This window comes from Macaca thibetana, chromosome 3 (assembly GCF_024542745.1).
Source record: "Macaca thibetana thibetana isolate TM-01 chromosome 3, ASM2454274v1, whole genome shotgun sequence".
NCBI classification, from domain to species: domain Eukaryota; kingdom Metazoa; phylum Chordata; class Mammalia; order Primates; family Cercopithecidae; genus Macaca; species Macaca thibetana.
Window position 1 is genome coordinate 90,399,240 of NC_065580.1, and position 144,179 is coordinate 90,543,418.

At 35.5% G+C, this 144,179-nt stretch overlaps 2 long non-coding RNA genes across 2 annotated transcripts; one reads left to right on the forward strand and one right to left on the reverse strand.

Annotated features, from left to right (window-relative positions):
* Nucleotides 1–15,609: 15,609 nt before the first annotated feature.
* LOC126951350 (uncharacterized) lies at nt 15,610–55,939 on the reverse strand. Its single transcript, XR_007724444.1, has 3 exons — nt 55,749–55,939; nt 40,423–40,460; nt 15,610–15,783 (listed from the first exon to the last, which is right to left on the reverse strand). It is a non-coding gene; the product is annotated as an uncharacterized LOC126951350 (long non-coding RNA).
* Nucleotides 55,940–56,021: 82 nt separating this feature from the next.
* Nucleotides 56,022–99,726, forward strand: LOC126951349 (uncharacterized). Its single transcript, XR_007724443.1, has 5 exons — nt 56,022–56,105; nt 86,601–86,710; nt 88,671–88,811; nt 90,900–91,008; nt 99,530–99,726. It is a non-coding gene; the product is annotated as an uncharacterized LOC126951349 (long non-coding RNA).
* Nucleotides 99,727–144,179: the final 44,453 nt, after the last annotated feature.

Genomic DNA, 144,179 nt, shown 5'->3' on the forward strand with positions numbered 1-144,179 from the left:
TGCCTCCAGGTTTGCTGCTTTTGCTTTGGGTTATTTTAGCTATTTGGGGTCTTTCCTGCTTCTATATGAATTTTAGGATTGTTTTTTTTACTTCTGTCAAGAATGGCACTGGTATTTTGATGGAGATTGCATTGAAGCTTGTTTACATAATATAGACATTTTAACAATATTAATTCTTTCAATTCATAAGCATGAGATATTTTTCCATTTGGGGGAGGTTCTCATCAATTTATTTTGTTAGTGTTTTATACTTCTCCTTGTAGAGATCTTTCACTTCTTTTGTTAAATTTATTCCTGGGTGTTTTTTGTAGCTATTATAAATAATATTGCTTTTTTGATTTCTTTAGATTGATCACTGTTAGCATATAAAAATCCTGCTGATGTTTGCTGTATGTTTATTTTGTATCCTGCACTTTACTGAATTCTTTTATTAGTTCTAAGAGTTTTTTGCATCAGTCTTTGGGTTTTCCTAAACATAAGGTCATGTTGTCTACAAACAAGTTCCATTTATTCCCATCCTTTCCAATTTTGATCTCCTTCATTTATTTCTCTTTTGTAATTGCTATGGAAAGAACTTCCAGTGGTATGTTGAATAGACGTGGTGAAAGTGTGCATACTGGTCTTTTTTTCTTCTTCTTCTTCTTCTTTGAGATGGAGTTTCACTCTTGTTGCTCAGGCTGGAGTACAATGTGCCACCTCGGCTCACTGCAACTTCCACCTCCCGGGTTCAAGCAATTCTCCTGCCTCAGCCTCCCAAGTAACTGGGATTACAGGCATGTGCCACCACACCCAGGTAATTTTGTATTTTTAGTAGAGACTGGGTTTCTCCATGTTGGTCAGGGTGGTTTCAAACTCCCAACCTCAAGTGATCCGCATGCCTTGGCCTCCCAAAGTGCTGGGATTACAGTCATGAGCCACTGCACCCGGCGGAATGTGTGCATACTTGTCTTGTTCTAGATCTTAGTGGAAAAGTTTTCATCATTTTACCATTCAGTATAACAGCTGTGAGTTTGTTATATATGGCCTTTATCATGTTGAGATATATTCCTTTTGTACCCAGTTTGTTAAGAGTTTTTATCACAAAGGGATTTTGAATTTTATTGCACACTGTTTCATCATTGATTAAAATGATCACATTTTTGTCCTTGATTCTGTTGATGTGATATGTCATATTTATTGATTTGCATATGTGGAAACATCCTTGCATCTCTGCGATTAATTCCACTTGATCATGGTGAATGATCTGTTTATTGCGTTGCTGAATTCGGTTTACTAGTATTTGTTGAAGATTTTTACATCTGTGTTTATCATGGATATTGGCCTATAGCTATTTTTCTTTTGTTGTTGTGTCCTTATTTGGTTTTGGTATTGGGGTAATGCTAGCTTCAAATACTTTGGTTGGAAATATTCCCTTCTCTTCAGTTTTTTCAAATAGTTTGAGTAAAATTGGTATTAGTTCTTTAAATTTTTAGTAGACTTCAGCAGTCAGTCAGGTCCTGGGTTTTTCTCTGATGGGATATTATTATTATTATTATTATTATTTTACTGCTTCAATTTCTTTACTTATTATTGGTCACTTCAGGCTTTTTAATTTCTTCATGGTTCAGTTTTTTTCAGATTTTATGTGTCCAATAATTATTCATTTCTTATGTGCTTTCCAATTTGTTGGCATATAGTTTTTCATAGCAGTCAGTAATGATTCTTTGTATTTCTGTGGTATCAGTTGTAATGATTCCTTTTTCACCTCTGATTTTGTTTTTTTTTTTTTTTTTTTTCTTAGTGTGGCTAAAGATTTGTCAATTCTATTTATGTTTTCGAAAAATTCAACTTTTTGTTTTGTTGATCTTTTGTGGTTTTTCCTCTCATTTCCAGTTATTTCTGTTTTGATATTTATCATTTCTTTCTAGTTATTTGGGTTTTTCTTGTTTTCCTAGTTCCTTGAGGTTCATCATTAGGTTATTTATTTTAAGATTTTCTGTTTTTGGATGTAGACAGTTATTGCTATAAAACTTCCCTTTTAGTACACCTTTTGCTGGATCCCACATATTCTGTATGTTGGGTTGCCATTTTCATTTGTTTCAAGAAATGTTAAAACTTTTTTCTTAATTTCTTAGTTGGCCTATTGGTCATTCAGAAGTATGTTGTTTAACTTCCTTGTATTTGAACGGCCAGCTTAGTTTTGAAAAGTTGTGTTGGTTCTCTTGGTTAATGAGAAACAAGAATTGTAGCTACATTTTTGATGTAAATAAATATCATTAAGCCCCTACGACCAAGGAAAACAGAATAAAAGGAAAATCTAAAAAATTGTTACTCATAAATATGATTCTTTAATCAATCTTAATGGAAATGAAAATAGGTAGCCTGCTCACCCACATTCTTGTCCAGAACTCTCCCAGTTATAGGCATGTAAAACAAAGCTGAGTTAAGTTGCTGGTATGTATGGAAATTCCCATTACTTTAAAAAATATTCTACTACTTCAAAGAGTCAAAAATCTCTTTTTTCTAAGTTACACATTGGTAATAAATAAAAATATATTATATATCATATATTTATATCTTATGAATGACTAGCCCTGCAATTATAGAGATGATTTTTCAATGGAGACAATAAGAGAGGAGGATATTAACAGGTTCAGTTGAGTGTGTTCCCCATAGAATATCAAACTTTTTTATTATTTAAAAAATTTACGGCTGGGCGCGGTGGCTCATGCCTGTAATCCCAGCACTTTAGGAGGCCGAGGTGGGTGGATCACGAGGTCAGGAGATTGAGACCATCCTGGGTAATGCGGTGAAACCCTGTCTCTACTAAAAATACAAAAAATTAGCCGGGCGTGGTGGCGGGTGGCTGTAGTCCCAGCTACTTGGGAGGCTAAGCCAGGAGAATGGAGTGACCCCTGAGGCAGAGGTTGCGGTGAGCCGAGATCGCCCCACTACACTCCAGCCTGGAAGACAGAGTGAGACTCTGTCTCAAAACAAAACAAAACAAAACAAAACAAAAATTTTTAACAAAAAATGCTTTCATGTGTTACCTGATAATTTCAAAAAAGCTACTCCAATAAGCAAAACACAATTTTGTGCTCCTTGTAATCTAATTTTTAAGTGCATTCATTGTACATTGTTTATTTTCTATTAATAGTCTGTTGTAAGGTCTTGGATATAAAGGTAAACATTTGTTTAGGCTGGTTCCTAGATTAAAATACTTACTTGTTGAGAAGTTTTGGGTTTATCTTCAATCTGGATTACTACCGCATCCAAATTCCAGTTTATTGGTTTATAAAATTTTTGAACTAGAAGGAACTTTAATTTACACATTTTTTCTCCTGGGAAATATTCCTCTCTGCATCAAGATAAAAATTCGCAAGTCCATGGGTTACTAATGCTAGAACTAGTGACAAGTTGTAGGCATCATTTATTAATAACTAGTCTCTGTGAATGAGTTACTAAAATAACATAAAATTTGAGCAGACCTAACTTGTAAACTGAAAATATGAAATGCTCCAAAATCTCAAACGTTTTGAGTGCCAAAGTGACATTACAAGTGGAAAATTCTACACTTGACCTCATGTGATGGGTGCACAATATTATTAACAACATTCTATAGAATTACCGTGAAGCTATGTATATAATGTGTATCTGTAACTCGAATTTTATGTTTAGACTTGGGCCCCACCCCAAAGATATCTCATTACCTATATGCAAATAGTCCAAAATACAAAAAAATCTGAAATCTGAAACATTTCTGGTCCCAAGCCTTTTGGATAGGGATACTCAACCAGTATATATTTATCATGTCTGCACACATGCACATGTGTCTAAATTCCATAACTTGGGTATTGAAAATACAATATTTTCCAGTTATGCTAGATAAGATTATTCCTTTTGCTTTTTTTTCTATTTCATTTACCATTGGCTTTAATAATATTGAACAATCTGGCCACCCTTGACAATATCAATGTAATCCTCTCATACTGTTAACTGGGTTTCACCGTTATTTTTAATAGTATAATCTCTTTGGTAACATCATACTTTAAGCTTTAACTGTGTAGTATTTAAGGAATTAAATAGAATCCTTCTGTAAAATCCCTGATATAATTTGTTAAAGCACTGTGCTTTAATCACTATGTAATTTCCTCTCTAAGTAAATTCTCTCTAATCCTCAGGACCACATTCCTAAATCCTAAAGACTGTGCCTTTTCAAAAGGGACATTCTACTTATTATTGAATAGCTTTTCAAGAGCTGCTCCTCAAATAGATGATCAGGCTAGATAAAATAGAAAAAGTTAAGAGAAAAAATATTTTATTGTGCTCATCAGCTATAAGCCTATATGGTTTTTTTTTTTTTTAAACAAAAGTTTGGTTGGAAATTTATTTGCATTCATGTGGTTATCTTCATATAATTTAACAAAATAAACCTAAATGATAATAAATTAGACTCAAAGTCCAATGCCATTTTAAACTTCAATTGAGTGAAGTACTTAGTTTAATTTTGTTGGTTAATTCCATGCTAATTCTTTGGTTTCAAACCTTGAGATTAAAATTATATATATCACATATTTTATTGCCTTGTCATAGTGAGGAAAATGAAATATTAAACATAATTAACTCTTCTTAACTAATTAATGGTTTTCTGGTGTCACCATGCTATAGTTTTATGTAGTAACTCTCATTGTATTAACACTGCATATCTGTGGATGAGGAAAGATGCAAGGAAGGCGTAAACTTTCTTTTCACTTTTATAAGCTTGTTTTTTTAAAAATAAATTCTTGTGTAATTTTTTTCTTTTACATTTGTGCATCTGATCTAAATTCAAAGGTAGAAAACATTTCAATAAAATGTCTTGATCACTGAATTTGAATACATTGACATATATACCTACAAATGAAATGATGGCATATGCTTTGTAAATCTATAGTGCCACAATAATCACATACTTAGCTTAAAGGCAGAATGTCTCCCTATCTTCTGCTGAGTTTTATCCTTATGATTATTCCTTTAGTTTGCTAGGATGAAGTATTCATGAGACTGGTTGACCTATTTCTGCATTATTTTTATATATAATAAAAATTCATCACCCTTTAGGTGGTTTTACCAATAGTAGTAATATTTCAGGCTTATTCTGAAGTTGATATTTGAAAAGTTAACAGTGACAAGTTTGATTTTAAATGTACTGCTTTGTCACATGAAAAAGATTCAAGCAGAAATTAGCTGATCACATATAACAATATGTTATACCACAGATGAGGAAAATCTCTTATGACATAAATGCAAGAATTTTACACTATATATATAATACCGTATATATGTACATATGCTATAAAGACTAATTTGCTAAATAAAAAAAGAAACAAAGCAGCAGATGAAAAACTGTCAGATGACGACAGAGCTTGGATTTTACTGCAGCATTTTTTAAAATACTGTATCTGTTGATATAATTGGAAGTGAGAACTATCAGGATTCAGAATTTTCCTCCTGATGGATGCCTTTTTGACATCCATATTCATTCTACCTGAACTACAGACTTTTGCTCCTGTTTCTACAATCTAAAAAAATGGCTTTCAAACAATTCTTCTTTCTGTCAAAGAAACTGCTTCAAATATTTTGAATTTAAAAAAGCACCATATCTTGTTTTTGTTTCATTTAGAATATGAAGTATCATTTTTTGAGTCCAGCGTTCTCCAGGATATTTAGGGTTCCAGGATATTTAACATGTTTTCAGAGACTCCCAGTTATTTTCAATCTATTACTCATACAATTATGTAGCCTCCTTATTATAAGATCATCACAAAGGAAAATGATTAAATTTTATGATAATGTACAGACTTAGAAATAGAACAGTCTGTATCAAATAAATAAAAACATGTCAGGTTAGTTTTCATGCATATGAAATACACATTTTAAGACTTTAAAAAATGAAATCATAGACATGAGGTGATAAATTCAGTTTTCTTTCTCTGACAAATCTTTTGGTGATTATGTAATTGAGAGGTTCTCATATTATTATAATGCATACCTAAAATATTCTTTGAAAAAATGCTGTACAGTGGGCATTCAGTGAGATCATGTGATAGTTTTCAGAGAGATTATTAGAAGAGCAAAAGGAAGTTCGAGACCAGCCTGACCAACATGGAGAAACCCCATCTCTACTAAAAATACAAAAAATCAGCCAGGCATGGTGGCGCATGCCTGTAATCCCAGCTACTCGGGAGGCTGAGGCAGGAGAATCGCTTGAACCCGGGTGGCGGAGGTTGCTGTGAGCCAAGATAGCGCCATTGCACTCCAGCCTGGATGACAAGAGTGAAACTCCATCTCAAACAAAAATAAATAAATAAAAAATAAGGAAGAAGAAGAAGAGCAAAAGGAGCCAAGAAAACACAATGGAAGGATAATTTCTTCAATAAATGTGGTTGGGAAAACTGGATATTCACATGCAGAAGAAAGAAATTGGAACTCTCACACACCACATGCAAAAATTAACTCAAAATGAATTAATGACCTAAGCATATGGCCTGAAACTATGAAGCTACTAGAAAAAAAATATAACAAGAAAGCTGCATGACATTGGTCTGGATTATGATTTCTTGAATAGATCATAGGATTATGATTTCTTGAATAGGTCATAGGATTATGATTTCTTTAAAAATGGGGAAAAGACCTGAACAGACATTTTTCAAAAGAAGACCTAGGAATGACCAGCAGATAAATGAAAAAATGCTCAAAATCTTTAATCATCATGGAAATGCAAACTAAAATCCAAGTGAGGTATCCCCTCATGTCTGTTAGAATGGCTATTATTAAAAAAATGAAAGATGACAAGTATTGACTAGGATGTCAAGAAGAAGGAACCCTGGTAAACTGCTTATGGGAAGTTAATACGGCCATTATGGAAAACAGTATAGAGGCTCCTCAAAAGACTAAAAAGATAGAATTACCACATAATCTTGATATTTTATTTCTAGGTATATATCCAGAGAAATTCAAATCAGTATGTTGAAGAGATATCTAAACTCTCATGTTTATTTCAGCATCATCCACAGTAGCCAAGATATGGAAGTAACCTAAGTTTCTGTCCATAAATGAACAAATAAAATGTGATATATATATATATTTCATCATATATATACACACACACACACACACACATATACTGGAATACTATACAATCTTTAAAAAGAGGAAAAATCTGCCATTTGAGACAACGTGGATGAACCTGATGGACATTATGCTAAGTAAAATAAGCCAGGCTCAGAAAGGCATATACTACATAATCTCACTTATATTTGGAATCTATAAAAGTCTATCTCATAGAAACATGGAGTAGAATGATGATTACCTGAGGCCTGGGGCATGAGGAAAGGTGTGAAGTTGGTCAAAGGGTACACATTTTTACTTAGGAGGAATAAGTGTTAGTAATATTTTGTACAGAATGGTGAACATAGTTAATAATGCATTTTATATTACAAAGTTGCTAACAGAATAGATTTTAAACATTGTCACTATAAAAAATTGATAAGGCAGTGAGGTAATGGATATGTTAATTTGCTTAATTTAATGTTTCTATAATATATACATATATCTAAACATCACATCATACTCTGTAAACATATACAATTATTTGTCAATTAAATTAATTATGAAAAGAAAATAGGAAAAAAGACTGAACCTCTCTATCATATTCAACTGATCTGAACTTGCTGTTCAACAATTGATAGTCTCTCTAGATTTGAGTTCAGTGTATCTTGCATGGCACTTGGTTGCCAGGATGCTAAAAGAAAAGCAGGTTTGGACCAAATCTGCCAAATGAACAAACATTTATTAATAGGAAGACAATAATAAAAACAATCATACAACATGTTTTGCACATTTGGGGATGAATGCATACTAACTAGGACCTTGACTGCTAAATCACTCAAAGGTAAACGCAAACATATCTGACAGTAGAATCAGCTTGCTTTGTAATTAGCTTTAATTACACAGTCCTCCTTGACACAGACCTTGGACCATGTAGATGTAGAGTTCTATATGTAGACCATGTAGAGTTCTATATGTAGACCATGTAGAGTTCTAGATGTCATGTGTTGCTCCAAGGATGTTCAGCTCCTGCGAATACTGGTTATTTGCATATTGTTCATGCCAGAGATGTGTTGACCATACAATCATTTTGGTAGACCATATATCTTAAGTGCTTCAAAAATTCACCAAATAAATTCCAACAATTCTTATGTTAATGATCCCTCTGGTGTATATTTAAATAACGTTATTTGAAAACCTTTGCTGATTAAGGAATTTCGTTGCTTCAGTGACTGACGACCTGTGCCTGGGGTGTGGACTAATGTTAACTAACCCATACATGCATTCCACATTTTTGCCACAGCATTTTGATATACATTACCAATATAATATTAATATAATATGTTGCATAATATAATACATAAATATATATTATATACCAATATAATAAATATAATATTTAACCATGTAATGGTTAAATAATACAAAGAAGGAAAACTTATTCTGAGGATAAAATGAAATAAATCCAAAGGGAGAAGATTAATAATATATAATCCATAATATCAGATTCAAGGGGAAATGGAATCTATCAAGGAGAATATTCTGGGATCAACAAATAGTGCCTCAATTGAAAAACCAAATTATCAAATTTAAATGTAAAATAGGAAACTTTAACATATGATAAGATACAATGGAAAATTAACCAATGAATTAGAAGAGCATTTAGAGGAATTCTCCCAGAATGGAGCAGAAAAGGGTGAAGAAATAAAAAAAAAGAAAAACATCGACATGGGAAATCCAATAGACATGTAATATGAAATTCAGAAAATAAGAACAGAGTAAGTTTCCAATATTTTAGGAATCTAAAATTATCAACTGAATATTTATTCAACAATTGTCCACGTTTATAATTAAACTCAAGAAATTTAATTTTAATGCAGAATTTGAGTAATGATTTTCACTCTAGATATTCCCTGTCCAATATGGTGGCCACAAGCCCCAATTGGCTCGTGAACTCTTGAAATGTGTCTAGTTCAAACTGAAATGTGCTGTAAGTATAAAATTCACACTAGATTTTGAAGACTAAGTAAGAAAATAAGAATATGAAATATAAGCTAAGAATTTTAAACACTTATTACATGTTGAAATTATTAAATGTTTGATGAGTTAAATAAAATAAATTATTAACACTTATTTACCTGTTTGTTTTTAGTTTTTCTATGTATCTATTAGAAAATGCTTTTATTAGGCAGTGCTATCTAGACAATACTAACTTGACATGGCAATATTTTATCACTGTTATTTACTTTCAAAGTTTGGGGCATATTCCTGGAAAAACTTTAGAAGCAAATTCTTTTTGAATATGGACTTGATCTTAGAAAATAGTCAAAAATCATTTTCCACTAAGCCTGTTAAGTGAGATGGTAATAACACTGGATACACCCAAGAGGTCAAAAAACAAGGTTAGACAATTAAATATTGAGTCTTCTAATTTGGGCTGACTCATAAACTGGATTATAGCACATCTCCTCAGACCTCAATTTCCTTTTATATAAAATGAGACGTTTCTACTAACCTGTTTTGAAAGCTCCTTTGGCAATCTTAATACTTTGTGAATAATTTCACATTAGTCTTAATGGTTCAAGTTTTCAAAATTGGCTTTATAATCCTCTCAAAGACCTAAAGAATTATTTTAGACATGTTCAGACATAATGATGATCCTGTTCTCTGTTAAGAATATAGAATTTAACCATCATAAGACAAAAAAAATCAATGAAAACATTTCCTATTTTCTCTTTTCTTCATCTTATACGTTTGATTTTACTAGTTTCTCTCTTTGTAAATGAAATAAATGAATCTGTTAAAATATTTATACTCAAATATATTTATTCATTTCCATTAGATTTCACAAAATAGTTCCTAAGCCTTTCCTTTTATTTCTTCAAATATTTTGATTGAGAAAAATGTTTTCTTAGCATTTGATTTATTGAGCTTTTATAGCTGTACTTCATATTTGCCTTACATTTTGACGACTGTCCCTTTGATGACTTTATAAGCATTTCAAGAAGAAATAAAAGTAATAAAAACAATTTTAATTGATGTTTAGAAAAATGTCTTTGAAAGTTAGGTGAATGGATTTATAAAAATAGTAAATCCTTTGGTGTTCTTCCATGCGGTGCTGGCAAAATTTGTAAGAGAAACTACATAGAATCATTTCACTGCAAATATATCTGTTATGTCTCTGAGCAACAATGTGCTTTCTAATGAAACAATGAATATGTATAAGTTGTTCTACTCAAATAACCTAAGGACAAAAAAATACATATTTTAATCGCAACCTCAAATGTTGTAAAGCTTTTTTCTCCTTTTGCAATGAAGTCTGCCCCAATCACATCTTTTCAGGGGCTGTAAAGAAAATGCTGATTTCATCAAACACTCTCTGTGTGGTTCATGTGTTTTTTGGCTGATGCAAGGTGTTTTCATATGGCTTCCAATCAATATAAAAATACATTTAAAAATAAGAATAAAAATTATCAAAGCCATTTGTTAATTAATTAATATATTTAATTAACATTAAGTTTTAATTATGGACACAGCAATAGGTATTGACCTGAACTGGGGTTCTCTAATCTTGAAGACCAATTTCAGTTATATTTTTATGTGATGATTAAGAAACTTGAGCAAACAATTCCTGGTACAGTAGGGAGTCACAAAACATTTGTGGAATTAACCATTAAGCTACGTTGTGATGATAAAATAACCTTTATTACGTACCTGTTCTGTGCTGGACACTGTGAAAGAATTTGATGTAATTTAATACTCACAACAACTCTGTAAGATAGATTTTTCTCCAATTTGATATATGAAAAAAGAAGGCTCAGAGAATTTGGGTAACTGACCTAATGGACACATAGCTAGTAAATGACAAAATGACAATGCTGGGATTTAAACCAAGATCCAAAGGACTACAGTGACCATGACATGAGACCCCTTAATAATGTTACCTTTATACCAGGGTGTTCTGAACCTATGGTTATATCTCAAACTACATCTAGATATGGTCTAGCTGGCTGTAGATCATACTCTAAGCAGGAAGTGGCAGAGAACAAAATGTGATCACCAAAATGTGGCAGGCAGTGAGTGAAGGGTTAATTCACAGTAAGTTCAGCATCCCATGCAGACTAAGTTACCTATGTTAATGATCATAAAGTGATGAAACTGATTTTAATATACAGCTTACACAGTTGAACATGCAGAAAGTCATGTAGGCAAATAGTTTATAGAAATCACTCTTCTGTTGGATGTCTAAATTCAGTGGAATTTTTTTGGCGTATATTTCACTTTGGGATAGGGTACAATATTTTTGTCATATTTAAAATTTAGAACTTAACTTAAGCATATAAAGTGTATTTTTAATTCAAATTTCTTTATCCAATGAAGGAAACATGTATATAAAATGGCCCATACACAGAAAAAAAAAAAAGACAAAGAAGACGACGAAAAATGAGCTTAGAAGGTTTAGCAAATACATAGATATCGTTACCTTGAGTCAGTGCTTCCACACCAGGATGATTACCATCCCTCCTCCCACCCATAATCAAACACACACACACACACACACACACACACACGAGGCATTTGGGAATGCCAGGAGAAATTTTTGGTTGTCACAAATGAGGAGTGTGTCACTGGCATTTAATCCCTGGCATAGAGGCCAGGGCTTCCTCTAAACATCCCATAATGCACAGGACAGCCTATTCCCCTTCCCCAGTGCAGAATTACTGAATTTAGAATGTTAATCATGCCAAGGTTGAGAAATTGTGCCCTAAATAAGTTCTTACCTATTTCAGGATACTTCTCTTTAGAGTTTTTTTCCTTATGGACCATTGCTCTAACTTTTAGAAAGACTGTTGAAAGTTAGTACCTTATTAATAAATCGTGATATAACAACTTGTTTCAAACATTTTGATTGGTCTAAGGACAAAACCATTATTCTATTGCTTGGTCACTAAGGTAATGAGGTGGTTTTTGCTTTCTAATAGTGGCATTATGGTGACAAACCTTTATACTATGCTCCTTACCATATTTACTTGAAATCAGATTTTGAGGACAAGTCAAATAAAATTCAAATGAGGGAAAATTACAAGTTATTGATTGTCAAGAAAAAATTACCAAAAAAATCTTAAATGCTATCTCACGTTGAAATATAGACCCATTTATAGATTACATATGTTAAATTAAATAAGGAGGAGGCCATTGGCCTGAGGCTGGCCCCGTACTTTGAGAATGAAGTATGAGATGGAAAAAACGAAGAGTGTGCAGGACATGAAATGAGACAGGCTGTTTCAATCTGCTGTCCATTAGTTATGTGAACTGTAGACAAGTTTTATGCATTTCCTGAACCCAATTTTCTCATCACAAGATGAGGTAATGGTAACTACCTCACAGCATTTACATAGATTAAGTTAAATAATACAAACGATTAATTTGAGAACTTCTGTGTCAGGCAGACATCCATCATTCACCATTGTATATTAGAGTCATTATTATCATCCTCATAAAGCCATATATCAGGATTAACCATGCTATCATGTCCTTGGAAAAATATACAGGAAATAATATGCTCTTAGTTTTCTACTGTGGCTGTAACAATATATCACAAATTTGGTGGCTTAAAACAACACAAATTTGTTATCTTACAGTTCCGAAGCTTAGAAATCCTAAAATCAAAGTGCAAGCGAGCTGCCTTTCTTTCTAGAGGCTCTCAGGGAGATTTTGTTTTTTTTGTTCAGTTTCTAGAGGCTGCCTGCATTCCTCAGTTTGTGGCCCTCTCTTGTCTTCAAAGCTAGCAAAAGTGGGCTGAGTTCTTCCCACATTTCATCACTCTGACTTCATTTCCACGATCACATTATTTTCTTGACTCTATTCTGCTTCTTTCTCTACTTTTAAGGTCCTTTGTGATTACGCTGGACTCACCTGGCTAATCCAGTGTCCATTTCAAAATTCTTCAACACATCTGCAAAGTCCCTTTTGACATGGAAGGTAATGTGTTCAAAGGTTCTGAGGATTTGAATGTGGACATCTTTGGAGGGTCCTGATTGTATGTAACATGTGTGTGTGTACACTAAAAAAAACCAGTAGCCTTCACTGTTAGTCTTATATATATAGAATTTATAAGCCTTACAAATTTGGTTATTTGAGAAACTGGTTGAGATTCTAAGATTTAAAGGAGGGGAGCATTCCTAGGATGAACACCAGTCAGGCAGTAAAGGACACAGGATACAGGAGATATTGAACTTTGATGCAGTCACAACAAAGGCCTTGCCAATATCATGGGGAGCTCTGGAGCTGGCATGGATTTTTGGACTTGTCCTACTCTAAGGCATAAAGCTTTGGCCCTGATACTCCTTTATCAACCAGTCATTAGACAAGGGGTGTGGCGCAAAGGGGTGTGGCTGTGGATGACACAATTCTAGCACAGGACCTCAGCTGAGAGCCCTTAGTGACCAACATTACCAACACCTGGAGAAATGAGTATGTTTCATCCTGAAAAGAGGCAATGCATTATCCACAACATAAACTAAGCCAATTCAGTAGCAATAGCTTGTGCCAAATTTTATGCCATTATTCTTTATTGTAGGAAAATTCAGGATAAAAATCTTTAGTAAAATATAGTCATCAAAAAGCAGAAGGACCTAGGAACCACGATTTGAATTCAGTTTCTTATTCTCCCCTGGCATACTTTGTTCCAGCCACATCATTTGTAGTTTTTCCTCTTTTCTTTTTCTAGTTGCAAAGTGGCACTTGAAATAAAATGATTTCTCTTACCACTGCTAATATGTTTAATTAGATAAAATTTTCAGTGATAGGTAGACACTTTGCCAATGCAATAATAACAGCAATAAATATCACTTTCAACACTGCAGTTACTCATCCGCATTGTGAAAATGTTATCTTCTTCCTTCTAGGATAGCAATTTAGATTAAAAAGGGAAATATTTTTAATGCTCCATTACCTTGGATTCCTTATTTAATTATACCAAATGTTCCCTTTCTCTAAAGAAGTATATGACAATTTTTGTCCTACATACAGTAGGCAGGGGGAATATTATCTGGACTTTCTTTGCCTAGCTATTATCTGTGTGAAAAATTTCAGGAAAGAGCAAGAAGAAAATAGAAATAAAAAGGGTTAGAAAATTGACATCCATCGTGACTCACAAAAAAAAAAAAAGAAAGAAAGAAAAGAAAAAAATGACGTTAATAGTTTTATCATCTGGAAATCTGAGAAAAATTGGTTTGGGGCCTAGTTCTTCAGAAGTATAACTGTACCAGCAGTTCTGGAGCCCCTGGGGCAGTTCGGCTCTCCTCCATCTAGAGAAAGTAACCAGGTAGAAAATGCATTACGTAAACTATGTCAGGAAAATAAATTAGAGTTCTCATGTTTAACTTTTACAAAGAAGTTAAACATTCTTGACTTCTTAGGTAAGCAATGACTAACTGATGAAAAATCTTTTTGTGTGAGTGCTGAAGAGTTAAGAATCCCTTTTTTTCCTTCACTATTTGCAAAGAAAAGGAAATACACATATATATTGATTAAGTTATTTTTATTCTCTCATAGACAAGTATTGTGCTAAAAATCCCAGCGAGTCAACATTACGACAGACAAAGGCATATATATTTTTTATGGTAGTAGTATCAAAGTATTATGGACCGAATGGCTTAGAACCGCAGGTATGTGTGCCTCACAGTTTTAGTGGCTAGAAGTCTGAAATCAAGGTATCAACTGGGTGGGTTCCTTCCGAGGACTTTGAGAGAGAATCTGTTCCATACCTTGCTACTAGCTTCTGGGGACAGCCAACAAACCTTGGTATATAGATGCATCTCTCGAATCTCTGTTTTCACATGGTGCAATCCCTGTGAATCTCTGTGCTTAAATTTCCCTCTTCTTATGAGGACACCGTCATATATATTAGGGTGCATCCCAATGATCTTAACTTGATTGCATCTGCAAAGACTCTCTTTTAAAATAAGTGAAATTCACAAGTACCAGGGGTTAGGGCTTCAATATATCTTTTTTTGGAAACACAACTCAGTCTACAACAAAAGGGAAGGCTTGACTAGAAGAGTTAAACATGCAGAGAAGACTAGAGATTTCAGGTCCAGTAAGGGAAAGAGAATGCTCTGGTTACAGCCTTGCTCCTAATATGTGGTTTGCAGAACAGAAGCATGGGTGTCACTGAGAAATTATTAAAAATTCAGCATCTCAGGCTTCATTTCAGTCCTATTGAAAATAAGAATATGATTTTAACAAAATGTCCTAATTATTCAAATGCACACATTTGAATTGAGAAGCGTTGCCCTAAGGCCCACAATCTGGAATTTTTTACTAGACAGATAGGCTATCAACTTTTGCCAAGAGCACATCATTTATGTTTCTTCCTGTTTTATTTCTAGCTGTAAAATTATATTTGAAATTAAAATGGTGTCTCTTACCAGTGATAATAAGCCCAAGTGGGTAAAATATTTAATTATAGAGAGACATTTTACCAAAACAATAAGAATCAATATCACTTTCAACACTGCATAAACATAAAACCACGTATAATGACTCACATTATAAGTTTACTCCTCATTCACATAAAGTTCAAAGCAACTGTTCTTGATCTCAGAGTAATTTTTCTGTAAGTGATGATTCAGAGACCCAGAATCCTTCAATCTTGGGCTCTACATCTTTATAGTGTGGTTTCCACATTCACTCTTTTCATCTGCTATGAGCCTGTAGACAGGGAAAAAGCAAAGATGGATGTGAGGTTGCTTTTATGGCTTGGAGTGGTGCACATCACCTCAACTTCCATTCCATTGACTAGAATCCTGTCACATGCCATGTCTTCCAGTGAGAGAAACCAGGAAATGTAAACTAGCTGTGTGCTTAGGAAAAAGAGGAAATCGGTCTGTTGTCCAGCAAACCAACTCTACCTGAAGTGTCTATGTATGAGGCAGTAGCTTATTTCTGGCACCAATTTCTGAGATCTTATGCCACAAATTTTTAATCACTAATATATTAATTGCCCATTCTGTAAAGGAAGTGCATAACTACATTCAAATTTAATCTACTACAGACTTCAAATTGTTACAGGGTGTGAGAAATCATTAAAAGGAAGAAATTAAAAGATGAAAATAAACTTTAAAGCCTGACTTTTCATACATTCATTCTTCAATTTAACTAACATTTATTGGTTTTCTCCCTTGTGCCTAGCACTAAGAATAAAGTATGAATAGGACACAGTTTCTGAACTCAAAAACTCTTATAGTCCAAAAAAAAGTGACTCTCAACTTTGGTCTCACATTGGGATTTTCCTGGTAGTTAAATTTTTTATTTATTTATTTATTTATTTTATTTTAATGATCAGCTTCCACTCTAGTACGATTAAATCAGAACCTCACGGGGAGACAACAGGCATTGGTCTTTTTAAAAAGCTTCTCAAGTAAGTCTAATGTATCAACAAGGCTGAGAAACCCTGAGTTATTTGGATTCGCAGTCAATGGCCTTGCAGTTTTTACCTACGACCTATGTGAGGAAAGTCACAAAATCAAATTTCCCAGTTTTAAACATTGTTTTTTGTTGTTGTTGTTGTTGTTTTGTTTTTGTTTTTGTTTTTGACAGAGCCTTGCTCTGTCACCCAGGCTGGAGTGTAGTAGTGCGATCTTGGCTGCAACCTCTGCCTCCCGGGTTCAAGCAATTCTCCTGCCTCAGCCTTCCTCAAGAGCATTCTTTATGGTGTCCAGAAATCACAGTCCATTCTTTTAACCATACTCCTAAAAAACCTTTCTCACATATTCTCCTCTTTCATTTCCTTCCTCACCTTATGTTGAGCTGGAAGACTTACTTTCTACTTCACTGAGAAAATATAAGCAATCAGAAGTAAACCTCTGCAGACACATACCACCACATTCAACCATCTACCAGCCTTTCTACCCATGTATTATGGTATAAAATATATAATTTTTCACAAAAAATCCTACTTTGAGTATTTCAAGAAGAAAATAATTCAATACAGGGATTTAAAAGGATGAGAAGAGTGAATTTTAGGGAAACTTCTGTTAGAATCACAGCAATCAGAGAGTAGAAGAAATACAGGAAACTTCCATGTAAGACCTCAGCATCCTGCAATGCTAAAGTGAGTAATTTGCAGGAAAATGCCCAAAGCTTATGACAAACCTTATATATGGGAAGCACTCATGCCTACCCACTATAGTCAGAGCTTTAATGGATGTTCTGTCTCTCTACTTCAAAATGTTACACAAATGTCACTCATTGGTAGAAGAATATTGTCAAGGAAGCTTGAGAAACATAATACTCAGCATTACATTTATGCAATATAGTACAAACCATAAGAAGGATTGGACATGCTGTTGGAATGCCAAAACACTCTCTACTACATCTATTTTTCTATTATTCAAGAATAGAGAGTCTATAGATGAACAATCTATTCTGCTATGTAATTCAATACCTCTCTTTCTCCAACTCAAGAAAAAAATCTTCACAAATTCTCTCACCTGTCTCCTATTTCAACAATCCTTTTACTCTCTACAGAATCACGCTGTGAGCATGTGAACATGATGGCTATTTCTTTTTTCTTTCTTTCTTTTTTTTTTTTTTTCCCAGACGGAGTCTTGCTCTGTCAGCCAGGCTGTAGTGCAGTGGCGCGATCTCAGTTCACCGCAACCTCCACCTCCTGGGTTCAAGCAATTCTCCTGCCTCAGCCTCCTGAGTAGCTGGGATTACAGGTGCATACCACCATGCCCGGCTACATTTTTTTTTTTTTTTTTTTTTTTTGTATTTTTAGTAGAGACGGGGTTTTACTGTGTTTGCTAGGCTGGTTTAGAACTCCTGACCTCGTTATCTGCCTGCCTCAGCCTCCCAAATTGCTGGGATTATAGGCGTGAGCCACTGTGCCTGACCCATGATAGTTATTTCTGTTGCTCAAAACTCCTATACTTTTTCCTGAATTTTTGGTTTACTCTTCTATCCAATTATAAATTAGAATTTTTTGATTTACTCTTTTGCATTTTATGTTTTAAAACTCCGTTAACCAATTCAGACATAATTTGAATGGTTATGTCTTCTTAATAAACTAATATTTTTATTATTATGAAATGTTTCTCTTTATCACTATTAATGTGCTTTATCTCGTATTCTACCTTGTCAGAAATCTATAGAGTCACATTTGCTTTCTCATGTTCATGTCTTGTATTAATATAATACAGCAGGTCTAACATCTCATTTTCAACCTGTCTTTCAAGTTAAAATATGTTTCATCAAAATGGCATAGAGACAAGTCTTTTTTTCCCAGTCACATTTTATGCCTTTTAATAGGAGTTAGAATGTCCATTAATTTACATTTAATGTAGTATTGCGATCCTAAGGTTTAAGCCTTAAATTTTTATGTTTGTTTTTATTCACCTCATTTGTCCCTGTTTCAGCTTTTTTCTCTTCATTTGAGTGTATCAAGTATTTTTTTGTTTTTACATATTATGTTTTCTCCTGTGTTGCCTTTTTTACATGTTTCAACTTGTATTTTAAGTTCAGGGGGTTCATGTACAGGTTTGTTACTTGGGTAAATGGTGTGTCACTGGGGTTTGGTGTACAAATGATTATGTCACTCAGATAGTGAGCATAGTACCTAATAGGTAGTTTTTCAACTCTCAAACCCTCCCTCCTTCCCTCCTCAAGTAGTTCCCTTTCTTTATTGTTCCCATCTTTGTGTCCATGTGTACTAGATGTTTAGCCCCACTTATAAGTGAGAACATGAGGTATTTGGTTTTCTGTTCCTGAATTAATTTGCTTAGAATAATGGCCTCTAGCTCCATCCATGTTGCTGCAAAGGACATATTTTTTCTTTTTGATGGCTGTGCAGTATTCCATGGTGTATATGTACCACATTTTCTTTATCCAGTCCATCGTTCATGGGCACCTGGATTGATCCCATGCTTTTGCTATTATTAATACCACTGTAATGAACATACAGGTGCATTTGTCTTTTTGGTAGAACCATTTGTATGCTTTTGGGCATATATCCAGTAATGGGATTGCTGGGTCAAATGCTAGTTCTGTTTTAAGTTCTTGGAGAAGTCTCCAAACGGTTTCCTACAGTGGCTGAACTGATTTACATTCCGACCAGCAGTGGGAATAAGCATTTCCTTTTCTCTGCAATCTTGCCAACGTGTTATTTTATTAGTAACAGACATTCTGACTGGTGTGAAGTGGTATATCATTGTGGCTTTGATTTGCATTTCTCTAATTATCAGTGATGTTGAGCATTTTTTCATATGCTTTTTGGCCATGTGTATGTCTTCTTTTGAGAAGTGTCTGTTCATGTCCTTTGCTTGTTTTTTAATAGGGTTGTTTGTTTTTTGCTTGATGGTTTAAGTTCCTTACAGATTCTGGATATTAGACATTTGTCATATGAATAGTTTGCAAATATTTTCTCCCATTCTGTAGTTTGTCTGTTTACTCTGTTGGTATTAGGTTGGTGCAAAAGTAATTGTGTTTTTTTCCATTACTTTCAATAGTTTTAAAAATAGTTTTAATAGTTTCTTTTGCTGTGCAGAAGCTCTTTAATTTAATTAGGTCTCATTTGTCAGTTTTTGCTTGCTTTTGTTGCATTTACTTTTGGAGCCTTGTCATGAAATCTTTGCCAGGGCCTAGGTCCAGAATGGTATTTCCTAGGCTTTCTTCTAGGGTTTTTATAGATTTATGTCTATAATTAAGGATTAAGTCTTTAATCCATTTTGAGTTGGTTTTTGTATTGGTAAAAGGAAGGGGTCCAGTTTCACTCTTCTGCATATGACTAGACAGTTATCTCAACACCATTTATTGAATACAAAGCCCATTCCCAATTACTTGTTAGTGTTGACTTTGTCAAAGATGACATGGTTAAAGGTGTGTGGATTCATTTTTAGATTTTTCTAATTTGTTCCATTGACCTATGTGTCCATGTTTTTTTTTTTTTTTTTTTTTTAACCAGTACCATGCTCTTTTGGTTACTGTAGCTTTTAGTATAGTTTGAAGTCAGTTATTGTGATGCCTCGGCTTTCTTCTTTTTGCCTAGGATTGCTTTGGCTATTCAGGCTCTGTTATTTTTAGTGGTTTCTCTAAAGATACAATAAGATTTAAGATAGTCTAACTTCAAATAATATTATTTGATATTATAATAATATATTATAATAATAATATTATTATACTTTAAGATAGTCTAACTTCAAATAATATTATTTTATATTACTTCACAAATACTGTAAAAAGCCTTGCAACAAATTCTTTTTGCCATCTGCTGTTCATTTTTTTCTTATTTTTTATATTTTATTTCAATATATGTTATAAACTAGATAGTACCTTATCATTTTATTTTTAGCAATATTTTTAAAATAAATTTTTAAATAAATTTAAAGCTATACACACACAAAATGATAATTTAAAAATATGTTTTATATTTTTCTAAGTAGGTTTACCTTTTCTGGGATTCTTGATGACTGACTGTACATTGAGGATTTTATTTGATATTACTTTGTTTCAGCTTTAAGACCATTTTGCACCTCTTGTTTTATAATTGTGCTGGAAACAGAGTTGCTGACTGCTGTTTCTCTAAAAACATATTTAACTTCATTTGTAAAAGACATTTTCATTAGATAGACAAATCTAGGTTTACTATTTTTCTCTCATCACATTAAAGATTAACAATGTCCCATTGTCTTCTTGTTTGCACTCTTTCTTGGAGAAGTCAGCTGTCATTCATATTGTTCTTTTTTGGGTAATGGGACCCACCCTTTCAGTTTATTTCTATTTCATATTGCAGGCTTTTATAGGCTCTATAGACTGCCAAGGAAATTATGCTTTTTGTAGTTATCCAGAGACTCATACTCCATTCAAGTTTTTGGTCTGCTATACTCTAGGACATAGATCTGCAAACTTTTTTCTGTAAAGGATCACAATATATATTTTAGGCTGAGCAGCCCACATATGGTCTCTGTTGTGCAGTTCTGCTTATTTATGTTCATATTATAAATCCTTTAAATATGTAAAAACCATGCTTAGCTTGCAACCACACAAAAAAGATCATGGGCTAGACTGGCCTACAAGCTTTACTTTCCCAGCCCCTGCAGCCCAGGCAGGATGGTCAGCATTGGTATGGTGGAAGCTGGACAGTGGCTATGTTCAGTTTCCAGCAAGGAGTAAGGAAGAAGAGAGTGTGGAGGATGTGCACCTAATGTCTTAAGTACTAGAAATCACTCAGGACTTCATCAGAGGCAAAGAAAGCCTAGTTGGTCAACCATGTGACCAGCCACAGATATATTGTATAGGAAAAAGGAAGAATAGGATTTTGTAAGTGATAAGCAATATCCCTTCAGTGGGTTTGAAGAGGGGCCAAATTATTACCCTGTCTAGGACAACCATGCTTCAGGTTTCATGACTATATGGATTAACTCATATTATGTAGCAAACATCTTCCTAAAACACTTCATAATTTGTTTTCTCCTTTCAAAAATGTGAAAGTATGTAATTATCAATTTATCTTTTCTTCCATGCTTTTCTTGCCACCATGTTAAAATGCAATCACTTTGACAGTTATTCAAATTACCTAAAATATGAATTTTAATTAATAAAATATGTATTTTCTTAAAATAGATATTCTTTAATGTCAAATTTGTAGAAAAAATAGGTCTATTCAAAATATACACATAAAATTTGGACTAGCAAGCAAGAATGGCTAAATATAATATCTGCTTTTGGGTTAAAATTAAAATAAGTTTGAGAAAGAATAATATCCAAATTAAGATGGGAAAAGTAAAGCTTAAATTCACTGTAATATCAAAAGTCAAACCAGACTGCATAACTGATTTTTTATACTCATTGGTAGAGGATTCACATTTCTTCTAACATTAGCATTAGAAATATATTAAATGCCTGCCATTGGAAATATGTAACTGCCTGCTATGTACCAGGTGCTGGGCAAAAGGCTTTGTATTATCTCTGATACTCACAAGATCTTGTAGGCGAGCATCATCCCACTTATTTTACAAATGAAGATAGTGATGATCAAAGAGGTTCATTAAAATTTCCTAACTTAAACACAGAGCAATAATTTATACCAGCTATTTCTGACCTCAAAGTTTGTGTTCCCTCCATTAACTTTGCTTCATGATACCTTGCAGTATCAGGAGAACCCAGTTTGATGGTTGATATTACTGAGAAAATATATAGGTACTTTGATATTTTCTGGCAAGATAAAGTGCTAGTATTAAAATTTGTGGAATGCATGATGTTTGGTTTAGAATAAATTCTATTATTTTAAAAAATGCTGCATAACTTTTGTTCTTCATTGCAGAGAAGATACTACTGGGAGAAAAATCTGGTTATTAATGACTCTGAGTTAAAAAATGACTCAGAAAAGTTAAATACTGAGAAAAAATTTAGAAATATTTCAAATGATTATTTTGTTTACATTTATCTTTCATATAGGCATTAGGGATTATAATATAAAATTATGTCTAAATATATCTAAAATAGTTCTTTAGGGATAATATAAAATGCTAAGGGACAAATAATTGTGTTATAATTGAAGCAGAAGTGTTTTTTTCTTTCCCAGTAGCATATAAAATAATAATTCATTTATTACCAATAAGCATCAGTTAATTTATTAATCTGACAGCCAATGTTAGATTTGATAAAAGCAAACCAGTGCTATAATTGGATCTTTACTAATACATCACTGGTAATAAAAATGTTATGTCATATTGGACCAATTGTCATAGTAAAGAAATAGAAGCTGTATAGAAGATGGACTAGTAGTTTTCACAAAAGTAAAATTATTAAGATAATTTAGAGACTAAGTTAGTGATATATTAACCTTTACATATCAGGTATTGTTAGATTAAGGTTTAAAAACAAAAAGAAATGTAGAAAATCTCATTAGTCCATAGTTTTTTTTTTCTTTCTAGCTGTCCGCTAGAGTCTTCGCTTTGATAATCATAAAGATTCTTCTAGGTCCCTAAAAATGCAGATTTAAATAATTCATTCATAATTGTTTCCCATTAAGAATAGTGGAAACCAAGAATTGATGCCAAAGAAAAATAAAATGTTAGTGTGTTCAAAGGACCACAATTAACTACAGTTTGCAAATGTGTATGACATCTCCAAATAATTTAATTTCACTTGTGGAACAAAGCTTTTGCATTAATATTTAATTTCCAAAAGTTAAAATTAGGGGCTTGGTTCATAAAAGATTTACATATATTACATACTTTAACACATTCTGGAGAAATTTGTTTATTAATCAGACTATTGCTTTTTCAGGTGTAAGTTGGAGTTAAAATGTCAATTAGGTAAAATGTTATATATTTCTAACATTTGCATTTTATTTTGAAATTTTCAAATCCAGACATAATCCTGCAACCATTTATCTCTTCCCTTTACCTTCATCAATGTGTCAACAAGACTGAAATGTTATTTTTATAAATAATTTTTACTAGGATTTCTTAAATACAGAAAATCCCTATATTCAGCTGAGAGGTTAGAACTGGACTAACATAAATTTAATCCCAGATCTAGCATTTAGTTTTTTTTTTTTTTTAATACTGGATAAGCTACTTAACCCCCTAAGTACCTTGATATCTTTTCCTGTAAAATAGAAATAATAACCCTGACAAAAACAAGCAATGGGGAAAGAATTCCCTGTTTAATAAATGGTGTTGGGAAAACTGGCTAGCCATATGCAGAAGATTGAAACTGGACCCCTTCCTAACACCTATACAAAGATTAATTCAAGATGGATTAAAGGTTTAAATGTAAAACCAAAAGCTATAGAAACCCTAGAAGAAAATCTAGGCAATACCATTTAACACATAGGCATGGGCAAAAATTTCATGACAAAAACACCAGAAGTGATTGCAATGAAAGCAAAATATGACAAATGGGAGAGCTTCTGCACAGCAAAAGAAACTATCATCAAAGTGAAGGGACAACCTATAGAATGGGAGAAATTTTTTGCAATCTATCCATCACACAAAGGTCTAATATCCAGGATCTATAAGAAACATAAATTTGCAAGAAAAATACAAACAACCCCATTAAAAAGTGGGCAAAGGACATGAACAGACACTTCTCAAAAGAAGACATTTATGCACCCAACAAACATATGAAGAAAAGCTCAACATCACTTATCGTTAGAAAAATGGAAATCAAAACCACAATGAGACAACATCTCACACCAGTCAGAATGGTAATTATTAAAAAGTGAAGAAACAACAGATGCTAGTGGGGCTGTAGAGAAATAGGAAACTTTTACACTGTTGGTGAGAATATAAATTAGTTCAACCACTGTAGAAGACAGTGTGGTGATTCCTCAAAGACCTAGAGGCAGAAATACCATTTGACCCAGCAATCCCATTACTGAGTGTATACCCAAAGGAATATAAATCATTCTGTTATACAGATACATGCACACTTATTCATTGCAGCACTATTCACAATAGCAAAGACATGGAATCAACCAAAATGCCCATCAATGATGGTCTGGGTAAAGAATATGTGGTACACATACACCATGGAATACTATACAGCCATAAAAAGGAATGAGATCATGTCCTTTGCAGGGACATGGATGGAGCTGGAAGCCATTATCCTCAGCAAACTAACACAAGAACAGAAAACCAAACACTGCATGTTCTCACTTACAAGTGAGAGCTGAACAATGAGAACACATGAACACAGGGAGGGGAACAACACACACTGGGGCCTGTCAGGGGGTAGAGAGGAGGGCGAGCATCAAGAAAATAGCTAATGCATATGTGGCTTAATACCTAGGTGATGGGTTGATAGGTGCAGCAAACCACCATGGCACATATTCGTCTATGTAACAATCCTGCACATGTATCCTTGAACTTAAAATAAAATAAAATTTAAAAAAAGAAATAACCATTTTGTAGAATTGTAAGAAAAAATATATATACATACATTCATATATATTGTTTGAAACAGCCATACCTCTCAATAAACAATGGCTATGTTTTATTATTGTTCAAATCACAGTGAAAAATGTTATGCCCTAAAGTGCTTATGTATATATATTTTTTATATATCAATAAAATATAGAATATATAAATACAGAGACAATGGCTATTTTCCCTCATATTTATGTCCTCAGTATCTAGCTCACTGCCTGGCACATGACATGTCCATAATCAACCTTTTATAATTATTTGAAGAATGAATATTTAGATCAAACTGAGTATCTAATAGAAATCAAACAAGTAAGAATAATTTATGATACTACAGCCAGCACATGTATTAAATTGAACTAAAGTTTTCCTTTAATTTTTCTAATTAAACAGAGATCTGTGCCCCCAAATTTTTCGACTTGGTTTATAGACTAGGTGAATAAGCTTTTTTTTTTTTTTTTTTTTTTTTTTTTTTTGGTGTTTGGTGGTGTAGTTTTAAAATTAAATAGCAGCATGACCCTGGGAAAGTCATATCCTCTGTGATTTCAAATATTCTGATTTGTAAAATGACAGATGTAAATTAAATCATTGGTGTTAGAACATTTTCTAAACAAAAGAAACCTTTTCTCTAAAGTAATCTCTTATGGAACTCCACTATATGAAACTGATAAAACCAGAACTGGTATAGGAACTATGTCTACATGTCTATGTATGGGTGTGGCAATTTGTATCTCTCAAGGAAGGAGAAAATACGGTCCATGGAGCAACCTCTAAGGCTGTTCCCACCCCAAGTACCTTGACTGTGCACACAAATTTATTAGCCTCAACACAACTCAGAAAAAATGCTAGAAGCCCAATGATGAAAGTTTTAAAGTGGATAAGGGGAACACTAGGTTCTCCTCCTCCTTACTATCTTATAAAATTTTGATTATATAGTTCAGAAGAGCCTATATTCCTATCCTCACCCATCACTCTTTAAAATCCAAGTCAAACAAGGAAGAATAGGATCAAAACCTCCTCAGTTTCAGGACATTATAGTAGAGATAAAACAGAAAGAACTGAAACAGGGCAACGAGCAAGCAGCTGAAACTGGAACCCCTTGGGTAACAAGTCAATGCTTCGAACTGGGTCGAAATCATATTGGGTCAGACCGAGTTCGTGTCTAGTCAAAGTTATAAAATCGATAGCTTCATCTTATGTAACCAATCAATAGCGTTAGAACAGACATCTTTTAAACTCATGGTGTGAATGAATTGACCAGCTGTTTGGCTGAATTGACTGAGCTGTTTCTACTATAATGTGGACACAGTCTGAGAGTGAGTGAAATGTTAGCAGGTCTTTGACTTTTTCTACTCCGAAGAAAGAGAAAGCAAAAGAAGTGAAGCACATATAATACAAGGGAATGATGAGGCACGGAGCAATCAGTAGCCTACTGACAGGTACCAAGTACAATACTCAACTTCACAGAAACTCGTCTCTATTTCAAAAGTAATTTTAAAATAAAGAAATGTTGAGCAGAGACAACATGAGGAAGATGAAGAAAAAGGCTAACTTTAAAGAAAACTACAGTAAGTAATACATTATTACTAAGATTAAGATACTCTTAGTTGTTGTTATGTACAATTAATTCTGGTTCTTTTAAATTTCATGTGTATATCAATAATAACTTTTAACATCAAACAAAAAGAAAGCTGAGTTGTTAGAAAATGTGTTAATATATTTCATGTGCACATATGTGCAAATATACCATCCATCCCAAAGCCAAATAAAATTTCTTTGTGTTACTCTTTACACTTTTAGCACAGATATGTGACCATTTATGTGCATGCATCAGCCCTGGTAACTATCTGTGGGTGTAGTTTTTTCCTACTTAGTCAGAAATTCCACTTGTTCCACTTTGCTTTATTATAAGCATGGAACCAATCGATCTTATTTGTTATCCTAAAAAGGCATATTTCTCTTTTTCACAGTAGACAGTGAGATTGAAGCGTGGGCATTTTATTCAAGAAATATTGATGAATATTCATGCATGGATTGAAGAGTATAAAATATCAAATTTCTCTGAAAGTTTCCATCAAATTTTTATGGAAGGCAACTACATTGCTCCAAAAAAAAAAAAAATACTCTTACAGAAAAATATTACAAAAATGAGTATAAGATATATTTAATGTTATTGGTAAATTAGAACATTTTAAAACAAACAAAAGAAACAATATAGTATTGTGAATTATTATCAATTACAATGTATTTATAAAGTATTACGATGTATTTATAGCAGCAGTAAAAATGTAACAGAAATATGCAGATAGTATAATTCCACAGTATCCTTATTTTTCTCCATAGCGCCTATCTCTTTATTTTTTATAAAGAAATTTATATTAAAAAATTTGTAACTCCCTTTACTACAAAATAGATCTTCTATAGTAATATGATTTTGTTGTTTTGTTCACTGCTGTGTTTCTGAAGATTTATAGCTGGCACACAGTAGGTGACAAATATTTGTGAAATAAATAAATTAATATGTGACAATATATGTTAAGAGATGACCTCATCAATTTCCTTGGCTACAAAGAGAAAAATCCTTTTAAAGTCAAAACAAACACATTAAGTTAACTAGGAGGGGGATAAAAATCAACCTGAAGTTGGTGACTTCAAAGAAACTTTCAATTCTAAAAGACAATAGAGAAATGCCTATAATTGTCACAAGGAAACTGAGTTTAGATTATGGGAAAGATAGAGTAGCTTATATAAGACTCACTGTGCTGCAAATAATTATTATAACAAAATAATCTATCAACCAATTTGAAGTCATTTTAAAATGACAAAGAGCCGGCAGAAATGGTAATGGATTCAATCTCTGAAAGAATTAAATGGCATTGGGTCAGATTCGCATTTATTTGGCATTCCTCCTGAAGCTACTTCCCAATTCATATGAGCCAGGACAGATGTAATTCCAGCAGAAATCTGCTTTATTAGCTTTACGTGTCAAATAAGGGAGTTTGGTGCTACAAGACCAACTGTAAATTGAAAGGAAAAATTCTGAGAAAGGAGGAACCACAGGAAATGTGTCCCCAAATCTGCATCTAAATTCCCTTCAAATCTTTGACTGACTTTTGAAAGCACAAGGAAAACTCCAAGAAGTCTAATGTAAAACAATAGCTGAAAATTTGCAAAAACAGGGCAAATAATTAGCTCTTGTCAACTGCAGAGAAGATAGAATTTAGGATCTGAGTCTTGTTCATACAATTTGAGCTTTCCATTGAAATCACAGAAGGGTCACCTTCTCATTAATACTATAAACAGAACTATAAAAAATATCTGTAGACTGCTGGGCATGGTGGTTTATGCCTGTAATCCCAGCATTTTGGGAGGCTGAGGTGGGCAGATCACCTGAGGTCGGGAGTTTGAGACTGGTCTGACCAACATGGAGAAACCCTGTCTCCGCTAAGCTGGGCATGGTGGTGCATGCCTGTAATTCCAGCTACTTGGGAGGCTGAGGCAGGAGAATCACTTGAACCTGGGAGGCAGGAGGCTGTAGTGCGCCAAGATCATGCCATTGCACTCCAACCTGAGCAACAAAAGCGGAATTCCACCTAAAAAAAAAAAAAAAAAAAAAAAAGAGTCTGTAGACAGGGAAAAACTGCAGCAGACCCATCTTTAAGACATGTAAGACCAAAGTGCTATGTGTTCTTCTACTCCTAGGGATGTGTACAGCAGATGTTGCTTATTTATAGTTTAGGTATTACATAAACATGTTTATAGTTTTAGGGTTGTTCAAATCTTAAACGCTGACAGATTCTTTTCTTTTATTAATGAGATAGCCATATGTTTATGAAAATAGCTGTTTAGTTTTCTATTGCTGCATAACAAATTACCACAAATTTAGCAGCTTAAATGAACACATTTATTATATCACCATTTTCGTGGGCAAAAATCCAGACGTTGCTTAGCTGAGTCCTCTGCTACAGGTCTTTCTCATAGAGTGCAATCAAGATGTCAGCTAGGTCACCTCCAAGCTCATTCGGGTTCTTGGCAGAATTCAGTTCTTTGCAGTGATATGACTGAGGCTCTCAGCTCACAGAAGCTATCCACATTTCTCTGTCATGTGACTGCCTGCAGAGACACTTCATATCACAGCACTTTACTTCTTCAAGGCCGGCAGGAAAGCCTCTCTCTTCAGACAGCTAAGACAACATCTTACATAACAATGTAATTATAGGAGTGATACGTCATTATCTTTGTCATGTTTTACCATAAGGATTGTTTGCAAAATGACCGTGTGTTTCAAAGGTTGTAAATTTGCTTTTATTCTGTCACTTGTCTCCCTGATTTGATTAGTCCATCATGCAATATCTAGTATTTTCTTTAGCCAGCAGCTTTTTTTAAATCTGCATTTTAGGTGGCCATCCTATCTCTCACTGATTCTTATTCCATTGGAACTATTTGCAAGATGGACTTTTAAAACTATATTATTTTGATTACATAAATTTTTGGTATTAAAATTGCTTCCCTGATCTGTCTCCATAAATTATCTATGGGTGATTTTCAATAAATTGCTCCCACAAGGTAAACTTTTTGTTTGTTACATTGTCCATTTTTTGTGGTATAAGCATTAATCCTATAGGAGAAGTAAGTCATCCTCACTTTTGATAAATATCTACAATAGTAAGATAGCATATTTCTCCTACAATTTAGATGTAGGTACAATGCAATCAACCTGAATTACTTGTATTAGGTTGTAATTCCTATGGGTAGTAGCTGCTTCTACTTTGTGTTTTAGAGTTTTGGACTTATTGCACAAAGAATAATTATTTATCATATACTTACAGTCTGATTACCTATAAGAATTTCTTGGTTTTTTTTTTTTAACCTATTTGATTGGCACATTGATTCCTAAATGTCAAAATTTCTCAGGGACTCAATGAACAACTGCTGTGTACATTCCTTTACTTTCTTTAATTGAGGCTTCCTAGTCAACTGGTTCATCATCTCATTGTATTTGACTGTTCTATCTTTCCCGTTTTTTGAGATGGAGTCCCGCTCTGTCACCAGGTTGGAGTGCAGTGGCATGATCTTGGCTCACTGCAACCTCTGCCTCCCGGGTTCAAGCAATTCTCCTGCCTCAGCCTCCCGAGTAGCTGGGATTACAGGCGCCTGCCATCATGCCCAGCTATCTACACTTTCCTTTTATGGGCTGAGACATGACCTACATACACAGTCATGTGGTGCAAAATTATGGGTTTCTTTTTGGTCAGTGATGGAAAACATACATGACAGTAGTCCCATAAGATTACAATGGAGTTGAAAATTTTCTATCACCTAGTGACATCATAGCTGTGATAACATCATAGTACAATTACTTTGTTTTTAAATAAATTTAGTGTAGCCTAAGTGTACACAGTAATGTCCTAAGCCTTTACATTCACTCTTTACTCACTCATTCACTGACTCAACCAGAGCAGCTTTCAGTCCTGCAAGCTCCATTAATGCCATTTTTTCTTTTGTGACATATTTGTACTGTACCCTTTCTATGTTTAGATATGCATAGATACATAAATACCATTGTATTAGAATTGCCTACAGTATTCAGTACAGTAACATACTGTACAAGTTTGTAGCTTAGGAGCAATAGGCTATATCATCTAGTTTACGTTAATACACTCTACAACGTTCCCACAACAAAATCACCTAATGACATATTTCTCAGAATTTATCTGTCATTAAGTGATGTATGACTGTATTGAAATATTTTTTCAATACTTAGCAAATGTCTTTACCCCACACTTCAGCACAATTAGTTTTGTAATTTTATTCTTATCATTGAGCATACCTTATAGGAATTCCATTAGCAACAGCTCAGGAGTCCATGTAAATATAACTGAGTTTTGTTTTAATCTAGAGGATTTTTCTATTATTTATTTTATGGCCATGTCTGCTTTACACTCTGACTTTTCTTCTCCTTTCCTGGATTAATGTTATTCCATCTTTGGACCTTTAGAAAATAGCTTTTTCTTTTGTGCTCTGCTCTAAACAGAGCTTCTTCATCCATGTACCACTCTTTGCCTTAATTCTTTGTGGATCCCAACCAGAGCAATGTCCTCAAATTTAGTCACGATTCAGTAAGCACATCTCAATAACAGCAACCTTATGATGTAAGGATGAGACACCTGAGAGGCTGGATTTGTTCCATTATAAGATGCACCCTTTCCATTTTACATATTCTGCTGTGCCACATCTTTTATTTGTTATGGTACCAATTTGGCCCATTGGATGATTAGCACTTGAGTTCTAATGTTAACCAAGTTAGAACTAGTGAAGATTTCAGTGGCTATTTAGTCATCATAAATGGTCCATGCCACTTTTTCTAACAGAGAAAACCAAACTATGATTCTGTCATCTTTTAGGCTCAAACCCAATTGATTGATATGATTTAATCCTGATTCCTGATAGTCTCAGCTGTAAGACCCAAATCCATACTTATTTTGGGTAACTTCTTCTAAGTTAAAGTCAGATTCTTTGATGTAGGGACCAGGAAATAGAACATTGTATTGACTATTTGACTTCCTATAATATTCTTCCTTTTTTTTTCTGTCCATTTAAAATCTCAGGATTTTCCTGTTATCCCATATAAGAATTTCCAAGTGAGTAGATCTTTATATAACAACAAGCAGCTGATATAATTTTCAGCTTTCTTTTTATCTTTTGAACTATTTTCACAATTTTCTGCTTAAAAGATAATACCACTTTTGCTCCTTTGAATTATCAAATAATTCTTAAGAAATGTATTCAGTTTTCTATTGTTCTTTTCCTTGTGCTAATGATCATTCTCTGTTTTGCAAATAATATTTTTCCCTTCATCATGATACCATATGTACAATGTATTATACCAGGCTCTTTATTAAAATTGTTGGCATTTCTCTACATAAGTTATGCAGTATTACTGGGCTGTTAATATAACCTTGGGTCAATCTGGTAAAGGCATTGGCTGCTGCTTTTTGTTATAGATTCTCCCAACTCTTCTCTCCTATGTTCATGAAAACTTTCCCAAAGATTAAATTCATCTATGATTATGATTACTTAGTATCCTGTATCTATTGATGCTATACTGCTTGAGGTTCTTTTAAAATACTGAGTGTGACTATTTGATTCTCCTCTCTTTTCTTCTTTCTTAGTCTTGCTAGCGGTCTATCAATTTTGTTGATCTTTTCGAAAAACCAGCACCTGGATTCATTGATTTTTTGAAGGGTTTTTTTGTGTCTATATTTCCTTCAGTTCGGCTCTGACATTAGTTATTTCTTCACTTCTGCTAGCTTTTGAATGTGTTTGCTCTTGCTTCTCTAGTTCTTTTAATTTTCATGTCAGGGTGTCAATTTTAGATCTTTCCTGCTTTCTCTTGTGGGCATTTAGTAATATAAATTTCCCTCTACACACTGCTTTAAATATGTCCCAGAGATTCTGGTATGTTGTATCTTTGTTCTCGTTGGTTTCAAAGAACATCTTTATTTCTGCCTTCATTTGGAGAACTATAAACCACTGCTCAATGAAATAAAAGAGGACACAAACAAATGGAAGAACATTCCATGCTCATGGATAGGAAGAATCAATATCGTGAAAATGGCCATACTGCCCAAGGTAATTTATAGATTCAGTGCCATCCCCATTAAGCTACCAATGACTTTCTTCACAGAATTGGAAAAAACTGCTTCAAAGTCCATATGGAACCGAAAAAGACCCCGCATTGCCAAGACAATCCTAAGGAGAAAGAACGAAGCTGGAGGGATCATGCTACCTGACTTCAAACTATACTACAAGGCTACAGTAACCAAAACAGCATGGTACCGGTACCAAAACAGAGATATAGACCAATGGAACAGAACAGAGCCCTCAGAAATAAAACCACACATCTACAACCATCTGATCTTGACAAAACTGACAAAAACAAGAAATGGGGAAAGGATTCCCTATTTAATAAATGGTGCTGGGAAAACTGGCTAGCCATAAGTAGAAAGCTGAAATTGGATCCCTTCCTTACTCCTTATACAAAAATTAATTCAAGAGCGATTAGAGACTTAAATGTTAGACCTAAAGCCATAAAAACCCTAGAAGAAAACCTAGGTAATACCATTCAGGACATAGGTATGGGCAAGGACTTCATGTCTAAAACACCAAAAGCAATGGCAACAAAAGCCAAAATTGATAAATGGGATCTAATTAAACTAAACAACTTCTGCACAGCAAAAGAAACCACCATCAGAGTGAACAGGCAACCTACAGAATGTGAGAAAAATTTTGCAACCTACTCATCTGACAAAAGGCTAATATCCAGAAGCTACAAAAAACTCAAACAAGTTTACAAGGAAAAAACAAACAACTCCATCAAAAAGTGGGCAAAGGATATGAACAGACACTTCTCAAAAGAAGACATTTATACAGCCAGCAGACACATGAAAAAAGGCTCAGCCTCATTAGCCATCAGAGAAATGCAAATCAAAACCACAATGAGATACCATCTCAAACCAGTTAGAATGGCAATCATTAAAAAGTCAGGAAACAACAGGTGATGGAGAGAATGTGGAGAAATAGGAACGCTTTTACACTGTTGGTGGGACTGTAAACTAGTTCAACCATTGTGGAAGACAGTGTGGTGATTCCTCAAGGATCTAGAACTAGAAATACCATTTGACCCAGCCATCCCGTTACTGGGGATATACCCAAATGATTATAAATCTTGCTGCTATAAAAACACATGCACACGTATGTTTATTGTGGCACTATTCACAATAGCAAAGACTTGGAATCAACCCAAATGTCCATCAGTGACAGACTGGATTAAGAAAATGTGACACATCATATACACCACGGAATACTATGCAGCCGTAAAAAAGGATGAGTTCGTGTCCTTTCTAGGGACATGGATGCAGCTGGAAACCATCATTCTCAGGAAACTATCGCAAGAACAGAAAACCAAACACTGCATGTTCTCACTCATAGGTGGGAATTGAACAATGAGATCACTTGGACATGGGAAGGGGAACATCACACACCGGGGCCTACTATAGAGAGGGGGGAGGGGGGAAGGATGGCACTGGGAGTTATAACTGATGTAAATGATGAGTTGATGGGTGCTGACGAGTTGATGGGTGCAGCACACTAACATGGCACATGTATACATATGTAACAAACCTGCACGTTGTGCACATGTACCATAGAACTTAAAGTATAATAAAAAATTAATTAATTAATTAAAAAACGAATTAATTAATTTAAAAAAATGTGGCACATATACACCATGGAATACTATGCAGCCACAAAAAAGGATGAGGTTGTGTCCTGTGTAGGCACATGGATGCAGATGGAAACCATCATTCTCAGCAAACTATCACAAGAACAGAAAACCATACACCTCATGTTCTCACTCATAGATGGGAATTGAACAATGAGATCACTTGGACACAGGAAGGGGAACATCACACACTGGGGCCTGTTGTCAGGTGGGGAGAGCGGGGAGGGATAGCATTAGGAGATATACCTAATGTAAATGACGAGTTAATGGGTGCAGAACACCAACATGGCACATGTATACATATGTAACAAACCTGCACGTTGTGCATATGTACCCTAGAACATAAAGGATAATTAAAAAATAAATAACTAAATAAATGAAAATAAAATAAAATACTGAGTGTGTTCATGTACAGATATAGTAGAGTTGAAATTGTCCCCTGACATGACCACAACTTGAAGACTGTGCTATTCTTTTGGCTTGGTGGTTTTGCACTTTGAATTTTGATTATTTCTGTTCTTCCTTGTTCTTCCAATGAATCATCCTCCTTGTCCTCCCCCTCCTCATGACCATCATCATCATTACCATTATCATCATTATCTTTTGTTTAAATCCTCCTTTTTTTTCCTTGCAGTATTGCCCTGGATATGGTAGTTTTAATTTTGTGTGGTTTTTCTATTTCACTCTCCTTTTTCCTATAATTTTTTCTTTTCATTTTATATAACATTTAATTTCTATAGTAATTAATAATTCTGGCATATTTGGTCATAGCAGGCAATCTGGTTTGTCTTTGGGAATGTTTGAATCTATTAGGTTTTTCAATATAATTTTTGGATACAATTTTTTCATGTATCACCTCTGAATCAATATTTTATTCATAATATTTTGGTTCAAAATCATATTTTTTTCCTCAACCAATCTCTATTATTATTCTTAGAATATTCTTTAAGTCCTCAGTTGTATCTACTATTAAAACTAGACCCAGTGGTCAGCAAGTTTTTCTCTAAAAACCAACTGGTAAATATTTAAGGCCTTAGGACCCGAAAGCCAAAATTGAGAAAGTGTTTTTGACAAAAGGCAAAGAGTGTTTTTAAATTTTGCAATTTTTTTTTTTTTTTTAGACGGAGTCTCACTTTGTCACCTGGGCTGGAGTGCAGTGGCCAGATCTCAGCTCACTGCAAGCTCCGCCTCCCGGGTTTACGCCATTCTCCTGCCTCAGCCTCCTGAGTAGCTGGGACTACAGGTGCCTGCCACCTCGCCCGGCTAGCTTTTTGTATTTTTTAGTAGAGATGGGGTTTCACCATGTTAGCCAGGATGGTCTAAATCTCCTGACCTCGTGATCCGCCTGTCTCGGCCTCCCAAATTTTGCATTTTAATAGGTAAAGAAAAAGACATTCTTACTTCAAACAACACAGAACAATAGGTAGAGTATCAGATTCAGTTAATGGACCATATTATACTAATCCCTCCTTTCCAGCACAGCTCTGTCAAGTGATAAGGGAACTTTTATTACAATTTTAAATTTTATCCTATGGCCTTCATCTGCATTATTTCCACTTCATATTTCTTTATGAAGCTGAATATACACTATGATTTTACTATGGGTATTTACTCAAATAAATGAATCAATTCATCCACAGAAGACTTATACCAAGATGTTTATGTCACCTTTTTTTTAATAGTGACACACTGGAAGTAGCACAAATTTCTATCAGTAAATAGATTTAAACATCATTGTGATATACATGCTCACTGACAAAACTATTACTCAGCAATAAAAATAAATACTTATGTATGCAACAACATGGACAAATCAGAAAAAAAAATCTTATAAAAAATTCCACTTATACAAAGATTTTCAAAAGGTAAAACAAATATTAATAACACAATTAATGTTTGCATATAGAGAGTAGACATTGACAAGTTAACAATCTGACATCACGACTAAAAGAGCTAGAGAATCAAGAGCAAACAAACCCCAATGCTAGCAGAAGACAAGAAATAGCCAAGATCAGAGCAGAACTGAAGAAGACAGAGACATGAAATACCCTTCAATAGTTAACAAATCCAGGAGCTGTTTTTGTGAAAAAAATAAATAAATAAAACAGATAGACCACTAGCTAGACTAATAAAGAAGAAAAGAGAGAAGAATCAAATAAACACAATCAGAAATGATAAGGGGGATATCATCACTGACACCACAGAAATGCAAACAGCCATCAGAGAATACTGTAAACACTTCCGTGCAAGTAAACTAGAAAATCTAAAAGAGCTGGATAAAATTCTAGACACATACAACCTTCCAAGACTGAACCAGGAAGAAACTGAATCCCTGAATAGACCAATAAGGAGTTCTGAAATTGAGGCAGCAATAAATAGCCTACCAACCAAAAAAAGCTTAGGACCAGATGGATTCACAGATGAATTCTACCAGAGCTGCAAAGAAGAGCTGGTAATATTTCTACTGAAAATATTCCAAAAAAATGAAAAGGAGGGCCTCCTCCCTAACTCATTTTATGAGGTCAGCATCACCCTGATACCAAAACCTGGCAGAGATACTACAAAAAAAGAAAGCTTCAGGCCAATATTCTTGATAAAGATGGATTCAAAAATCCTCAATAAAATACTGGCAAACTGAATCCAGCAGCACATCACACATCCTATCCACCATGATTAAGTTGGCTTCATCCCCAGGATGCAAGGTTGGTTCAACATACCCAATTCAATAAATGTGATTCATCATATAAATAGAACTAAAACCAAAAACCACATGATTATCTCAATAGATGTAGAAAAGGCCTTCAATACAATTCAACATCCCTTCATGTTAAAAACTCTGAATAAACTAGGTATTGAAGGAACATACCTCAAAATAGTGAGTCATATATGAAAAACCCACAGCCAGTATCTTACTGAATGGGCAAAAGCTGGATGCATTTCCCTTGAAAACTCACACAAGACAAGGACGCCCTTTTACACCACTCCTATTCAACATAGTATTGGAAGTTCTGGCCAGGTCAATCAGGCAAGAGAAAAAAGCAAAGGGCATTCAAATAGGAAGAGAGGAAGTCAAATTGTCTTTGTTTGCAGATGACATGATCCTATATTTAGAAAACCCCATTGTCTCAGCCCAAAAGCTTCTTAAGCTCATGCAACTTCAGCAAAGTCTCAGGATACAAAACCAATGTGCAAAAATCTCCAGCATTCCTATACACCAACAACAGGCAAGCAGAGAGCCAAATCATGAATGAATTTTCATTCACAATTGCTAAAAAAAGAATAAAATACCTAGGAATACAGCTAACAAAGGAAGTGAAGCACCTCTTCAAGGAGAACTAGAAACCACTGCTCAAATAAATCAGAGATGATACAAACAAATGGAAAAACATTCCATACTCATTAATAGGAAGAATCAATATTGTGAAAATGGCTATACTGCCCAAAGGAATTTATAGATTCAATGCTACTGTCATTAAACTACCATCAGCATTCTTCACAGAACTGGAAAAAAACTATTTTAAAATTCATATGAAACCCAAATGAGCCAGAATAGCCAAGAAAATCCTAAGCAATAAGAACAAAGCTGGAGGCATTATGCTACCTGACTACACTACAAGGCTACATTAACCAAAACAGCATGGTACTGGTACAAGAACAGACACATAGACCAATGGAAGAGAATAGAGAACTCAAAAATAAGACTGTACACCTAAAACCATCTGATCTTAGACAAACCTGACAAAAACAAGCAATGGGGAAAATATTCCCCATTTAATAAATGGTGCTGGGAGAACTGGCTAGCCATATGCAGAAAATTGAAACTGGATTCCTTCCTTAAACCATGTACAAAAATCAACTCAAGATAAACTAGAGACTTAAATGTAAAACCCAAAGTTATAATAACTCTAGAAGAAAATCTAGGCAATACCATTCAGGACATATGCACTGGCAAAGATTTCATGATAAAAACGCCAAAAGCAATTGCAACAAAAGCAAAAACTAACAAATGGGATCTAATTAAACTAAACAGCTTCTTCACAGCAAAAGAAACTATAATCAGAGTGAACAGACAACCTATAGAATGGGAGAAAAATTTTGCAATCTATCCATCTGACAAAGGTCTAATACCCAGAATCTATAAGAAACTTAACAAACTTACAAGAAAAAGACAAACAACCCAATTAAAACATAGGCAAAGAACATGAACAGACACTTCTCAAAAGAAAACATACATGCAGCCAACAAACATATGAAAAAAAGCTCAACATCATTGATCATCAGAGGAATGTAAATCAAAACCACAATGAGATAACATCTCACACCAGTCAGAATGGCTGTTAATAAAAAGAGAGGTTGCTAGAGAGGTTGCGGAGTAAAAGGAATGCTTTTACACTGCTGGTGGGAGTGTAAATTAGTTCAACCATTGTGGAAGACAGTGTGGCGATTCCTCAGAGACCTAGAGGCAGAAATACCATTTGACCTAGCAATCTCATTACTGAGTATCTGTGTAAAGGAATATAAATCATTTTATCATAAGTATACATGTACGCATTTGGTCAGTGTGGTACTATTCACAATCCAAATGCCCATCAATAATAGACTGGATAAATAAAATGTAGCACATAAACACCACGGAATACTATGAAGCTGTAAGAGGAACAAGACCATGCCCTTTGCAGGGACACAGATGGAGTTGGAAGCCATTATCCTTAGTAAACTAATGCAGGAATAGAAAGCCAAATACCACATGTTCTCACTAGGAAGTGGGAGCTGAACGATAACACATGGACACATGGGGGAGGGACAACACACATTGGGGTATGTCGGGGAGGGCCAGGGGAGGGAGAGCATCGAGAAGAATAGCTAATGGATGCTGGGCTTAATACCTAGGGGATGAGATGATCTGTGCAGCAAACCACCATGGTATATATTTACCTATGTGACAAACCTGCACATTCTGCATGTATACTCCTGAACTTAAAAGTTGAAGAGAAAAAAAGTTTGATTGTATAGGGGCATAAGAAAATGTTATGGGGTTATAGAAATGCTCTGTGTCTTCACAGAGTTAGAGGTTACATGGGAAGGATTGCATACCAAGCTCATTTAATCATAATCTTAAGATCTGTGCATTTTGCTGCACATAAAGTTTACCTTAATAAAACTACAAAAAGACATTAAAAATTCAAACAGTTATCCTTCATTAATATAGACAAACTCAGTATTACTTAATAAATATATACTTCATGCAATATTAGCATATGAAATCCAACAGTATGTAAAGGGGATAAAAACTCAAGTTGCATTTATTTAATAATGCAAGGTTGATTTACTATTTGAAAGCTGATAATATAATTTGCAAAATTAACAGAAAAAGGAGAAAAACCCTATAATAATTTTAATAGATACATAAAAGTGTATTGCAAATTTCAACACCAATAAAATAAGACTAGTAGAGAACATCCTCAATCTGATGTATGGCCTCTACAAAAAAATGCAAAGCTAACATTGAACTTGGTGGTGAAAGATCAATTGTTTCCTTCTAAAATCAGGAGAAAGGCAAGAATGTCCACTTTTACCACTTCTATTCAACATTATACTAAAGGTTCTAGACATTTTAATAAGGCAAGGAAAGAAAGGAAGAATGGAAGAAAGGAAGGAAGGAAGGGAGGGAGGGAGGGAGGGAGGGAGGGAGGGAGGAAGGAAGGAAGGAGGGAGGGATGAAGGAAAGAAGGAAGGAAGGGAGGGATGAAGGAAAAAAGGAAGGAAGGGAGGGAAGGAGGGAGGGAGGGAGGAAGGGAAGGAAAGAAAGAAAGAAAAAGAAAAGGAAGGAAGGAGAGAAAAAAGAGAAAGAAAGGAAAGAAAAAAAATCAGACAGGAAGAAGTAAAACTGTTCCTCTATTAAATGATCAACAGTGAAATGAACAATTATTTGTGTATAGTTCTATAAATTTTAATACAGAAGTCAACACTCTTTCTAGGAGTCTTACTTGCAAGGAATTAGTCAAATTAGCACTTACCTCTCAGCTCACCCTCCTGACAGACAGCTCACCCTCCTGACAGACTGAAGGGTTGCACACTACACCTTCCTCTCTAAGCAACCTGTACTATTTCAAAAAATAGAAGCTGAGATCATACCTGCTAATACCACTCTTAGCAACACTGGAGGATTGTTCCTATAATAAATGAAAAGGGAGAGTAAGAATAACACCCGAAGCCTTAAAAACAACTACCTTACCTCTCTTGGATTCAAACTACCGTCCAAGCAACTCAGTTAATCCATATTCTATAGGATATATTGGTTATGTGAAACACATCCTCTTGAATGACCAACAGAATTGTCTAGACAAGTGCATTTTCTATTTAGAAAATACTTTATATGCCAATAGTAAACAAAGTTACTCATTTAATACTTAAATTGTGTGGTGAAAATTTGCCTTTGGAAAAAATAATAGCATCAATTTGTGATCTAAATTATCAAATGGTCCTGGGATTGCTGGTTCAATTGATCGGTGACTTCCCTGGGGACCACCCCATGTGACTAATCTCTTTGCTATTCTAATTTCATAGTGAAGGAATAAAATTTTGGATTTGGGTCACTTATTCATATAACTTACTAGTGGCTTCAGTGCTTGATGAGGCTAAATCATATTGCATATACCACTTCCACTTGATGATGGAGTTCTTGGCATGCCCAACTTTATGGCTTGACATATCATGTAACATTCAGTTCATGATAGGTAGTTCAGCTCACTCAATCTCATTGCAACTTGGTGACCGATGGTTAAGTGCTCAGTCTCTATGTAGGCCCTGTAGCAGGCCATGAACTGATTCTCAAAAGGAGAATAACTATTCACAGAGGACAGCAAGACTTTGCTTTAAAATCCTAGGGCTCTGCTCTGCAATTCATCTACAGTGGCCTGCCAAATTCTCTACCCAGCATCCTCATCTGGAACTGACACCTGAATCACCATTGGCTCTACTAGATTACATGGCCAAATGGTAGATCAGGTTGCACAGAAGTCTAGATCTGTTGCAGGACCTTCACTTGTTCTGGGCCCCACTCAAATCCAGTAGATTTTAGGGTCACTTGGTACAAGATTGGATAACATACACAAATGAGAATATGGTGTCTCCAAAATCCAAAGACCCACAAGCATTGTGTCCCTTTTTTGGTTGTAAGAGGAGCTAGATGAAAGGACTGTCACCTTAGAAGGGATATATTGACATGGCCCACACCACTGCATCCCTAAAAATGTAACTAAGGAAAAAGGCTCCCAAACTTTTTTCAGATGTATTCCCACCTCTTGCATGCAAATACTTACCAGTCTAGAGTAGTTGCTATTTCTCTCCCACTGGGTTCAGTCAGCATAATGTCATCAATATGACGGACTAACATGCTAACTTGTGGAAGTTTGTAAAGGTAATCAAGATCCCACAAATTAAATTATGACATAGGACAGTTGATATACCTCAAAGGAAAGACTATGAGGGTATATTTCTGGTCTTGACAGCCTAAAGCGAACTATTTTTAATGGTCCTTATAGACAGAGATGGAAAAATTATACTTCCAAGGTACCATAGGTTATGTCAATTTGCTCAAGCAATGAGACCAGATCTGGCACAACCACTGCAATTTGAGTCTCCACTTGGCTAAGCTTATGATAATCCAGAGTTATTCTTCAAGATCCATCTGTCTTCTGCACAGGCCAAAGAGGTGAGTTGAATTGTGATGTGGTGAAAATCACCATCTTTCAATCTGAGTGACATACAATCCTACAATCACTTGAGGAATGTGGTATTGCTTTCGATTTATTATTTTCCTAGGTACAGGTAGTTCCAGTGGATTGGATTTGCCTTTTCCCACCATAATAGCTCTCACTCCACAGGTCAGGGAACCAATGTGGGGATCTGGGGTTTGATGTTCAGCAATCTCAGCCCTGCAACTACTGGAGATAAGTGTCTCCTTCAGGGCATATGTAGAAGCTTACAGGTCATTTGTAAGGCTCTTGAGCTGGGAATTCAAATCCCTAAGCTTACCCTTTTCTTTTTGCACTTTGTCTAGTGACATTAGGAGTATATTATACATTTTTTAAACTTTATATTTTCCTGATACTTCAACATCCCCACAAATAATCTGTAAACACGTTGCCCAGGCAACCAGGTACATCGGTGTGGATAAGTCTGGTCTCTGCCACAAGTTGCCCTTCTTGGCTTCCCTTTACTGACCTAGTGACATTCAAACACACCAATAAAATCTCCTCATGGTTTTTGCTTGTGTACTTCACCCCGTTCTCCAATAAAAGCATTTGCCCATGGGTCCAATCTCCCTCCCCCACTTCTCTCTCTCTTTCAGGCCCTCATCTACTTGATTGAGCTCACTCCTTGAGATTTCCTCCCATGTGGCCTCCGGCATGGCATGCTGTGCCTCCTGCCTCTAGGACCTGTGTGTATAATAATCACTTTCTGAATATAATTTCTCCAATTGTGTTGAAATAATCCTTAAAGACCCCACAAAGAGGATATATTCCCTATTTACAATACAAGAAGCAACTAGTCAATCTTGTATTTGTTAATTTGCCAACAATGTTCAATAATATTATATACAGTCATCCAGATACTTGATTTTTATAAGCAGTTGATTATGAATATCAAATGGTGATATTTTGCATGTCTATATTTCCAGACCACATCATGAACTATGAGTGCTCTTTTCAATATTGGAAATAGAGTCATTCGCATATTTAAATATAATCTAATTATATTTAGAAAGCCAATTCCAGAAACCCCAGAACCAATTCAGAGACTTCATCCTTAAGATTATGTCCCTCTACAACCACTCACAATACCAAAAGCTGTATTAATCAGGGCTTTCCAGAGAAAAAGAATGGATAGGAAACGGGTGCCCCCATAATAATTTTTGATGAAATGTCTGGGCATCCCCAAGCCCAGTAAGCTGATACATAATAATAACTTCACAGGATATAATCAGGAGCTGTCAGTCAACAGATAAATTACAAAGTAAGAAAAACTTGACTTGTAACCCTACTTTTCCAACTTAAAATTTATTGGTTGGAAAACTTGCCCCTTCCCTGGGATATCAGGCACGGAGACCCAAGCCTTGAGGTTATGGCTATGACGTAATGGAAACCTTGCCCCCAGCTCTATTGTGCCACTTAGTATTTATGAATGGAGAAGAACAGAGCTTCCTCCAGTTTGATGAAAGTAATTATATCTGATCCTCCAGAAAGCAACTGTATGACACAGTGGAGTGGCAGCTTCTGTTCCTGATCTACCACTTCTGCACTCTACCAGGATAACCTGCCTTAACCACTCATTATGTCTATTTCAACTGGCCTCCTAGGAGTATAGGAGACTGTGTAGGAGTGATCTGTAGATAGTGGTACTCAAAGTATATCCCTATACCAGCAGCATAAGCATCACCTGGAAAACTATTAGAAATTCAATTTCTTAGGCTCCATCCTGACATAATGAATCAGAAAGCCTGTATGTGGGTCTCAGTTATCAGTTTTAACAAGATCGTCAGATGATTATAGTATTCACTAAAGTTTGAGAACCAGTGCCTTAGGGGATCAACTAACTTAACCCTCTTCAACTATTTTCATTCCTTAAGGACTTCTCAGAGCCTCAGATGCTAATGTATACTGAGAATTTCCAAGCTTCTCCAATATGTTTAACTACATATTTTTTAAACATAAGCATATGTTTAGGATTATGTTCTATGAAATATTCTTAATAAAACAGAATTTGAGAGTGTGCTATTTGAACTGGAATGCAGTTCAGAAATATGCCTAATGATATTACCTTCCTTCAGTCAAGTAAAAGTCATACAATTCAAAAAGGATATGAAGAAACCAGATTCTTTTTCTTTCAAAATGATTACATTTCTATTTAATGAATGAAATCATTCTTTGAGATAACTAATGTTGAAATCCAGTTTCTCAAAAAATCATATTTTATGATTAAATAATTTAAAATTCCCAAACAAGCTCCATATACTTACTTACCCTCTTTTATTATGTTCCTAATTCTGTACAATATTTGGCAGATATGGATTAATAAAAATTAAAGTGGGTGTTTAATTGAAGAAGCAGGAATAAAAGTTTACTGAAATCTCAGTTAACCCAACGCTTTATTTTAGCCATAATTTCAATTATGCACATAGCTGCGCTGTTTTCATGGTGAAGTCATTGAGAATCTAGAAAATGAAAAGTAGTTCTACTGCCACTGTTTATATTCCCACAGTTTCAATACCTATGAGACTCAGTCTGCTGGAGTTTGTCAGTGTTCCAGGTTTTAAATAAGAGGATGTCTGCATATTTGCTCTAAGTAGTATTCCAGAAAGCTCATAAATTGATTTTTAACTGCTATGTCACATAAAAGTCACTTAATTTGGGCTGGGAACTAAATGAGCTTCTATCTGAAATTAGTTCTGAAACTAATGTGTGTCCTTGTACAGTCATTGATGGCCACTTTTCCATATCTCATGGGCTCTGAAAATTCATGGTTCTCTTTTTATTTAAAACTGGTTGCACCAATTGAACAGTTGGAACCAAATGAAAATGGTAATTCAAATGAGAAATGAGTTAAAATAATAGTCATCTATCTAGGGAGAAAAAATTAAAAAAAGATATTTCACATTTCAAGTAGATAAATTAGCACTTAAACATCATCATAATAATCATAATCAGGCCCAGTGCTTGTGGCTTGTGCCTGTAATACCAGCACTTTGGGAGGCTGAGGCAGGCGGATCACTTGAGGTCAGGAGTTCAAAAATATATATATATATATTCACAACTCATGGTTATTTATTGCTTATAATATCACAAAAACAAATCAAGAGGGGAAATTAATTAATTTGAGTAAGAACCCTCTCTGGAAATGTATGTATTGTTATACTTTCACATATGGTAAACAATGTATTTCATAGCAAAAGATTGGAAAACCCTACTTGATCATTAAGAAGAGACTGGTTCAATAAAAATCAGCACATTTTTATAATGAAATATCATTGTGTAAACAGGTAATTGTATGCACATATTGTTAAAAGGAACCTTGGTTACAAGTTTTACCTGTAGCCACAAACTTCAAACTTCTGCCATGTGTCCAAATACCTTAAATGAATGGAAAATTATTGACACAAGTGTTTCAGGAGTGTTTCTCAGATGTTTTTCTTGAAGGCACAAAACATTAAACCAAATGGATTTGTAGAAGCCGTTACTTTTAGTGTTTAAGTAATGTATTAGTGTTAAAGGACTAGGTAACACAGTGTTTAGGTAATATACTATTAGTGATACTAGGACACAGTTCAGTGAAAGTAACATTTGGTTGAAGTTAAGAAGCCTTGCATACTAGTCTCAATGTTGTCATAATTTTGGACAAGTCACTGAATTTCTTTGTGTTGTATTTTTCTTTGTACAATTACGCACATGGATTGTATAATCTCTAAAAACCCATTGCTATCAAATGTTTTATAAACTTTTATATCATTGCCACCTCAACTATTTCATTAATATTATTACTTTGGGAGAGCACATCTTTAACAAGCTGAGAAAGACTTCAAACAAAATTCCTTCAGAATAAAGTACTATATAGCAGTCTCTTCTTACCCTCAAATCCTCTGAGGGATGGGGAATCTCCAGGTTTATTAGGAAGATTCTAATACACACTCTGGACAGTGGGTTATTCTCTGTGCATAGGTCCTATAGCCAATGTTAGGTATTCTTGAATATCAAAAAGACTGTTGAACTTGTAACAGGAATGACAGAAGATATGAGAAGAATGGAATATTTAGGGAGGATAGTATTGGCCTGGAAAAGACTTTGGGTTGCCTCAAGCTCCTCCTTTATTCTTTTTGCCTAACACTGTGTCTTTGCTTTGAAAATGTGACTATAAAATTTGAGTCAAGTTTAATAAAGGATTGAGAAATATTAGATAAATAAGTGTCAACCCAATGGATAATAATTATATTTTAAATAAAAATTTTCTAGATAATTGATTATATTTATGCAAGAAAATTATATGCAACCTCTCACATAATTTTGAAGGTACCTGCCCTTGTGACATCACATGGAACAAGAGTTCTTGGCAGAGGACAGTGGATTTCTAATGACTATGGTAATTTAACTAGGGTTGATTAGATCAAATGACTGACAGATTAATTATTCTCTTTTGGAAACATTTAAAGGAAGGATTTCTAAGTCAGAACTGATTAGAAGTATAATTTTTTAATGATCAAAATTAGAAGGTATTTTTGAGTAACAGAAATAAAATTGATCATTAAAATGTATAAAGGGATCCTGTAAAGTCTCTTATCTTGAACATGCTGCTACTTTCCTACATAATATTATTCAGCTTAAATGAAAGAGCAACAACAAAAGATCATGTCTTGCAATGCTACCTAATACTCATACCGAAGATGTTAGAAAAATAGCATGTGGACTTAAGGTATTTTCTCAGAAGAATTCAGGTACGGAAGCTACTTTTAGATGTCTTATTTCTAGTTTCTTTATAGAAAAATGCAATGCCTCTTTTCCCAGCAGCTCAGATCCACTTTATTAATTCATTTGACTGCAATCATCACTTTCACTGAACTCAGAGATATAGCTAAGAATGTAAATATACGAATTAAAAGATGCAGTTAGAGCTGGTGAGTGGTTTACTAAGATACACATTGCTAATGTGCTTCTGGAAAGTCTAAAGGGAATATCAGTCTATATTCATTAGCAATCTGTTACATTGGGAAATCCTAGGGTTGTGAGATTTAACAAATAAAAACTCAGGATTCCAGGTTAAATTTGAATTTCAGATTAATAAGAAATAATATTTTAGTATAAATATATCCTGCATATTACATAGAGCGTACTTATACTAAAACATAATTCATTGTTATCTGAAATTCAAATTTAACTGAATGTCTTATATTTTACCTGGCAACTCCAGCACTGGCGCCTAATGAAACACAGCTCCTTATATCCACACACTAGTATATCCCCACCTCTTACATCTGGACTGGGCCTTTTGTTACTAAAACCAAACGGATGTGGCAGAAGTGATACACTGCCAGTTTTAGGTGTAAGTTTTGAAGACACCTGGCAGCTTCTGCCCTTGTGTTCTTTGGGTGCTAATCTGTCACATAAAAAAATCAACTACCTCGATAAGACCACATGTAAGAGAACTGGCAAACTCAGTGGATAGGCCCAACATCTAACCCCGGTTGAATAGCTAGCTACTCAAGCAGAGGTTCCAGTGAAGAAGCCATCTTGAATGTACAGTCCCATTAGACACCATATGAAGCAGAGATGGATTATACATGCAGTGCCCTGATTCCTGACCCAGAAATCATCAGAAATAATAAAATGATTGCTGTTTTAAGTGTTAAGTTTTGGAGTAGTTGTTATGCAACAATAGATGACTAAGGCATACAAGACCCCAGCCCCAATTCTACTTAGCGATCTCTCCAGTTCCTCTAAAAAGTGACTTCTACAGAGTTTCAGAAGTAAAGAGGAAAATATTAATTCATAGGCATATTAAGATTATTAACAAATTACCTCCTTCAACGTGCTTGAGAAAATAAAAAGTTGTGCAAGTGCTAAACGAAAATGTATGAAAGTTTTGTAAAACTGAGAATGAATTGGCAAATTAAATACTTAAAAAATAAATTCAACATCAGAGGAGTAAGTTGGATCATTGTGGGCAAAATACTCACATGTTTTTCTTTTCTTTTATTAAAGAAATCACGTTTCATTATTCTATTGCTTTCTTCTTTTGATTACCTTTCCAGAGCTTAAATTTGAATAAGATTTTGCCATTGATTCCATAATGATAACTTTACTGCAAATAATTTGTAATAGGACATTTTACTTTTGCTTCAAACAAAAGGGTGAAAGTTAAAGAAACAAAAAGTCACTCAGAACTTTTCATATCAGGAAGAGGAAAATAATTTTATGTCAACTTTACAAAAGAAAAAAAATTACATTGCAATCTTGATGAAAATTTGTACATATTAGCCTAAAGATTTTTTTTTAAATGCTACACTTAAACTGCCTTATTCCAAAGATATCCATGATATCAATTGAGATTGCATTCGGTTGCAAGCAACAGAAAACTCAAATAAATTAAAAGCGGCTTAACAATATGCAGTTTTATTTTTTCATGTAAGAAAAGTCTGGAGGTGCACAGAGAGGGTAGCATGCCAGTTCTACAATATTACTTCTACTTTGTGGCCTCTCACACAGTTTACATGTGTTACCTCATTGATGATAAAACCTGCTTGAGCTTCAGTCATCACATCCACATTCCAGGAAGTAGAAAGAGGGATGTTCCACCTCCCTTTTAGGAAACTTTTTAGAACTCTAAAATGAAACTTTTGTTTGCATTCTATTGAGCAGAACTTAGTCACATGATGATATGGTTGGGAAAAGTAGCGTCTATTCTGAGTGATCAGGTGTCCAATTTAAATGGAATATTCATTTCTAAGGAAGAAGGGGAGAATGCTCATTGGTTCTCTGTGCCATATGGCTTATTTTATACAGACTGATACTCGTTATTAAATAACTTTGAATATATTCTAAAATCATTTACATATGTGTATTTTTGACTAAAATTGGTAAGGAGATATTGTATTATTGAGTACCAATTACATGCAGAAAACTCTGTTAAGTGTGGTGAGATTATTTATAAAGATAAATAATCTGGGCTGTTACATCAAAGACCATGCATACATTTAGAAATTCTGTAAAATATAAAACATAGTGAAAGGATCCCAATACAGTGTTTGGTTAATAGAAAAAGCTTAAATTTTATGTTATCACCAAGTAAGGGAAAATTACAGCTTGTAGAGATGTTAAGCAAAATGTCCATGAAGAAATTCCATTTTACCAACCTCCAATTATGTGAGTGTATATCTGTACTGATTTTCCTTTCAGCCCTTTACTTTATTGCTTCAGGTATCCTCACAACATTACAAAAACTATTAAAAAATACAAAAGAAAGAGGAAGAAGAGGAGAAGAACAAGGAGGAGGAGGAGGAGAATTATTTTATTTTTGAATTCTTTACTCTTTCCATCTCCTTGCCTTGATTGGAACCAGTTCATCCCCGACCATTGGGCCCTCTCAGAACTCTCTCATTGTCCTACAGATCCCAGAGGTTGTATCAATATTCTTCCAGCACCCACCACTTTTCGGTGTCATTTCCAGCTTACTACTCTTTCTCCTTTGTGCAAAAAAAAACTTCTCTTCCTTGAAGGACTCATTTCCTTAAGCAACACCTCTCTCTAATCTTTTTTGTCATTGTCATCTGTCAATATCTCATCCCTCCCATGAATCCCTGAGGACTTTGACATCTGCCTTACAGAGATTTTTACATTCTCCTCTTGACTGTCTTGGGTGACCATGGTATCCATATGGCAGACTCATCTGTGACATTAGCATCAATGCTTCTTAATCCAGCTGGGATTTTGACTTTTTTTCCCTTTGCTGAAGCTCAACCACTCTTATAAACAGCAACACCTTAAACCTTGACATTATTCTGAATTTAGGTATTTCTCATAACTTTAATGCCTAAACTCTACTTCCTGTCTAATGGTTCAACATTAATAAAGCCTCCGATTTCTTCTCACTTCCTTTTTTCATTATCATTCATTCCCTTCCACGTTGAACCTAGAGTCTCTACTGTTTGAGCCCCACTTCAATCATCACTAACTAGTAGTTTCAATCTTCTGTTCCTAAGCAATGTCAGCTGGGCACTCAGGGCAGTAAGAGATGGCTAGAAAGACAAGCAGACAGGCAAGCAGATGAACAGATTCTTATTGTCCCCCATAGACATGTAACATAGTAACACCACTTGAGCACTTAATTCCACCCCTCTCTCATTAGCTTATCAGGTAACCTTACTCTTTATTCCCTAAAATTTGAGATGCTTATCTCTAAATTTCCTTAACTTCCTGACAAATACAAATGCATGCATCTGTCTTCATTCCTATATTTTTCCCTTCCTTCTCTTGGAAAGGGACTTGTCTTCTGCATATGAAGCCTCAGTTACTTCCCTGCACTTTCTATGCCATCTCTCCTACCTTCTCAGAGTCATTAGCACTTCTGCTTACTCTCTTCTCTTTTTCTACATCTTCTTCTATGTTTTAAGATGCATCCCACTCATATTTACACCCTCTTCTCACATCTACTCTTTTATTTCCCTTGCATTCACAGCCAAGATTTTGGGGAAAGCATAGTGTACATTAACAGCTTCAGTTTTGTTCAGTTCTTTGAAATCAATCTTCAGTTTCATCTCCTTTTACTCTTCCACCAGTGCTCTCCTCCACTTTCAAAGCCAAAAACCTCTTGGTTGCTAAATCCAATGGACGCAATTTACTCCTTATCTTATTAGTCTTCTCTGTAGCATTTTACATAATTCCCCACACTTGGCTAGAGAAACTGTCTGTTTTTGCTGCACACCTCTCAGTAGATTCTCTTCCACCTCTGAATGTTCCATCCTTGTCTCTGTAGGTGAAATAATTTTTTTATGTTTCTGTTTTTTGCTCTTCTGCTACTCTTCTGAATATCCCTTGGTATCTCATCTACTCTCATTAATTCACTTTAAAACAATATGCTTACAGATCTCAAGTCCCTATTTCCAGGCGTGGCAATAGGAATGGAAATGAAAGAGAATATCATATTTGTTCTATCTCTCTGGTTAGTTTGTAAATTATCAGTGCTGAAACTATGGACAGCACCTGTTACAGTGGTTTGCATACTGAGGCAAATTAGATAATAATTAAACCTGGCAGAAAACTGTATTTTAATTCCTTGTACTTGGGTAGGGGTGTCAAGAGGCAGCAATAGTATGAAACAGAGAGGTAATATTTTTTAATTTCAGATAACAAAATGTAACATCTGTTTCTTCTACAATCTATAAAACAACTCCAAAATTACAATCTACAGTGCCCTCTACATTAGGAGTCTTCAACCCCCTGGCCAAGGATCAGTACTGGTCTGTGGCCTGCTAGCAACCAGACTGCACAGCAGGAGATAAGCAGCAGGTGGGCAAGCAAAGTTTCATATGTATTTATAGCCACTCCCCATTGCTCGCATTAGTGCCTGAACTCCCTCTCTTGTCAGATCAGCAGTGGCATTAGGTTCTCATAGCAGGGCAACCCTGTTTTCAACTGTGTAAGTGAGGGATCTAGGTTACATGCTCCTTATGAGAATCTAATGCGTGATGATCTGTCATTGTCTCCCATCACTCCCAGATGGGACTGTATAGTTGCAGGAAAACAAGCTCAGGGCTCACATTTATTCTACATCACAGTGAGTTGTATAATAATTTCATTATATATTACAATGTAATAATAAGAGAAGTAAAGTGCACAATAAATGTAATGTGCTTGAATTGTCTCCAAACCATCTCCCCTCTCCAGTTTGTGGAAAAAATTGTATTCCACAAAACCAGTTCCTGGTGCCAAAAAGATTGGGGACCACTGCTCTAAATAATAGTCTGCCATTCAATATATGTACTTGAACAATAAAAGAAACAAATTAAAACATCTACAAATAACTGGATTCATGTTAAAGTATTTTAACCTTCAACTGTGCTTATTTCTGCAAAAGAAGAGCTGAAACCTCAGCTACTTATATTTCATCACCTTATAATGGAACTTAATCAATTTACTAGCAGAATCTGCTTGAATATTATTCTGCTTAATGATCCTGTCTCTTGGTGAGTAAAGCTCACTGTTATGATTCCTCAGCATTTATAATATTATGCTGTGCTGAATATGGGCTTTCTCCAAATCTATTATTGCATGCTTTTCTCTCTCTCTTTGCCTCTCTCAGGCTCTTATTTATCCATCACACACACACACACATTCACACAGAATAAGCTGCTTACCATTCAGACAGAATTGCCTGTTTTCAATTCTGGGTTTCAGTTTTTTATGATTTAACATTAAACATTTTTAATCTATATGGGTTATTATTTACCCATACATATTATGCATATTACACATCATAACCTATAGTGGACGGGATAGCTTTTTCACTCCCCTTCTGGGAAATATTCCAGTTAACAATATGGTTAGAGTGTGTGCTGCCCCATTTTCAGACCCTGTAGCTATGGACACAGCTGTTTGATTCAGGTTTGGGTACCTACCTGAAGGAAGGCAAATCAAATATTTTCCCTAGTATCTTTAAACTTGGCACCATGTAGCATGTGTTTCAGTCCTTCTCTGGTAGAGAATATATGAATCTGGAGTTGGTGGCTGATATGGTTTGTCTGTATCCCCACCTAAATCTCATTTGGAATTACCATGTGTTGTGGGAGGAACCTGGTAGGAGATAATTGAGTCATCGGGGGAGGTCTTTCCCATGCTGTTCTCATGGTAGTGAATAAGTCTCATGATATCTGATGGTTTTATAAGGGGGAGTTTCCCTGCACCAGCTCTCTCTTTGCCTGCTGCCATCTATGTAAGATGTGACTTGCTCCTCCTTGCCTTCTGCCGTAATTGTGAGGCCTCCCCAGTCATGTGGAACCATAAGTCCATTAAACCTCTTTCTTTTGTTAATTGCCCTGTCCCAGGTATGTCTTTATCAGACTGACTAATACTGTGGCCATTTCTACTCTGTGAGAAAGGTTGGAGGAAATTAAGGCAACCCACATAAAGAAGCAAAAATAAGGACTGCAGAGAGGGTTCTGATGGAGTCCAGTCACTAGTTCTGATTGGCCTTGCAGTTAGCTCTAGACAGCAATTCCTGTATTTTGATTACAAGAGCCAATATATTTTTCTCTCTCTCTGATTGAGTTTGAATTAGCTTTCAATCATTCACAACTAGAGTCCTGACTAAAGGTATGTTCTGTGAGCTTAAATTTGGATTTGCTCATTTATTTTTATCTACTTTTTAATGTTTCTTATAAGGGAGAATGCGTACTCTATGTAATTAGCTGACAGATTGTGGAATTGTGATATACAAATCGATTAAATTTATTCTGTGGCAGAAGAGAGAATTGTTCTCCTAAGAAACCCTTATATATCCTTGCTTCCTCATTGTTCCCTGGTATTAAAGTTTCATGTCTTCAGTTTATGTGTCTATAATGAGGAACCCACTTAAGACTAAATCATTTAGGACAACATTTTGCTGGGTGAGGTATTTGCCTTGGCTACCCATTCTGGATACCAGAATTTTGATGGCATTGTTAAACTGGGGCAAATTCAACTGAAAAACAATGACAAAACGAAAACCCCAAACCAAACCCGACTATTAATAGTTCTTGAGGGGTTTCATATGCTGGGATTTTATAAAAAAAATTTGTTTAGCTCTGCTCATCTCTCATAAAAGATGTAGAACTGCCTAGTTTACCATGAAACAAATATGATGTTATATACAATAATAATCAAAATGAACATTCAGTAGTGCTTTGGTACAAATGTTTAATTTTTCTCATCTATGAATTGGTTTAAAAAATTCAGCTGTGTAGAAGGACATTTTCATGTGTGTCTCAGTTTTCATCTCTTGACCCCCGATTCTGGTGTCCCTCAGATTTTACCCTAGGCCAATCTACAGTGGAAGTCTTGCCTTTTATAAATGGCAGTATATCATCATTCTCTGCTAGTCTTATAGCTCCACCTCAGAAGCAGATAAATTATTAAATGATGGCTGAGGTGGGGATATGCCACTCATGTTACTGCCTTAATTCATTGTCTGAAGAAGGACTTCTTGCTCTGTCACTCAATCCTATGCCTTTGAACATTTTCTGTTGCCCCCTTTTATTTCTGGCACATAATCCAAATGGTAAGTAAACTTTTACTGTTTTAAATGTTGGCAACTTATAAGCCAGCTTTGAGCTCAGAAGGAAAAACCTCTGTCCACAAGCAAGGTCAAACTATTTCTCTTGTAAGCTACTATAGTTCAGAAGCTTGGAGTATGACTCTCTTAACTATTTTACAACTACCCAAAGTAAGGCAAGAAATTAGACATTGGAAGGCCATTGAATTAGAAATTCTTGAAATCTAGGAAAAAATAAGAACTAACCTAATCAGTCATTTACTTCTTGATATAATAGGTCCATATCATTTGGGGAGAATAGGTTTTATAAAAAGGAAGAGCAACTATTAAGATAGTAGTCTTTGAAGGGAATGGGGAAAGAACTCTAAAAAAGGATCACAAGAAAGCAGGAAAAGTAAGAGTTTCTCCTTCACAGTTTTCCTATGACGGCCCTCAATATACAATTCAAAAAAAAAAAATCTCCAATGACTTTAATAGACAATCCTCCATTTGTTTCTCTGTTAAATCTTCATAATTCTGCTAAACTGAATTCAGTTTTCTGAAAAATATGAAACTAACTCTCTTGGGTTTATAATAACTATAAAAGATACATATGAAAATATTGAGGATATATATGAGTCACAGGAATGTATCTATGTACCATTTTAAGCTAAGTCATGTCTTCAAAAACTATTAAAATCTCTTGGCTCCCTTATCTACAAAGATTCTAATACTTCATTCTCTTATATCAGCAAGTGTTTTCCAAACTTGGGAGCTTTAAAATATACAGATTTTGAGACTCTAGCACTAAAAGCCAGAAGCAAGACATTTTCTTTATTTTAAGGATTATACTGACATAACAAAAGAAATTTAAATTAAAAACACCCCAAATTTTATCATTAATTCAAACCAATGTTTTTATATATCCATGCTACTTTTAATTTTTGTGCATATTTTATTTTAACATATTTGCAATAACATTAAATGCCATACTTTTTTACACTTCAACTATTATAATGTGCATACTTTTCCAATGTGCTTTTATTTTTTATTTCGCTAACTGCCCTTGCTTCCTATTCTCACCCTTTCCTGAAAAAAATATATTAATGAGTTTATGTCAATCATCCACACTTTTTCCATGCTTGTCCAAATAAATATTGCAATTTACTCTTCTTTCTTAACAATGCATAATAGACAGTAACCTAATTCAACAGCTATAGATCTAATATATTATTTTTAACAATGGTATAATATTCCATATTTTAATACCATATTTTTAAAATTATTTCTTTATTGATAGTTATTAAGGGTACTTAATTTTAGTTTCTTCCACCTCTGACTATAAACAAAACTACAAAGCTGCAATAAACTCCTCGGCTCTCATATGCATATATAATATACACTGGTGCTTATATTTTCAAACAATATATTTTTAGAAGTTAAGGATCTATTTATAACATTGTTAGGAGGCAATCAATCAATGAATGGTTTGAAGTGATCTCTAACATTTTTGTGAGTCTGAGAGTCACTTTGTTCTACCTATAATGTTTCCGAAGCTGAGAGCAAACCTCTCAGTGGAGCCCTGTTTTGGCAGTCGTGTGCTGGCCGCAAGAGGAATAGGTGTGCTTTGGACACTTTAAGTACCAAAGCCTATTGTGACTACACAACAAGATCTTGATATAGCTTACATTTTCAGGCGTTCTTCATGATCCATAACAAATGGTTATCACCAAATGAAAAGTTATTTTCCTAGAGGGTAAATAAAACTGCTGTCTTCAAATTTTTTTTTCCAGCACTTGCCCTTTACATTACTTTACCTACTACCTCTGTTCTAAGGAAGTAGAGTTCCCTGGAAGCTCTGGGTCTCCTGGGTAAGCTAACAAGTGAATGAGGCGTCAGAGTTCTGGCTATTCAGATGGGAACACACTAAGGTTACCATGGAAACTCTCTGCAGTTCCACCTTGTAATCTTTTGGAACTGAACTCCAGAAGGTGGCCTGACAGAAATCTCAGAGAGATATGATCAACGTGTTTGTCCTATATGAGGTAAAGTTCAATAGATAAAATTTATTAAATAAATTTTAAAAAAAGAATGAGCACATGGATACCTAGGAGTTTGCTTTATTTTTCTGATTAGCACTAGGATTCTCTTGGATACACATCATTTGTAATTGTAATACTAAAGACTACCACCACAGAGCTATTTTCTCATTACCTGCCAATTGCTATTTTGCTGAATGTTTCATGTAAGTTGCAGGCTCAAATTTCTCATTGCCAGTATATTTTAAAAATCCGTATTATATGCAGTGAATACATGACTTTGGATGCTAATGTCTTAGCAATCAAGCTTCTGTGTTTCTTTCTTTAAAGATTTCTTTGATATAATTATTCATTGTTTTCAGTTTTTATACTATCCACTCAACATATCATTCTCCTGCCCAATTTTCATACTAAATGTTGCTCATTTAAATGAACATTAGATATTTTGATCTCTATGCTTTCTCTTTGTGCTGTATGAAAATCTTGGAAAGCCTCCTCATTTCCCTCTCCATCCCTCTACATCTTTGATTATCAACAACTCCATTATTGTTGATAAGCTGTCTTTAATTATAATTTTAAATTTTAAAATATAAAGGACTACTTTTTTGTGATTTGCAGTCTGAAATTAATCTCATTCTTCTTTTCTATAATATTATATGTGAATTAGAGGTAAATACTGTGGAAACATGATTTGTTTACAAATATAAGTGAGTTTGTAGTTATTAGTCCCTTTTCCGATTTTCTTTACTATTCAGGACATATTTTAAAAATCAAGGATGCTCACATCCATTTTCTTTTTTGGTCGCAATAGCTAGCATTAATGTATCATTTTGCTAAGATTTTGGTGTTCTGATTTCTGAAAATTTAGCTTCAGTAATTATTTTAGTTTCAAATCCCACAATCAAATTATTGCCAATAAAAGTAATTTGGCACCGCAGAGAACACAGTTACAGTTTATGAGACGGCTACTGACAATGATCAGATATAGTGTTTCAAGTCTATGTGGCTTCCTATTAATCACTTCTCATTCACTGTTCACATTATGTAGAACCCAGAAAAAAAACTATGAAGGCAGTTTTAAATTACTTTTAAGCTAATTGATGGAATACATACACTTAAATATCAATTTACTTAAAATTCTAGAAGTGGGCCAAATTCTAATTTAGCATTTTTCTTTTTGTAAAATAGTTTCATTATTTTAACATACCACACTTAATTATTTGGGGATGCATGCATTTGTGTGATTTTATTTTTGTCTTTTTTTCATGATGAAAACCCTCTCAGCAATTAGGAATGAAGTTAACATATGTGACAATATCAATTAGAGAACTGCTTGCCAACCTGCACTATATAAGAGACACTAAAATAGGCTGTAAATTTATGCCAAAAGTACTTAGAGAATTATCTGAAGAAATTATGTTTATGTAGCCCATAAAAATTCCAATTGATAAGGTAAAATAAAACTGTACTGGATTTATTTGCTGTACTGACTCCTAATTCTCTTTTTGAAATATATATGTAGTGGAAAAAGTGTGTGTTGGAAGTTATTACCCTACCACCTTTGTATATAGATATCTTAAAAAATAGAGCTCAAGACCAAGAGACTCAAATGTCTTTCTATAGCTCTCTAACTACCTTTCATCCTGTTATTTCAGCCCTGTCTTCCCAAATGTTACAGGCATGCTTATTGCATCTCAGTAAAGTGCAGCTCATTGTAAATATCCTGCCTTTGTACATGCTATTTATCTTCCTAAAGTATCATTCCTCATTTTTCTAAAGAGGGCTCCTACCTAAATTTTAAGACTCAGTTCAAATCTTACCTCTAGCAAAGTAGAATTACTAATTCTTATTTCTGGGATCTTCCCAGCACTCTGCACATATTTCTTGTGCTTCCGTAAAATCATTAAACATTTATGTCCTTCATGTGATTAACATTATATTAGGTTGGCACAAATGTAACTGCAGGAACCAGGTGATAAGGTTTGGCTCTGCATGCCCACCCAAAATATCATCTTGAATTGTAATAATCCCCACATGTCAAGGGTGGAACCAGGTGGAGATAATTGAATTTTTAGGGGCTGGTTCCCCCATGCTGTTGTTGTGATATTGAGTGAGTTCTCACAAGATCTGATGGTTTTATAAGGGACTTCCCTCTTTGCTTGGCACTCATTTTCTCTTCTGTTGCCCTGTGAAGATATACCTTCTGTCATGAATGTAAGTTTCCTGAGGCCTCCTTAGCCATGCAAAACTGTGTGTCAATTAAACCTCTTTATAAATTACCCGGTCTCAGACAGTTCTTTATAGCAGTGTGAGAATGGACTAATACCATAGCAGACTAGATAAAGCAGAAGAAAGACTCTGTTAACTTGAAGACAAGTCTTTTCAAATAGTATAGTCAAATAGGGTAAAAGGAGAAAAAAATAAGAAAAATGAGTGAAGAAAGCCTACAGGACTTATGGGATACCAGTAAATGAATACATATTTGGATTATGGGGGTTATAGAAGGAGAATAGATGGAGAGAGTCACATAAAGCTTACTTAATGAAATAATGACTAAAAACTTCCCAAGTCATGAGGGAGATGTGAATGTCCAGTTTATGAAGCTTAAACGTTCTCAAACTGGTTCAACCTAAATAGGCCCTCATCTAGGCATATTATAATCAAAATATCAAAAGTTCAAGACAAAGAGAAAAATTTTAAAGTAGCAATAAAATGTAGCAAGTGTCATAAAGGGTAATCTCCATTAGACTATTAGTAGATTTCTCAGCAGTAAACTCGCAGGCAAGAAGAGAATAGGATAATATATTCAAAGTCCTGAAAGAAAAACAATGATAGCCAAGAATACTATACCCAGTAATACTGCCCTTCAGAAATTAACAAGAAATAGTCTTTTTCAGACAACCAAAATCTGGAGAAATTTATCAACACTGGACCAGCCTTACAAACAATGCTTAAAGTTCTTCAACCAAAAATGAAATGATAATAATTAATATCATGAAATTATATGAAAGTTTAAAACACAATGATAGAGGTAAATAAAATTTTTGGTCTGCAAATTTTCTCCTATTTCATATATAATTTACTTATTTTAATTTTTCCTTTGCTGTGCAGAAGGTTTTTAGTCCGATTATAATCTGCTTTTCTGTTTTTGGTTTTGTTGCTTATGCTTTTTAATTTCATATCCAAGAAAATATTGCATAGTCTGCTGTCTTTAAGCATTATTCCTATGTTTTCTTCTAAGAGTTTTGGTGTTTAAAGTTTTACATTTAAGTCTGTAAACTTTTTAAAGTTTAGTTTTGTATATGTTGTGAAATAAGGGTCCAATTTCATTGATTTTGCATGTGGATATTCAATTTTCCTAGGATGATTTATTGAAGAGACTTCTTTTCCTCTTTGTGCATTACTGGCATACTTGTAGAAGATCAGTTGATCACATATACATGCTTATATCCCTGGATCTCTATTCTATTCCATTGATATATATGTCTGTTTTTATACTCTATCATACTGTTTAGATTACTGTAACTTTGTTATGTATTTTGAGATCAGGAGTGTGATAACTGTAGTTTTGTTCTTGCTTAAGTTTGCTTTGTCTATTAAGGGTCTTTTGTCATTGCAAATGAATTTTAAGATTGTTTTTTCTAGTTCTATTAAAAAATGCTATGAGATTTTAACAAAAATTGCTTTGACAAATATAGACATTTTAACAATATTAATTCTTCCTATTCATGAACATGAAATACCCTTCCATTTACATTAAAATTTTTTTCATTAATATTTTTCAGAGTACAAGTCTTTTGTTTCCTGGGTTAAGTTTATTCCTACATATTTTATTCCTTTTGATGTGATTGTAAATGGAATTGTATTTTAATTTCCTTTTTAGATAGATTATTGCTAGTGTGTATAAATGAACAGAATTTTGCATGTCACTTGTGTATCCTGCAACTTTACTAATTCATTTATTAGTTCCAAAACTTTAGGTGGAGTTCTTAGGGTTTTCTACAATCTGCAAACAGGGATAATTTTAACTTATTCCTTTCTAATATGTATACCTTTTATTTCATTCTCTTGCCTAATTGTTCTGAATAGGACTTTAAGTACTATGTTAAATGGAAGTAATGAAAGTGGACATTTTTGCCTTTTCTGGAACTCAGAGGAAAAGATTTTAGTTTTTGACCATTGCTTACAATGTTTCCTGTGTTCTTTGCATATGTTGCTCTTTGATGAGTTAGATTCCTTCTAAATCTAATTTGTTGAACATTTTTGTCATGGGTGTTAAACTTTGTCAAATGTTTATTTTGTGTTTATTGAGATGATCGTGTGATTTTTATCCTACATTCTCTTCATGGTTTGTATCATATTGTTTGATGAATCATTCCTGAATGTCAAGGATCAATCCTACTTGGTCATCATGTAAAATCCTTTTAATGTACCAGTGGATTTGGTCTGCTAGTATTTGGGAATTTTTGCTTTGATGTTCCTCAGGGATATTGGCCAGTAATTTTCTTTCCTTGTGGTGTCTTTGTCTGTCTTTGGTATCAGGATAACACTAGCCTCACAGAAGAGTTTGGAAGTATTCCCTTTTCTTTTGTCTTTTGGAAAAGTTTAAGAAGGGTTAGAGGTAGTTCCTTAAAAGTTTGGTAGAATTACACACCGGGGCCTGTCAGGGAGCGGGGGGCTGGGGAAGAATAGCATTAGGAGAAATACGTAATGTAGATGAAGAGTTGATGGGTGCAGCAAACCACCATGGCACGTATATACCTGGGTAACAAACCTGCACATTCCTCACTTGTATCCCAGAACTTAAAGTATTAAAAAAGAAAAAAAAAGTTTAGTAGAATTTACTTGTGAAGCCATCTGGCCCTGGGATTTTCATTCTTTGAAGTTTTCATTTGTTTTATTCCTCAGTCTCTTATTTACCATTAGTTGCTTCAGCCTTTCTATTTCCTCTTGATTAGCTTTTAGTAGAATGTATGCTACTATGAATTTCTCCATTTCTTACATGTTGTCTAATTTGTTGGCATATAATTGTTTAGTCTTAATGACTCCTCTTTTATTTCTGATACTATTAATTTGAATCTTCTATTTTTTTCTTGGTCTAGCTAAGGGTTTATTAATTTTCTAAGTATATTTTTTAAAAAATTAACTATTAGTTTTGTTGATATTTAAAATCATTCTTCTGTTCTCAATTTAATTTTTTTCTGCTCTTCTCTTTGTAATTTTTTTATTTTGTTAACTTTGTGTTTAGTTTGTTCTTATCTTTCTAGTTCCTTGAGGTATAAAGTTAGGCTGGTTATCTGAGACCTTTCTTATTTTTTAATGTGTGAATTTCTTGCTACGTACTTCCCTCTTAGTACTGCTTTTGTTGCCTCTCACAAGTTTCCATATGTTGTGTTTTCATTGTAACTTGTCCCATGATATTTTCTAATTTATGTTTTGATTTTGTATTTGACCCAATACTTGTTTAGTAGTGTGTTGTTTAACTTTTATGTATGTTTGAAAGTTCCTGTTTTCTTTCTATGATTGATTTCTATGTCATACCATTGTTTTTGAGAAAGCTACTTGGAATGATTTTAACTTTCTACGCTTATAAAGATTTATTCTCTAACCTAGCATGTGATCTACCCTGGAAAATGTACCGTGTAGACATAAGAAGAATGAGTATTTTTTTTCTGTTGTTGGGTAGAATGTTCTGTGTATGTGTGTTGAGTCCATTTAGTCTTTAGTTCTGCTGTTCCCTTGTTGATCTTCTAGCTGATCTATACATTACTGAGAGTAAGATATTAAAGTATCTTACTATTATTACATGGCTGTCTATTTCTCCCCTCAGATCAGTAATTATGGCTCCAGCCAAGTCCGCAGGGAAAATGGGACTGCCTCTGGGACAGTGGTTAAGTGGGTTTGAAGCTGGGTCATGACTTACTTTTATTTACAATGGGGTGCCTCATAGATATGCCTGTTACCAGGGGCTTGATGGAGTGTGACTCTTAAAAAACTCTAGGCAAATGGGACTGCTTTCAGGGCCACCATAGAGCAAAGCTGGAGCCAGGTCTTCGTGCTGCTTCTGGTCCTGCAGTCAGGTTCACAGTTAGCAGACCCGTTGCCAGGAACATGGGCTTACTTTCTCGAAGTGACTTTTCTCAGTTTTGGACTCCACTGGCATGTCACAATCTCCTCCCAGTATCCCAAAGGAAATTTTATCTGTGAATTGTTGCCAAATTAGTGTTTCTGTGGGGGAATGAGTGCTGGGGACCTTCTATCTTGCCATTTTGATAACTTTACTCTTGTCACTTCACCCTTTCTTATGTACTTTCAACTTTGAACTATTAGTAATCAGTAGAGTCCTTTCTGAATCATGCAATACCTTTTCACAGCACTTATCTTCCTTATTATATCTAAGGTTTTCAAAATCCAGAATAGTTGAAGTTCATGCTTGATGCTCTCACTGTACCTAACTATATAAAATAATAATAATGATAAAAATAATAACACTCTGCTTATTTTATGTGTCTATAGCTAAAGGTTATATTCAAAATATGTATCAACTGGTATTGCAAGATTGCTGACCAATAAGAATAAAAATAACCACAGTATTGAAACGAAATTCTGATGGCCCCCTCTGTGCCACGTATTCTCTCTTTTCTTTGTTTCTTCAGCATGTCTTAGTCCATGGGGCCCTGAGAGAGAAGCAAACACAAAATATAGGCCCCTGAGGAATACGTAGGTGGGAACCACAGAACTACTTCCACATTTTGACCACTGATTCAGCTGTAGTGGTACAGCTGGGTCTGTAGGTAAATTACCTATGCTCTCCATACCAAAGCATGTATTTTATTTCTTTTGAAAATGAACTTTAAAAGCTTAGTTTACATACATGCAACTATGAGATCATATCTCTGGGAATAATTACTCAATCTGTGTTAAAATCCCCTCCCCTACACTTTTTATTACATTATAAAAACAGATTCTGTTAGGTAGATTCTGTGACAAGAATGCTAGCATTGAATACAGTCAGGTTTATAATGTCTTCTTCAAATATAACTTTGCTCTTCAAACTAAATTCAGTGAAAGAAATCACATAATATGTGAAACTTTAAAAGGACTTACATACAAAAGGTAATGCTAACTTCAGAAGCGTCTCTTTGAAAATATATTTTTAAAAATTTTTTATATTAAGACATATGTGACAATGCATAACTTCTCATGTATCTAGCATGTTAAAAATAAAATTATCTGCCAAAAATTTTCTCAAAAGACAAAAAGGAAATTGAAGCCTTTTTTCTATTGTTTTAAGAGACCACCATTAGTATGAACTTAAGATCTGATCTCATCATTAGTAGGTGTTCTAGCTGTTTACCTTTCTTGTAAGGTCCTGCTACCTGTTCTAACTTGATTGGCATACCAAAGATAACTTGACTTCAATTGCATAACATGTTTATTTAAAAGTGGGTGCTTTTATTTCTTAAAAGGTATGTAGCAGAGCATTTAAAGGCACAAGGAGTGTCTTCTTTTGCTATAGCCCTTTACACACTGTGGGAACTGGGAAATTATTAATTGGGGGTAGCAGGAGATACATATCACTACTCATTGGCTAGAAATGTTGGCTTTGCTGTAATAACATGAGGAAAAATGGGTTACCAGATTATTTATTTTCTGATTCCCCTAATGACATTTGGCTTTTATTACAAACTAGCATGAATCCAACGACAAATCATAGAATGTATATGCAAGCCAAATTGTGGTTTTGGGAAAGCAAGTCAGGGATAAAGTGGAAATTAGTGATGACATATTACATGACCTCTATTTGTTCTATAATTCTAGGGTTTCTGAGGCCTATGAATATGCAGGCCTATAGTTAATGATTAAATCAGCTGGTTTTCCTCAACCCTCACTTTTCTGGGTCCCAGGAAAAGAATAACTCGATGGAAATTTGACAAATCTCTGACTGAAAAATGTGGTCATAAATAGAGAACAAGCCTACTAACAAATCATTTGGTTGTATTTTAAAGTAAACCTTTGATTCCAGTTTGGGGACATTGTTGTTTACCTTTTCAAGACCTCTTTTGTTATAATCACTTCTGCATATTATTCTAACAATCCTCTTTCCCTTAAGAGAATAAAAACCACATAGACCTTGCTATGTCTTTCATCAGGGTGAGAGTGGGAAATAAATCAAATCTTTGAGTCTGCATACATGTTTGGAGACACGTTTAAGGTATAAATGTTAAGGCAGCAATGCACAGTTTATACTGTCCCTCCTCTTATACCCTTCTTTGGAGAAGAAGAGATTTACTCAGAAACAGCAAACAGTGCTAGGATTAGTCACACAGCGGTAGAACAGTGGGTCTTATTCTCTCATTATTTCATTGTCTAAAAATTGTTCATATCTCAATTTCATATAGTTCAATATAATAATTTGCAATGTTTACATCTTTTAAGGAATTATTTACCTGTGAGTTCATAGTAATACTATATGGTATTTTCTGTAAAAAAAAAAAAAAAAAAAAAATTTACTCTTTACATTTAGTTCTCCTAAATATTCATGTTAACTCTTTTGTGAGTTGAGATCCAACCGTATTTCTCAACAGTGGGTGGCAACTTATCCACAAACTGTTTGTTACCCTGTTTAAAGACAATTCTCCATAGACCTCTTGTGTTTCTGCAATTCTTCTGACAGCTTTCGATGCACACTATATTTTTAAGGTTGTATTATAACCCCATAATTGGACTGTATAAATTACTCATATCTTGGGTAGAAATACTAAAAGATGAACTCATTAAAAAATAATAAATACAGTAATTTTTAAATACAAAGATATAAATAGAAACAACAAAATGTTATAAAGTAGGGGGACAAAGTTAAAATGCAGTTTTATTAATTTGTCTTTCCTTGTTTGTTAGTCAATTTGTTTATGCAATCAGTGTTATCATCAGTTTAAATACTGGGTTATAAGATACTATTTGCAAGCCTCAGAGTACCTAAAATCAAAAACATACAACAGATAGACACACACAAAAATAAAAAGCAATAAATTAAAACATATTACCTGAGGAAAAAATAGCTTCACTGAAAGGAAGACAGGACAGAAGGAAGAGAAGAACAAAAAACAACGTGCAGACAAATAGCAAAATGGCAGGAATAAATACTTATCAATAATGACATTGAATGTAAATGGACTAAACTCTCCAATGAAAAGACATAGAGTAGCTAAATGTATAAAAAGGCAAAATTCAATAATCTATTGCCTACAATAAACACACTTCACCTGTAAAGACACACATAGACTGAAAATAATGGGATGGAAATAGATATTCCATGCCAACAGAAATTTAAAAAGAGCAGGAATAGCTATACTTATATCTGACAAAATAGATTTCAAGACAAAAACTATTAAAAAAATATGATTATATAATGATGAATAAGTCAATTTAGCAAAGAGCATATAAATGTAAATATATATGCATACACAGTGCAGCACCCAGATATATAAAATAAACATTATTAGAGATTAAAAAAAATAGGCCCCAATATAAGAATATATGGAGACTTTAACATCCCACTTTCAGCACTGGACAGAAAATCAATGAAGAAACATTGGACTTCGTCTGCACTATAGATCAAATGGACATAATAGATATTTACAGGACATTTCATCCAATGACTTCAGAATGCACATTCTTTTCGTCAGCACAGGAATCATTCTCAAGAATAGACCATATTTTAGGACACAAAGAACTCCTAAAGAGTTCCAAAATTTAAATTATATGAAGTATCTTTTCTGACCACAATAAAATAAAAGTAGAATCAAAATAAGAGAAATTTTGGAAACTATATGAACACATGGAATTAAACAATATGCTCTTGAAGAACCAGTGGATCAATGAAGAAATTAAGAACAAAATTTTAAAAAGTCTTAAAACAAATGGTAATGGAAACACAACATACCAAAACCTTTGGGATATAGCGAAAACATTACTAAGAGGAGAGTTTATAGCTATAAATACCTACATCAAAAAAGTAGAAAAACTTCAAATAAACAGCCTAACAATGCATCTTAAAGAACTAGAAAAGCAAGAACAAACGAGACTCAAAATCAGTAAAAGAAATAATAAAGATCAGAGCAGAAATGTGTGAAATTTAAGCAATGAAACAATATAAAAGATCAGTGAAAGAAAAAGTTGGTTTTTTGAACAGATAAAATTAACAAATCTTTCACCAGACTCACTAAGAAGAAAAGAGAGAAAACCCAAATAAATAATATCAGAGATGAAAAATGAAAAATTAAACCTATACCAAAGATATTCAAAGAATCATTCAAGGCTATTATGAGCAACTATATGATAATAAATTGAAAAATCTGGAAGAAATGGATAAATTCCTAGACATGACAACCTACCAAGATTGAACCAGGTAGAAATCCAAAACTTGAACAGACCAGTAACAAGTAACAAGATCAAAGCTATAATAAAATATCTCCCAGCAGCCAGGTGCGGTGACTCTCGCCTGTAATCCTAGCACTTTGGGAGGCCGAGGTGAGTGGATCACTTGAGGTCAGGAATTTGAGATCAGCCTGGCCAACATGGTGAAACCCCATCTCTACCAAAAATATAAAAAATTAGTCGGCTGTGGTGGCGCACGCCTGTAATCCCAGCTACTCGGGAGGTTGAGGCAGGAGAATGGCATGAACCCGGGAGATGGAGCTTGCAGTGAGCCGAGATAGCGCCACTGCACTCCAGCCTGGGCAAAAGAGGGAGACTTGGTCTCAAAAAAAAAAAAAAAAAAGTCTCCCAGCAAAGGAAAACTGGGAAGTCAGGAAAATATGCCTTCACTGCTGAATCCTTCCAAACATTTCAAATTTATTGTACATTTAAAAATAACTAAAAGGGAATAATTGGATTTTTTGTGACACAAATAAAAGATGAATGCTTGAGGTGATGGATACCTCATTTACCCTGATGTGATTATTACACAGTTTGTGCCTATATCAAAATACCTCATAAGTATTTATACCTAGTATGTACCCACTAAAATTAAATATAAAAACATAATTTCTGGTTTATAGATGGTACCTCACAAAAGAATGTTATTAACAAATTTAACTGATGATAATAAGTATTAACAGCAGTATTTTATTATTACATTTTCAAAGAATATGTCTACTGCCACCTCAGTTCAACATTTATACATCATGGTCTCTGTCTTTCATGGAAAACCTAAAATATAACATTTTCTATAGACATATCTGTTTTTGAAATGCATCATTAAACAATACAGAGTCAAATATGAAAAAACTTAATAAATATATTTTGCATTAAAAAATAATTTAGCAAAAAATCCATTTCTAATATGTAGTATATAGATATGTATTGATTTCCTTTTCCCCTGAACTGTGAATTTTGGCTAAAGATCAAAGGAAGGAGAGCCAATGAGCACTGATTAACAAGTCTTGCTGGCAACACGTCCTGGATCAGAAGGCATTATCAGCAGAAGTAATTTGGGGAGATTTGTTGCCAGGTATTGCCAACAAGTTGGTCCCTTGTGACCAGCTGTCTGTACAAAAGGCTCCTGTCATAGAGTCTTGTGCTGGCATGGCAGGAACAATTCATGAATGTTATTTTAATACCTCAAAATACCTTCGCATATAGTGTAGCTCAGGATAAATCTCTATTTTTAAAGTATGTATTTTATTGTCTTTGTTCAATAATGATTTTTGTTTTATACCAACTTGGTTTATATTTTTCTTTATGTTTTTGGCTTTTAAGCATTCCTTGGACTCTTTTTAGAAATGTAGATATATTCCCGCCATGAACTTGAAGGGATAAATATTATTTTGTTTTTGGTGTTATGTCTGCAAAGATTAGCTTTGAACATTCACAATTACGATATCTACTTATTGGTAGTAGCTAAAATATTATTTTAAAAGTTTAAAGAAATATGCAGTTATAATCTCTAGCTTTTACTAGTGGGTACCTGATTATCGGCAGATACTTTTCAATTCCATACCTTTCTTTTGCTCCCCCTGCCCCTAGTATAAGCATAGAAAATTAATATTTTCAAAAATAAGAGTCTGGATTGGCCAAATGCTTTAAGCCCTCCAAATGATCTTAAATTTTTTATACACTACTTAATGTTCTTCCCATAACCCACTTTTCTATGCTTCCCTGAGATGCACTGAGTGCAATGCTAACAATTTCAACTCAATCTACAAAGTGATTCTTTAGATAAAAAATTGGCTGGGCGCGTTGGCTTACGCCTGTAATCCGAGCACTTTGGGAGGCCGAGGCGGGTGGATCACGAGGTCAGGAGATCGAGACCATCCTGGCTAACATGGTGAAACCCTGTCTCTACTAAAAAACAAAAAATTAGCCAGGCATGGTGGTGGGCGCTTGTAGTCCCAGCTACTCGGGAGGCTGAGGCAGGAGAATGGCGTAAACTCGGGAGGCAGAGCTTGTGGTGAGCCGAGATCATGCCACTGCACTCCAGCCTGGGCAACAGAGCGAGGCTCTGTCTCAAAAAAAAAAAAAAAAAAAAAAAAGACTGTCACATATTTGAAATTTTATGTGCTTTTATTCTACATCAACCAGTAATCAACTACAGGCATAACTCAGAGATAGTGTGGGTTCAGTTCACATTACCACAGTAAAGCGAGTATCACAGTATAGCAAGTCACTGAAGTTTTTAGCTTCCCAGTTCATATAAAAGTTATGCTTATACTATACCATAGTATATTAAGTGTACAATAGCATTATGTTTAAAAAAATCAATGTGCATACCTTAATTAAAAAATACTGCTAAAAATGTTAACAATCATCTCAGCCTTCAGCAAGTCATGATCTTTTTCCTGCTTGAGTGTCTTGCCTTCATGTTGATGACTGCTGACTGATCATGGCTGTGGTTCCTGAAGGCCAAGGTGGCTGTGGCAATTCCTTAAAATAAGGCAACATTGAAGTTTGCTATATTGACTGGCTCTTCCTTTCACAAAAGAGCATGAAATCTTGTTTTATAGCATTTGATGCACAGCAGAACTTTCAAAATTGGAGTCAATCCTCTTAAACCCTGCTGCTTCTGTATCAACTAAGTTTATGTAATACTCTAAATCATTTGCTGCCATTTCAACAATGTTTACAATATCTTCGGCAGTTCTTTTGCTTTTCCTATGCCATGATCGGTGACCTCCTCCATTGAATTTCTTACCTCTCAAAGTCATCCATGAGGGATGGAATGAACTTCTTCCAAATTCTTGTTAATATTGATATTTTGATCCTCTTCTACAAATCATGAATGTTCTTAAAGACATTTAGAATGGTGAATCATTTCTAGAAGGTTTTCGGTTTACTTTGCGAAGGTCCATAGGAAGAATTACTATCTATAGCAGCAATAGCTTTACAAAATGTATCTCTTAAATAATATGACTTGGAAGTCAGATGACTCCTTGATCCATGGGCCATAGAATGAATATTGTGTTAGCACACATGGAAACAACATTAATATTCTTGTACACCTGTATTATAGCTCTTGAGTGACCAGCTACACTGCCAAGGAGCAGGAATATTTTTTCTTTTCTTTTCTTTTCTTTTCTTTTCTTTTCTTTTCTTTTTCTTTGAGACGGAATCTCACTCTATCACCCAGGCTGGAGTACAGTGGCACAATCTTGGCTCTCTGCAACTTCTGCCTCCCCAGTTCAAGCAATTCTCCTGCCCCAACCTCCTGAGTAGCTGGGATTATAGGCATCTGCCACCACACCCAGCTAATTTTTGTATTTTTAGTAGAGACGGGGTTACTCCGTGTTGGCCAGGCTGGTCTCGAACTCCTGACCTCAGGTGATTCACCCACTACAGCCTCCTAACGTGCTATGATTAAAGGTGTGAGCCATGGTGCCTGGACAGGGACAAGTCATATTTTGAAAGAAATATTTTTTTCTAAGCAGTAGGTCTCAATGTGGTCTTAAAAAGATTCAGAAAACCATGCTGTAAACAGATGTGCTGCCATCCAGGCTTTGCAGTTTTGTTTATAGAGTACAGGCAAAGTAGGTTTAGCATAATTCTTAAGAGCCCTGGGATTTTTGGAATGGTAAATTAACATTGGTCTCAAATTTACTAGTTGCATTAGCCCTTAACAAGAAGTCAACCTATCCTTTGAAGCTGTGATGCCAGGCATTTACTTTCCTTTAGCTATGAAAGTCCTAGATGGCATCTTCTTCTAGTAGAAGGCTGTTTCATCTACAATGAAAATCTGTTGTTTAGTGTAGCTACCTTCATCACTTATCTTAGCTAGATCTTCTGTATAACTTGCTTCAGCTTCTCCATCAGCACTTGCTGCTACGTTCCACATTTATGTTCTAGAGATGGCTTCCTTCTTTAATCCTCATAAATCAGCCTCTGTAGCATCAATCTTTTCCTCTCATTTCCCTCTTCTCTCTCAGCCTTCACAGAATTGAAGAGTGTTAGGGCCTTATTCTGGATTAGACTTTGGTTTAAGGGAATGTTGTGGCTGATTTGATCTTCTATCTATACCACTAAAACTTTCTCCATATCAGCAATAGGTTCATTTTTCTTTCTTATTATTTGTGTGTATTTACTGGAGTAGTACTTCTAATTCCCTTAAATATCTTTTTCTTTGCATTCACAACTTGGCTAACTGGTGCAAGAGGCTCAGTTTTTGACCTGTCTCAACTTTCAATGTTCTTTCCTCACTAAGCTTAATCATTTATAGCTTTTGATTAAAAGTGAGAGGCATCTAACCATTTCTTTCACTTGAACAATTAAGGACCATTGCAGAGCTATTAATTGGCCTAATTTCAATATTCTTGTGTCTGAGGAAATAGAAAGGCCTGAGGAGCAAGAGAGAAATGGGGGAGTGGCCAGTTGGTAGAGCAGCCAGAAAACACACATTCATTGATTTAGTTCATTGTCATGGTGCACTCAAACAATTACAAAAGTAACATCAAAGATCACTGATCACAGATCACCATAATAGGTATAATAATAATAATATTGTAAATAATATGAGAGTTATCAAAATCTGACACAGAGACATGAAGGGAGCACATCCTGTTAAAAAAAAAATGGCCCCAATAGACTTGCTTGATACAGAGTTTCCACAAACCTTCAATTGGTGAAAAACTGCAGTATCTGTGAAACACAAGAAGGTTAAACAGTATAAAATGAGGTACTGCTGTATTAAGTTACTAAGGTGTTTTAAAAGATATGAGAGACAGAAGAAACAAAACTATGCCTTGTCTTCTTGTCCACAGGGATCTCAATTTAGCTGAAAACAGAGATATATATGTTTTTAAAAAATAAAAATTAAAAAAGCTCATCTTGCTTGTTTTGTGCACGCTGTTTCTACCCGGAACACTCTCTTTATCCCCTTGCTTGGATCTTCCTAGCTGACGTCTTTCCTTTAAAGTTCTAACTAAAGCCTGCATTTTCAAAGAGGACTTTCCTGTTCCCAGGAGACTTACCTTGGAATTTCCTTATTAACCATTTAGCAGCATTCTGCATGTTCCCTTTTACTATCACCCTTTACAGCAATGAGTTGCTTTTTGTCTACTTTTTTGTCTACTTCTAAATTGAGAAGCCCAATAAATGTGTCAAATAAATGAATAAAAAACTTTGAAGAGTAATTTTAAAAGTTAAAAACTAAATGCCATTGCCAGTTTAAGAAGGAAAATGGAGACTTTAGGCAGCAGAAAAAAATTCGTATAGAAAGTTAGGCTCTGATGTTTTTATTGGTAATAAAAACTAAGGTGAAAGGTAGAATTATTCATGGTGATAAAAACTGATTGAAAGCGTAGATTCACACTTAAGGAAAAGTAAAAATTGCCATTCATTTCTGGCCTATGAGTCACATCTAGAATCAGCCTTGACCTGGTTGACATATTACATTCTGCACATACCTAATAGCTCTAATTGATGTGTGTGCAGAGCATCAAATGAGTTGGCATTAGTAGAAAAGAACAAAACAGTTTTTTTTTAATGTGAAGGATAATAGTCGAGCCAACTTTCTGTTTTATTACTGCCAAATGGCTTGATCATGGAAGCAGTGGGTATAAAAATGTCAAAGGATTATGGAAAAAATGATTCCTTCAGTTTTTAAATGGGTGTAAGATACTTATGGACTTGATAACAGGAGCTATTTTTTGTTGGATTTTCAACCAATTTTATAAAGCTTTTCTCTTAAGGAAAGTTATTGGTCTCAGAACTTTTAAAATCTAAAGAAATCATCCCGGGTTGCTGAATATAATATGACATTTTTTTTTTTTTTAGTTTCCTCATTCAGTAGAACATATTCTTTCTGTGATATATTCTTTCAATACAAATTTGTATTGTTTTCATTTACCAGAGAAATACGAAAGAACTGATTATGCTGAACAGATGGCAATGCCCATTACAAAATAAGGGCCAGAACAATTTTATGCAAGTTCATATCTTTGCAATTATATTACTAGTGATTACTAAAATATAATTTTAAATGTATCCAATCATTCTGTAAGATGTACAAAATTTCTTACTTATATTTTAAATTGCTAATTATTTTGCACATTGTTATTATCTAAAGTTAATTAGAAAATCCAGAGGGATGATTGTTTTCTAATATAAGTGCAATATTGCTTAGTTATTTGAATCTTAAAATGAGTGAACTTGAGACTATTGTAAGTCTCAACAAAGACCAGTAAATAAAAGGGTAATTTATTCATAAATGGATTTTTTAGTGATTGTCTTCATCTAATAAACATAGATCCTCAAATTCACATCAGTCACTGTTCATTGTTAACATCTAAATTGGGGGATTCATAATTATTTTTCTAAGGTCTAGGTAAAAATATTCTAGGGTCTATTAATAATTTATTTCATCATGGGTTCTGCATGGTATTCTCTTCCTAATTCAAGATTGAAGAAGATGGAAGAAGCAGCCGCAGTTTTAATACTGTATTTCTACTACTTTCAAAAGGTAACAAAGGCCTATTGGTTAGATAAAAGCTGAGACGTTGGCACTTGCAATCATACTATCAGTCAATGTGCCCATTTAATATCTTTCTCCATGGCCAGATAGTTTGTTAAAACAAAACTATGATAATCTGTTTCTCTTTTTTATTAATAGGTAAACATCTTAGAAGAGTATACTTCATTCTTTAGTCCAGCACCACATAGCTTTTGTCCCTTCCATGGTTCCAAATTGGGTTTTTTTTTTTTTTTTTTTTTTTTTTTTTTTTTTTTTTGAGAAGGAGTCTTGCTCTGTCACCCAGGCTGGAGTGCAGTGGCACGATCTCGGCTCACTGCATCCTTCGCCTCCTAGGTTCATGCGATTCTCATGCTTCAGCCTCCTGAGTAGCTGGGATTACAGGCATGTGCCACCTCGCCTGGCTAAGGGACATGGATGCAGCTGGAAACCATCATTCTCAGCAAACTATCGCAAGAACAGAAAACCAAATACCACATGTTCTCACTCGGAGTGGGGGGAGGGATAGCATTAGGAGATATACCTAATGTAAATTACGAGTTAATGGGTGCAGCACACCAACATGGCACATGTATACATATGTAACAAACCTGCACATTGTGCACGTGTACCCTAGAACTTAAAGTATAATAAAAAATTTAATAAAAATAATAATAATTTTTGTATTTTTAGTAGAGATGGCGTTTCACCATGTTGGGCAGGGTGGTCTCAAACTCCTGATCTCAGGTGATCTGCCTGCCTTGGCCTCCTAAAGTGCTGGGATTACGGGTGTGAGCCACCATACCTGGCCCCAAATTAGTTTTTATTGTGATCATTAATGACCAAAAATGCAAAGGTATTTTCCCATCCAGTGGCGTAGAACTTTATCTCATGTATTTCTGTGACTTGAATGATCAATTATAGTCTAACAGCTCCCGGAACTGTAACTCCAGACCAGATATTCCCCCTGAGGTTCTGATTCATATGTCCAAATGCCCATCAGGCAACTCAGTTTGGATCCCTATAGAAAATGTAAGCCCCACACGTCCAAAATCACTTAGTTCCTTTATCTGTAAAATTGGATGGTAAAAGTTTCTAATTCATAGAAAGAGTAGTGAGAATTAAATAATCCCTAGCATATATAAAGCAGTCAGTAATATTAGTTATTATTATTGTTATCAATGTCCATATTATTATTCCTAGTTGATGACTTGACTCCAACTCATACCTCATCCCTTGGACATCTCATTTTCTCAGTGGATTCTCTTCATTTTCCTTGCTCTCAATCTTCCAGGCTAAGCAGTGTCTTAACATGTGAAGTCTTTAAATCATATTCTAAGCCAATGTGATATAATCAATATTAAAACAGCATATCTGACAAGGCAGTCACTTCAAAACTTCTAACAGTTTGATGGATTATTCTGAGAAGAATGACTTATGCAATTAGTTTATGACTCAACACTCAAAAAGATGCAGTATCTATACAAATTTTTCAGTCTCTTCTCTTTGAAAAATTAGCCACATCATATTGTATTTAAAAGTTTAGCATCCTGTAAGTCCCTGGGTAACTTTACATTTTCTATTTCTTTAATCTGTTCTCATTTGGTTTTTTTGTTTATTATTTGTCTAAAATGTTAATTTCATTACATGATAGATAACCAGGTTAACTATGGTGGGAAAGTAGATCAAAAGTATTTTGGGATTAATGAAGAATGAACAGGTAAATTTAGGTTTGTGTTACCAGAAAACATGAGAAATGATAGAAAAGTGGATATAACAAAAAAAGTCATTCATTTTCAGGAGGTCTGGTAACTGAGAATCCTTGTTTACAAAGTATCTGTTTTGACTGTGAGGTACAGAATTATCGCATTCATACATCATTTGTGTCCCTTAAAAATATAAACTATGTTCATAATTAAATTTTAAAAGTATTCTGTTTTAAAACAAGCAAATTAATAGACCAACAGACAGTTCATATCTTTATTTTGTTACTTGATTCCCAATCTTACAATAGCTCTTCTCAGATAATTCTCAACTTTACAAGATAATTTGGAGTTACTGCTTTTCAAAATCCTTTGGTAATTGCTTGTGTCTGAATCATGCCATCTCATTCCATGGGATCCATTAATATTCAGGTAACTAGACAAGGGTATTTAGCAACCCAGAGATGCAGATGCTATGGAATGGGTTTTCACAGATATGGAGCTGCAGCTTTACATTATCTTCAGAGAGACAGAAAGAGGAGTCTAGAGAGAAAGCATAGTAATTTAAAACATCTGACACCCCATAGCCCTCCTTAGAAAAGTCATATCCGTTTGGACACATGCCAGAATTCCCTCTGAATTGCTTTTCATAAAGCCCTCAGATTCCTAGTTCTTAATAAGCTCTGTTCACTAGTTATCATAGATATATAATTTATCCATAACCCTGCTGTCTTTCCTGCAGATTACTCGAACATATGCTGATTTTGGCTCTGTTACAAACAAAATAAAATCCTCTATTCCTTGAGCTCAAATACTCCAATATATAATTATTCTTTTAGAACAGTATGTTCACTTTATGTACTTGTCTAGTCATAGATATAAAGTTACTTAGTTTCCTAAGTCATTCACAAAATTTGTGGCTCTATAGCCATAATAAATTGCGAAATAATACTAGAGGGGCAAAAATATTTATAGGAATAATCTTTCAAAAGAAAAAATCTTGAGTGTGATGGTTCTTTGTACATTCTCTTAAGTAAATCATCAGAGCCTGGTTATTTTTCCTTTATTCGTGAAATTCAGGCATGGAGATAGCATTGAAATTCTGGCCAAATCTGCTGTTGCTGAAATTTATAGAACACATTTGGAGTTAGCAATTTAAACTTCATAGTTGGCTGAGAATCCAGCTGTGTTGGCTCAGTCAGAGAATGCAATGAAAGGTGGAACTGAAATCATCTGATACCATCCATGAAGGGGTCTAGAGACTGGGAGGGAGGAGGGAATAAGCAAATTAAAACAAAACAAAACAACAAGCCTCAAGAGAGAATAGTTCCTTTGCTGATAGTAATGGTAATATTTTTACATTAGAAAGTCTCATCATTGACATGAAAGGAAGGGAATTTTAGCTTTAACTGTAGAAATAACCGACTTGGTCTTCAATTTAAGTGGTTTGGAGAAGCTAGCAGAGTACCCTAACCCCCATATCCCAGAGCTGAGGGAAGCTGGCTGCTTTACACAGTGAGCCAAATGGCCAGTTACATGAAGGTGAAAAGGCACCATGCCAAATACAAACACATTTTCTGTGGTGGCTATTTTTAACTCTGTGCTATATCTTTTGACCTCTTTCCACTTGTTCCATTATCTTAAATATACACATTCTTAAGGATGACACATCTGAATACTACGCAAATATTTTCTTCATTTTCAAGTTGGATAAAAGAAGACAAGGTTCTGACCCTGAAATAAAGGCTAAGCCTCTTGGCAAGCTCAGAGGTGGTTTGTCAAGTTCACGTTTCCTGCCTTACTAGCGGTGCAGGTCAAGAAACTCTTGTTAGTTTCTTGACAAGACAAGTCTAGTCCTACGTCACATGTGCCGAGGTTCTAGGTGGCACTTCTTAAACACCATTTACAGGGAAATAGGCCTTTAAAGGGAAATTGTCTTCTCCCCTTTCTTTACAAAATCATAAATGCGTTCTAGGAATGCCTGATCCTCTGATTCCTGCAATCCCCAAATTCCTAAAAGAATCTCGATTCTGAGTGTGCACACACATACATGCACACAGAAGTTCACACACAGTGCATAGGGGTATAGTGATGCTGATTTAAAGGTTATGGGTAGAGAAGTGGTTACTCCCTCAAGAAGGAAATTACTGTGCCTGGCTAGAAAGCCAAGGCATAATCACATGCTGGGTTGCGCCCCTGGTGCTTCTACTGAGTATCCCTCATTTTCTATCCCAAGACCAGAAGAGGAAATGGTAAGGGGCCAAGGGAGTCAACAGGACAGGAGAGAGGGGTTTGCAGACCTTTAAAATCCAGTGCTTCAGCATTTCTTTGGGTAGCTATCCAGAGGCCCAAAATATTTTTCCCCAAGATAGTGCATAAGCCTCATTTGACTTGGGTTGAACTTTGAGTTGAGTTGAACCTTGCTGCCATGTTCATTATAAAATGAATACTAATGGGGTAGTATGTTTGAGAGTTACCAGCCTTTACCTGTCTGTAACTTGCTACAGGCTTCCAGGGAGTAAGAAACACTGCTACTATTATGGTCATTTATTAAATACATTTGCAGAAAAAAGTTTTTATCTTTTCAAAGCACTTTAACATTTGTTATCTTATTTAAACTTTGCAAACCTGTGAAGCAGTTGGGGTAAGAACCAGAATTTCCACTTTGAAGGTAAGTAAATTGAAAGAAAGTTGACCCTGAGGACAGGCCCCACAATCTAAGGGACTCGCTAAATATTCAGGGAAATGTGTTCACATTGGGGTAGAGACATCAGCAGGCAAGCTTAAAATTGAGTAGAAGAGAATGCCAAAGTAAACCAATTAAAGATGCTTTTTGGGTCCAAGTGAATTGCATGGTGTTGGGAAGAGTGGAAACTTAAAAGGTTAAAATCAAGGTAAATAAAGGAAGAAAGTAAGATGTGATACACTACACTGTCTTCTGTTTCCTTGGCTTTCAACCTGGGGTGATTTTTACTGCCAGGAGACACTTGGCAATATCTGGAGATATTTTTGGTTATCACAACTTGGTGGGGTGGGGAGTACTGTTGGCATCTATCAGTTACAAGCCAAGAATGCTGCTAAACATTCTACAATGGGTAGGACACCCCCCTACAAGAAAGAATTATCTAGCCCAAATTGTCAATAGTACTGAGACTGAGAACCCTGATCTATAATACTTAGAGTAGTTATCTGGTGAATGGTAAGTCACCTTGATTTAAAGCGAGAAACTTAGAATGTCTGACATAAATTCTACCACTCTTGGATACCCTCTGATTTGTTTCCTTAGGAGGTAGATCAGGCTGCAATAGGTTGGATGGAGTGAAAGGGTTAAAGAGAACCATGTACCATTTGTATGCTCTGTGTTCATTCTATATGAAAATAAGCTATGTAGATATGGCTTTCTCTTTTTCTATTTTGGATGCTAAAGAATACTGTTTTTTAAAAAATTTATGTAGTTTTATTAAAATACAGAATGGAGTTATTTGAGATATACCTGTTGGCCCCTTTATTTGGAAGGGTTATATTTTTAAAATTATATTGTGTCAAATTGCAAACATGTTCTACTTTTGTAGAGGGGATGCTAAATAAATATTCACTTCTGTGTTTCCTTTTTCATTTGCTTACTAAAAGCATGTGCATCCAGGGATTCAAGTCAGCACTGGCTGTAGAGAAAGTAAGCAATGTATAATTAAGTGGGAATCTATGGCCTTACTGACTGGCTCTACTGAAAGCAATTGTGTCCTGCATTTTTTTTTTTTTTTTTTTTTTTTTTTTTTTTTTTTTTTGCCTAATACCCATTTGCAAGGTAGCTTTCTGCCAACTGTATCTTTCCCATGCTGAAAAATTGGCCTTCTGCTTTGTGCACATTTAAAAAGAGATATTTTGTATTTTCTTTTTGTGTTATTTAGATGTGCTAAACATACATAACTGAAAAAAATAGGACAATGAAATTAGGAAACATAGGTGTACTTAATATTTACTAGAAAATACCCACCCCAAAGTTATTTAAGGCAGGCAATCACTTGCCCGTTATGGTCTAGACTTGTGATGCTCAATTTGATAGTCAAGTGTGGAGCTACTTAAGTTAAAATTTAAAAAATTAAAATTAATTAGAAACTTGACTCCTCAGTGGCACCAGCCACATTTCAAATGTTAAAATAGTGGGTAGTAACCATCATAATGGGCAGTGCAGATATGGAGTATATCATCATCACACAACGGTCTACTGGACAAGGTTTCTTCAGTTGAGTGGATTCAACAGTTGATAGTAATGTGAGGACAATGTTGAATGCCAGTGAACTCTTCCTTTTTTTTTTTTTTTTTTTTTGAGACGTAGTCTCGCTTTGTCACCCAGGCTGGAGTGCAGTGGCGCAGTCTTGGCTCACTGCAACCTCCGCTTCCTAGGTTCACGCCATTCTCCTGCCTCAGCCGCCCGAGTAGCTGGGACTACAGGCGCCCGCCACCATGCCCAGCTAATTTTTTGTATTTTTAGTAGAGACGGGGTTTCACCATGTTAGCCGGGATGGTCTCGATCTCCTGACTGTGGGATCCGCCCGCCTCGGCCTCCCAAAGTGCTGGGATTACAGGCGTGAGCCACCGCGCCCGGCCGAGCTTTTCTTTGAGCAAGCAAAATGCTCCTGCACAACCACTTGAAGTCTCTACCCAGGAGGCAATAACTATAAAGGCCTCATCATATTTTTATTTAATTCATCTAATAATTACTTATTCAATCCCTGCTATAGGTTAGGCACAATTGTAGGCATTGGGGAAAGAAATGAACAAAACCAAAAATGCCCTTGTCTTCAAAGGGGTTAAATTTGAATGTATAAGACCAAACATTTATTTTTTAAAATGTAAATTTATACATATACATACATATACAAATTATACATCCAGAAAATGATCACTGTTAGGAAGAAGTATGAGAGTGTGAGGGAAGGATACTATTTCCAATAGAGTTCTCAAGGATACCCTTTTCAGGAGGTGATACTTAAGTAGAGTCCTAAAGGCAGTGAGTGGTGTGATTAACGGAACTATCTGGGGAAAGGCCATTTCAGACCCAGGATATGAAAAAAATGCAAAGGCTCTGAGGTAGGAACATTCTTGTCAAGTTAAAGAAAGCCAAAGGAGGCCAGCAGTGCTGGAGCAGAACAAGTAAAAAGAGCAATAGTAAATGAGGTTGGTTATAGGCAATGGCTGGATCATGTATTTATTAAAAGCCATGGTAAAGGCCAAGCACGGTGGCTCATGCTTGTAATCCCAGCCCTTTGGGAGGCCGAGGTGGGTGGATCACTTGAGGTCTGGAGTTCCAGACCAGCCTGGCCAACATGGTGAAACCCCGTCTCTACTAAAAATACAAACATTAGCTGGGTGTGGTGGTGCATGCCTGTAATCTCAGCTATTCGGGAGCCTATTCGGGAGCCTGAGGCAGGAGAATCACTTGAATCTGGGAGGCGGAGCTTGCAGTGAGCCCAGATCTCACCATTGCACTCCAGCCTGGGCCACAGAACGAGACTCCATCTCAAAAAAAAGAAAAAAAAGGCTGTGGTAAAAATTCAAATTTTGTTCTAAGAGAGATTGGAGACCTTTTTAGTATTTGAGTGCTGAAATGACATGATCCAATTAACATTTTTTAAAGTATCCTCTGACTGCTGTATGGGGGACAACACTACAAGTTTGTAAGAGCTGAGACAGTATGACTGGCTAATAAGGCATTGCTACAAACTGGGCATGAAATGATGGTGGCTTGGAGTGTTGTCCTCATTGGAGGAGATGAGAAGTGGTTCAATTACAAAAATACATTAAAGAATTAACAAGATTTACTAATTAACTAAATGCAGAGTCTAAAATAAAGGCAGGGTTCAAGAGTGACACTAAGGTTTTGCTTGAACTGGGTAGATGGCAGTATGACATTTACTGAGATTAGGGAGTTTGGAGGAATAGCAAGTTTGGAGTGAGTGTGGTAATCAAGAGTTCTCTGCAGAGGATATTTATTGTGAGATGCTCACTAAACATTCAAGAGAATATTTTCAAAAAGTTATTGAATATATAAATCTGGAGGTCAGAAAAGAGGTTGGAGCTGATGATATAAATTTGTATGTTAACTGCCCATATATGGTATTTAAAGCTGTGAAGTTAATGGAGATCACAAAAGGAGTAATTGTAGTTAGAGATGAAATACCCAAGAACTGAATCCTGGGGCAGTCCATTTTATAGAAGTGGAAAGGAAAAGAGAAGGAAGTAGAGGAGATTATTCATGTAGGAGAAAATCAGGAGTATGTGGTATCCTAGAGAACAAGTGAAAATTTTTTATGAAAAAGGAGAATGGTGAATTATATCAAATGCTTGCAATAAGTTGAGTAAGATGTGAATTGAAAAGTTTCCATTGCGTTTGACATTGTACAGGTTCTTAATGAGAAGTTTCAGTGGAGGACTGGGGACTAAAGCCTGTTCCAGGAGCTTTCAAAAGTAAACAAGAGGTTGTAGGAGGGTAGAAAGTGGTGTAAGGAAGTATCCATACGTCTTTTTGAGGAGCTTTGTTATAAAGAGAACATAGAATTGTTATAGTAGCTGAAAGTTTATGTGGAATTTCTGGATTTGTTTGTTTTAATAAAGGAGGAACTACCATAGGCTGATTGGATGATGCAGAAGAGGGAAAAAGTGGATGGCGTAGGAGAAATAGAGCATAATTTCAAGAAAAAAGATGAGAACACCAATGGCTTTGAGGCCACCCAAATCCAGAAGGCCTTGACTCAGGAGCTGTTTAAAAATACTAAAACAATTTACAATACTAAAGTGAGCTATACTTCAAAACACACTAAGAGTTCATAAGGGAAAGATAAGGTCCACCTCCTTAAGGCTCAAAGGCAATCATCTCTGAATTGAAAGTTAATGGCATGTTTGCATATTCTTTTTCTACCTGCCTTCCTACCATTTCCTGTTGTGCATTGAACTGGGCATACAGCTAAAGGAGACTGATAAAGATAGTGCTTGATGGTGCGAGCTTAATGTGTTGAGCTTGGCTTGAGACAATACATTAGCTCGCCAGTATTGATGTTCTGCTTCATGACTAGGACTTTGTAAGATGCACTGGCTTCCATATATTATAAAAGTCTGCCAGGATGAGAACTAATGATGAACATGTTAGGAACCATAGCACCCAGAACTTACATATCATGGAATTGGTAATAAAATAATTTATAATATTATTGGCACAGGGGGTAGCCAAAGATCAGAAAATATTAATTCACTATTTCATCTGTTTCAAAAACATTACTTAAAAGATGCTAAGCAATTATTATTTAGGATAATTCAGCTTTATGATAACACCACATCTGCTGAGTTCAGAGACGGTGCACCAAATATTTCCCTTAGTTACCTACCATTAATTCACACAGGCAAATGTAGAAGCATTTCTTTGTAAGGACTGCCCCAAGAGAAGATTTACATACCTATTTATGGCTTCTATTTTATTGGTGCATATGTATAATGATAGTTATTTTACTGTTCAGTTTGACGTTTCTTGAAAATTTTCCCTCAATAAAATCACTCCTTTAAAAAAAACAAACTTTTCTTTTCTTTTTTTTTTTTTTTTTTTTTTTTGCTGAAGTGCAATGGCATGATCTCGGCTCACTGCCATGATCTCCGTCCGCCTCCTCGGTTCAAGCAATTCTCCTTCCTCAGCCTCCTGAGTAGCTGGGACTACAGGTGTCCGCCACCACACCTGGCTAATTTTTGTATTTTTAGTAGAGACAGGGTTTCACCATATTGGCCAGGCTGGTCTCAAACTCCTGACCTTGTGATCCACCCACCTCGGCCTCCCAAAGTGCTGGGATTACATGTGTGAGCCACTATGCCCGGCCATCTTTCTTATTTTCTTTACCAGTATGAAAGTTACTGTCACATAATGTTATTAATGTATTGGATCATAGGTATGACATACGTTTATTATTAATCTTAATTAACATACAGCAAAGTGTTTTGTAACGTAGTGCTCAATAAATATTTGTTAGCTTGAATAGATATATTATTAATGCTTCCAGAAAAAAATTCAACCCAAAGAGAGATGCTAACTTGTCCACATTAAGCTAAATATTTCCATCTATAAGCTACTCTCTAATTATGTTGTTTTGGATAGGATGTTATTTGATTTTGTCCTTGCAACATTTATATGAATTAGGTATTATTAGGACTGTATGCTATCAATGAGGAAATGCATATTTAGAATTTTGGAACTTGCTAAAGATCACACAAGTAGTATGTGGCACTGATGAAATTTACACTTGGATTTCACTGATTCCAAGTCCCACACTGCATATCAGTGTTTAGGTTAGCTTGAAGTTGAAGAGACTGTTTAGCTATCACATATTCTATTTCACAGAATAAGCCAAAGCTCTTGGTAGTTTACAGGTTTACTAGAGGCAAGTAGGAGCATTTTACAGGGAGAGGAGAGAGGGACTCTAAAACAAAGCAGTTGTAATTACTCCACCTTAAATAATATCCTTTGGTTCCAGCACTTCATTGAAACTACTCTACCAGAGAACAGTGAGTATCTAATTTCCATTCCAATATCCATTTCCCATCCTTATTGAATTTGGCCTTTAATTAGCATTTAATACCATGTACCATTTCTGTTATATGCCTAATACTAACTAATGGGGACTACCATTTAAGTAGAATTTGGATTTTTCTGAAAGGCTAGAGATTTTAAATGAGGTTTTTCCTCTTTTTATAATCTCTCTCTCTCTTTTTTTTTTATTATTCTTGAACGCAACTTTTATTCTTTTTAATTGCTTAAGATAAATTGCCAGAAGCTAATGTTTGGGTTACAAACATGATTTTTTAAAAAATTGATCTTGAAATGACTTGCCAAATCACTTCCCAAAAGAAGAAAATGTAGTGACAATATACAAGTATATATATTACAACTTTCACTATAATCTTATTGTGAGATTTCATAATCTAAAGATATTTTTCAAACCCCAAAGATTACATCACAATTTAACTTTTTATGAGATCTGGTTTTCTTAAAATAGAACAATGTAAAGAGCTGTATCTATATTGGCTTCTTTTTGTTTTCCCAGAGATAATTGTAATACATCTTTCCCTCATTCTGTTTCCCTCATGTATCATGTTTAGTGGTACTTAGGTTTTTCTATGTAATATGAAACATTATAGGTAAGTGAAAGCCTGCAAAACACAATGTTAAATTTTAATTTTGATGATCCATTGGTACTTGGAAGTGTGTAATGGTTGGAAAAAGTTAAGGATGTAACTTCATTTTTTGAAATAATATGGGATGTGAGAAAGCAGATATGATTCACAAAGGAAAACAAAAGACAAGAAATGAGAGTGGATTGTTATGGTAAAGTGATAAAAGATGAAATTAGGAAAGCATAGAGTTATTCTAATATAGGAAAATTCTTCTTTAAAAGCTTTGTGAAAACACTGATTTTGAGTCTCAGCTTGTTTCCATAGTATCCCAGGTAAAAATACACTTTTCCTTCATTATTCATTGCCTTTGCACCAGCTGTTCCCTTCAACTAGATTCTTCTCTGCTATTCCAGTGCAGGGGTTCTTAATCTCAGCACTGTTGATATACTTGACAATTCGCACAGTTGTTTTTGCTGGGGGGTGGAGTGGAGACATCCTGTTCACTGTAGATTATTTAGTAGCATTGCTGTTTTAAAAATACTGGAAACAGTAATACAAATCTCCTACTACCACCACTCAGTCATCTTGTACCCTCTTTGAGAACAATTACTCTAGTGAAAACGTATAAATGAAACATAGCTGTAATGGAAAAAAAAATCAAGAGGTCACCTCGGAAAAGACTTTGAAATACCCAAGCCCTCCCTTCCAACAGATTTGATCATTTCTTTGTGCTTCTGTCATATGTTAAAGCAACCTCTTTTATTAAATTTATTTTACTGTTTGTCTTCATGGAACAAATATTTGTTCAATGCTTGAACTAGCTCGCTCTGGTGAATCTAGTGTTCTGGTGTGTATTTCTTTCCAAAAAGAAATATAATGTTTCATAATATAATGTCATCCTGAAATCAACCATGGGGGTAGTATTAATACCATGGAAAATGGAAAATGCTGCAAATCAGGTTTTTATTTTCCCTAGAGAGCTAATTATTAAACATTTAATAATACCCCTCATGCCTACTATATGCAACTCTTCTCTGAATAGTGGCAACATAAGGGACAAAAAGATGCCATGTCATTTAAAAGTTTTATTAACTGGATTGTGAACTCCTCAAAGAAAAGATTATTTTCTACTTACCTTCTAAATGGGGTACTAGCATAGTGAGTGATTCACTGATGACACTCAAAAAAGTTAATAACATTTATTTGAACATTCATTTAAATTATGAGCATGGAATTTCTTCAAAGAACTTTCTTAAACGATGGTTTTGCTTCTGTTTATTTTTGAATCTAGAACTTTCTTACAACAATTGGATGTTTCAGTGGTTAGTTTATTTTTATATTTCTAAAATCTAGTGATTCAGCAGGAACATTCTCTCAAGCTGCAGGAAGTTTTGCAGTTTAATTAAGGCTAACCTGAGCTTTTCAAAATGTTTTTTGTGATTTCTTACAATTACTTTGACCATTTCATTTACCAGGGACTTTTGTAAAGTGAAGCTTTCTCTTTCATTCTCCTAACGATTACTCTTCACTCCACGGGTTTTGCCTCATTTTTTCTTTTTCTTTCTTTTTTTCCCCTTGCTTTTCTTTCTCTTTACTTTTTTGGTGATTCAGACTTTTACATCTGTACTATATATTGATTTGTAAAGCCCTTTTTATTAGAACGTAAAATCAACACATTTTTAGAGAAGTGATTACACATGGGAAGGAGAGGAAGAGAAAAAAAGGATTAAGTTTTAGAAAGTTAGCTCTATCTGTGATTATTTCATTTTTTAAAAACTCCTAAAACAAAAATGACAATTTTTTAACTTTTGTTAAACTTGTATGTCGAATAAAGAAGTGAAAGTTTTCTCTACTGTGTGTATGTTTAAAATGTTTTACAATTATGATATAATAAAGCATTGTTTAAAAATTAGATAATCTAGAAAACATAATGGAAGTAAGGACTGGCCAGACTAATAACACCCAGTGGTGATATCCCATGTATGTATTAATAATAACCAGTGTGGCATGGGTACTGATCAGTCAGCAGGGGTTGTAAATAACTTCTGCTTGACTCTATTCATGCATACCTCCTGACACCTGTTCTGCCAGCAGCCACTGGAAACTACTGCCCATCTTTTGTTTATACCTTTATGGACTTTTTTGTGCATACCTTTATTTTTCACACTGTATATTTGAATATAGGCATGCTTTTATTTTCAGAAATTCCAGCACATGGTATTTTTTAGTAACAATTTTTATGGTTGTAGTTCTTCACTTATCTATTGTTAGTATCTCACACTGGATTCAAAACTTCAGAAAGTCAGGGCTCCAGTCTCTCCTGCTCACCATGATATATCTGGGACTTAGCCTAGTGCTTGTAATATGGAATACACAAAATATATATCATTAACTTTTTAAATATGAATAGATCAATAAGTACATTAGTATTTTTCTTGGTTGTGTAGTATTCTACATCCAGATATATCATAAATTATTGGATAATCTGTCGTTGGACATTTTGACTAATTATTTTCTCCCTGTATTTCCCGGGAGACTTCCCTTGTGCTCTTTTTCATTGTGCAGATTTTTAAGGCAAAGAGAAAGAATAGAATTTAGAGGAGGCTGTTGAGAAAAATGAAGATGGTATCATAATGTATTTGAGATATAACAGCACATTAACTGATTCCTTTGTGGTGATGGATGTATTAATACTTTCAACAGTAAAATCTTTGAGGACTTCTCAAGTCGAATGACCTAAGACTAACCAATTCTAAGAAATCTGAGAGGAGTATGACCTTTGGGAAACTGGTCCTAGAATGAACAACATACAGGTAAAGTGATTGAGTCACCAAAAGTTTGTGATACTGTGAGTGATAGTACTGGAATTTATACTGGTCTTTTGGGTTTGTCCAGGGAACATGTAGCCAAGCAAAGTAGATTACAAGCAACAGTTTGTGAAATGAATCCAAGTTTCCTCATTAACTTTGGCTTTCTATTGGGATGAAAGTTTAAAAATATTCAATTCTATTTTTGAAAACACTTTTCCAAGAGAGTATCTACAACTCTTTGTTCAAAAGACCTAACATATGCTGAAATTGATGTTCCTGCGGGAAGAGGGAGCTTTATGTTAGTACTTCCTGAACTTCTCAGCATGTTCCTTCTACATCCTCTCAGCTGTTGACCTTACAAGACAGTCTTTAAGTGTATACATTTGTGAAACATCCTAAATCCACAAAATATGGTCTTAATTTCAGACATAAACATACTCTCATGTATGATTAATTAATGTCTTCACTGTTAGAAAAAACAGATCCCAAAATGTGACTAAGGACCAATGTGGGCAACATACAGTCCTGATTCACTTCAAGTTAAGCATCAAGGTACAACAATAAAATCTCTTATGGAAATATTGTAGATGACTTTACTGGAGAATGATTTGATGGGCAATGAACCCCATTAGTGACTATAATAATTGAGTAAGTCTGTTCTCACACTGCAAATAAAGACATAACCAAGACTGGGTAATTTATAAAGAAAAAAGTTTAGTGGACTCACAGTTCCACATGGCTAGGGAGGCCTCACACTCATGGTGGAAGGTGAAGGAAGAGCAAAGGCACATTTTACATGGCAGCAGGCAAGACAGCATGTTTCTGTATGGGAAGTGCCCTTTATAAAACCTTCAGCTCTTGTGAGACTTATTCACTATCACAAGAACAGCACAGGAAAAGCACTCCCATATAATTCAATTCCTGGTCCCTCTCATGATATGTGGGGATTATGGGAACTACAATCCAATATGAGATTTGGATGGGGACACAGCCAAACCATATCAATAATTAAAGGAAGAGGTGGGCCAGGCCTGGTAGCTCACAACTGTAATCCCAGCCCTTGGGAAGGCTGAGGTGGGCAGATCACGAGGTCAGGAGTTCTTGACCAGCCTGACCAACATGGTGAAACCCTGTCTCTACTAAAAATACAAAAATTAGCCAGGCATGGTGGCATGCACCTGTAATCCCAGCTACTCGGGAGGCTGAGGCAGGAGAATCACTTCAACTCAGGAGGCGGAGGTTGCAGTGAGCTGAGATTGTGCCCCTGACTCCAGCCTGGTGATGGAGTGATACTCCCTGTCAAAACAAAACAAAACAAAATACAGGAAGAGGTAAAAGAGATTCCAGAGTATTTTTTATTTATTCACTAAGAACAGTGACTATGCAAATACTTATGGTGTTCAATGTTCATTTATTATAGAAATATTCACGCCCTGAAGATTGCATTATAGTGCACAAAAGCTGTCGCTGTCTCCTGGTAGTAGTGAAATGGCATTGTTAGAACATGGATAAAAACACAAATCTTGTTTGAGTGAAGAGATTTAAAGTCCACAACAGCTATTACTCACTAACTAAACCAATTTCCAATAGAATATATGCAATAAAAAGGTCAAAGGTGGGATAATCTTAGTAAATATAACCAAAATGAAATCATATCACTACTGTGTACAAAAGTGTCATTAGTAAAACAATTGCAGGGAAAGGGAGTCCTTGAGGACTTCCTGGTGACTAAAATTTCAATCACATATAAGAATATAAAATATATTCTTATATATATATTTTTATATTCACATATAAGAATATATAAAATATATTTTATATTCTTTTATATATATATATAAGAATATAATAACTTTTCTTATATTCACTCATGATAGACAGTCTAACTTTGATGTACATCAGGAACAGAACCATAAGTCATTGGTTTCCTTTGGTTTTGAATTTGATATCTTCCACTACCTAGATTTAGGCATCCATGAATGTAAATCATACGTTCCCGAAGGCCCTGGAGCGCAAGCAGAATTCACCTGGTAAATACTGCTAAATGTTTTCAGGGCCCTTCCGTCCAGCCGGGGTGAGAATTCACCATCTGCTTTGAAACCAGGTGAGCAAACAAAACCACATGTTGCTGACTTACATAATTCCTTCAAGGAGAAAAGAAGCCTTGGGCCACTAAATGTCAAAGCTGCTTATTTCTCAGCTTAGTTGAGTGCAGACTCAGCAGTGCTGTGATGGAGGTTAGAAGGTGAATGACTGCACAAGTCTGAGCCAGGAGTCTGGGCAGAAGACAATGATTAAAAAAATATTTTTATCTAACCTTTGTTAAAATAAAACTCTCAGGAGAATAATGGTTTCCTTTCTAAATTAGCTTTGCTTATACCTACAAGGTACAAAGGACAGTGGCAATAGATTGATGATTGTAAACTGACACTTAAATTTTTACATGCAGAAAATGGAATGATGAAAAAATATTAATGACTATTGCCATTGCTTCCCACAAGTTAACCAACAAAATCAAATCATGAGACACAATGTCTAAATGCTTTGTATTTTTATAGCTTCTTTTTATAATTCTTCATTTTGTTCAATATTTAAGTTATTCACTAGCATTCTCTGCTTGGGTTTTAAATTGCCCTTTAGTAACTGATTATTGATGTTCACTGTGGCAGATATATTTTTAGCCTGTTCATAGACTACCAATTAATAATTATTTTTCCACTTCACGTAACAACAATGCAATTGTTTTAAAAATCTACTAATTCTGGTTTCTGGTCTAAGTTGGAGGAATTTAACAATTCATAAGTAATGATACTGTATTTCTAAATAAAGTTTTCTTTATAAAAATTTTATAAAATGTTAAATTTTTATGAGAATTATGGTTATGTGGAGAGTAATAGATACAGACACTGGCTAAATTAAGGTACAATGGAGCATATTAGAAGGATGTGGCTAGATATGGGAAGCCTGACAGGAAAGAAGAGACAGAAAGCAAACTTTGAGCAGGCAAAAACCAATCAGCTCTGGGTGGCCTCAGTAGCTGTATAGTCATATCTGTGTACAACCGCTGTCCCTGCGACAGTTCACTGAAGGTTTGAGGTGCTGGAAGAGAGTCAGAATTATAATATTCAGGCTATACATAATTTTAGGGAAAAATGATTAAGAAGAAGCATCTCCCAGGGTCACCTGAAGCAAATCTAATCTGCAACATGAAGGCAGCACATCAGTAGTTGTCTGGAGCTGGAGGTTGGGTGGTATGGATTTATCTGGGAAGAGGCACAGGAAATCCTTTGAAGTGATGGAAATGTACATCTTGATTAGGTTTGATAGTTACACTGGTGTATAAATTTGTCAAACATTTTGGTAATGTAAACTTGGATAAATTTTGTTGTGTGTAAAGTATACACCCACAAAGTTGATTTTAAAAAGACATCCAGAAATGTTGCACTTTGTAAATTATATTAAAATATACCTATAAGTAGTTTGACAATAACAATGAATAAACCAACTATGTTCACCACAGCTCTAGAATGACAGAAATTGACTTTTGGCATGACAGTGTAAGGAGCTCCAGATAAAATCAGCAACCATTTGAAGTCTTGAGAAATGGTACTACGTACAAATAGCAAATAAAATAATATCTACTTGAGAAAATCTATAAAAAGCAGTAAAAAAAAAAAAAGCAATAGTCTATAGTATTTAAGTCCAAACTGCTCTCTTTTTTTCCCTTCTCAGATCAGTAAGGTGTAGAGATTTCACTGAAATCAAGAACACAGGACCTGCTCCCCACCCCGCTTCTTTGCTCCCAGTTGGAGAGCTTTCTTTTTAGGAGGAGTAAGATGTCAGTATTTCTTATCTTACACAGAGCTACCTACTGCAGAGGCTGAGTGCGGTTGAGAAGTGGAGGTCACCTTCATCTGCCCATTTCCCACCCATGGCACAGATACGTTTTGCTTTAGGTGTGGAATGCTGAGGATATGGGGTAGGGGCCCTAATCATCTTTGACTTGGCTTGTGAGGAGGCATGTTTCAGCACCAGAAGAAGTGAGCCACAGGGACCTTAGGCTACTTTTGTATTCTGTACAGTTTTCCACCACCAAGTGCTCAGCTTCTAGAGTGAGAGTGATATCTAGGGATATCACTCAGAGAAAAGTTTACCAACAAGCCATAAAAGAGCATCTAATTTCTTCCCAAAGGAACTGACTTCAGTTGCAACATATTTTGGAGAAGTTCAAGCTTGAAAGTACTCATAAGAACAGCGGAGACTGTGGTAGAAGCCAACTGAGAAAAAATATGGTCTAAATTGTAAGTTGGTACCACAGAATAAGGTAGGTGGGAGGTGCCACGTTGGAGTAAAAAATGATAAAAATGACTTCAATAACTTTCTTCAAAGGAGCTAAAATTTTTTAGGATTTATTTGTATGGTAATTTATGTTATAGGGCATTGTTATAAAAAATAGAGATACCATTCAGCAATTAATGAAGTTTAACAGATAGGTCCAGTAAGGGAAAGGTAAAAACAAAGCTCTACCAAAACCACTGTCATCCCAGAGTGACCGTGGGCATACCTAAAGCTGTGTCTCCCTAAAAAGTGACATCAGAGGTTTAACACTGAAAGAATGGGTAGATTTCCCTGAAATAACCCTGCAGCCTCTAAACAAATAAATAAGCAAGTAACAAGCCCCAAGAGGGCATGAAGGGACAGTACCCAGAAATGCTACAATATGTTTCCTAAAATGTCCAGTTTTTATTAAAAAAAGTATAAAAGATGCAAAGAAACAAGAAAGTATAACAATACACCAGAGGTTTAAAGAAAAGAGCAGGCAGCAAACTCCCTGTAAGAGCACACACACAGAAAACCATATTTGTCAGAAAAAGACTTTCCATTAAACAACTATAAACAAGTTCATAGATCTAAAATAAATTAGTATTAAAGAAATAAAAGTATGATGACAATGCCACCTCAAATACAGTATATCCATAGGAAATAAAACATTGTAAAAATAGTCAAATGAAAATGTTAGAGTTAAAAATGCAGTAAGTGGGAAAAAATACACTAGACGAGCTTAACAATAGATTTGGACAGAAAAAACAACCTTGAAGAGAGCTCAGTAAAGATTATGTGAGCCTAAAAACAGAGAGAATAAAAAAATAAAGAACAATAAAGAAAGCCTCTAAGAAAACATTACGTGTAATAGGATACCAAAAGGGAGGAGAGAGAGAAAGGAGAAGAAAATATATTTTAAAAAATAATGGCTGAAAACTTCCTAAATCTGTTCAAAACCAATAATCTACATATCAAGGAAGCCCAACAAATTCCAAGGAGGGTAAACACAAAGATCTTCACAATAGACACATAATAATAAAAATGGTGAAAGTCAAAGACAAGGAGAAAATTGAAAGCAATAAGAGAAAAATGACTTATTACTTAAAAGAGAATACAAATAAAATTAATAGCTGATTTTTTTTTCCTTTCTTTCTTTTCTTTTGTTTTCTCTCTTTCTTTTTTTTTTTTTTTTTTTTGACAAAGGCTTGCTCTCTCACTCAGGCCAGAGTGCAATATTGTGATGAAGGCTCACTGCAGCCTTGGCCTCCCATGTTCAAGTGATCCTTCTCACTTCAGCCTCTTGAGTGGCTCGACCACAGGTACATGCCACCATACCTAGCTATTTTTTGGAGAGACAGAGTCTCCCTATGTTGCTCAAGCAGGTCCCGAACTCCTGGGTTCAAGCAATCCTCCCACCTTAGCCTCCCGAAATGCTAGGATTGCAAGTGTAAGCCATTATACTTGGCCAATAGCTGATTTCTCATCAAAAAAGAAAAAAAAAGAAATAAAAAATGGAAGCCAAAGATAGTAGAATAATCAAAGTGCTTAAAGTAGAAACAAGCAAAATGAAAATGCCAACTAAAATTATTTTATTTTATTATTTTACTTTAAGTTCTGGGATACATGTGCAGAATGTACAGGTTTGTTACATAGGTATACATGTGCCATGATGGTTTGCTGCACCTATCAACCCGTCATCTAGTCCTTAAGCCCAGCATGCATTAGGTATTTGTCCTAATGGTCTCCCTCCCCTTGCCCCTGACTCCCCAATAGGCCCCAGTGTGTGATGTTCCCCTCCCTTTGTCCATGTGTTCTCATTGTTCAACTCCCACTTATGAGTGAGAACATACGGTGTTTGGTTTTCTGTTCCTGTGTTAGTTTGCTTTGCAAAATATAAGAATTTTGTAGTGTATACCCAAAGGATTCTACTATAAAATTCTTATATTTAGCAAAGTTATATTTAAAAAATGAGCTGGGCATGGTGGCTTATGCCTGTAAACCCAGCACTTTGGGAGACCCAGGCAGGTGGATCACGAGGTCAGCAGATTGAGACTATCCTGGCTAACACGGTGAAACCCTGTCTCTACTAAAAATACCAAAAAAAAAAAAAAAAAAAAAAAGCCGGACATGGTGGCGGGCGTCTGTAGTCCCAGCTACTAAGGGAGGCTAAGGCAGCAGAATGGTGTGAACCTGGGAGGCAGAGCTTGCAGTGAGCCGAGATCACGCCACTGCACTCCAGCCTGGGTGACAGAACGAGACTCTATCTAAAAAAAAAAAAAAAAGAAAAAAGAATTTGATTTTTCACATCTAACTTCATAAAAGATATTGGTCTATAGATTTCTTTTTTTATCGTGTCCTTGTCTGGTTTGAGTATCAGGGCAATGCTGGCCTCTATCATCTGAGGCATGCTAGGAGGATTCAACATATGCAAACCAATAAACATGATTCATCACATTAACAAAATCAAGGTTAAAAAAAGTATATGATCACTTCAAAAGACACACATAAAAATCATTTGATAACATTGACCACCCCTACATGATAAAAACCCTCAACACATTAAGTACAAATGGAACATACCTTAGCACAGCCATGTATGACAAACTTAAAGCCACCAACTTGACCTTCAGATTGAATGCACTCCGTATCAAAATACAAAATATATTTTGCACAGAAATAAGTAAAACAATCCTAAAATTTGTGTGGAAGCTCAAGACGCCAAATAGCCAAAGCAATCTTGAGCAAAAGTGCAAAGCTTGAGGTATCACACTACCTGACTTCAAAATGTACCACAAAGCTATACTAACCAAACTAGTATGATACTACCATAAAAAAAAAATACAGGCCAATGGAACAGAATAAAGAACCCCAAAACAAAGCCACATATTTACACTCAACTTATTTTTGACAAAGGTGCGAAGAACACACATTGGGGAATAGGCAGTGTCTTCAAAATAAATGGTTCTGTGAAAACTTAGATATCTACAGGCAGAAGAATGAAATTAGACCCCTACGACTCATCATATACAAAAGAAAGCAACCCAAAATGGATTGAAGACTTAAATGTAAGACCCAAAACTATGAAACTACTGGAGGAAAACCTAAAAGAAACAAATTTATTTGAGCCCAGTAACATTGTTCATATAACATTTAAAAACAGATTGTGAGGAACAGGGCTTATATTCATCTTTTCTGGTCAGGTAGCCTTCCTTATCTCTTAGACTTATATCTGTACATTAAGGCAAAATTCAAGTATTGAGCCAACTACCTCAGTCTCCTTCCTCTGAAGTTATAGTAATGTTTTCCGTTTCTGTTTTCATCTTGACTCTAATTGGAATAAACATTTTTTTCAAAGGCAAAGATTATTACATATTAAAAAACTTCTATAGTTCAGTATGTTCATAGTACATTAAAAAATTTGTGTGTCTATCTACAGCTATTAATCCTGTCTCTCAGAGTGAGTTCCCATTGCTAACATGAAAAACACAGACCACAAAAATTGAAATGGGTATTTCTATTCTTACTTCTCTCAAAAACAGAAATCTAAAATATATTAAGAGATTTTTCACAAGTCACATAACAAACCTGAGGTTGAGCCATAGACCCCATGGCTTCTCCCATTTTGCCTTAGTAATCATTCTTTCATTTAAAAGGAAATATAAAATCTGTATTATTACTCTAAGTTATTCTAATATCAAATAAGTTATAATTAACCCTATGTATCAGAAACTGTTTTAGGCAACAACATTTTCCTCTAAATACCAACTGGAATTTTGTTATTAAAAATAGTGTCTAAGTTTCCTAACTTGTCCTCATCCTAGTTGCAAAGTTTGGCTCAAAGGAAAGCATCATATGACTCTCACAGGGCACTGGAAATGTATATTTCATGGTGCCCTGCATTAAGCATCTACTAGCAAAGGAACACGGCTTGGGAGTCATATACTTGAATATTCTTTGCATACATCTGTGTGAATGCAGAAAGTCCTCTTGATCTTTATAAGCCTCGTTTTCCTAGACTATAAAATAAAGAAATTTTCTTATTTATTTCAAAAAGTTTAAACATGAAAACAATGTAAAAAAGGAAGTGCTGATATTATTAATACATTTCCCACAGCACCTGACTGTAAAGCATTATCTGCTTGGTGGGTCATTGCTAAATCCCTCCTTTCCCTTCCTGACTATTTTCAGTGTTTACTTTCACTTGTCTTCACAGAAGCCAGGACCATCTTCTGTGACATACCTAGAGCATGTATGAACATTCATTATAGAGTGAAAAGCAGGGTTGTCTGTGATCAGTTACCTAGGAATGCCATCCCCTGACTCCACAAGCATGAGACGTGAGTCTTTTTCTCTCCAGTGGGAGGGCTACAACCATCCAGTCATCCTTGGGACATGTGATATTTGGGTAGTTTGCCTTTCCCAGCAGTTTCCTAAAGATCTGCAGGATCCTTAACTCAGACAACCAGTTGCCTAGGTCTGACATCATAAGGCATTCTCAGGGTCAGTGTGCACATTAAAAATGAAAGAGCCATCAGGGAGTGGGGTCTGCTCCTGGAGCACAGCAGCACTGTGGCCTGTAGGCCCTGAGCCAAGCACACCTCTCTTGAGGAGTGGTGACCACCTGCTCCCTCATAGTCCCTTTCTTGCCTTGCAAAGTGTCCCAAAAGCTTATCTGATTCCCACACCCCACCACATTTTATTTCTTTGCTTCTTAGTACCCACCTCACCATAATCCTTAGAAACAGAGATCATGCCTTTTCCACTGGTTCTCCTTTTCTTTTTGTCCTCCAGTGCTTAACATGGCACAAGGCACATAGTAAACATTTAGTAAAAAGATTTAATGTGTCAAACTATTAAATAGCTAAGGAAGGACTGGAGGCCTAGAGAACCTGAATTAGTTCAGGTTTATATGGAGATCATTTTTTTTCTGTAAGGAAAATAGAAAAGATAAGTCTTAGAATTAATGTGGTTCAGATGGGCAGAGGGAAACTGGATAGGAGATAATAGCAGAGGACTCAGAACAAATACTTATTGTGTGTTCAGGGGAGAAAAAAAAGGAACTCAATTTAGCCTTTTTGGATTTACGGACAAGCCAGAGAGAAATGCAGAGACAAACACAAGTTTAGGGCTGCCTTGCTGGGAACACTTACCCTGCCTGGATTTACCCTGGGTGTCGAGCCAGCTTCCCCAGCACTTTTCCTACGTGAGGCTGTATTGATTGCTCGGGTTAAGTGGAGGTGTCTTATTATTTGTGTAGGTCAGGCTTTCCTGTTATAACTTGCAGTTCACTTTTCATTTATTTTAAAAATCAGCAAAAGCAAAAACCCCAGCAGCTGCCTAGGGTGCTTTTTTGCTGAGATGAAGGTTAAGATTTATTAGCTACATTCCCTATAACATTGTTTTGTCCAAGCAAACTCTCTCTCCTGTTTGCTTTAATTGTTGGAATAAATAGGGAGACATAAAGTAAAAGTAAATAAAGAGAAGCCAGTGATCATATCCTTTGGCTTTTCATTAGTCTCTATAGGAGTTAGGCAGTCAGTCAACAAGTTTTGAGCAACCTATTACTGAATGCATCAATATATGCTAGTAACGGAAGTTTTTTGCCTCAGTTGGACGTAATAAACATTGCTCTCATCACAGTTCAATGTCTATTTGACAATTACTACAATGATGCCTGTCCATGAATAATTAATGAGATGCCATGGAGTTCCAGCAAGGCATTCTATCTACACATAGGCTCCAGTGTCATCGGTGGCTGGTATGATCAACAGAAGGAGAATCATTGATATTTGTGTAACACCAAAGCCAGAGTTGTCCCTTTGGTGGTAGACACTTCACTAGGCCTCTTAGACAAACAAGCCTTCTTAGCAGAGGTGTCAACTCATTGTATGACCTGTCCTCAGGATATGTCACCCCTTTGGTACGTAGAACGCTCCTGTCAGCATTACAATAATAATACCCTGCCGGGCGCGGTGGCTCACGCCTGTAATCCCTGCACTTTGGGAGGCCGAGGCGGGCGGATCACGAGGTCAGGAGATCGAGACCATCCTGGCTAACACGGTGAAACCCCGTCTCTACTAAAATACAAAAAATTAGCCGGGCGCGGTGGCAGGCGCCTGTAGTCCCAGCTACTCGGGAGGCTGAGGCAGGAGAATGGCGCGAACCTGGGAGGCGGAGCTTGCAGTGAGCCGAGATGGTGCCACTGCACTCCAGCCTGGGCGACAGAGTGAAGACTCCGCCTCAAAAAAAAAAATAAAAATAAAAATAAAAAAATAATAATACCCTGGAAGTATTGGAAGTGTGGGACATTTCTAAGAGAGAACTGACTTTAAAAAATAAAGATGGATAATGAATAAGAGCATTTGTGTGCATCAGAAGAAAGTACATTCAAGAGTAAGTCTGCTCTAACTTGGCTTCATTAAGTCAGCACCTCTAGGAACTTTGGCCATAGAAGAACCAAGGAAGGAGGCTAAAGCTGTAAATCTAATGATAAAAATTATAACGCAAATCCCATCTTCAAGTTTGCTAGTGACTACCATGTTAAGTGACCCAATTTCAATACTAAAAATGTGTTTGAAAGATATTTCAATTGCTCTAGTGCTCCAGAAAAGATTATAAATGTTTTGTGTATGTATATTACATATGTGTGTATGTTTGTATGTATACATATATAAATATGTATGTATATTTTTGTATGTATATATGTACATATATGTATATATACCCAGATATAGAAATATACCTATATGTGTACATATATATGTGTACATAGATACATGTGTGTTCACATACACATATGTACACATATACACACATATATATGACAGAGGTGTGTATATCACAGAGGTGTATATGTGTATATGTGTATATATACTTGCATATATGTATATGTATGTATGTGTGTATAGACATATATACACATACATATGTGTGTATAGACATATATATGCATATATGCATATACTATATTTATATACAAAATATTTGTTTATACACACACACACAGAGAAGGAGAAACAGCAGAAACACAAAGAGATAGACCTCTAAGCAAACAAAGTTACACAAATGTGAGGGTACAGACATATAAAGAAAACAGGGACAAGCTGACTTCTTTGTAAAACTCTCCATCTAATAAAACTCTTAGAATACTGTCTTCGAAAATATTAGCATTTAAAAACTTTTGACAATTCCTATGTTATCTTTAAAATGAATAAATTTAACAATTGATACCACTTATTTTCCTCACCTGCGCATTTCACCATTCTTTACTCTTCTGCTTTCTAGGAAGGAGGAGCACCCTAGGTCTAGAGTAAGGTTGCTCAGACCGGGTTCCTTGGAGAAGCCTCAGGGAGTCTGTGTCCTATGCAATGTTTAATGAAAGAGGTTATTTTTATTTTACTTTTGCAGTTTGTTTGAGGAGGCTCTCAGGCATGTTTCAACGTTAAGAGGTTTTAAGAGTGATAATAAAAAAGAGATCATTGGCCAGGCGCAGTGACTCAGGCCTGTAATCTCAGCACTTTGGGAGGCCGAGACGGGTGGATCACGAGGTCAGGAGATCGAGACCATCCTATCTAACACGGTGAAACCCCGGCTCTACTAAAAAATACAGAAAATTAGCCAGGTGTGGTGGCAGGCGCCTATAGTCCCAGCTACTTGGGAGGCTGAGGCAGGAGAATGGTGTGAACCCGGGAGGCAGAGCTTGCAGTGAGCTGAGATCACGCCACTGCGCTCCAATCCGAGTGACAGAGCGAGACTCCATCTCAAAAAATAAAAATAAAAATAAGATAATTTCTTTGCTAATGCATGGCCAATTCTTCCATCCACATAGTGTTTCACTTTGGGAATTTTTAATGTTTCAACCTCCAACCTGAGTGATGGAGAATGGGTCCTGTTTGTTGCAGGGAATATAGATAGTATGATAAGAAGTTTGTAGTCTAATGTCATTTTAAGGATTTTATTTTCCCATAGGTTCTGTAGCTACAGAAAGCAGGTATTTTTCTATTTTTACCACTCATCCTGTGGCATTTTCATGTCCAAGTTATGAGGAATTTTCTAGGGGTGTGTGTGTGTGTGTGTGTGTGCATGCACAGGTGAAAAATAATATTTTCTAACTCTAGGGTCAACCTGGGTCTGCCTAAGGATCATCTCTCCATCTCCACCTGCCATAGTGCATAAGATTTACTAACTAACTCATATTGGACCTGGAGAATCACCAGCAATTTTATTCATATAAATCATCTCAGTGTTTCATGAGGATGAAAGGCAGAGTAGTAGATGGTCCAATAATTCATCCTATGATTTCCTGAAGCAAGCCTGAAGATTCCCCTGAGTTGGCCTCAATCTGTCTTAATTTTATTTCCTCAGTATGCCTAGTCTGTCAGCTTCTTGTGGTCATGAATATTTTGTCTTGTCCCATTATTGTATCTCCAAGGCCTGCAACACAAGAGGGCTCAGCACAGATTTGTGCTGGTGATACTGGTATTTTGTTATCATTTTCAGGAACCTTCTTATTCACCTGATCTACTGAAGAAAATGAGTAAAATCTGCACATGAGATTACTTTGGTTGGGTCCAACAGATAAACAGATGTTCCTGCCAGACAATTCACTCTGCATTAACATAAAGCCAGTGGAGAAAGAAAAATGATATGTTTCATTAAGTTGTGGTAGCCTGCTCTTGTATTCATCAATTTATACTTTACTAAAAATGTCTGTTGGCTAATGTGTAGAGATGATCATAATAAATGTTAATCGCTTCTAGCAGTTTATCTTTCTCGTCACGATCATCCCTTTGCTCTCATTCCAATTTCAATCAAAACACACAGATGTAGAGTTTATTGGGATGAGACAGACTGGAGATTTATAGTCAATGTACCTCCCAGCAATTAAGAGAACTTATCCAAACAACTCCCATCTAAGTTGATTGAAATTTAGGTCTATTTATCCTGAAAATTAGAAATTTCTATAAAATAAAAACACAATTATACATTCCAAAAAGACCGGTCAAGTTAATATCTTGTATTTTTATTCAGACAGTAGCACTTGGGAACAAATTGCTCTACTACTTTCCCTTGACCACTAGCACCCCATGATTCAGACATTTCCCTTTCAATTTAGCAGATGAGATCTGAAAAATCATATAGTAAAAAATATAAATGCATATATATTTTAATATGTATTAAAGGCTGAAGAATGCAACCTTAAAGCTGAACATCTATTTATAAAAAAGTTGGTAGGATTGTAGAAAACTGCCTTTAAAAAATGATTTGAGTTTTAAAAGTTCAAAAATATATGTTAGTAAGTTTTTGAATAAATGTAAGGAAAGTAGATATATTTGTCAGTAGTTAAAATATTCAACTCTTCATCTGGTGTCAGCACCCTTATTCTCCTCTTAAAATGATTTGCTATGGTTTGAATGTTTCCCCAAACTTCCATGTGTTGGAAACCTGATTCCCACTGCAACAGTGCTGAGAGGTAGGGCTTTTAAATGGTGATTAGTTCATGTCTCTGCGCTCCTTAACAGATTAATGGCATTATGCTGGGAGTTATCACAGGAGTGAATTACTAATAAAATGGTAACTCTTCTCTTTATTATCCTAATGAAAAGAATGAATCTGGCCCACTTTCTCTCTTGCCTCATCTTGTGATCTCCTGCCCTTCCACCTTCGGCCATGGGATGGTGTGGCAGAAACAACTTTATCAGACGCTAGCACTTTGATATGGGACTTTCCAGCCTCAGAACTGTGAAAATTTTATTTTCTTTGTAAATTATCCCATGTGTGGCATTCTGTTGTAGCAACACAAAGAAGACTAAGACACCATCCCTCCATCTCTGCTAATTCTTGTGGTATTACTGGAGCTGCTTCCTTCTGTAACTACAAAGGTGAGTATATGACCTGCCCTGGCAATCAGAGTAACACATCCCTCTGACTAGAGCAATTAGTTCATCCTTGGTTATGACCAAACCATAGCTCAATGAGGCTCAGTTCTGGGTCTTTTTTGAACCTCGTAGTAGAGGAAAGCTGAGCTGCTGAAAACAGATAATAATCTTAGAGTAACAAGCATCCATATTACAGTAAAAAAGGGACAATATAAAAGTGGATTTAAACAAAGAATAATAGACCTGAGATTGAAAGACAGGTAATTAGAAATTTTATTGCATCCCTGGATGCAGTCAGGCTTTAAACTAATATTCTGAAACTTTTTTTAAAAAGTATTTTTTAAAGTTTATTTCTAGGCCAGGCGCGGTAGCTCATGCCTGTAATCCTAGCACTTTGGGAGGCCGAGGCGGGCGGATCACAAGGTCAGATCGAGATCATCGTGGCTAACACGGTGAAACCCCGTCTCTACTAAAAATACAAAAAGCTAGCCGGGCGAGGTGGCCAGCGCCTGTAGTCCCAGCTACTCGGGAGGCTGATGCAGGAGAATGGCGTGAACCCAGGAGGTGGAGCTTGCAGTGAGCCAAGATTGTGCCACTGCACTCCAGCCTGGGTGACAGAACCAGACTCCGTCTCAAAAAAAAAAAAAAAAAAAGTTTATTTCTAAAAATCTGTTATATACAGTTCATATATATAATGTCTATAATAAAATTTATATATTATATAAATTGTATATATAAATATAACCCTGGAGAGTCCCCAGAGACCTTCCTGCCTATTTCCCCCTCTAAATTCTAGACTGTCAAATAGCTGGTGAGACAGCTGAGCGGTCAAATAAGTTGATGAACTGTTTTCTTCTAATTTAGCAAAGTTCAGTGGTGACCTTGAGATAAGTAGTATTAGTAGATTAGTAGAGGACCACAGCTTGATTGGAATGGATTTAATAGCAATTAAAAAAAGAGAAGTTGAAATAGAGATTAGGTGTTTTTGTTGAGGTCTGTTGTCGGGGGAGCAAACAAATGCTGGCAGGCAGGAGAAGTGGGGCCAATAACATTCACATTATTGATAATTCTTACTGCATATAACTGAAATTGTACTGTCTACCTGACCATAAATGATTGCCCAAGAATGAGTCACCAACCAAGGTGAGTCAATGTATAGACTAACAATGGCAAATAATAATCTGGTATGAAAGAAGTGACCTGTAGACATGATGGCAATAGTTGGACCAATCTGAGTCTTTCCAAAAGAATTTGAATCAGAAACATTGAACCAGAAATAGTTGAGATGCTGGTACAAACAGAAAAGGCTCAAAAACATACTAAGTCAAACAGAATCAGATAATGTAATTTAATGATTTTTAATAGCAGTTCATAGTGGCTAGAAGAATCAACAAAATCCCATTTTTACCAGTTAGACTCTAGGCTATCTCAGTTAACTTAGCAATGGTGGATTGTAAAGAATTATTCAGATTTTGTGAGATTCAATTTTGAAATTCCTTACTGTGTTTTCCTGAATTTACTATTTAAAAGGCAATGCATTCACATGGTGCAAAATCCCAAGGGTGCAACAGGATTTATAGTAAAAATCTTCCTGCTGCCCCCACTCCCAAGTACCTAGTTTTTCACTCCGAGGCAATGACTTATCAGTGGTCTGCATACACTCCTAGAGTCATTGTGTGTATTAAACCAATATGTGTATAAAAGTATGTGTGGGTGTATGTGTGCCCAAATATACATGCTTTTATCAAAAAATGTGAAAATTAATTTATGTCAGTACATAAAAAACTTCCTCATTCTTTTCTTTAGCGGTGGATGCAACATGGTGTAATCATGTCCCATATTGATGGACATGGGATTATTTCCTATCTTTGGCTTTTATACATAAAGCTGCAGTGAGGAACTTTACATCCAAGTCATTTTGCATGCACAAAGTTTACCTACATAATGTATTTCAGAAGTTAAGTTCTGGAATTAAATGAGCAGGTGTTTATAATTCTGACAGGTGTTGCCAAATGACTTTCCACAGTGGTTGTAAAAAGTTACATTTCTATGAAAGTTGTGTCCCCACATCCTAGAAAACAGAGTTCATGATCAAATAATATTTTTAAATATTTGCCTATCAAAAGGTAATATGTATCTCTCTATAGGTTTAAATGATAATTATCTTATTGTGAGAGAGGCTAGGAATCTTTTCACATACTTAAGAGCCACTCCTATTTTTTTTTTTTAATATTTGTTTATTTCTTCTTTGGGTTGTTGATCATTTTTCATATCAAGTGTAGTGGCCCTTTCTATGAGACAGAAATTAGCTCTTTGTCTAATATTCATTGTAAATACTTTTAAACCATTTCCCCTATGTTTTTATTTCTTCGTGATGCATTTTTCTGTGAAAGAAGATCTCACATGTGTGTCTGTGTGCACGCTTGGTAATTGAATTTGTTAAAATATTTCTTTAATATGGCTTCCAGCTTACGTGTAATATCTAGAAAGGTCTTTCTTATTCAAAATTATAAAACAATTATTTTCCATTTTAAAAATACTTCTATTTACCTTTTTTGATAGTTAAATCTCTAATTCATTTTGAAATAACCAGTGTCTAAGATGTGAAAAGCTAATCGAATTTATCCAATTTTTTCTTCTTTCCCAGAATGAATATCTAGTTTTCCCAATACTCATTAAATGCAATATTTTCCAACTGATTTGAAGTATTTTGTTTATCATATACTAAATTTTGATATTTTCAGAACCCTCTCTTCAGTTTTTATTTGGTTCCATTTAATTTGTTCATTCATTGGTAATAAACTGTTTTAACTTGTGTAACTAATTCATGTATATTAATATAACTTTATAATATATTTAGTCCTCTCATTACTTTTCATTTATTATAGCTAATTTTTTTAACATATGAAATTTAGAATCTCAGCTGTGCATTATTGATCAGTTCCATTTCCTAACCAAGAATAAAAATTTAGTAATGACACATATATGAGAAAAACTTGCTCAAATATGCATATTTCTTCTCTCTCTATATATATATATGTAGTTGATATACATAAAGATATATATAGTTGCTATATATATAAAGTTATATATAGTTGATATATATAAATATATATAGTTATATATATAAACATATGTATAGTTGATATTATATAAACATATGTATATTTGATAGATATATAAATATATGTATAGTTGATATATATATAAACATATGTATAGTTGATATATATATAAACATATGTATAGTTGATATATATACATATATATCTCTTCCTCTCTCTCAGCAATGGTAAGCTCTCTCCTTTCCCTGGCTCCAAAGTTCTCAGTTTGATATAGTTTTGGTATTTGTCTCCACCCAAATCTCATGTTGGATTACAATCCCCAATACTGAAGGCAAGAGATGGTTGAAAGTGTTTGCATCCTGAGGGTGGATCCTTTATGGCTTGGTGCTGTCTTCATGATAATGTGTGAGTTCTTGGTCATTTAAAAGTGTGTGGCACCTCCCCACCCCCACTCTCTCTGTCCATTACTCCTGCTTTTGCCAAGTGACATGCCCACATCCTAGAAAACAGAGGTCATTATTAAACCATATTTTTTTTAGTATTTGCCTATAAAAAGCAATATGTACATCAACATAGTTTTAAATCATAACTATCAATAAATTCCACCATGATTGTGATTGTAAGCTTCCTGAGGCCTCCCTAGAGGCTGAGCAGATGCCGACACAATGCCAGCAGTAAAACCTGCAGAACCATGAACCAATTAAATGTCTTTATAAATTACCCAGTCTCAGGTATTTTCTTTACAGCATTGCATGAACAAACTAATTAATACAGAATATTTGTATGGAGAAGTGGGGCATTGCTGTGAAGATACCTGAAAATGTGGAAGTGACTTTGAAATTAGGTAACAAGCTGAAGAAGCAAATGCAAGGGGTTTGAGTCAACAAGAAAACTCTGCAGAATTCTTTAAAGACATTGATATGACTAGTTGTACAGCACCTATGATGGAAGAGTAGAAAGTAAAGCTAGAGAAATAAACAGAACAGTTTTGAGAGCCTTCAGTAACATGCTTTATCAGAGAAGTACAATTTTTTAAATATATACTTTAAGTTCTAGGGTACATGTGCACAACGTGCAGATTTGTTACAAATACATACATGTGCCATGTTGGTTTGCTGCACCCATTAACTTGCCGTTTATATTAGGTATTTCTTCTAATGCTATCCCTCCCCCATTCCCCCACCCCATGCCAGGCCCCAGTGGGTGATGTTCCCAGCCCTGTGTCCAAGTGTTCTCATTGTTCACCTCCCACCTATGAGTGAGAACATGTGGTGTCTGATTTTCTGTCCTTGTGATAGTTTGCTCCGAATGATGGTTTCCAGCTTCATCTATGTCCCTACAAAAAACATGAACTCATCCTTTTTTATGGCTGCATAGTATTCCATGGTGTATATGTGCCACATTTTCTTAATCCAGTCTATCTCTGATGGACATTTGGGTTGGTTCCAAGTCTTTGCTATTGTGAATAGTGCCGCAATAAACATACGTGTGCATGTGTCTTTATAGCAGCATGATTTATAATCCTTTGGGTATATCCCCAGTAATGGGATGACTGGGTCAAATGGTATTTCTAGTTCTAGATCCTTGAGGAATCGCCACACTGTCTTCTACAATGGTTGAACTAGTTTAGAGTCCCACCAACAATATAAAAGTGTTCCTATTTCTCCACATCCTCTCCAGCACCTGTTGTTTCCTGACTTTTTAATGATTGCCATTCTAACTGGTATGAGATGGTATCTCATTGTGGTTTTGATTTGCATTTCTCTAATGACCAGTGATGATGAGAATTTTTTCATGTCTCTGTTGGCTGCATAAATGTCTTCTTTTGAAAAGTGTCTGTTCATATCCTTTGCCCACTTTTTGATGGGGTTGTTTGATTTTTTTTCTTGTAAATTTGTTTAAGTTCTTTGTAGATTCTGAATATTAGCCCTTGGTCAGACAGGTAGATTGCAAAAATTTTCTCCCATTCTGTAGGTTGCCTGTTCGCTCTGCTGGTAGTTTCTTTTGCTGTGCAGAAGCTCTCTAGTTTAATTGATCCTATTTGTGTATTTTGGCTTTTGTTGCCATTGCTTTTGGTGTTTTAGTCATGAAGTCCTTGTCCATGCCTATGTCCTGAATGGTATTGCCTAGGTTTTCTTCTCTGGTTTTTATGGTTTTAGGTCTAACATTTAAGGCTTTAATCCATCTTGAATTAATTTTTGTATAAGGTGTAAGGAAGGGATCCAGTTCAGCTTTCCACATATGGCTAGTCAGTTTTCCCAGTACATTTATTAAATAGGGAATCCTTTCTCCATTTCTTGTTTTTGTCAGGTTTGTCAACGATCAGATGGTTGTAGATGTGTGGTGTTATTTCAGAGGCCTCTGTTCTGTTCCATTGGTCTGTCTCTCTGTTTTGATACAAGTATCATGCTGTTTTGGTGACGGTAGCCTTGCAGTATAGTTTGAAGTCAGGTAGCGTGATGCCTTCAGGTTTGTTCTTTTTCCTTAGGATTGTCTTGGCAATGTGGGCTCTTTTTTTTAGTTCTATATAACTTTAAAGTAGTTTCTTTCAATTCTGTGAAGAAAGTCATTAGTGGCTTGATGGCAATGACATTGAATCTATAAATTGCCTTGGGCAGTATGGCCATTTTCACGATATTGATTCTTCCTATTCATGAGCATGGAATGTTCTTCCATTTGTTTGTGTCCTCTTTCATTTCATTGAGCAGTGATTTGTAGTTCTCCATGAAGAGGTCCTTCACATCCTTTGTAAACTGGATTCCTAGGTATGCTATTATTTTTGTAGCAATTGTGAATGGGAGTTCACTCATGATTTGGCTTTCTGTCTGTTATTCATGTATAGGAATGCTTGTGATATTTGCACATTGATTTTTTATCCTGAGACTTTGCTGAAGTTGTTTGTCAGCTTATGGAGATTTGGGGCTGAGACAATGGGGTTTTCTAAATATACAATCATGTTATCTGCAAACAGGGACAATTTGACTTCCTCTTTTCCTAATTGAATACCCTTTATTTCTTTCTCCTGATAGCTTGCCCTGGCCAGAACTTCCAACACTATGTGGAATAGGAGTGGTGAGAGAGGACATCCCTGTCTTGTGCTGGTTTTCAAAGGGAATGTTTCCAGTTTTTGCCCATTCAGTATGATATTGTCTGTGGGTTTGTCATAAATAGGTTTTATTATTTTGAGCAACGTTCCATCAATACCTAGTTTATTGAGAGTTTTTAGCATGGAGGGCTGTTGAATTTTGTTGAAGGCCTTTTCTGCATCTATTGAGATAATCCTGTGGTTTTTGTCTTTAGTTGTGTTTATGTGATGAATTACGTTTATTGGTTTGCATATGTTGCACTAGCCTTGCATCCCAGGGATGAAGCCAACTTGATCGTGGTGGATAAGCTTTTTGATGTGCTGCCGGATTCGATTTGCCAGTATTTTACTGAGGATTTTGCATCAGTGTTCATCAGGGATATTGGTCTAAAATTCTCTTTTTTTGTTATGTCTCTGCCAGGATTTGTTATCAGGATGATGCTAGCCTCATAAAATGAGTTAGGAAGGAGTCCCTCTTTTTCTATTGATTGGAATAGTTTCAGAAGGAATGGTACCAGCTCCTCTTTGTACCTCTGGTACAATTCAGCTGTGAATCCATCTGGTCCTGGACTGTTTTTGGTTGGTAGCCTCTTAATTATTGCCTCAATTTCAGAGCCTGTTATTGGTCTATTCAGGGATTCAACTTGTTCCTGGTTTAGTCTTGGGAGGGTGTATGTGTCCAGGAATTTATCCATTTCTTCTAGATCCAGCCTTGGCTCAAAAAGGTATAGCTTGGGCCATAGCTCCAGAGGGTGCATGCTGTAAGCTTAGGCAGCTTCTACATACTCAGGTACACAGAGTGTAAGAGTTGAGGCTTGGTAGCCTCAGCCTAGATTTCAGAGGATATATGAGAAAGTCTCTGTGTCCAGGCAGAAGCCTGCTGTTGTGATGGAGCCCTTTACAGAGAACCTCTACTAAGGAAGTGTGGAGGAGAAATGTGGAGTTGGAAGCCCCACACAGAGTCCCCAATAGGGCATTGTCTAGTGGAACTGTGGAAGAGGGCCACCATCCTCCAGACCTGAGAATGGTAGATATACTAGTAGCTTGCGCCCAGCATGTAGAAAAGGGGCAGTGACTCAACTCCAGCCTGTGAGAGCAGCCTTAGGACATTCACCCTGCAAAGCCACAAGGTGGAGCCGCCTAAGGCCTTGAGAGCCCACCTTCTGCACCCATTTTCCCTGGATGTGGGACATATAGTCAATGGAGATGACTTTGGAGCTTTAAGACTTAATGACTGCCCCATGGGGTTTTGAACTTGTATGGGGGTATACTGTAGCCCCTTTCTTTTTGATGACTTCTGTCTTTTGGAATGGGAATGTTTACCCAATGCCTGAACTCCCATCATATCTTGGAAGCAACTAACTTAATTTTTATTTATTTATTTATTTATTTATTTATTTATTTATTTTACAACTCATAGATAAAAGAAACTCATTTACAGATAATACTGTGGGTTTGGAACTTGAGACTTTTGGATTAATGCTGGAATGAGTTAAGACTTTGGGGGAACTATTGAGAACAGATGATTATATTTTGAAATGTGAGGACATAAGATTTGAAGGGGGCCAGTGGTGAAATGATATAGTTCAAATACATGACCCCATCCAAATCTCATGTTAAATTAGATTCTCCAATGCTGGAAGTGTGGCCTGGAGGGAGGTGTGTAGATTATGGGGGTGGAACTCTATAGCTTGGTGCTGTCTTTGTGATAGTGAGTTCTCATCAGATCTGTTCCTTTAGAAGTATGTAGCACCTCCCCACCCCAATTGCTTTCTTGCTCCTGCTTTTGCCAAGTGACATGCCTGCTCCCCCTTTGCCTTTTGCCATGATTGTAAGTTTCCTGAGGCCTTTCGAGATGGTAAGCAGATGCCAGCACCAAGCTTCCTGTAAAGCCTGCATAATCCAGTTAAATCTCTTTTCTTTATAAATTCCCAGTCTCGGATATTTCTTTATAGCAATGTGAGAATGGCCTAATACACAGTTCTCTATAAGACTGATGACTAGGGAAAAATACAAGTAATATGGAGATTTGGTGTTCAGAGCATTTGTGTTCAAATCCTGCCATTACAAGTTACTAGCAAACTAAGTAACTTAGCTTCTCTAAGGGAGTTTGCTTTTACACAAAATATAGTTGTTTTGAGAATCAAATGATATGAAGCCTGCAAAGATAATTTTAACCTGTAACCCAATGCACACACTAGTCAGATTTATGTGTGATGACCAAAGGGAATTAATCAGAAATATATTGTAGATAGTGCACAATGAGAGCACTTCTCAGATAAGGAATGTTATTGAGGGCTCTCAAAACTGTTCTGTATCTTTCCCAAGCCTTGCCTTTTTTTGTTTGTTTGTTTTTTGTTTTTGAGATGGAGTCTCACTCTATCACCCAGGCTGGAATGCAGTGGTGCGATCTTGGCTCACTGCAACCTCTGCTGCCCAGGTTCAAGCAATTCTCCTGCCTCAGCCTTCTGAGTAGCTGGGATTACAGGCGTCTGCCACTGCACCTGGCTAATTTTTGTAATTTTAGTAGAGACGTGGTTTCACCATTTTGACCAGTCTGGTCTTGAACTCCTGACCTTATGATCCACCTGCCTTGGCCCCCAAAAGTGCTGGGATTACAGTCATGAGCCACCATCCCTGGCCCCAAGCCTTGCCTTTTACTCTTCCACCATAGGTGCTCTGCAACTATTCACATCAAAGGCTTTAAAGAACTCCGCAGAGTTTTCTTGTTGACTCAAACCTCTTGCATTTGCTTCTTCTGCTCTTACTCACCTTCTCCTCTGCTCTTCCACTATATGTGCTAAGGGTCCAGTGAACATCTGATTATAGCCTCTTCTTCTTTGGTGCCTGTACTGTTGCATCACCTTCCTCACTCTCCTTGCCCAGCTGAGGATCACAGGTTCATCTCATACTAGCTCCCTTGTCCACCCATTACAATTATCTGTATATTAATTTTTTCTCCACTAGACTGGGAACTCATGGAGATTTGGGCTTTTGCTTTACTTATCATTACTATCATTACATCTCAGCACCTAACAAAGTGTAGGCTATAACAGATACTCAAGAAATGGCTGTCTAAATGAATACAATTATATTGATATGAGAACAAAGTAAGATATTTTCTGTATAATCAAATGCATATACAAAGAAATTACAAAATATGTAGAATGGAGCAGGTATAAATATCACCTCTATTCCTCTGTTGACTCTTCCCTCCTAAACCCAGGAAAATGACAACCATGAACTTGCTCTTTCACTACTAACAGATGTTGTATTTTGAAAATAATTGTCATCAAGAAAATTTTCATGACTCATGTATCCCCCATATATGCTAACTTTAGAATCCATTGTTTTAAAACCAAACAGTGTAAAGTTTTTAAGGTATATATGTACATTTTTTCTAAACAAATGAGAATGCAGAGAGCAATGGGTTTCAATACGGTTTACCTTTGGGAGTACTTTATTTCTCAATTTGTCTGTCTTATGTATACTCACATCTGGTTGGTGCTAATAAAAAATGAATTTCATACCTCTTCTTCCTTTGTCATTAAAAATACCTAAATAGTTTTTCTAACTTTTTAATTTTATACATCATTGCTTTCTAGTATCACAGGAAATTGTGTGTGTGTGTGTGTGTGTGCGCGCACGCGCGTGTGTGTCAGAGAGGGGGAGAAAGAGAGAGAGAGAGCAAGAGATTCTATCATCAGATCCTCTAGACCCTATCTCCACTGTAATGAAGCTTCAGCAAAATTTGAAAGGCCTGTGTGTTTTTGTTTTAATAAATGCATCCCCGAGAAAATGAGTCAGACTAAATAAAAAGTGGGCCAGTGAAGGAGATTCAGAAAGATAATAGCCCAATATGCCAAGAAATATAAGCATGGCTGAGCTAATTCATTCTCTGGTGTTTCATAATTTTCCTTGTGACTTCTAATAATACACCTATTTATTGATACAGACCCTAGAGATAAGAATAGAAACACCATTTTAAAATATATTTGTATGGTTGTTGTAAACATGCAGTCTTTGTTACCCTTTGTAATGCTTAGGAAAAAAAAATCATTTAAATTGTGATATTTTTGTAAAGTGAACCTATAGCAAATAACAGAGTCAGTTTGAATTATAAATCCATTAAAGCACTCAATCATCAAAATTAGTAATGCGGAGAAATGGGGCACATTGCTTTCTACTAGGCTAGATATAGAATGAGTTAGATAAGATAATATGACTTAAAAAGAAGAGTGACTCAGGATCATAAAGTTACGTTTATTCTTAGGCTAACTCAACCACCAAAGGGTAAACTATTTGCCACCTAAGAATTGGGTACATTTAAGCTCTTACCGCAGTGATTTTCAACCAAGCCATGGGTCACTTAACAACATCTGGACACATTCCTGGTTGTCACAACTGAAAGGAGGTGCTATTGGCATTTAGCGGGTAGATGCCAAAGATGTTACTAAACATCCTGCAATCACAGGACAGCCCACACAGCAAAGAATTATTTACCCCGAAGTGTCAATAGTGCCATGGTTGAGAAATCCTGCTTTACAGGAATTCTTAGGAAGTTGTAATTCTTTTTATATTGGGCAATGTTGTTATTAACTGAAAAGGTACCTTGGTTACTGTGGTTTTAACTGGAAAATTACATTTTAGTTGGATTATTACCATGTTGAAATATTAATGACTTGGTGACATAATAAAACTAACACTAAAAACATTTTTAAGAGTCATTAATTATAAAGAGTTTAGGAAGTTACCAAAACCCTTACAGCCAATATTTACTACCGCATGTTCCAGTTTGCTAATGCTACAATATAACATCTGATGAAACTCTAATTATGAATCAACTTTACAATGAAATTTGATATGAGCATTTCACTGTTACTATTTTTTTCCCACAATAAGCCCATTTTCTTTTTAGGTGAAATATTAATTATAAATTAACTAACTGAGTTGTGATTATTTAGGCCCTCCCCTTTACTGGAAACAATTTAAAACATACAGAGTGATGTTCTGTAATCATTATTTAAAAACACCATCTGTACTGCTCAGAATTTAAAGTGAACCTGAATCACAGGAGTTCCTCTCTAAGAAAAACCTGGTCCTTGAAATTCACAAAAAGGATAAATAGTATATAATTTATCTCCTTCTTAGTATATTTTAGGTCCTCTGAATCCGTTTACCCCTGAGTATTCTCTGCTTGAATAAAGGAAGCTTGACATGGTTTGGGTCTGTGTCCCTGCCGAAATCTCATGTCCAGCTGGAATTCCCAATGTTGGAGGTGGGGTCTGGTGGGAACTAATTGGATCATGAGGGTGGATTTCCCTTTTGCTGCTGTTCTCGTGAGAGTGAGTTGTCGCAATACCTGCTTGTTTAAAAGCGTGTAGCACCCCTCACCTCATTCCTCGTCTTCCTGCTCAGTCAAGTAAGACCTGCCTGCTTCCCCTCCACCTTTTGCCATGATTGAAAATTTTCTGAGACATCCCTAGCCCTGATTCTTGTACAGCCTGCAGAACCATAAGCCAATTAAACCTCTCTTCTTTATAAATTACTAGTCTCAGGTATTTCTTTATAGCAGTGCAAGAACAGACTAATACAGAGCTTTAAAAGGATTTGAATATATTTTAGCTAGTTCTTACAACTATAACCTTAGCCATGTTAAATAAAATGCCATCTTTAATTACCAGAAAATACATGGTAAATTATAAACATAACAACAATAATATTTAATGCATACCAAATATCGGTGTTCCTACCAAAGGGTGCTGTCTTCATATGGTTTGTTTTGGCAAAAAACATAGTACCCAGCTTAAATACACTGAAGTTCTGACAAGTATTGTGAAGGGAAAATACATAAAAAGATACATGTTTTCAGCAAGTGTGCACAGAAACTGTGTATTATATAACTCATCTGTGATTTTATACTTAAAACCATATGAGTTTGAGGTGTACTCAGTATTTATCTCTGTGAATAACTGACTTTAGAAAAACAAAATATCATTTCCTTCTGGATCATAAAATGCCATTTGTTCATGCCTGTCTAAAAATCATAGATCCATCAGGTCAATGTAAAGAAAATAGCATTACCCAAGTTTCCACTTTTATGTAATAACTCCTACACTGATGAGCAGATTAATTCACCAGGCTGATTCACCATTTTCTTTCACCCAGGGCTCTTAACAAGTCTTATTATTGACTATGTAAATTCATATGTGTTTTTTAAAAATTTGATGTTCTCAAGGTACTGGCCTTATAAATTTTTTATACGTTGAAGAATGACTCACAGATGTCTTAAGGTAAATAAGGGGGGAAGAGAGATTTATATTCCATTTACTTTGCTTTGAGTCTTAGTAGAAGAATAAGCTAAAAAATATATTTTAAGTATGTGGGACTAGTTATGAATAAATAGTTTTAGGATAAAACCATTCAATACTACTCTTATCCATATAGTTCTACATCAACTCTTCTCTTATATAGTATAATATCACAGGAGTAAATTGTTTTTCAATCACCCCAAAGTATATAATTTTCTGTTTTAAGGTCCCTCCTCACCTGATTATCAGTTTCTAAATTTTTTGCCAAAGGGAAGTTCAGTTCCATTGCTCTTACTTTTCTTTTTGCTTATCTGAAAACAAACAATGAAAGTCATGGAGTTAGTATATGATGATGATTACCTGGAACTGAAAAACTGGTGGTCATTAGGTTATTTCTGTATGTGAAACATTAACAAACCAAATATACCAGCAAGTGGTCTTTATTATCCTTTAGACACCACTCTGCACCTAGGTAATCTCATTCTGTTCATTCTATTCCTGGCCTTCCACAGGATTGTAATGGGAAACCCCAGGGCTGTGTCCCTGACCCCTCTCTTCTCCCTCCACACCTATACTTAGAAATGCTGTTTCCCATTCCCCAGACTCCTTTCTTTCCTATTCACTCTTGGCCAGGAAAATTTTCCTATCATTAGATGTTTCTATGTCCTGCCTTCAAGGGAATATATTCCCACTTAAAAAGAACATTTAGGGAGGCACAATATTAACCCAAAGAAATGTGTGACCCCCAAATTGGTAATTTCAAACTCTAGTATTTGACTAGCTCTAAGAAAGACAGAAAAAGTTTAAGAAACTTATAATTTATAATATCTTCTAAGACCCTGCTAACTTTTACACATGTGTGTCTCAGTATTTTTTGACAACACGTGTCTGATGAGGAATGGCAGACCTTATGAGTCTGGCCTCTAATGAGAACCTTTTGGGAGTTTTTGCATTCAAATCATACTTAGTTTATACTAAACCTGCTCAGCAAGATTGATGCTTATATTTTATCACATATTTTCAGGCTAAAAAACAGGATCCTTTTAAATTCCAAGCTCCACAATATTTTTTCCTTATAAAGAGCTGTCACGAATTATTGCTGTTTCTTACCAATAACTAAACAAACTGCTACGGACCTAGTTACACCTTGCCCCCAATATTATTTGTTGAAGCTCTAACTCCCAATGTGATGGTATTTGGAGATGGGGTCTTTGTAAAATAATTAGGTTTAGATGAGGTCATGAGGGCGGGGGCCTCATGGTGAGATTACTGCCCTTCTAAGAGGGGACAACAGAGACTTTTCTTCCTTACTTTCTCTCTCTCTCTCTCTTTTTCTCTTTCTCTCCCTCTGTCCACTTTATGATACCATGAAATGCCATGAAAAAGCAGCCATTTTCAAGCCAAGAAGAGCACTTTCACTGGGGAACCAAATTGGCGGGCACCTTGATCTTGGACTTTTAAGCCCTCAGGACTGTGACTGTGAGAAATAAATTTCTGTTGTTTAAGCCACCCAGTCTATAGTATTTTTTATGTCAGCCCAAGCTGAAAAATACACACACAAATAAATAGAAAAATAAATAATGAATTGATCCCCTTCATTGTCATTATAAAGACAATATCAGAAATAAAATACAAAATTTGGCCATGAGAACCCCATCCAAACAAATGAGCTCTTTTATTTTAGAGTACAGTTTATCAAGATAGGTGTTTTTTGTTTGTTTGTTTGTTTTTGTTTTGTTTTGTTTTGTTGATGGAGTTTTGCTCTTGTCACCAAGACTTGAGTGCAATGGTGCAATCTCAGCTTACTACAACATTCACCTCCTGGGTTCAAGCGATTCTCTCGCTTCAGTCTCTTGAGTAGCTGGGATTACATGCGCCTGCCACCACGCCTGACTAATTTTTGTATTTTCAGTAGAGACAGGGTTTCACCATGTTGGCCAGGCTGGTCCTGAACTCCTGACCTCAGGTGATCCACCCGCCTTGGCCTCCCAATGTGCTCGGATTGATAGATTCTTAATGCATCAGTCTAAAGTCTTGCCCTGAGAGTACCGAAAATGTTAGCTATAAGAAGAGCTCTCATGACTTAATGGGCAACCTTGATCCATATGTGTTACTTCTCCTGGTGTAGCTCACATATCTGTGAAAAGGTGGCTAAGACATTGATATTCTATGAAAAGTTGTAGTGAGCAAGCTGCTAAACATCACCATATTGCTACAGTAAGCTCTGTGTAAGTCTTCAGAAGAGTACCTTGTTTGCAAGTGTTTATTTTATTTTAATGGGTTGTACTCTGAGTAGGACAAAAATCACCAGTCAAAGACATCCTACCAACTAAGATGAAAGAGATATAAAGAAAAAAATATAGGCCGAGCGCGGTGGCTCAAGCCTGTAATCCCAGCACTTTGGGAGGCCGAGACTGGCGGATCACGAGGTCAGGAGATCGAGACCATCCTGGCTAACACGGTGAAACCCCGTATCTACTAAAAAAGATACAAAAATATAGCCGGGCGAGGTGGCGGACGCCTGTAGTCCCAGCTACTCGGGAGGCTGAGGCAGGAGAATGGCGTGAACCTGGGAGGCGGAGCTTGCAGTGAGCTGAGATCCGGCCACTGCACTCCAGCCTGGGCGACAGAGCAAGACTCCGTCTCAAAAAAAAGAAAAAAAAAAAAAGAAAAGAAAAAAATATTAAGCAATAAAAACACTAATGGCTACCAGGTAGTAGGCCCTTGCTATGTTCTGTAACTGTTCCAAGTGATTGACAGGTAACAACATTCAATCATGAAAACAACTCCGTAGATGTTATATACTCTTTTTATATATTACTGTAAGCTCCTACTTTAAGGATAAAGAAGGGGAGATTCAAAGAGACTAAGTAACTTCCCTAGGACAGTTGGAGAGGTAATAGAAGAAAAGAGATTTGAACCCAACACAAAATGGCTCCCAACTCTTTTATTTCAAGCATGAGATATGGCCTCACAACAATACCCTTCCCAGCTACAGCAAAGGAGGTAAGATGACCCAAATGCAGCATAGAGGCTGAAGAAAACAACCAACTCTGAAGCTAGGAAACATTTTTGTATCCTGCCTTCCAGTCATTATATGATCAGATACTGAGAAACCCTGAGCCTCACATGCTCACTGCCCTAGTAACAATGTACACACAGCCAGTAGACTCATTATATTCAACAAGTGAGAATTCACGGAGCTGAATAATTTCATTGACTTTAGACCTGCTTCATATTTCTTCAACATATTATTCTTAATTCCCTCAACAATTAAAATCATATCAATGGGCTACACCAATGCCAACATTTGAAGACTTTTACTTCCAGCTGTGTAAGAGCTATACTTGAATCTGGTGTGACTGACAACATCAGGCTCTAAATGAAATCATGAGGCCACCAAATTATTATGGTGCAACAAGGCCAAACACTAAACCATCAAATAATCTTGGAGGCATTTTGCAGCCAATCTAAACAGTTAATAAAATGAGATCATAGGTTTTCCAGAAAGTAAAGCTAGCCATCCCTGCCTGATTCTGATAAACAAATTTCCATGTGAAATTTGGGGGAAGGAATTTAGAGTCTTCCCTGGGGACTGGGTTCAGTCTCTAGCTATCCCAATTTCAGACTCACCCTGTTATACTGCAGGGTGAGGTTGATGTTCTCTTAAAGCTGTTCAGCTCATCTCTCTGATGGCTTAAGGTTTTTTACCTTTTTAATTCTTCCAAATCTATATTAAAATGCCAAATATGATTTTTATTTAAATGCCAACATAGAGTTTATAAACATTATTGAGAAAGTGAAAGTGTAAAATTAGGAGCATACACACAAGATGAAACATCCAAACAAAAGAAGAAGAAAAAATAAAGACATAATGAGAATGAACAAAAGAGAAAATACACAGAAGGGAGAAATTGCAGCCACTGGATATGGAAAGAGTGGGAACAGATTTTAATTTACTCATGCATTTCTCATGAAGCTGTGGAAGATATGCTCCAAATGCTTACTCAGACTGGGGCTAGAGAATACAGGTTCCTATGGGAACAGAAGCAGCTTACTGCCATGGTAGTCTGCGTTCCAAATGTAAGTTGCAGCAGCAGCCTTCTTTTCCTATTCAGAATATTATGTGTGCTCTCAGTCTCAATTATTGCACTTCAGAGAGCTGTGAAGAGCAAGCCTGTATCCTTAGCTCCTTGTTTCTTCCTGTCTTCCGAATTCAGATGTGTATTCTTTCCAACAGTTTGTCTTTTTTTCCTTCCCTGCAATTTATCAGGCTATTTCCTTTCCCTCAACATTCCTTAAACACCCAGTACAGTGTATATATTGTGTCTAAAATACAATGCTGCAGAAACGCAAAAGGTCACCTCATGTTGGCCAAACTGCCCAACTATCACCAGAGATGTATACTGCCTCATCAGAAACACACTGCCTATATTCATTTTGTTCTCATTGGTCCCTAAAGACAGATAAACAAATCAGCACCATTTTGAACTAAAGACAAATGAGCTCTATTAGACGACAAATTATTTCTGTTGTCTACATAGACATTCTAATACGTTGCACCTTTTCATTACTAGGCTATTGTTTATTGTTATTGTTTACCTGGCTAGTGAGATAATCTTGACATATTATTTTGCAGCTGTATTAAGGTTCTTAGATACTCAGTTATCTTCTCATGCTTGGAAGTGTTTACTAACTAAGAAATAATGGATTCAGTATCCACTTTTTAAAACAGTGTTTCTCAAAATCTGTATACCACCTGTAAAATAATCACTTCTGTGGTTATTAAAAATGATGATTATCCATCAACCAAAAAGATATATAACTAAATACTGGCACATCAATACAATGGAAGTCTATTTAGCCGTAAATTATATAAGCAACTGATACACACTATAAAATAAATATTTTACAAATATTGTGCTGAGTGAAAGAAACTGGATGCAAAAGAAGTGCATTTTATATGATCCATTTATATTAGTTTCCTCATAGGAATACAGTGTTCACTTTGATCACCCAAAGAAACTATAAATGGGTCATATAATAGGCACTAAATTCATTGGGCATGGTGGCTGACGCCTGTAGTCTCAGCACTTTGGGAGGCTGAGGCGGGTGGATCACTTGAGGCCAGGAGTTCAAGACCAGCCTGGCCAACATGGTGAAATCCCATCACTACTAAAAATACAAAAATAGCCGGGCATGGTGGCATGTGCCTGTAATCCCAGCTACTCGGGAGGCTGAGGCAGGAAAATTGCTTGAACCTGAGAGGTGGAGGTTGCAGTGAGCCGAGATTGGGCCACTGCACTCCAGCCTGGGCAACAGAGCGTGACTCTGTCTAAAAAAATAAATGAATAAAATAATGTGCACTAAACTAATAGAAACTGTTAGAAATCAGATCAGCAGTCACTCCTGGAAGGGGGATACTGAGTGGAAAGGAGCATGAGGGAATTTTCTTGGGTGATAAAGATATTCTGTCTTAATATACATTCACAAAAACTGATCAAATAAAATAATTAAGATCTTAACCTTTCCTTGTATTTAAACTACAACTCAGTTTTTAAAAATGCTGGTTCTGATGTCCTATCACCTAAGCATCTGCATTTATGGGAACAGACTATCTTGAAGAATAACTTTAGATTTACAGAAAAGTTCCAAAGATAATACGGAGTTCCTATATACACTGGACCCAGTCTCCACCACTGTGAACTTTTACATTACTATTTCACATTTGTCATAACTAATGAACCAGTATCGATACACTGTTATTAAGCAAATTCCATACTTTATTCTGAATTATTTGGTTATTTTTTTTCCCATTGTCCTTTTTCTGTCCTAGGACCCCACCCAGAATACCACACTGTACTTTGTCATTATGTCTTCTTTAGCATCTCTTTATTATGACAATTTCTTGGACATTGTTATTGTTTTTTTCATGACCTTGACAGTTTTGAGAAGCACTGGTCAGATATTTCATAACATATCCCTCAGTTGAGGTTTGTTTGATGTTTTTCTCATGATGAGAGTAGGGCTATGGATTTTTGGGAGAAAGACCACTGAAGTGAAGTGTCATTCTTATCACACTAAAGCAATGGTACATATGATCAACATGACATCACTTACAGTGTTCACCTGGATCATCTAAGAAGCATCTGCATTTTAAAACCAGTTCCTTGGATATTTCTTATATTTACTAACTTTCAAAGTGCCATATTAAATTTTAACATTTCACAGAACATTAAACAAGTCAATGTTAGAAGCTGTAACACAACTCTCTGCTCAAAGCCATCTATTACTCCTCAGAAGTATCTGCCATATCTCTTTAATATGTCTTGTACCTCTGTGTCAGGAGATAGGATGGATGCCCTGCGTTTCCCATGGGATGACCTTTTCCCTAAAACTCTCAGTTCCTTTGAAAGTCATGCTACCCAATATGTTTACTGCCCAAGTAACTCCCCCGACTCAGTCATCCACAAGCCTTTGATTGCCCCTGACAATTCCTTCGAGATTTTAGTTTCCAACTGTTTCTTTTCCATAAATGCTTATTTCATATTTTTCAGTGACATCAATATCCACATATGTGTTTCTTTCAATACATGTCCTCTCCATTTCTTGCCCCCATCTTTGGTGATCTTACCTCTGTTCCACCTCATCCATGGTCATGGTTAAACTTCATTATTAACAATCTTATCCACTCCAAAATTTCCAGTTTTAATCACCCCATCAAACACATCTGTTCTGTATGACATCCTCTTCTTCTATCCTCTTTAGAGTACTCTGATTCCTAAAACTCTTTTCCTGTCTGTAAAAAAAAAAAAAAAAAAAAAAAAAACAACAACAACAGAAATAACAACAAAAACCACATCACTTCTAGTCAGTTGTTCCTGTTAGCAATTTGTCACCATGAATCTCACTCAAGTCCTTACTCTCCTCCTTACCTTCCTTAGCTTCTATGGCCTAATATTAAAATATTCCTTCTATCATTGCCACATGGCCAACCTTAATCCTGTTTAGAACTAACTCTTTTCCTATCTTGCTCCTGAAATATAGCAGCTAATCACAAATGGTGGCAAAATGCATAATATGTTTGCTGTGATCACATTAATTTCATAACCACACTCATTAAGGGGGCCTTAGTGTAGCGCTGTCATCCCTCTTCATTTTCACTTATCCAGTCCCATGGGAAATTATTTTATTTTATATTTCCATTGCCTTGGGAAATTATTCTCTTCTCTCTTCAAACTTTCGACCCTTTCTCTTCTGCAACCTCACTTTCAGTTAATGAGCTTGCTTATTATTTCATTGAGGAAGTAGAAGTAACTAGAGGAAGATTCTTGCATGCTTACACCACCATACAGAGCAACATCATTACCCATATGCCTTACCTGATTATCAAGGCAAACCCACCTATTTAAGTACTAAACCCATCCACTTCAGTGCACTCAAGGCCATTGCTCTTGCTAAGGCTTTGTCTCTTGCATCATCATTTTTTTCACTGGTGGTCTCTTTCTATTAGTACATAAACACAAACTATGTTGAAGAAATCTTCCCTTGATTCTATATCCCTTCACATAGTCCCTGTCCCATTTTTCTCCTCTATAGAGAAGAGTTTTTGTAGTCACAGTTTTTTTCTCTTCTCTTCCCATTCCTTCTTGGACCCACTCTGTTCAGGCTTGTGTTCTTGCTGTGCCACAGGGGCTGCTCTTGGCAAGGACACAAAAATCCTCTGCATTATATTGTCTAGTGGTCATTTATTAGACATTCAATTTAACCAAATAGTATCATTTACACAAACATTATTCACACATTATTACTTGAAACAACTTCTTTACTTGACCTTCATAATACCAACCTTGTTTTTCTACACACCTCACTGGCTGCTCCTTCTCATTCTCCTTTGATAATTCCTCTACACCTCCCAGATCTTTAAACACGGGTATGTTTCAGGACTCAGTTATCTCACACAGGTGATCTTTTTGTATTCTGCAGCTTTAAATGTGACCATCAACTTTAAAATTCCTAAATTTATATTTCTAGTCTGAATTTCTCCCTGGAACTGGAAACTCATATCTTCATTTCTTGATATCTCTATTCAGATATCCAATATGCATCTGTAAAAGAAAAATTGCACCAGATAAGTTAAATGGGAAATGAAGACTTTATTCAAGACTATTGCAATAAAGGAGAAAGATTGAACTCAACTCTGATAAAACAAAAGATAAGAGAGTTTCAAGCACTGAAGTGAGCTAATGGAAGAACAGTGGAAAACTGGCATCAGGGGAAAGGTTGATTCAGGTGATTAGCACATCAGTTTTTGCAATTGGTGCTTATTGAAGTTAGACTCCTCCCCTCCCACAGAGACTAAGAAATAGAGATGCTTTCTTTCTTTTTATCTTTTAAAGTTTATTTTGATTTCAATTGACATGTAATAATTGTGTATGTATGTATATATATGTATATGTGTGTATGTATATATATAATATATATATGCCTATAGTCATATACCTATATGGTACATTTGAGAGGGATAGTGTAATGTTTCAATATATGTATACATTATGTAATCATCAAATCAAGGTAATTAGCATATCCATCACCTCCAACACCCGTCATATCTTTGTGGTGAGAAAATTCAAAATCCTTTTTTCTAGCTATTTTGAAGTATATAATACATTATTCTTTACTGTAGTCACCTTACTTTGCAATAGGACACCAGAAATTATTCCCCCTCTCTAACTAATTTTGTACCCATTGACCAACATCTCCCCATCTCCCCCACCTCTGGTAACCACTATTCTACTCTCCACTTCTGTGAGATCAACTTCCTTATAATCCACATATAAGTGAGATCATGTGGTATTTGTCCTTTTGTACTTGGTTTATCTCACATAATATAAAAAGACAAAATAACAAATGCTAGTGAGGGTGTGGGGAAAGGGAACTCTTATATATACTGTTAATGGGAATGTGAATGAGTATAGCCATTATGGACAACAGTGTGTAAGTTCCTCAAAACACTAAAAATAGAATTACCATATGATACAATAATCCAACTACTGGGTTTACATCAAAAGGAAATAAAATCAGTATGTCAAAGAGATGTCTGTGCTCCCATGTTTACTGCGGCACTATTTAAAATAGCCAAGATATGGAATCAACCTAAATGTCAATCAACGAATCAATGGATTAAAAAATGTGGTGCGTATGTAAACAATATAAAACTACTCAGCCATAATAATAAACAAAATTCTGTCATTTGGAATAACATGGATAAACCTAGAGGTGCCATCTTTCTTAAAGATTACATGTCAAAGGGATTGCTTCTAGCAGCTTGGGAAGAATATTTCTGGGATGTGGAAGATTTGGATCTCAAGAGGGCAGAAACAGTTTTCTCTTGCAAATTATCTAAAATTAGTGTTCTTTAAAAAGAAATGCTATGAGCCTATAGTCAGGAAGAAACTTGTCCAAAATTTAGTCAACTTGAGGGGAATTTTAAGGCCATCCTGGTCACATCTCAAGCTTAAAATCACCAAAAATGAATTATTGATTTTCTTCTACCCTCAAACTTGTCCATCCCCCAGCATTCTCCAACTCAGTTGCAATTATATTCTTCCAGTTATTTGGGTCAAAAACCTTAGAGTCAACACTGATACTTTCTACCTTCCTCTCTGTCTCTCCCCAGCACCCCCACCCACTTCCAATTCCTCTTTAATCTTTATCTAGCTTCCAACCACTTTTCATCAGACTTTTCACTCCACCCTAGCCCAAGGCAGCAACATTGTCCAATGTATTATTAAATTACTTTCCTAACTATTCTTTCTGGTTTCATTCTTTCTTGTCCTACAGTCTACCATTTAGACTGCCAAGTTTCTATTCCACTCAAATCCAAAGCTGTTATCTTGGCTTAAAAAGCTCAATATATTCTTCTCCCTGTTTTCTCCTTACTTTAATCTCGACCTTTGCCCTCACACTCTAGATTCTCCGTGCATATTTGCCTTTCTGAGTCACATGTGCCTCTTTGTTGTCCCTCATACATTCCAATCATGTCTCTATCTCCAGAATTTATGACTTGCTTTCTTCATTGTTTAAAACACTCTTCATACAGATACCATCTTTCTTTCTTCTTTCTTCTGTCAGGTCTCAGTTCCAATGTCAAATGTTATTACCTATTTTGGTCTATCCCTAAGCTCATGTAATATTACAATATAACAGCCCTGTTTTTTCTTCATAGTTCTTATCACCACTTGGTGTATTATTGTGTTTGCTTAACTGTTTGTCTGTCCAATTAGAATATATGTTCTTTGAGAACCAGGGCTTCTTATATGTTTGTTTACTAGAGAAAGTGTGCCAGGAGCAGAGTAAGCAATAAGTATTTGTAAAATAAATGAATAAATTTTCTGCCTTAGACTGATGGTTACAAATGGCTATTGACTCCCATTAAAGCACTTCACAATCTTCAGTGAATCAGTGCTATGCCCTTTTTTATTCTTTCAGCCCTGGCCTCTCTTACCTTCAGTGATTTAATCACCAACATATTTGATTATCTTGGCTGCACAGATAATAATCTTCAGTGTTTGAACTATTTAATGAAAAAGCTATACTTGAAACTAACCTCTTAGCTCTGCAATGTATTTCTCTGCATATAAATACCTGCATTCTCATTTCTCCCTATCCTTTTGACCAACTACAGCTATCTCTGTCTGGATTATGATCTCTAAGTTACTTAACTTCACTCTAGTCTTGCTTACTCTTCTCTCTCATTCAACCCCTTCTCTCCTAGGATGAGTTCTATAATCAGTCAATTTGGTACTGTGCTCATTACTGCTCCTAATTCATTCATATTTTAGCAAACACTTAGCATGCTGAGGCTTCTGATACTCAGCATTTGTAAAAATCTAACATTTATTGCATCTGTTGTAATTCCTTGGTTTCATGTGGCATCTTTCATCCTACTCACTAATCTTTTTGTTCACACACTGATTTTTTTTTTGGTTCATGTTTCCATGGTCTGTAGATTCCATTGTATATGGCCTAAAATCATGCCTATGTCCCTCTAAACATAAATCTAATTTCCTTTTTCTATTACAATCAGTAGACAGCTTTATATTTAATTTTATTTTAGTCATTTGATGTGAGATTTTCCAGATTTCTCCTTAGCACTAAAATGCATCCCTTTTTAAAATAGAATTCATCTCTTCCTTAACTCCAATATTCAACAAAAAGATTATTTTTTGTTACCCTAAACCTCCAAATTCTATACTCGTTAACAATCTATCCCATCTTATTTGGGATCTTCTTCCCATATACTCAGGGGTTATTTTTCTCCAGCATATTTAATCAACCCTGTCTCTCTGTTTATAATTATTCATTATTTTAATCATTTTATGGTAGTCATTTTTTGTTATTTGTCTACTTTGATTAGTTGGGAATTTTTAAGAACAAAGATAAAGTCTAACTATTTCCAATATTTTCCACATTATAAATCTATCACACTGTAAATACTGAATAAATGAATGTTATTAAGGCTTTGAAAAGAGCATGGGGAAATATAGAATATCGTATAGAATATTAGATGCCTTTCTCGATTCACCCCAGAATTGCCATAAACTAATAGCTAATTACTCCAAATTTGTGATTGTGGTAGTGGTGGTGGCAGCAAGGCATTATTTACTTAAAATATTTGATATTTTATGGCAATTTTCTTAAAGCTTTCCGAAATCTAAAGCTGAGTCCTGACTAGTCTTAGAGCTTCTTTGGCCTCTTTTCAGAGTCTAGTTGAATGATTAATGAAATCCTTACTCTCCATTTGCCTTTTGAATGTTCTATTGAATCTCCATTGAATCCGACCTCATTCATCAGGCGTGTTGTCTGGAAGAGTCTCAGAGAATCCCTTCTGGGAGTTTTAGAGTCTTCCATTTGACCTTGGAGAGAAACCGATCTTGAAATTGTACTATGCAACCGAATTTTCCTTTTGTTATACCTTCTTAGTGACCACAAAAGCAAAGGAGTCTATAAAGACATTATGTTAAGAAAAAAAATATTTGTATTGATTCACTGGAGTTGCATTTTATATTAAAACAAAGGCCTGAATTTTATCATTCTTTCTAGTGTATTTAATTTTGACAGCTATTAGATGGCTCTCTGTTATTGTCAAAACATATTATGGTCGTTTTCTAATTTTTCTACTCTCATAAGTTTCAGTTCTTGTAGCAAAGATGACAAAACATTTTATTACTTTTATTTTAGAAAACTTTTTCAAATAATTTTTATTCAGATTCTTGTTGAGCTATCTACACAACTTCCTCTGCAAGAAGAAATTTTAAAATCCCTCTTTGAACTATTCTTTAATATAACTGAAGGAGTATATTAAAATTTTTACAAACAAACAAAAAACCCTATATCTATATCTTTTGTCAGAAATAGGTAGTGTTTAGGTGGAAAGAGAAGTATGATGGAGTTTGAGAAGCTCTGCTTAATTTCTTATTTTGTCACCAAGACTCCAAGGACTTTTTAAAAAAAAATAATGGTCCTGTTACAGCCGTTCTTCACCTGCTCGCTATTTCCACTAAAATGGATTTATGTTGAACATCCCATACCACACCAGAGTGGTATACTTTTTACATTTGATGAACCTGCATTAACACATCATTATTAATTAACATCCATAGTTTATTTCAGGGTTCACTTTGGGTGGTATACATTCTCTGGATTTTGACAAATGAATAATGATATGTAGCCACCATTGTAGCATCATACAAAATAGTTTCACTTCCCTAAAAATCTTCTGTGCTTCAACTGTTCTTCCCTCCTGCCTCCCTAACTCTTGGAAATCAATGATCTTTTTTACTCTATCCATAGTTTTGTTTTTTCCAGAATGCCATATATTGAAATCATATAGTATGCAGCCTTTACAGATTGGCTTCTTTTACTAAGTAATGTGCATTTAAGCTACCTGTTTGTCTTTTCATGGCTTGATAGTTCATTTCTTTATGTTTTTTTCTTTTCTTTTCTTTTCTTTTTTTTTTTTTTTTGAGATGGAGTTTTGCTCTGTCATCCAGGCTGGAGTGCAGTGGCCGCAATCTCGGCATACTGCAACTTCCATCTCCCGGGTTCAAGTGATTCTCCTGCCTCAGGCTCCCGAGTAGCTGGGACTACAGGCACGTGCCACCACACCCGGTTAATTTTTTGTATTTTTAGTTGGTGGGGGGGGTGGTTTCACTGTGTTAGCCAGGCTGGTCTTGATCTCCTGAGCTTGTGATCCGCCTGCCTCAGCCTCCCACAGTGCTGGGATTACAGGCATGAGCCACCGTGCCCGTCCTGATAGCTCATTTCTTTTTAGTGAAGAATAACATTCCATTGTCTGGATGTATTACAGTTTATTTATCCATTTACCTACTGCAGGACATCTTTGTTGCTTCCAAATTTGGGTAATTATGAAGAAAGCTGCTATAAACATCCATGTGCAGGATTTTGTGTGAACATATGTTTCCAACTCCTTTGGATAAATACCAAGAAGCATGACTGCTGGGTTGTATGCTAAGAGTATGTTTAGTTTTGTAAGAAATCACCAAACCGTCTTCAAAATGACTCTACCATATCACCAGCAATGACTGAGACCGAAATGGATATACCATATCATTAGGAATGACTAAGAGTTTCCATTGCTTCACATCTTCACCAGCATTTGGTGTTAGCGTTCTGGATTTTGGCCGTTCTAGTAGATGTGTAGTGGTTTCTCATTGTTGTTTTAAATTGCATTTCTCTTATGACATATAATGTGGAACATATTTTCGTATGTTTATTTGCCATCCATATATCTTCTTTGGTGAGGTATAAAGATCTTGGCTCCTTTTAAATTGTGTTTTTAATTTTCTTTCTATTGAGTTTAAGAGTTTTCTGTACATTTTTATAATAGTTTTGCATTTACAGTATTTACATATGCAATCCATCCTAATTTTTGTGAAAGGTGTAAGGTCTATGTCTAGATTCTTTTTTTTTTTTTTTTTTGCATGCAAATGTCTAATTGTCCTAGCACTGTTTGTGGAAAAGACTATTTTTGCTCCATTGTATCATCTTTGCTTCTTTGTTGAAGATCAGTTGACTATATTTATGTGGATCTATTTTAGGGCTTTCTATTTTGTTCCATTGATCTATTTGTCTATTCTTTCACCAGTACCAAACATTTTGATGACTGTAGCTTTATAGTAAGTCTTGAAATCAATAGTGTTAGTCCTTTAACTTTGTTCTTCTCCTTCAATATTGAATTGGCTATTCTGGTTCTCTTGTCTGTCCATATACATTTTTGAATCAGTTTGTTCACATAAGAACTTACTGAGATTTTGATTGGGATTGTGTTGTATCTGTATATCAAGTTGGGAAGAATGGACATCTTGATAATGCCGAACCTTCCTATCCACAAACATGAAATATCTCTCCATTTATTTAGTTCTTTGATATTTATTATTAGAGTTTTGTAGTTTTGTTTATATAAATCTTGTACATATTTTGTTAGATTTATACTAAGTATTTCACTGTTGGAGGGAGTGCTAATGTAAATGGTATAATGTTTTTAATTTCAAATTCCACTTACTTATTCCTGGTATATAGACAAATGATGAACTTTGTAATATTAAACTTGTATCATGCAACCTTGCTATAATCACTTATTAATTTCAGAAAAAAATGGTTAATTCTTTTGGTTTTTCCACATAGATAATTACGTCATTTGAAAATAAACAGTTTTATTTCATCCTTCCCAATATGCCTATTTTTTTTCTTTTTATAAAGAAAAAGTATTGCATTAGCTCAGACTATCAATATGATCTTGAAAAAGAATGTTAAGAGGAACTCCTTTTTGTTTTTCCTTATTTTTGCAGGAAAGTGTCTAGATTTTCACCATTAAGTATTATGTTAGTATAAGATATTTTTGTGTATATATTATTTATCCAGTTAATAAAGTTTTCCTCTATTCCTAGTTTGCTGAGTTTTTTGTGTCTCAGCAAAAACTCTCAGTTTTGAATGGGTGTTAGATTTTCATCAAATTTTTTTCTGCATTTATTGATATGATCATGTGGTTTTTAACCTGGTAATATGATAAATTACCTTAATTAATTTTTCAATGTTAAATGAGCCTTGTATATTTGAGATAAATTTCCTGGTAATACCATATAATTATTTTTATGCATTGTTAGATTCAATTTTGTTTTTGTTATTATTTTGTTGAGGACTTTACATCTATATTTATGAGAACTATTGGTCTGTAGTTTTCTTGTAACATCTTTGGCTGGTTTTGGTATTAGCATAATGTTGACCTCACAGAATAAGCTAAGTAGTATTCCTTCTCCGTCTATCTTTAAGAAGAGATTGTAGAGAACTGATACAATTTCCTCCTCAGATGTATGGTAGAATTCACTGGTAACATATGAAATGTAAAGTAATTTTTTCAAATTCTGCGAGGAAAGTTAACGGTAGTTTGAAGGGGATAGCACTGAATCTATAAATTACTTTGAGCAGTAAGGCCGTTTTCACAATATTGATTCTTCCTATCCATGAGCAAGGAATGCTTTTCCATTTGTTTGTGTCCTCTCTTACTTGCTTGAGCAGTGGTCTGTTGTTCTCCTTGAAGAGGTTCTTCACATCCCTTGTCAGTTGTATTCCTAGGTATTTTATTCTCTTGGTAGTAATTGTGAATGGGAGTTCACTCATGATTTGGCTCTCTGTTTGACTGTTATTGGTGTATAGGAATGCTTGTGATTTTTGCACCTTGATTTTGTATCCTGAGACTTTGTTGAAGTTGCTTATCAGCTTAAGGAGATTTTGGACTGAGACAATGGGGTTTTCTAAATATGCAATCATGTCATCTGCAAACAGAGACAATTTGACTTCCTCTTTTCCTAATTGAATACACTTTATTTCTTTCTCTTGCCTGATTGTCCTGGCCAGAACTTCTAATACTATGTTGAATAGGAGTGGTGACAGAGGTCATCCTTTTCTTGTGCCAGTTTTCAAAGGGAATGCTTCCAGTTTTTGCCCATTCAGTATGATATAGGATGTGGGTTTGTCGTAAATAGCTCTTATTATTTTGAGATACTTTCCATCAATGCCTAGTTTATTGAGAGTTTTTAGCATGAAGGGCTGTTGAATTTTGTCAAAGGCCTTTTCTGCATCTATTGAGATAATCATGTGGTTTTTGTCATTGGTTCTTTTTATGTGACAGATTACATTTATTGATTTGTGTATGTTGAACCAGCCTTGCATCCCAGGGATGAAGCCGACTTGATCATGCTGGATAAGCTTTTTGATGTGCTGCTGGATTTGGTTTGCCAGTATTTTATTGAGAATTTTCAGAGGCCTCAGAAATAACACCACACATCTACAACCACCTGATATTTGAGAAACCTGACAAAAACAAGCAATGATGAAAGGATTCCCTATTTAATAAATAGTATTGGGAAAACTGGCTAGCCATATGCAGAAAGCTGAAACTGAATCCCTTCATTACACCTTATACAAAAATTAACTCAAGATGTATTAAAGACTTAAGCGTTAGACCTAAAACCATAAAAACCCTAGAAGAAAGCCTAGGCAATAACATTCAGGACATAGGCATGGGCAAGGACTTCATGACTAAAACACCAAAAGCAATGGCAACAAAGGCCAAAACTGACAAATGGGATCTAATTAAACTAAAGAGCTTCTGCACAGCAAAAGGAACTATATCAGAGTGAACAGGCAACCTATAGAATGTGAGAAAATTTTTGCAATCTATCCATCTGACAAAGGGCTAATATCCAGAATCTACAAAGAACTTAAACAAATTTACAAGAAAAAAACAAACAGCCCCATCAAAAATTGGGCACAGGATGTGAACAGACACTTCTCAAAACAAGACATTTATGTAGCCAACAAACATATGAAATACATATGAAAAACATATATCATACATGCACACATATGTTTATTGTGGCACTGTTAACAACAGCAAAGGCTTGGAACCAACCCAAATGACCATCAATGATAGATTGGATAAAGAAAATGTGGCACATATACACCACAGAATACTATGAAGCCATAAAAAATAATGAGTTCATGTCCTTTGCAGGGACATGGATGACACTGAAAACCATCATTCTCAGCAAACTAATACAAGAACAGAAAACCAAACACTGCATGTTCTCACTAATAAGTGGGAGTCGAACAATGAGAAGACATGGAAACAGGAAGGAGAACACCACACACCATGGCCTGTTGGGGCTGGGGGGCTAGGAGAGGGATAGCATTAGGAGAAATACCTAATGTAGATGATGGGTTGATGGGTGCAGCAAACCACCATGGCACATATATACCTATGTAACAAACCTGCATGTTCTCCACGTGTACCCCGGAACTTAAATATAAAGGAATTCACTGGTGAATCCATCTGGGCTTGGTGTTTTCTGTTTCGGATTGTTATTAATTATTGGTCTGACTTTTTTTGTTTTGGTTTTAAATTTTTATTTTTAATTTTTTTTGGTACATAGTGGATGTATATATTTATGGGGTACATGAGATGTTTTGATATAGGCATGCAATGTGAAATAAGCACATCATGGAGAATGGGGTATCCATCCCCTCAAGCATTTATCCTTGAGTAATAAACAATCCAACTACTCTATTTAAGTTATTTTGAAGTGTACAATTATTACTGACTATAGTTACCCCATTGTGCTGTCAATTAGTAGGTATTATTCAATTGTTTCTAACAATATTTTGTATTTTATCCATTAACCATCCCCATTTCCCCACTATTAATAACTCCTAATTACCCTTCTCAGCCCCTGGTAACCATTCTTCTACTCTCTATGTTCATGAGTTCAACTGTTTTGGTTTTCAGCTCCCATAAATAAATGAGAAAATGAAGTGTTTTCCTTTCTGTACATGGCTTGTTTCACTTAACATAATGATCCATAGTTCCACCTATGCTGTTGCAAATGACTAGGTCTCATTCATTTTTATGACTGAATGGTACTCCATTGTATATATGTACCACATTTTCTTTATCCATGTATCTTTTGATGGACATTTAGGTTGCTTCCTCTTATTAGCTATTGTAAACAGTGCTGCAACAAACATAGGCGTGCAGATATCTCTTCAATATACTGATTTCCTTTCTTTTGGGTATATACCCAGCAGTGAGATTGTTGGATTATATGGTAGCTCAATTTTTAGTTTCTTGAGGAACCTCTAAACTGTTCTCCATAATGGTTGTGCCTTCCCACCAACAGTGTACTATAGTTTCCTTTTCTTCACATCCTTGTCAGCCTTTGTTATTGCCTGTTTGTTGGATATAAGCTATTTTAACTATATAATGATAGCTCACTATAGTTTTGATTTGCATATCTCTGATGATCCATGGTGCTGAGCACCTTTGCATATGCTTCTTTGCCATTTGTATGTCTTCTTTTGAGAAATGTCTATTCAAATATTTTGCCCATTTTTTGATCCAATTATTCGATTTTTTCCTACAGAGTTTTTTGAGCTTCTTATATATTCTGGTTATTAATCTTTTGTCAGATGGGTAGTTTGCAAATATTTTCTCCCATTCTGTGAGTTGTCTCTTCATTTTGTTGACTGTACCTTTTGCTGTGCAGAATCTTTTTAGCTTGATGTGATCCTATTTGCCCATTTTTGTTTTGGTTGCCTGTGCTTTTTTGGTATTGCTCAAGAAATTTTTGCCCCAACTAATGTCCTGGAGATTTTTCCCAATGTTTTCTTGTCGTAGTTTTATAGATTGAAATCTTAGATTTAAGTCTTTAATTCACTTTAATTTGATTTTTGCATATAGCGAGAGATAGGGATCTCGTTTCATACTTCTGCATACGATGTCCAGTTTTTCCAGAACAATTTATTGAAGAGACTATCTTTTTCCCAGTGTATGTTCTTGGCACCTTTGTTGAAAATGAGTTCACTGTAGGCGGTGTGGATTTATTTCTGGGGTCTCTATTCTGTTCCATTGGTTTATGTGTCTGCTTTTATGCTTGTACCATGTTCTTTTGGTTACTATAGCTCTGTACTATAATTTGAAGTCAGGTAATATAGTTCCTCCAGTTTTGTTCTTTTTGCTTAGGATGGCTTTGGCTCTTCTGGGCCTCTTTGTCATTCCATATAAATTTTAGTGTTCTTTTTAAAATTTCTGTCAAGAATGTCATTAGTATTTTGATAGGGATTGCATTGAATCTGTGGATTGCTTTGGGTAATAAGGATATTTAACAATATTAATTTTACAATCCATGAACATGGAATATTTTTTCAATTTTTGGTGTCTTCTTCAATTTCTTTCATCAGTGTTTTATATTTTTCATTATAGAGATCTTTTATTTCTTTAAGTTAATTATTAAGTATTTCATTTTTTGCATGGCTATTATAAATGGGATTATATTTGTATTTCTTTTTCAAGTTGTTCATTGTTGTCATATTGAAATGCTAATGATTTTTTGTTGATTTTGTGTATGCAACTTTACTGAATCTATCAGGTTTTTTTGGGGTTTTTTTTTTTTTTGTTTTGTTTTGTTTTGAGACGGAATCTCACTCTGTCGCCCAGGCTGGAGTGCAGTGGCATGATCTCAGCTCACTGCAACCTCCACCTCCTGAGTTCAAGCAATTCTACTGCCTCAGCCTCCTGAGCAGCTGGGATTACAGGCAAAAACCACCACGCGTAGCTAATTTTTGCATTTTTAGTACAGATGGGGTTTCACCACATCAGCTACGCTGGTCTCGAATTCCTGACGTAAGGTGATCCACCCGCCTAGGCCTCCCAAAGTACTGGCATTACAGACGTTAGCCACTGCACCTGGCTGATAAAACTTTTATCAGTTTTAAAAGGTTTCCTGTGGAGTCTTTAGGATTTTCTAAATATAAGATCATATCATCTGCAAATAAGGGTCATTTGACTTCTTCCTTTCCATTTTGAATGCCTTTTATATCTTTCTCTTGTCTGATTGCTCTAGCTAAGACCTCAAGTACTATGTTGAATAACAGTGGTGACAGTAGGCATCCTTATCACGTTCCTGATCTTAGAAAAAAGGCTTTCAGTTTTTTCCCATTCAGTATGATACTATCTGTGAGTCTGTCATGTATGGCTTTTATTATTTTGAGGTATGCTCCATCTCTAATAGTTTTTTAAGGGTTTTTGTCATGAAGGGATGTTGTATTTTATCAAATGTTTTTTCAGCATCGATTGAAATGATCATATTGTTTTTATCCTTCATTCTGTTGATATGATGTACACATTGATTGATTGGTGTGGTTTGTTTCTCCCTGCACCCCAGGGATAAATCCCACTTGGTCACAATGAATGATCTTTTGAATGCATTGTTGAATTTGGTTTGCTACTGTTTTGTTGAGGATTTTTGCATAAATGTTCATCAGAGACACTGGCCTGTAGTTTTTTTTTTCTGATGTGTCTTTGTCTGGTTTTGGTATCAGGGTAATACTGACCTCGTAGAATGAGTTTTGACATATTTCCTCCTCCTTAATTTTAAGAACAGTTTAGGATTGGTATTAATTGTTTAAATGTTTGGTAGAAATCAGCAGTAAAGCCATGGGACCCCAGGCTTTGCTGCATCGGAAGTCTTTTTATTATAGCTTAGATCTTGTTACTTGTTATTGGTCTCTTCAGGTTTTGAATTTCTTCCTGGTTCAATCTTGGTAGGTTGTATGTATCTAGGAATTTGTCCATTTCTTCTAGATATTCTAATTTATTGGCAAATAGTGGCTCATAGTAGACATTGATTATCTTTAGAATTTCTGCAGCATTAGCTATAATATCTCCTTTTTAATCTCTGATTTTATTTATTTGTATCTTCTCTCTTTTTTTTTTTTCTTAGCCTGGCTATAGGTTTGTCAATTTTGTTTAACTTCTCAGAAAACCAACTTTTTGTTGCACTGATCTTTTATATGTTTTTTATTTCAATTTCATTTATTTCTTCTCCAATCTTTTCTCTACTAATTTTGGGTCTGATGTGCTCTTGCTTTCTAGTTTCTTAAGATGTATCATTAGATTTTTTTATTTGAAGTTTTTCTACTTTTTTTGATGTAGACATTTATAGCTATAAACTTCCTTCTGAATATTGTTTTTGCTGTATCCCATAGGTTTTCATATATTGTTTCTATTATCATTTGCCTCAAGACATTTGTATCTTCAGATGATTTCTTTTTGCTCATTAGCATCCTTTCTTTCTGATTAAAGTACTCCCTTTAGCATTTCCTGTAGTACAGATCTGGTATTAATGAAATCCCTCAGCTTTTGTTTGTCTGGGAACGTCTCTATTTCTCCTTCATGTTTGAAGAATATATTCACTAGATATACTATTCTATGGTGAAAGTTTTTTTCTTTCAGCACTTTAAATATGTTATTTCACTGTCTCTTGGCCTGTAAGGTTTCCACTGAAAAGTCTGCTGCCAGATGTTTTGGACCACCATTGTATGTTATTTGTTTCTTTTCTCTTGCTGCTTTTAGGATCCTTTCTTTATTCTTGACCTTTGGGAGTTTGATTATTAAATGCCTTGAGGTAGTGTTCTTTGGATTGTCTTATTGGTGTTCTATGACCTTCTTGTACTTGGATATGATATCTTTCTTTAGGTTTGAGATGTTCTGTGTCATTATCCCTTTGAATAAACTTCATACCCCTACGTCTTTCTCTACATCCTTTTAAAGGCCAATAACAGATTTGTCCTTTTGAGGCTATTTTTAAGATCCTGTAGCAATGCTTCATTGTGTTTTATTCTTTTTTCTTTTGTCTCCTCTGACAGTGTATTTTCACATGGCCTGTCTTCAAGCTCATTAGTTTTTTCTTCTGTTTGATCAATTCTGCTATTAAAGGACTCTGATGCATTCTTCCATGTGCCAATTGCATTTATCAGCTCCAGAATTTTTGCTTGATTCTTTTAAATTATTTCAATCTCTTTGTTAAATTTATCTGATAGAATTCTGAATCCCTTCTATGTGTTATCATGACTTCATGACTTTTTTTTTAGTTTCCTCAACACAGGTATTTTGAATTCTCTATCTGAAGGGTCACATATCTTTGTTTCTCCAGGATTGGTTCTTGATGTCATATTTAGTTCATTTGGTGAGACTGTATTTTCCTAGATGATGCTGATGCAGGTAGATGTTCTTCTTTGCCTTGGCATCGAAGAGTTAGGTATTTATTGTAGTCTTCACTGTTTGGGCTCATTTGTAGCCATTCTTCTTGGGAAAGCTTTCCAGATATTTGAAAGGACTTGGGTGTTGTGATCTAAGCCGTATCTCCTTTAGGGGGCACCCCAAGCCCAGTAATACTGTGGTTCTTACAGACTCACAGAGGTACCACCCTGATGGTCTTGAACAAGATCTGGGAGAATTCTCTGGATTGTCAGGTAGAGAGTCTTGTTCTCTTCCTTTACATTCTCCCAAACATACAGAGTCTCTATCTCTGTGTTAAGAACCACGTAGAACTGGGGGTGGAGTGATACAAGCACCCCTGTGGCCACCAGCACTATGACTGTGCAGGGTTAGACCTGAAGGCAGCACAGCATTGGGTCTCACCCAAGGCCTGCTGTAACCACTCGCTGACTGCTGCCTATGTTTGCTGTAGTATCTGGAGCTCTACAATCAGCATGAGGCAAAGCCAGATAGGCCTGTAACCTGCTCTTCAGGGTGATGAGATCCCCCAGACTCCAGATGAGTCTGTGCAATCCAGCATTAAGAGACTAAAGTCTAAAACCTTAGAAGTCTACCTGGTGTTCTATTGTACTGTGGCTGAGCAGGCAGTCAAACCACAAGACACAGTTCTTCCTACTCTTCCCTCTTCTTTCCAAAGGCAGAGGCACCTCACCCTGTAGCCACCCCTGGCCTCAAGGCATACTGCCAGACTATCGCCAACTTTCCCTTAAAGCCCAAGGGCTCTTAAGTTAGCTTGTGGTGAATGCTGCCTGACCTGGGACTCTCCCTTAAGGCAGTGGGCTCCCCTCTAGCCCAGGGCAGGTCCAGAAATGCCATCTAAGAGTAAAGTGCTAGAATCAGGGACCCCAAGAGCCTTCTTTGTGTTCTAACCCTCTGTGGCTATGCTGGCATCTAAGGTACAAGATAAAGTCCCCTTTACTTTTCCCTCTGCTTTTCTCAAGCAGAAGTGGTTGTGTCCCATAGCCACCATAGCTTGTAATGTGATGAGTATGAACTGAAGCCGGCGTGTCTCAGAGGCTCACTCATGACCCTCGACATAGTACCTGGGTATCACTGATGGTTATTCTGGGCCCAAAGGCTCTTTAGTTACTAGGTGATGAATGCTACCAGCACTGAGTCCTTTCCTTCAAGGCAGCGGGTTCCTTTCTGGCCCAAGGTGTGTCTAGAAATATTATCCAGGAGCTAGAGCCTGCACCAAGGACCTCATGATTCTGATCTGTGCCCTATCTTTCCATGGCCGAGCTGGTATTCAATAGGCAAGTCAAAGTCCTTCCCCCTCTTCCGTCTCCTCTCCTCAAACAGAAGGAAGCGGTCTCTTTGGGATCCAAAAGCTGTGCAGACTGGGATTAGGGGACGGTGATACCAGTACTCCCTTGGCTGCTCCAGCAGGTGGAGTATCTCAGTATGTCCTGTGCCCCGCCCCCTCAGTCCACTGTCCTTGGGCCTTGTTTAGCGCTAGCACTCACCTAAGGGTTTCAGTCCTTACGGCCTAGACTGCCTTTCATGTTTAGTTGGAGACAGAGAGCACTGTAGCCCTCAGTGGTAAGGTTTGCAGGAACTCAAGTTCAGACTGCTGGGGGAGGTGATTATCCTCTGACTAGAGCTGATTTAAATGCTCCCTCCATGGGCAGGTGTCAGCTGAGTTTGACCAGGTTTTCCTTTCTGCTGTAATTGGATAGCACTGAGTCAGTGCCTCACAATTGCTATGTTCTCCCTCCTCCAGCACCCAGAGATGCTCTCCTGAGGCCCAGACCACCACGGCCAGTCATGGGGGAGGAGTGGCGTTGGCGATTCAGGACTGCTTTTTCCCTCTTCAGTGCCTCTCTCAACAACATGAAGGTAAAACCAGATACTGTGCGTGCTCACCTGATTTTTGGTTCTTGATGGTGTCTTTTTCTTTGTAGATAGTTGTTAAGTCGGCATCCTTGAGAGGGGAACAATCAGTGGAAACTTCTACTCTGCCATCTTCTTCCACCTCCCCTGATTTGATTTTTAATAGATATATGCCTATCCCTTAAATTTCTTTTGTAAGCTTATTTTCCTTTGTAACAAGAAATAACTATGTATTTATTGAGAAATTGTGTCTTTTAAGGAATTGGTCTATTTTATCTAAGTTTTCCCAGTACTTTTATTTCTAATGTTAGTAATTGGTATCATCTCTATTCTTAGCTTTTCAATTTTTTCATCTTTTCAAAGAACCATCTTTTGGTTTTCTCTATTGATTTCCTGTTTTTAATTTCATTGATTTCTGCTCTAATTTTTATTATTTCTTTTCTTCTGCTTACTTTTGATTTTATTTACTCTTTCTAGCTTCCTAAGGTAGGAAAATAGAAATATCTTTTTCAATCCATTTATTTTTTCTATATGGAAGTAATTTCTCTAATGTTTGCAACATACCCTTACCGCTAATGCAAACCCACTTTCAAATAACATGCTATTGCTTCACAGGTAGTGTGAATACCTTATATTTTAAAAAATAATTAAAATTCCTTCCTCTCATTTATTGTATCATAGCTGTCATTCATTTCATTTGTATCTAAGCATATATAGTGTTCTTAGATACTGATACGGTTTGAATTTGTGTCCCCACCCAAATCTCATGTGGAATTGTAATCCCCAATGTTGAAGGAAGGACCTGGTGGGAGGTGATCGGCTCATGGAGCCCGATTTCTCCTTGCTTTTCTCATGATAGTGAATGAGTTCTTATGAGATCTGGTTGTTTAAAAGTGTGTAGCACCTCCCCCTTCTCTCTCCTCCTCCTGCTCCTGCCAGGTAAGACGTGCCAGCTTCCCCTTCATCATCCATCATGCTTGTAAGTTTCCTGAGGCCTCCTCAGAAGCAGAAGCCTGTACAGCCTGCAGAACTATAAGCAAATTAAACCTCCTTCCTTTATAAATTACCCAGTTTCAGGTATTTATTTGTAACAGTGCAAGAACGAACTAATGCAGACACACACACACACACACACACACAATATATATATATGTAAGCATATATAATGAAATATATTGTTGCTATTACTTTTATGAATAAAATTTTATCTGTTAGATCAACTAAGAATAAGAAAAATGAAAGTTTTTGTTTACCTTCATTTATTCCTTCTCTAATGCTCTTCCTTTTTTATGTACTTATGTGTTTCTGACCTATATCATTTTTCTTCTTTTCAAAGAATTTCTTTTAACAATTCTGGCAAGGCAAGTCTACTGGCAAAAAATTTATTCAATATTTATTTGTCTGAAAAGGGTTTTATTTCTCCTTCATTTTTTAAAATTGTGAAATAACACTTAACATGAGATCTGTTTTTCTAACAATTTTTAAGTGTACAATACATTATTTTTGACTGTAGGTACAATGTTTAGAGTAGATCTCTAGGCTTATTTATGTTGCTTGAGTGAAAGCTTATATCTGTTGATTTAAAACTCCATTTCTCCATCCTCCAGCCCCTGGTTACCACTATTCAACACTTTGATTCAATGAATGTAACTATTTTAGATACGTTATATAAACGGAATCATGCATTATTTGTCTTTTTGTTACTGGCTTATTTTACTTAATATAATGTCTTTAGGATGCATCCATTTTGTTACATATTGCAGAATTTCTTTATTTTAAAAGGCTGAGTATAGGATTCCATTATATGTATATATCACATTTTCTGTATCCATTCATCTGCTGGTGGCATTTAGACTATTTTTATTTCTAAGCTGTGAAGAATAGTGCAACAATGAACACAGAAGTGCTAATATATCTAAAAGATCATGATTTCAGATCCAGAATGGGATTGCTGGATCATGTAGCAGTTCTATTATTAAATTTTTGAGGAAACTTCATACTGCTGTTTATAGCAGCTGCACAGTTTTGCATTCCCATTGTATGCAAGGGTACCAATTTCTTTCCCTGATATTGTTTCTTCTTCTTCTTCTTCTTCTTTTTTTTTTTTTAAGTAATAGTCATCCTGGTAGGTTTGATATAACAACTCATCATGGTTTTGATTTGCATTTACATGAAGATCAGAAACATTGAGTATTTTTTCATGTACTTCTTGGGCATTTACATGTCTTTTTGGAGAAATGTCTATTTGAGTCCTTAGTCCATTCTTACTTCTATGAACTTTAAAGTTTGGGATCTTACATTTAGGTCTTCAATCTATTTCGAATAAATTTTTGTGTATGGTGTGATATAAAGGTCCAATTTCATTCTTTTGCATGTGGATTCCAGTTTTCTCAATACCATTTATGGAAGAGATATTCTGTTTTTCATTGTGTATTTTGGCACCTTTGTGGAAAGTCAGGTGACTGTAAATGTGTAGATTTGTTTCTAGGCTCTGTATGCTTTTCCATTGGTTTATATGTCCATCTTTATGCCAGTGCATTCTCTTTAGATTACTGTAACTTTGTAATATATTTTGAAATCAGAAAATATGGTGTCTATGGTTTTATTCTCTCTCGGCATCTCGCTCTGTTGCCCAGGCTGGAGTGCAGTGGCATGATCTCTGCTCACTGCAAGCTCTGCCTCTTGGGTTCATGCCATTCTCTTGCCTTAGCCTCTCAAGTAGCTGGGACCACAGGCGCCTGCCACCACACCCAGCTAATTTTTTCTATTTCTAGTAGAGACGGGGTTTCACCGTGTTAGCCAGGATGGTCTCGATCTCCTAACCTTGTGATCCGCCCACCTCGGCCTCCCAAAGTGCTGGGATTGCAGGCGTGAGTCACCACGCCTGGCCTGTTTTATTCTTTTTGCTCAAGATTTATTTAGCTATTCAGACTTTTCTGGTTGCATGTGAATTTTAGAATTGTTTCTATATCTGTAAAAAAATTACCATTGGGATTTGGTAGAGATTACTTTGGGTGGTGTGGACATTTTAACAATATCATGTTGTTCAATCCATGAAGATGGAACGTCTTTACATTTTTTTTCTTCTTGTTTAATTTATTTTATCAATGTTTTGTAGGTTTCAGTATAAAAGTCTTTCACCTCCTTACTGAAGTTTATTCCTATTTTGTTCTTTTTGGTGTTATTTTAAATGGGATTTTCATAGTTCCCTCTTCAGACAGTTCATTGTTAGTATATAGAAGTGCAACTGATTTTTGTAAGTTGATTTTGTATCCTACAGCTCTACTGAATTCACTCAATTTTTCTAACGGTTTCCAAAAGTTAAGAGATTATGCCATCTACACTAGGGAACATTTTACTTTTTCTTTCTTATTTGACTGTCTTTTGCTTCTTTTTCTTGCCTACTTGCTCTGGCTAGGACTTCCAGTACTATGTTTAATAGAAATGGTGAAAGTGGGCATCCTTGTCTTGTTCTTGATATTAGAGGAAAAACTTTTAATTTTTCACTGTCAAGTATGATGTTGGCTGTGGGCTTATCATATTTGACCTTTATTATGTTGAGATAATTTCTTACTTTTCCTAATGTGTTCAGAATTTCTATCATGAAAGCATAATTAATTTTGATAAATGCCTTTTCTGCATTTATGATACTGTAATTTTTATTTTTTATTCTGTAATGTGCTATATTGATATTGTATAATAACATACATTAATTTTAAAAAGTTGAACCATCCTTATATATCAGGTATAAATCCCACTTAATCATAGTGTATGATTCTCTTAATGTTGTGTTGGACTCAGTTTGCTAGTATTTTATTGAGGATTTTCGTATCCAAATTCACCAAGGATCTTGGCTTTGTTTTCTTTTTTGTGATGCCTTTGTCTGGCATTGGTATAAAGGTAATGCTGGTCTCATAAAATGCATTTGAGTGTTCCTTGATGTATAAAGTTAAGTTGTTAATTAATATCTTTCCTCTTTATAATATAGTCATTTATTACTATCAACTGCCCTCATGATACTGCTTTTGCTTCATTTCATTACTTTTGGTATGTTGTGCTTTTGTTTCTGTGGGGGAAAATAAAGCATTCTTATAATTTGTAAATCCATCTCAGGGTTTGGGTACACCTGTGCTTCTGGACTGTGAACTTTGCCAGCGATTCGCAAAAAAAAACTTTTTTTACCTTAAGTGAGACAGAATTGGTACTGGAGTTGGGTATTTCCCTTCCCCCAGGTAAGTTAGACTCTGAAAAACAAACAAAACAAAATAACAAAGCCAAACAAGAAAACAGCAAGTTAGGCTCTGGTGAAATAGTTTCTCTAGAGTGCAGTCCTCTTTAAAAGACAGAATGCTGTTGTGTATTCAAAATGTTTATTTTTCCCCTCCTTCATTGGAAGCCCTAGGAGATTTTTCTCAGATACTTACTATGAGAACCTGGTAAAGTTCTTGTAGGTAAGACTCAAAAAGGTGTGGGGATCTGCCTGCGGCTTAACCTCCCTGAAGATTTTTAACTCTCAGACTGGTTCATACTGAGCCTCCAATAGTTACTCAATTACAGTTCATTTATAAGTACTAATTTCCATGGAGATTTCTGATCATGTGTTTCTGAGCTTGTGATGCTCTGTATTTGCCTGTCTCTCCATTCTGGGTGTTAATAGATTACCCTACGACTTCACTTCTCTGATGATCTAAGAGGAGTTACTGATTGTTTATTTTGTTCAGGGTTTTTACTTGTTGTTGGGATAAATTTGTAACTTCCAAACTCTTTACATGCTAGATCAGAAACCAGAAGCCCAAATTACTTGTTTTCACTCAACAACAAATTAAGAACATATTTCTCTCAATGAATATTTGTTTGTTATTATCTCTAAAGGCTAGAAAACCTTTCATCATTATTTACTTAACTTTTCTTCTATGGTTGAACATTTATGTTATTTTCTTTAAAAAAATATTCTGGTTGTAATAAGCTACGCTATGGGAATATTCTTATGTCTAAGTCCTTAGACATTTGTTCATTTGTCTTTTGTAGTATACATACTTCTAAGTGGAAGGCAATGCACATTAATGTCTTCTCATTTTATAAGGCCCTAGCAGTGCATAAATGTCCTCATTGTCCCACCCTTCCAACATAAATTATGATTTTAATTTTTAAAACTTAAATAGAAGAAAAATGTAGTTTATTTATTACTAGGTCCATATATTCTGACTCCAGAGATTGTTCATGTACCTTGTATTTTGATAGTATATAATATTATTCTTGGTAATTTATTATAAATTAATTTTTTAGGATCAAAACAAATTGAGGTCAAACTTGTTTCATGACTTCAATGAAACACTTTATTAGCCAACGATAGCTTGTATTTTCCACTAACTAAAAAGCCATTTTTTACATTTATGATCCCTAAATACTTGTTCTCTGAAGCTCACATCGACCCTATTGCCTTGAAATATTTTATTTTGAAAAGCAGGGATTTCTTCGTGACAGTCTTATCAGTATTGAAAAGAAAATTGCCCCACAGAGATAGTTTAGCCAAAATGATAGTCTGAGTCCTGTTTAGGTCATACTCACAGGATTAGATTTTTTTTTATTTCTATTTTTACTTTAGCTTCAGTCTGGAAAAAAGAAAAAAAAAAGGCAGGAAAAACCACTAATCTCATATTAGCTTTAGGGCCACACTTTAATACCACTTTATCTAAATTTAGCTGCATTCCTTCCTCATTAAAATGTTTGTTTATAGCAGCTAAAAAGTAGGCATAAAATGCTCATGGCTTTACTATGAAATATATACACAAAGATAATTAGTTCCTTTCTAATTTAGACTTTATAATGGGGACCAAATTACATTCAAAATATATTTTAAGAAAAATTAACATGTATGAGAAAATACTAACTCCTTAGCCCCTTGGGTTTTTAAACTTTTTATGTCTTAACAACTCTATGCAAAAGTTAGTAAAGGGACCTTCTTTAGACTTGTTGTAATTAGATATCTTTGCTACTAAACAAAATAAGCCATTTCCTTCTGTCAGTATATTATTAATAATATGATCAAAATGTCATATAAGGTGAAATTATTTATATTAGAAGTTTCCTTCTGTATAAGTTGTTCTTTTAATGAAAAGTAAAATGTACCATTTTATTAATTCTTGTGGCCCTGGAAAAAATTATGTTACTTTTAAACATTATAATGCTTTTAAAAATATATTGAAAATCCCATTCCCAGAAAACTAGTCATTTGTTGAACACTATTTCAGACTTTTTTCTGTGCATCCACATGAATGCAAATTCTAAATATGTTATGAAACAGAGGTACATGGTAGCAGGAGAGAGTAAACTAAGGAGATACCATACATTGGGTACCTCTAAAAGCTACCCCTGAGACAATAAATTAGATAAAGGAAGTTGATTTGAGAATTTATCCCTGGAGCATAAGTGAGGTAGTAGGGAAAGTGATCTAGGGAAGAAAACAATTTACTTAAAAGTGAGCTATTTCCATGGACAGCAGGAATTCATTCCTGCTAAAGACCCTTTAAAGCATTAAAGAACTCTCTGTAACACATATCAGAATTGTCCTACCAATATATGAGGAATATGGGATAGTTTTCCACTGATTCTTTTTTCTCACTTGTTAAGATTTGCCTCTGGGGCACTGAATTCGAGGCACCCTCAGGTTGTCCAGCTCATAGGTTAAAAAGCCCCAGTAGTTCCCAAGCAAGCCCTCAGACAAATAAGCAAAAAAATGACACAGGCACCTGAAGTGGGAAGAGATCAGTGTGCACAGA